Here is a 139,861-nt window from a genome sequence, read left to right as displayed (position 1 = left end):
GTTTACTTACCGACACCTGAGATAAGATATAACTTTATTTACCCCGAAGGAAATTATTGTGCCAGACTTTCATTAAAAGGGTCCAAGAAGAATAATAGAATAAAAATACAAACATATACGAAAAATATAATTATTATATACATTTTTACGGGTAAAATAAATATTACCGACACCATTGCAAAATACAACAATAAAAAGACATTTAAAAGAAGAAAGAAAAACTCCTAAAATAGAAAAAGGTGAAATACAAGAAAAGTCAATATTGAGCACGATATTGAAAGAGATAGTCAATTATATTGGAAAAAGTAAAAAGTAGTAAGAAAGTCATATTGCACAAGCAATTTAAATGCAATATTGCACGATGTTGAAGAAAGTAATATTGCGCATGATATTGTGCAGCATTTAATGATTGTATAAAATACCTTATATGACACCGCGCATCTCTGAGCTAGTTCCTCGATGTCAGATGAGACCACGTCCTCCACTGCGAACACACGAGAAACCAGGCGCGTTATTGTTGTTTACGTTGTTTGTTTCTGTACTCAAAACAAACAAACTCACCTGTTTTAATGCCAGCAGCCCGCAGGTCACGAACTAAATCCTCATCCAGTCCCGGACACATTCCTTCTCTTAAGACGACCATGCTGTTGCATGTTTTAAGTCTGTGCGCATTAAAGAAGGAGAAGAAGAAGAAGAAGTAGGCGGAAGTGCGGGCGGAAGTTAGCTAGCTTTACAAGGAGCCGCAAGCTACAGTTGGTTTCAGCGCAGCTTTTTTTTTTAAATGGCGGTTGGAGACAGTAATTAAATTACTTTCACTGAAGTTCACGACGTTCAAACACGGAACCGCATTTTACATTTTTGACTAAACTTTTTTTGGTCAACTTCTTTTGATTTCCTTCACTGACGCCACAGCAGTTATCAATACGCGAAGGCTTCAATCTTTTCTCCTGCTGCTCGCCGTAGTTAAGCGCTCTCGCAATGCATGTGGGGTAATGTAGTCAGAATACTGCTCCACTTGTTTGTCATAATTTCCGTGTAAAACTATCGTCCTGCGCTCTTCGCCTTTTTGTATTTAGTTATATTTTTTAGTTTAGACTGTTTACATTCCTTCTTCTATGCATTTTTAATAAATTAAAACTGTGAAATAGTGAAATCAAATATTTTTTAAATATTTTTTTACTTTTCCCGACAAGGAATTTGACTTGGTGAAAGGTGCATAACCATAAACAACACCAAAAAAAAACAGTGCAATAACATGAGAAAAATATAAACATTTACAGTAAGAAAATGGCTAACAAACAAATAACAGTACTTTGAAACTACAAAAATAAATCTACAAGTACTCAAACTTTATCTTCATAAAACAACAATACATAACCCACATCAAACACAGGCCTAAAATCAACGAACAAATCAACAAACGTCACGTGCAACATACAATTAGAATAAAATGAATAACTACGTAACATGTAACACAAACAAGTGTCATTTTATATCTGTTGTTCAGTCAATCTAACTCTAAGAAATGTTTCTGAATGGAGGTGCATTATAACTCCAGCATGTCAAATCATTCAGTATGTCTTTTAGTCCATACTGAAAGTTTTTTTGTTTTCATAGACTCCTTGAAATATCAATCATCAGTCAATAAATAAAGGATGTTCTTTAGTTCACATTGTCCCCTCTGCAAAAATCAGTACTAGTGGAAGTGGTAATGGCTCTTTGGATGCTGAGGACACTTATCTGAAGTTCTTCTGTCAGCAGACATTTTCCAGCTGAAGTGCCTTCAAAAGCAAGAGACTGAACCCCACTAGCTATCTTTGTATTATTATTTGAACTTCTAACCTCTTTTTAGTTTTGTTTTAATGTCCTATTCACAGTTGGCTGTATTGCTTCTTCTGTTAAAACACTTTGACATTTTATACGATTCCTGCTTCATAAATAGTGTCAGATTGATTTGATTAGATCCCCTGTGATAGAAGGGGATACAAGAGAAACATATCTCAGGGATCAATAAAGAATCCTGTAATAACCATTAATATGCTAATATAATTCAATCCAAATGAATCAAATTAGAGTTACGGATAAAGAGCTGATATCTTATGCATGTATGAATAATAAAGTTGTACTCTGGTTGAGAGGAGTTTTAGATAAACCCCTGCTGCTCTATACTCTGAAAAGTTATTTTCACACTGACTGAGTGACTGACTTACTAACTTACTGACTTATTTACTGACTGACTGACTTACTAGGGCGACTATGGGTCAGTGGTTAGCATGCCCGTCTTTCAATCAAGGGGTTGGCAGTTCAATCCCCGCCCTAGTCGATGTGTCCTTGAGCAAGACACTTAACCCTGCATTGCTCCCCGTAGCTGTGTCTACGGTGTATAATGTAAAGTGTCTTTGAGTATCTCGAAAAGCACTATATAAATTAAATGGATTATTACTAACTTACTAACTTACTGATTTACTAACTTACTGACTGACTGACTTACTGACTCCTAAATTCCGCACTTCCTTACTGACTGACTGACTTCCTTCCTAACTTCCTCACTTCCTTACTGACTGACTTACTTACTTACTTCCTAACGTCCTCACTTCCTGACTGACTGACTGACTTACTGACTTACGTACTTACTTCCTCACTTCCTTACTGACTGACTGACTGACTGACTTACTTACTTACTAACTTCCTCACTTCCTTACTGACTGACTGACTAACTTACTGACTGACTGACTGACTTACTTACTTACTTACTTCCTAACTTCCTCACTTACTGACTGACTGACTGACGTACTTCCTTACTGACTGACTGACTGACTGACTTACTGACTGACTTCCTTACTTCCTAACTTCCTCACTTCCTTACTGACTGACTGACTGACTGACTTACTGACTGACGTACCAAAGAGTCATACGGTTGTTTAAAGCTCCCATTTGAAGAGAATTTCTCACTTTTGTAGCAGGAAGCAGCGATGATGGTGAGATGGAGAAATGTGGGAGACGCAATCATGAATCATCGGGTTGAATCTGGACAAACATCCGTGTCCCTCAATTATGATTTTGCTGAAATTGTAGATCAGTATATGTAAAATTACCATGTTTTACAAAATAAGGTTCACAAAAATAATTGGACTGCGGAACACGCTGTACAATCAGCTTTCACCAAGAAATAACCCCCCAAAAAAGAACCTGAGTGGGTGAAGCGCTTCAGTGGAGAATGAAAAAGGTCGGGATGAGTAATCCCTTCCACCCGGTTCTCAACATGAGGTCAAATCAAGTCTGTTGACTTGGCGATTAGCAGAGTAAAAGGTTTTTGTGGCGGTCCGTTTTCCTGGTATGGTTTGTTCTCTTGCAAAATGATTTTCCCACAATGCATTGTGATAGATTACGGTTACTGTTTTAGATTTGAACACAGGGTTAACATTATATATGAAACAACACCCGGGAGGCTGAGCAGTGTGATACCACGATAGTTCGAGCACACTCTCCGGTCCCCCTTCTTGAAGATGGGAACCACCACCCCGGTCTGCCAGTCCATGGGCACTGTTCCCGACCCCCATGTGACACTGAAAAGGCGTGTCAACCAAGACAGCCCAACAATGTCCAGCGCTTTCAGCATCTCAGGGCGGATCTCATCCAACCCTGGCGCCTTGCCACCAAGGAGCTTTTTGACTACCTTAGCGACCTCTGCCAGGGATATGGGTGAATCCACCCCAAAGTCCGGGCCCCATGGGCGAAAGCCCGGCCACCAGACGCTCGCCGACGAGCTCCCCTCCTGGGTCTGGCTCCGGGAGGGTGCCCCGGTTTCCCTTGTCCGGGCAAGGTAGCTTCAGTCCGTGGGCTGCTTATCATCAGGGTTTATTGAACCGCTCTTAGTCTGGGCTCTCCCCCGAGACCTGTTTGCCTTGGGAGACCCTACCAGGGGCTGATGCTCCGGACAGCATAGCTCCCAGGATCACTGAGCCACTCAAACTCCTCCACCATGTTAAGGTGGTGATTCATAGGAGGAGCCTCCCGGGAAAAGCTTATGCCAGGGTGCTGGAGAGGAGGCTCCGACCACTTGTCGAACCTCAGATTCAAGACGAACAGTGCGGATTCCGTCCCGGTCGTGGAACAGTGGACCAGCTCTTTACCCTCGCAAGATTACTGGAGGGGTCCTGGGAGTTTGCCAAACCAGTTTACATGTGCTTTGTAGACCTGGAGAAGGCTTTCGACCGGGTCCCTCGGGGGTTTTTGTGGGGAATGCTGCGGGAGTATGGGGTGCCGGACCCGTTGGCACGGGCCATCCGGTCTCTGTACGTCTGCAGTAGGAGCTGTGTTCGTCTCCTCGGTAGTAAGTCAGACACGTTCCCGGTGGGTGTTGGCCTCCGCCAGGGCTGCCCTTTATCACCGGTCCTGTTCGTGACCTTCATGGACAGGATATCTAGGCGCAGCCAGGGGGCGGAGAGGATCTGGTTCAGGAGTCTCGGGATCGCCTCTTTGCTGTTTGCGGATGATGTGGTCCTGTTTGCCTCCTCGGACCGTAACCTCCAGCATTCACTGGGGCGTTTTGCAGCCGAGTGCGAAGCGGCAGGGATGAGAGTTAGCACCTCCAAATCTGAGGCCATGGTGCTCTGCCGGAAACCGGCGGATTGCTCCCTCCAGGTGGGGGCAAACTGCCTACCCCAAGCGAAGGAGTTCAAGTATCTCGGGGTCTTGTTCACGAGTGAGGGTAAGGTGGAGCGGGAGATCGACAGGCGGATCGGTGCGGCTGCAGCAGTAAAACAGGCGCTGTACCGGTCCGTCTTGGTGAAAAGGGAGCTGAGCCAGAAGGCAAAGCTCTCCATTTACTGGTCGGTCTACGTTCCAACCCTCACCTATGGTCACGAACTCTGGGTCGTGACCGAAAGAACGAGATCTCGGATACAAGCCGCCAAAATGAGCTTCCTCCATAGGGTGGCCGGGCTCAGCCTTAGAGATAGGGTAAGGAGCTCGGACATCAGGGGGGAGCTTGGAGTCGAGTCGCTGCTCCTTCGTGTCGAAAGGAGTCAGCTGAGGTGGTTCGGGCATCTAGTCAGGATGCCTCCTGGACGCCTCCCATTGAGGTTTTCCGGGCACGTCCAACTGGTAGGAGGCCTCGGGGAAGACCGAGGACACGCTGGAGAGATTATATCTCCCGGCTGGCCTTGGAACGCCTCGGGATCCCCCAGAATGAGCTGGAAAGTGTTGCGGGTGAGAGGGAGGCCTGGGTCGGCCTGCTGAACCTGCTGCCACCACAATGGATGGATGGATGGATGAAACAACACACAGCAATAACAAAAAAAAGCTACAAAAGTACTTGGTTAGGTTCAATAAAATGTTAAATACTTGGTAAGGTTGAGACAAGCGGTTCTACTTCTATTCAATTCAATTCAGTTTATTTTGTATAGCCCAATATCACAAATTACAAATTTGCCTCAGAGGGCTTTACAATCTATTCAATTCAATTCAATTCAGTTTATTTTGTATAGCCCAATATCACAAATTACAAATTTGCCTCAGAGGGCTTTACAATCTGTACACATACGACATCCCTGACCTTTGACATCACATCGGATCAGGGAAAACTCCCGAAAAATAACCTTTCACGGGGAAAAAAGGGAAGAAACCTTCAGGAGAGCAACAGAGGAGGATCCCTCTCCCCGAATGGACAGATGAATATATGTCATGTGTACAGACTTCTACAAATTTTTCTTAAAAAAATAAAATAAAAGCCCTTTATTAATTTTAGCACACTGTTTTATTTGCAAATTTGTCTTATTTGTTTATTTACCTGCTTTCATTGGTCCCGAAATATGTTAATCTCGGTTGGAAAAAGTTATGTTTTTAGCCCTTTCCTTTATATATATATATATATATACATATATATATATATATATATATATATATACATATATATATATATATATATTTATATCAATATATATATATATTTATATATGTATTCTTTTTTTTCTTCGTTCTTTATATAAATATATATATATATTTATATTTATATATATAAATATATATATATATTTACATACAGTATATAAATATATATATTTATATATATGTATTCTTTTTTTTCTTCATTCTTTTATCAAGTTATGAAGTAATTTTACTTTGAAATGTGGCCCCTGTTTATTTCCTGTTTTGAGTCTTACGTATATATATTTGATTTCTTCTTTTCTCATCTCACTCAAGATGGAGTTGATTGACTCCTACTTGATCCCCCCAGTGGTGAGGTTGGGTCAGAGCTAGTGTCCAAAGTGCTATTACCACTCTCCATTTTAACCCCCATGTTGCTTTCTAGTGTTTAATAACCCTGTTTTCCCGATATTTTCGTGAAATCAAACCCGTCTGGCCATAAAAGATAAAACAGGTCTAAAAAAAGACGTCTATCGTTTGTGGTTTGTTTTCCAACGTTTCAAAATCCTGCACGTGGTAATTTTGGTGAAAAATAGCTAAAGTCAGGTCTTCTCAAAGAGTAGAAAATGTAAAAATGATTAAGCTTGGAACAGAGAGAATAAAAAGACAATCTAACATCGGCGTTCAAAAGACGTTGGACCTCAACGAGAGCTTTCCATCGGGTATACGGATTAATAATGCATACCGCAGTTTGAGAAGAAAGAGAAAACAAAAACTTCATATGGCTCCAACATTTGATGTCGCTCAAAAGAAGAAACCCCGTGCGATGCGTCAACACATCAAGCCGGCAGAGAGAAAAACAACGGCTCGGTCCCGTTTCTAAACTAAATGGAAGCTGCGTTGCCAAAGTACACCTCACTCAGGCAGAGCTCGTCTTTTCTAGTCATCACATTTCAAACCAATCTTTCACGCTTGTTGGCTGAGTCCAGATTGGACGTCTGAGACGGATGTCGGCTACCGTCGGCGGGGAAAACCTCCAGATGAGAGAATGGTGTTTCAAGTCTCTGTAGTAGGACACCAGACACGTATCTAGGAAAGGAGTCCAGACTATGGTAGGAGGTTTGCAACACACCTTCTTGGCTTGGCTTTCAGAAATGATCGCGTCATGGATTCAAATATACCGTTGAAGAGAAACTCCTCACGTGAGTTGGGACGTACTGGGACTTATTATAACCTTTTACTCGTCCTTTTGTTCTGGTTAGACTTTGACGGAGCTTCTAATACCTTCAAAAACGAGGAGTAAAGGTACATTAAATGGTCATTTCAGGGAGGATTTCAACAAGATCCCCTCTCCCCCCAAATGAAGGCGGAAACCTCCGTTTCTGAAGAGTGAAGCCGGTACAGAAGTGTTGTAAATGACCATCAGGAGGTGATACTGATTGTATAGAAGTCACCGGGTAAAGTCACTACGATTCATCCTCTAGCAAAACATTAACGTCCGTACCTTTCTTTGTGCAAGTCCATCTGGTGTAGGGATATTTCATCAGATGAGTGGAAGCCGTCACATCTGAAGGCCTGGTTGATGACTTTGTTGTGGTCTGGTTTTGACAGTCTGCTGATGTTTCTAGTTTTCTAGTGTTTCTTCAGAGTCATTTGATGGCATATGTCATTCATTTTGATGGCAAATATCATTTCCACCCCCACCCCCATATAGACCCTCTTTTTAGATGTTGGCAATGGAAGTGGCGTTTTGCTTCATCCATCCAGACGAGTCATTAAGCTTTATTAAACATTCAATCAAAACTGTTGTCAGCATAGAAATGTCTGGTTGTCGATATTCCGACAGCAGAATCAAGTGCTCCGAAAATTCAGTAAGGATCACGAAATGTTTCAGAGCAACAGGTGTTTCAGTTTAACAAGTGACCGTGTTACCTGGGGACTTTCAGGTGAACCCGTTATGCGGTTGCTCGTATAGTCGCTCGTGTTTTGTAGAGATAATAAACACGGATGAGTCTTGTATTTAAAATACATCGAAGGCTTCTTTTTTACGAGGACTCCCACATGTTCTGTCTCAGCTGGCGTCGCAACGAGCAAAAAAATAAAAAAGTCACCAAATAACACGGTAGCTAGTTTAAACAGAAACACCGGCCGCAAGCTATTAATAACCGGCGTCGACTCCAACTGGACCGTTTTGCGGCGCCTCATTGGAAAATTGAACAAAGTCGAACCTCTGAGTTTCTGTCGTTGACGTTCTGGAGTTCAAAGGTCGAGACTTAACACCCACGCTCAAGTTATCAGGTTTGTTTTGTGACGGCTCTCAAACAGATTGGGGACCGGCGACAATGTGTTCCTGGGCGTATGTTCCTGGGCGTATGTTCCTGGGCGTATGTTCCTGGGCGTATGTTCTTGGCTCGCGCCGGCTTTGCAGAGGTCAAAATCCAGATGCTTTGAGGAAGCTCTGCGAACGATACCGTCGAGTTTTTGTTCTCGTCAAAGAGACGGCGTGCAATTTCATGAATGTTTGTTTTTATTATGACCTCTGACCAATGACAAAGAGGGATCCGTTAACTGGAAGGAGCAATAAATCTGCAGTCTAACGTGTTGTTCGGGTTTCGGTACCTCAGATTGTCCTCCTGCGGTCGTAAAGCTTTGGTTTGTGGCTGACATAACATAAAGTATTGTAAATAGTAAATACTCATTTTCAACATAAGAGATGACTTTCATCCACTACAACAAACGGGTCATGATGGGCTGAATGAATAACGATCAATAATTAAAAAAAAGAAAAGAAAAAAGAATGCTGTATTAAAGTTTTTCTCTATTTTACACACACGAAATATGAAACTATGAACACAATTTTACGATGCTCGCGTACAGACGAGACTCCAGACTGCGAAGCTCAATTGGTTTTACACAAATAGAAAAGAAAAGGAAGATAAATAATAGAAGACACACAAAAAAATAAATCTCAAACAACTCTTAGGGAGTGGGGGGGGGGTCCCATCTCATGAGTTTTGAGGGAACTGTTTTTCTCGTTTCCCCCTTTTCAGCAGCGTGCGTCGCCATGGTAACACACCGGCAAATCGTTTCCCAGCGGGCTTCATCCAGGCTATCGAGCCTAAAAAAAACAAAAAAAGATAACCACTCGCGTTGCAACAATTTCATCTCCACCAAACAGATTACTCAAAACAAATGAGACGAGTAATAATCAGAACCGCAGAGTGGGGCGGTGTCGAATTAACAACAACGTATTTCAAGGCGGTTCTACTCGGAGAGAGTAGAAAGCCACTTCACCTTCAGGGAGGATTCATCACATCAAACATTAATGGATGTTTGTTCCCTTTCCAGGCTTCTTTCTCTTAGACACTTCCCGTGTCCCGGTACAGCTTTGTTAAGCTGTTGTACGCCGCCGGCGAAAAGAAACAAAAAAACAAGCACCACGTAAAGTTTTGATGATTTCCACATTTAGGAATAAGGATTACATGATGTTCTGTGGCTTTAAGAAGATCATTAGCGTAGTGTTTTCTTTTTTTAAGTTTCCGAAAATACAGGGATTTCATATGACGGCGGCAATATCATTATTAATTGAATTTCATATTTATTTTTGGTAGGGTCAAAATACATACATACACATATCCACTGCAGTTTATTAAAGCATTTTTTTTTTTTTTAGATACTGCCAATTTCCAATGCCAGTCCCGAGAAAGGCCTTTAAAATAACACCACGTGGCATATTTTGTTGTATTGTTGTAATAAATACTATTCACTGTTACCTCACGGCTGTTTTTGTTGTTGTTTTTTTCAGGTGACTTTTGTTTGTATTGCAAATACATTTTATTGCACTTTACAATATTCTTTTTGACATTGCAACAAGACACAGTAGAGGAGGCTAATCAATACCACCCATCTAGATGTGTCCATGTTGCATGAAATTGGCTATTTGGAACAATGTGCTATATACTGTGTGTATATATATATATATATATATATATATATATATATATACACATACAGTATATACAAAATCAGAAATAACCCCCGTCTGTAAGCACTCAAACGTACATGAGATGAAGATGAAGACTCTCATTGGGAGGACTTTAGAAAGCTTGAGGCAGATGGAGTCACATGGTCGCCGAAGCATCTTTTTTCGACCCCGTTGAGACAATTTGTCGGAGCCTGTCCTTCTTCTATAGCTATGTATAAATCATGCACGAAGAATAAATAATAAAAAAGCATGTCCTCGGTGGTCCTGGACCATGATGGGTTCTCGCAAAGCGGCATTCAAAAAGGAACGTTACATTATTCATCTAGTCGTACACAAGGTTCTCAAACACAGTCGCTATGGTTCCCGTTCGGCAGCATACGAGTGGGATGCAGCGACGGATTAATGTCTCAAAGGCACATAATGCTCCTTAATAATGCCACTGTGTTGACATTTACAGGTTGCTCTCGGAGAAAAACAAAATCACCAGACAATAGAGGAGGAAAATCATTATTGATATATTATTTATTTTGTATCCATTGGGTCTATAATCTTTCAAATATAAATGGATTGCAGCGGGTTCTTTGAACCTTTGATTTACAATGTTCACTATTTAATAACAGTGTAATTACATATGATGTGCCACACCTCATCAGCCTTTGCACGATGCCATCAGTCACGTGTTTCTACGTTTTCTGAGGCGCAGGAAACGTCCGTCCGACTGTCCTGATAACTCAAAAGTCCTAAAAGCGGCGCTCACATTTATGCACTTAGAGGTTCTTATATTACCAGAATGATCGACTGGATGGATTCGAGAAAAAAAGAAAGAAATCGTCACAAAGATGCAGTTTGTTCATTGTGGTTGAGGGTCCGTATTTGCTTTCTTTGCATTTCCTCTTCTAGGTCAGACTCTCATACCGATGATTAAGTGGGACACGTTGGCGGAGAAAGAAAACTCGGGGGTCATCGCCCTCTTGCAGAGAGCTCGCCGCCGATGGACCCTGACAAGATGTCGACTCCCACAGAGGCAGTAAACCCTCCCTTTCTCAGCCATTTAAGGGAGAATTCCAACAGTTCCTATTAAGTCTATCGGTGTGTGTGCGTGTGTGTGTGTGTGTGTGTTTCTACCGTTCAAGTAAAGCATCTTACAACATGGAGGTGTCCAGGCTGAAAGAAATTTGCATCATTACATAATAAAAATTAACCTGAACGCAACCTCACTTTACAAAAATGTTTTGCATCCGTGACGTTAAAGTCACCGACAGGTAAACAACGGCGGAAATTGAATAAAAATCAGTTGCATTCAGATGATATTAAGAAAAGAGATCACATTACTCCTGTATCAGCTGCTCTGCACTGGCTCTCTGTAAAATCAAGAATCACATTTAGAATTCTTCTCCTCACCTACAAAGGCTTGATTGGTGATGCACCATCATATCTTAAGGAGCTTGTAGTACCATATTGCCCCACTAGAGAGCTGCGCTCACTAAATGCGGGGCTACTTGTGGTTCTTAGAGTCCTAAAAAGTAGGATGGGAACCAGAGCCTTCAGTTATCAAGCTCCTCTTTTATGGAACCAGCTTCCACTTTCAGTCCGGGAGCCAGACACAGTCACCTCATTCAAGAATAGACTTAAGACTTTCCTGTTTGATAGTGCTTATAGTTAGGGCTGAATCTGGTTTGCCCTGGTACAGCCCCTTGATATGCTGCTATAGGCGTATAGGCTGCTGGGGGATGTTTTAGGATACACTGAGCACCTATCTCATCTTCTCTCTCTGCTTATGGATGAATTTACATCTCTCCATTGCACATTACTACTTCTTCCCCGGAGTCTTTGTGACTTCTTGCCTCACAGGGTCCATTGGACCTGGCAGTGTCTGAAGCCGGTCCTGGCTCCTGGGCCCTGCCCCCTGACTCCTTGCCTCTGATACCTGCCCCTGGCCTGGGCCTGGCCTCCTTCCTCAATGGCCCTGCCTCCTTCTTTGTGCCTCCTGCCTCATTGGCCCCGCCTCCTTTGCGATGCATCCTGCATAATGGCCCGGCCTCCTGCCTCCGTGGCCCTACCTCCTGCTGATGCCCCTCCTCTCCACCTCCTTCTGTTTACATGGATTTTGGAAACCTGTATCGTGGTCCATGCCTACTACTAATTATTCATAATTTCTATTCATTAAATGTGTTTATGTAACTCTGTAACGCTGTACACATGACATCTATTGCTTCTGTCCATCTGGGGAGAAAGATTCTCCTCTGTTGGTCTCCTGAAGGTTTATTACCTTTTTTTCTGTTTTTTTGTGCTCGCTGCTCGTGACAACACCTCTTCCACAATTCACGACACTAAGTGGGTGACACCGGAGCCCACGCAGACTTCCAACATAACATGAACGCGTCGCGGGCCCAGCTCCAACATCAAAGCTTCCCGGGCCCGCTGCTGTGAAGGTGGCAATGGACTAAAAACCATCTGAGAGACACATTTGCATTTCATTACACGGAGCCCAATCAGAAAAGTGTTTGTTTTTTTTACTCCCCCAGCACCCCTGAGGGAAGAGAAAAAAACAGTCACCTGTTTCTAGTCTTTCAAACCGGGCTCAGAGACCAGGATCCACACAGCAGACCAGGAAGAAAAAAAAAAAAAGAGAACCTCACTCGATGAACTTTGCCGTTGCTGGGTCACGTCCTCCCAGAGGGGCCCCCCACACACACACATTGAGTTGGGTTGTGGTCTGAGCACACAGCCTCACACTCATCACGGCAGGTTGTCAGTCTGTGGCCAAAAGCGGTGTTCTTGAGCTTTGACTTTTGTTTCCATGAGCACCGTATAGGGAGCCAAACAGACGCCCACACACTCTCGCAATCGTTCGCTGGGATCGAGCTGTCAACCCTGATGTTGTTGCTGTTGTTGTTGTTGTTGCTGTGCATGCACTAAGCTCAGATGACAACTATTGTGTTTGAGGCAAGACAAGCTGAATTATTTGGCGTCATTGGGCGTAGTGTGTTCATAAAACATGTATGATTGTTCGGCGCGTTGTTTAGAGACAGAGCTCATTGAAGTCCGGAGGGGAAAACAATTCATGACTCTCCATTGACTTTGTATCGTGACCAGAGACTGTGTGTAAACAATGGACGTAGGCATCGTGACGTCACCCATTGGTCTGTGCCGTTGTGAAGCCTCGAGTTGGGCCAATTTGTCCGTCGCCATCTTGGCTTTTTGAAACCAGTAAACAGAAGTTTTTGACTGCGGAGGAGTGACGTAGAGCCGAGTGAAGCCGATGCTGAAGTGTGTTAAAGATGCATTCTCTCTACTGGCCACCAGGGGGCGACTCCTCTGGTTGTATAGAAGTCTATGCTTCATGTGTTAAAGCTGCATTCTCTCTACTGACCACCAGTGGGCGACTCCTCTGGTTGTATAGAAGTCTATGCTTCATGTGTTAAAGCTGCATTATCTCTCCTGACCACCAGTGTCGACTCCTCTGGTTGTATAGAAGTCTATGCTTCATGTGTTAAAGCTGCATTCTCTCTTCTAACCACCAGGGGGCGACTCCTCTGGTTGTATAGAAGTCTATGCTTCATGTGTTAAAGCTGCATTATCTCTCCTGACCACCAGTGTCGACTCCTCTGGTTGTATAGAAGTCTATGCTTCATGTGTTAAAGCTGCATTCTCTCTTCTAACCACCAGGGGGCGACTCCTCTGGTTGTATAGAAGTCTACGCTTCATGTGTTAAAGCTGCATTCTCTCTCCTGACCACCAGGGGGGCGACTCCTCTGGTTGTATAGAAGTCTATAGTAAATGACTCTACTTCTCTCTTGATTTATTCCCACAGTAAACATAGTTAAAAAAAAGTGACACAGCATCACCAAGATAAGAGGTCGCTTTGAAAGATTGTCCCCAGGGCAACACATAAAATATATTTTTGGTCAAAGCCTCCGGGAGCTGCAACAGAGGGGCCAAAAAGCCCCCTTTAGTCTGTGGATTCTACGATTTATTCATTTTAAATCTTTGTGTGCATTTACAGTTTCACACACAAGAAAGCCTTAACATCATAATTATCACGTCGAAAGCCAATTATATAGAACTTGTTAAATAAACTATGGTTCTCAAGAAAGAAAGAAAAATAAATACCAAAAGGCCGACTCGCCAATTTCCTCGGCTTTCACGGGCCAAGGTTGAAGATGAGACACACTTACAAAAGGCACACCTTGAGCCCCCATAAAACTTTAAACTGCTGTCTTGCCCACCGTGATAAATAATGGCTTTTGTTGTCCTTGCTTTTCAAAATCGTCGAGCCTCAGAAAAACAGAAAAGCATCCAGATAGATTTATTTAAAAGCCACCAGCCCGCCCAGACGTCCTCTCTGACAAAACAAAAAAAAAAGAGGAAATCCATGCAGGAATTATGCAGTCGGAGGACACGTTGCTTTGGCCAAACACTGCAGCTCCTGATTACACAGCATTTAAAAAGTGAAAGGTTTGGATAGAAAGGTGCCGCCGTGTCAAAGTAAGTACTCTGTTGAGGATTCCTTCCAGACCATCGATGGTTGGCCGTAAAGGTTCAAGAGACGACTTAATGAGGATCGATAGAGGCTGCAGAGACGATCTCGAGGAGTCGCCCACTGGTGGTCAGTAGAGAGAATGCAGCTTTAACACATGAAGCATAGACTTCTATACAACCAGAGGAGTCGCCCCCTGGTGATCAGGAGAGAGAATGCAGCTTTAACACATGAAGCATAGACTTCTATACAACCAGAGGAGTTGCCCCCTGGTGGTCAGGAGAGAGAATGCAGCTTTAACACATGAAGCATAGACTTCTATACAACCAGAGGAGTCGCCCCCTGGTGATCAGGAGAGAGAATGCAGCTTTAACACATGAAGCATAGACTTCTATACAACCAGAGGAGTCGCCCACTGGTGGTCAGTAGAGAGAATGTAGCTTTAACACATGAAGCATAGACTTCTATACAACCAGAGGAGTCGCCCCCTGGTTGTCAGGAGAGAGAATGCAGCTTTAACACATGAAGCATATACTTCTATACAACCAGAGGAGTCGCCCACTGGTGGTCAGTAGAGAGAATGCAGCTTTAACATATAGACACATAGACTTCTATACAACCAGAGGAGTCGCCCCCTGGTGGCCATTAGAAAGAAAGCAAGTTTAAGACATTTCAGCGTTGGCTTCCCTACTAGTCAGGTCAATACACAATGATGTCCTTTAAATTATTAATGTGAGTTATCTAGCACATTTAGATATAAATAATAACTAGCTTTGTAAATGATTAATTATTAAATTATTTCTTTTATTGAACCTAACTATTTTGCAGTACTGTCGCGACCCAGCAGATGGCGCACCAAGGCCCACTAGTGTGAATAGATTAGATATATACTTTATTCATCCCCAGGGGGAAATGTGTTTGTAGCAGCATGTTTACAATATAAAAAATACAAAGAAATAGCTGAACTACACGTTTAATGGAAACGTCGCGGCTGGAAACAAAAAGACAAAAAAAACAATAATGAACGGATCTAACGAGCTTGCATTACCACGAACGCGGCAACAAATGCGTATTAATCCAAAGCCCGAAAGTAGTCCCCAACAAATGCACTATTATTATTATTATTATTATTTATTTAAAAACTACAGTCCCCAGCTAGTTAAGGACATTATTTAGTCTTTGAAAATGTGGAATTTTTCATTAAATGCGAGTTTGATCTTCTCTACTCAAGAACTTTAAATGTCTACAAATGTACTTTTTTATTTGGCTACACCAACTTTACTTTAACTTATTTGTCTGCTTCTACTTCTATTTCAGGCGGTGATTTTCTCACCTTGGTCTCTCCGGAGAAAGAGAACGTATTGAAGAGGAAAAAACAAACAAACAAGAGTTTTCTTTACCAGCCACATGAAGAGCGGTAGCCCCTTCGCCCAGAAATGCACCGCGTCCCGTCTCAGGCGTTGCATTCTGGTCTATGGAGGCGGCTGTCAGCGTGACGCTGTTATCTCCGATGGATTCCTCTCCGTGTGATCGCCGAGCCGCCTGTGAAAATACTGAGTCTGGAAAGAAGAAGCCTCTCCTCTTTGATTCGGTAGGGGCTGACGCCGAGACCTGACACTTACTGTTGATGTTATATATATAGTTGAAGATACGTCTAGCTGTCAGGCTTCATTGTAGCTGCTCTGGAAAGAGCTCGACACGAGATCACAGTCTCCATGACTGGCCCTGTTATCCATAGAAATAAAAAAACATTACATAAAAACCAGATATGTAGGCTACATCAGATGCTTTGAGTGTTCCTCTCCTCCCCCGCCCTCATATTTTTCTGTTTCAGCATTTCATGTATAAAATGAATAAAAAATGTCATTGGATTTTTAGCCGGTGGGGCTCCTCCACAGCAGTTTGATGTGCATACTGGTTTTGGAGGAGCACCGGCGCAGAAGTGACCCTTCACTTCGGGGGTAGATACTATCACAGAGGGCCTGCAGATTGATCCACTCTTGAGTCACCGCCGCACTGCACGGTGACACAAATTACCACTGATGCAGAATGTATTGCGAGGCTGAAATGCCACCGACAAGCGGCATCAGAAAGATGACGTGTTAAACCCGGACAAGTCCAGTTATTACCAGACGGTGCACTCATACGGTTTGTCTGAGCATCGGCTGTGTAAGTTAAGTGGATCGGCCGAGACGGATAACCACCGCGGCATGAAATGACATGATGACGGGGCTGCATGCTCCACGTCTTTCCACAAGAGTGAAACATAACAGGATTTATATATATATATATATACACATACATATATATATATATATACATACATATATATACATACATATATATACACATATATATATATACATATATATATACATATACAGTATATATAAATAAATATATATTTTTTAATGATTTATATATCATATATTATATATATAAATATACAGTATATATATATATATATATTGTATATATATATTTCTATATATTTTTTTTATTATTTATACATCAATATATATATATTTATTTCTATATATATATATTTCTATATATCTCAATATATATATATATATATATATCTATATATATTTAAAAATATATATTTTATATATATATATATAAAGCCCAGACAATGACTCTGTTTAAGGTGTTGAATGAAAAACTAATTTGTTTTTGGATGCAAATGAACCCAAACAAGTTTTTTTTTTTTTTAAATTAGCGCTGATAATATTTAGATTTCTGCCACTAGATAAATACCGTGGACTATGAGTGTGAAGGTCCAGCTGGAAGCGTCCGGCTCCAGAGAGGGCTTTTGATCCCAGAAATGAAGTCAACTGAAGGAATAAACACTCCGGACTTCAAGCACACGGCTCCAAGTATTGATTTGGTGGAGTAGATTCAGCATGTGCAGCGTGTGCACACACACACACACACACACACACACACACACACACCGTCTTCTCTCTGCAGCATCTCCACGGACTTCAAAACGCTTGGCAGGACTCGAGCCGGGAGGTCGGCAAAGGTGTCAGATGGTTAGAGGTGTTAGATAATGACACCTGCTGCAAACAGAAAGAGGCGCGGCTTTGTCACCACGACTACCGGGTCCAACGCAATCTGCACTCGCAGACATCGGTTATAAATATTTATATATATATATATATTTATTTTATATTTGTACGAACAGCAGGAGGAAGAAAATAATAATTCATCCAAACCGCTGAAACTTGAAAAATAACTTTCATGTTGTTTTTTTTTGGGGGGGGGGGGGGGGGATTTAATCTAAGGGGCAGAAGCGACAAAAACAACCCAAAACTTAATCTCTTCCTCCCAGAAGACGACCTCACCGGAAGAAGAGGGCGCTGGTCGGGGCGGATCCCGGGATCAGACCCCCGGGCGCCGGGGTACTATCGTCTCTCGAGATTTTTTTTTTTTTTTTTTATCATTGACTCCACACAGCTCTCAACATGGCGTCTTTGAATTTGAAATTTTCGTGTATAAATCCCGACATGTTTGTGATTTGCGGGCCAGTCCCTCTTGTGAAGGGCTGTGATGCCATGAAAGGAAAATCCTCGCTGACTTCCAGCAGACGTCACACGGCGGAGCTAAAAAAATACATAAAAAACAGTTTGAGATGAAGTAAAAAAAAAATGACACAGTGTCATTCTCGTGTATTGCATTTTCTTTAGTACTTTACATATAACGGGGGGGGGGGGGAAATACAAGGGTTTTATTTTCAAGAGAATACAGGAAATTGAACAGTGCTCTGTACATTAACATATTGTTGTCAGTGTCGCGGTAACACAGCCGTCGTGCACAGTTTTCCATGGGGGGGGGGGGGGGGGGGGGGGCAGAAAGGTACAATTCAAGAAGTTCAGTTACATGTTGTAAAAAGACTAAGTTTCTATTAGCAGCTTGAAGAAAAATACAAAAATGAGCAATATGTGCACCACACCGTCACCAAAGCAGCATTACAAAAAAAAGAGACTTAAAATGCAGAGAGAGGGAAGAGGAAGTAGGATGTCAAGAAATTGTGTGAAAAATAAAAAAAATTGTGTTTCTTTTTGTTTTTTACAGACGTGGGCGACATATTTACATACCGTGTCAGTAAATCATACGGGAACAAGATAACACCCCCCCGCTATCAAAACAGTGTGTGAAGCTGCTATTAGATACTTAATCCGTCGCGGCGGTGTCACCGGGTTGGGCCTAAACAGCCGGGTTTTAGTTCATAATCCTACATTCATCCTGAGAAACCGTCATTTTTTAGGTTAAACATTTAGCTGCTGCTGCTCTTGACTTCAGGGTGTCGATGCCGTGGCTGAAGGAACGGGCTTGGACTGTCGGGGGAAATAAAAGTCTCATCTCTTCTTCTTTCGGATGTCAACACAGATCGAGTAATATTAAAAACACGAGAATCATCTGGGGTCGTTTATTCATTTTCAACCACGTGGAACAAAGAGAGAGGGCATGCAGTAAACCAGATCCTTAAAAGTCCCAATCCAGGATCCTCAAACGTGGATCTATATATATACATACATATACATATATATATATATATATATATATATATATGGAGAATATTCAATGGAGGTACTGATGGGAAAAAAATAATCTCATTGCAACTTCCACGTGAGAAATTAAAACGCTCTGCTCCAGTATTTACAACGTTGCTGTAAGCCAAACCATCTCCATCTCCAGATCCTATTTAAGATCTGTGTGTCTTGCAGTCGCACAGATCTTCACATTAAATATATATAACGCGTCTGTAATTCAGTGTTTTTTTTTTTTTTGTGGTCGTTTGTCTCAACAGCGCTGCCTCGAGGAGAACAATTCTGGATTGGGTCTTTAATATGGCTGTCGGGGGCGGGGGGATCAAATGTTTTGAGTGACAGTTCCGAGTGACGCTCATTATGGCCACAAAGGGAGCGAGCCGGTGCCCTCATCGGATCTACAAAGTCGGTTAACGTAAAAAGAAAAATCCAAGCCCTTAAGATGCAGTTCAATGAAAGTGACACGGAAGCTAATTTCTTCATTAGTCCTGAAAAATAAACTTGTTTTATGTTGAGATCAGAGCTTGAATAACATCGACCTTCAAGAGTCAAACACTCGCAGCTCCTCTTTCGGTTCATATGAACCAAATGTTTTGGTTCAAATCCCATTCGAGATATCCTAAGAACCGCCAGATCGTTCCCCTTCTTCTGCTTTCAGTGGCGTTTAAAAAAAACAACTAAAAAAACTGCAGCGCACATCCGTCGCCTCGCTTTCCCCCAATCGCTCTCGATATGTCAGCCAATCGGCATCCCCGAGGCGCTTGAACGCAGCCTCTCGCAACGCCGGCAGCAAAAAAAAACACAGCTGATGAAAACCTGTGACCTCCAGACGGGAGTTCACCGGTATCGGATTCAACAAAGAAATGTATGGACGAGTGTGTTCCGAAAAAACCTCAAATGAAAACATGGGATGGCCCGTGATGTAAAAAAAAAAAATATATATATATATATATAATTTAATCGGCGATATTCTCGACGGGTGAGGGACGAACGCCCGGAAAGGATCTCGTGTTCAGTGAGAACGTTTAAAAAAAAAAAATATATCATCAAAAGATGAGATCTGTTGCAGAGATTCTGATGCATAGCAAAATGACACCTCCACACACACACACACACACACACACACACACACACTGGGGGAAGGAGTGTCTTGCATGTATGCAGGGCCTGACATGGCATGCCGTGAAATGCGTGTGTGTGTGTATGAATGAGTGATTATAGAATTACGATACAAACATTTACAAATTTTGGAGTAGTAAAAAAAAGAAAAAAAGAAAGAGAATTTTGATTGTGCCTCGAGAACACGAGAGATCTTTTCTAACCCGATATATAAGAAGTGACCTGTGTCCGTGTTATATAAGGCATTATATTTGTTCGGGGCCGGGGAGGACGAGACGCCTTTTGACTACCTATATGAAATGTAGAAAAATGCAAAGGGATGAGACACGAGTACGAATCATGAGTGAGCTGCACCGAGAACAACAAGTGAAGAGAGAGTTTCGCCCCGGAAACAGAAACTAAAATGATTATTATAATAATTTTTTTTAAAGTCACTTTCACGAGAGTCTTTGACAGTTTTTTTTTTTTTTTTTTTTTTGTGTGTGTTCATCAAAGGCATCTTTGTTTAGGAACAGTACCACAGAGTCCCAACCGAGCCAGCAGGAAAACACAGCCGATAGCAAACGTCTCGTACGTTCCTGTCCGTATATCAGGCTTTTTCTTTAAAAAAAAAACAACAACAAAAACATACAATCCTGAAGAAAATAAAGCGAGCTGGAGCAGCTCTCACCTGCGGGCTCAAGATTCCCCACTTTCGTTTCCTTTCTGCCCGAGATTCACCGATTTCTCCAGTGAGGTCGCAAGCACTGTGCAAACTAAATGGAACACACCTTAAACCAAAAACAAACAATTTTTTTTGTCTGTGAAAACAATATCTTTGACGCAGGTGAAAAAAAAAAAAGAGAGAGAAAGTAGAAAGGAAACGTTTCTTGGAGGAAAAAAAAGAGCCGAGAGCCGAGAGCTGCGCTTCACGCCGCACCTCCTTTGTCTCTAGGCGATTTCTTTTATTCTGCGCATGTAGTCGTGCAGTTCCTCGGGGTCTTGGAAGCCCATATCCTGGCAGACCCACTGAATGTCCTCTTCGTCTGCGATGGGGATGGAGTTGTAGGGCAGCTCCTCCGTGGGGAGCGTGGTGAAGGTGGTGAACTTGACTCTCTTGCGCTTGGAGGTGGGCGAACTGGCCTCCTCGCCGTTCTCCTTCGTGGACCCGCCGGAGCTGCCGTCGCCCCGCCCGTGCACCTGGCTCTGAACGCTGGTCTGGGAGCTGCCGCTGCTGTGGTGGTCGCCGTGGCAGCACGTTTGCACGCCCTCCAGAGGGGCGGGGCTCTCCACCTGCTGCGGCGACAGGTCGCACTGGGCCCTCAGCGGCTGGCCGTTGCCCAGGAACACCCAGTGGTGCGAGTGGTCCATGTTGGCTTGGCCCTCCGGCGGGATGCGCTTGTGCCGGTACTTGAGCACGAAGACGATGCAGTTGATGAGAAACACCAAGATGGCCAGACAGAAGACTCCCAGGAGGGCGTACATGCCGATCTCAAGGTCGGTCATGTTGCGAGGCGAATGCACAAAGTCGTCTTCCTCCTCGTCCTCCTCCTCTTCTTCGTCGCTCTCGGTCGGTCTCTCCCGGTTGCTGCTGGTGGGGAAGTTGGTGTAGTCGATGGGAACGCTGGCGGGCTGCTCGTTGGACGTCTCGTAAATTCTCCCGCCGACGTTGGGATCGCCGATCGGCCGCCTGGTGATCGGCGCCGTCTCCGTCTCGCCCTCGGCGCCGCCGGCGGCCGCCTCCTCCTCCTCCTCGGAGTCTTCCTCCGGGCCGAAGCGGACCTTGACGTACACGGCGGCGGCCGCGATGACGCTCTTACGCTTGGTCTTCTGGCAGGCCTCGCCGATGGTCATCTCCAGACGCACCAGCTCGCCGCTGCCCTCGCCTTCGGCCACCAGCACGGGCCAGCGCTGCTGAGGCTCCTGGGATACCGACACCACCCGGTCGTCCAGCGTGGAGGCGTTGAGGTTGTAGTCTTTGGGGTCGAAGTACGTCAGGCTGGCAGCCGTGTTGTCGCTGAAGAGCATCCAGACCGACAAGCTGGCCTCCTGTCAGAAACAACCAGAGGACAACGTTTAGATTTTATGGTCAATAGAGGAAGAAATCACCAATTTGTGACCGATTATTAGCTCTCGGGGTTATTGGTTATTATATTATACTAAACATATTGAAATGCAGCTATGACTCATTTAAAAGAGGAAGCAATGAAACATTATCTTTGACCTTTATGAACAACTTTTTGCAATTGAAAGTTACTTTATTAATACAGTTAAGATGATTTTTTTCATGCATTCATTACTTCCCGAACTTTAAAAAGAAAAGAGAAAATCCAATTAAAGAGAGACGAGTTACTGTCGTGAGTTTCAGAGGTCTGCCGGTAACGGTGCTGCAAATGTTACAGGATTAAAATGTTGTATGGATGGAACATTTTACAACATGGCCTCACACACACATAAAACAACCGCAAAGAGACACACGATGACCACAAAGAGACACACAACTACAAAGAGACACGATGACCACAAAGAGACACACAACTACAAAGAGACACGATGACCACAAAGAGACACACGATGACCACAAAGAGACACACGATGACCACAAAGAGACACACAACTACAAAGAGACACGATGTCCACAAAGAGACACACGATGACCACAAAGAGACACACGGTGACCACAAAGAGACACACGATGACCACAAAGAGACACACGATGACCACAAAGAGATACACGATGACCACAAAGAGACACACGATGACCACAAAGAGACACACAACTACAAAGAGACACGATGTCCACAAAGAGACACACGATGACCACAAAGAGACACACGGTGACCACAAAGAGACACATGATGACCACAAAGAGACACACAACTACAAAGAGACATGATGACCACAAAGAGACACACGATGACCACAAAGAGACACACGGTGACCACAAAGAGACACACGATGACCACAAAGAGACACACAACTACAAAGAGACATGATGACCACAAAGAGACACACGATGACCACAAAGAGACACACGGTGACCACAAAGAGACACACAACTACAAAGAGACACGATGACCACAAAGAGACACACAACTACAAAGACACACGATGACCACAAAGAGACACACAACTACAAAGACACACGATGACCACAAAGAGACACACGGTGACCACAAAGAGACACACAACTACAAAGAGACATGATGACCACAAAGAGACACACGATGACCACAGAGACACACAACTACAAAGAGACATGATGACCACAAAGAGACACGATGACCACAAAGAGACACACAACTACAAAGACACACGATGACCACAGAGACACACGATGACCACAAAGAGACACACGATGACCACAAAGAGACACACGGTGACCACAAAGAGACACACAACTACAAAGAGACATGATGACCACAAAGAGACACACGATGACCACAAAGAGACACACAACTACAAAGACACACAATGACCACAAAGAGACACACAATGACCACAAAGAGACACACAACTACAAAGAGACACGATGACCACAAAGAGACACACAACTACAAAGACACACGATGACCACAAAGAGACACACAACTACAAAGAGACATGATGACCACAAAGAGACACACAACTACAAAGAGACACGATGACCACAAAGAGACACACAACTACAAAGACACACGATGACCACAAAGAGACACACAACTACAAAGAGACATGATGACCACAAAGAGACACACAACTACAAAGAGACACACAACCACAAAGAGACACACAACCACAAAGAGACACACAACGATCACAAAAGACAAGGTAACAGAGAGAAACAGAACTTGTAGGAAAGATGGTGGGTGTCTTCTCCATGACTGGGCCCCGGGGGCCCGTCGGCTCACAATCATCAGGTTGAGAGACAAACGTCTGTAATAATACAATCCCTCGCTCTAACAGAAAATGTATTTGCTGATTATTTCCGAAAGTAAACAACATTCTGTGCCTTTTTCCTCGATGTTTATATTCATCCACCAGAATATTCCAATGTTTTTCCGATGGCGTTGACCGCAATTTGAATATCTGTTCCCAACCCGAGCCTTTGAAGACGTGGACGCCGAAACCTCCAGAGCATTGGTGAACATCCGGTCCGGTCTCTTTGTTGTGCGTGATCTCCTCGTTTCGATCCTTCTTCACCGTCTCCAGTCCCCCCTTCATGATACCGGACTAAATTAATTCCTGCACGGTCAGTTAGGGAGAAGCCGACTCCGTCCCACTGAGAGCCAGACCTTCATCATCTCAGCATTACGACCTGAAGACGGCCTTTGATTAGGGAGATTTTAAATATTACATTATATATACACGACGCGTCTGTTTTCACGAAGGGAGAAACTAGAATTACTCGTCCGTGAGGAAATGGTCATAATTAAGCCGACACCTTCTCGAGTTAGGAGCACATGTTTGACGGCGACCTTTGACCTGATTCTTATCTTCTTCATCCTCAAGTCTAAGTGGACATTCGTGCGCAAAATAATTCCCCTCCTGAGAGACCTCCCGTAAACGGAAAGATGGACGAGACAGACAACAAAAAGGAATAAAACGGGGGAACGAGGATCGTGTTTATTTTGGGTCAACGCGTTGCTTGAAAGAGAAGAAAAGAGGCGACCGGGGCATCAGAGAGGAAGAGATCCGTCTGTATCGTTTCATCTAGTTGGACCAAAACCGTCGGCAGCAGTCTTTGCATCTCCACGAAGGACGTTTTTACCGTATTTCATTTCTCTCCCGATTTGTGCTTCGCGGCGTTAAAACAGCTCGCATTTATAAATCACACGTAAAAAAAAACTAAAAAAAACACACAAAACACTCCCCTGGAAACCTTATTATGAGAAATTTGCATCGACTTGAGTCGTAATAATACGATCCGGATTCAGAAATAACCCGATTGAGTCGCTACTTCAAGTGGCGGCGGTGAGTGAGTCGCGGCAAAGTGCTGAAAGACTTGAACTGATAATCAGAATAATGCAACAGGACCTTGATTGTCCAACCCCCCCCCCCCCCCCATAGTTTATGTGTTTCATTCAATTCTGCAGTAATAGAGGACATTTGGAAAGTTTTCCTTCCAAAACAGAATCAAATGGCTTGAAATAGCTCCGGCGCTCCTCTGAGAGCTTTGCCGGCGGAGGAATTGTCCGCCTTTTTTTATTTATTTTGTATTCTTACCCCGGGCCTCTGAGAGCACTTAGGACAACACATTACAATAATTTAATTTCAAGGTGGCCCAAGAAAGCGGGAAAGCAAGGAAAATTGGAATTTAACGCCCCGAAACTTAAGACCCTTTTATTTGTCAAGGCTTTTGTTTAATTGCCTTGGGGCTGCTATGATCGTCATTGAGTTGTCTTGGCCTTTATTTTAAGTTCAATGTGTATGTACTTCTTAATCTGTGTATTGTTTTATTGTAATTATGAAGCGCCTTGTGACCCTGGTCTGCGAAAGGCGCTGTACAAATAAATTTTACTAACTTACTTCTCAACCTGTTGCATTTGTTTTTTAAGCAAAGTTGCAAAAGGGGGGTGGTTGGGGGGGGGGGAGGCCGATTACCCGACTCCCTGCAGAGAGTCGCAGAAAATCCTCTGAAGACGCGGTGGCAAACGAAAAAAAAAGAAGCACGGATTCTGCCTTTCTTGCGGTAAAATGCACTTATTTTATTAATATTGAAGGCTGTAATAAAAAAAAATTTTTTTAAAACAGCACCACAAATTACTTATTAGTTCACTGCAGCTGTTTTTTTTTTAGTTGTTTCTCCCGCCGTCCTCGCTAACAACGCCGGCTGCCTGGAGCTTAAGAGATTTAGCTGTGAAATCATTTTATGACTTATGAAAGGGAAACTAGTGTTTGTTTGTTTGTTGATAGAGAGACACTGAAGGGATTTTAGCAAATAAACTTCATCTCTGGAGACAGAAATAAAGGGAACGCACTGATACTCAGGATGAGTGAGTAAGACACACACAGCCACAATGCTACAATTAAATGTATATAAAGGTCAATGGTTTATATGCTGTTTGTTTTATAAGATTAAAATGAATGGAGAATACAGCTTGAGCATCGTCTGTACATCACAGATCCTAAATACTAAATGTCGACTTCAATTAAAAAGGGAAATTATCTCTTTCTTAACCTCTCGGGACAGAAAACAATATTTTACCACTTTTGCCCGTTCCGTTTGTTGACGTCATATATATATATATATATATATATATACATCCAAGGTGAACCACAACCAGGTCATTCCTTTTTGTCAAAGTCCCCAATTAGGATGAATATTTCAGTGGAATGCGGTCGACTGGGCTCCAGCATCATTACCATCCATCCAAGTCTGTGCTTTGAAAGTGATTTTATTTACCTGGTAACTTTACCATCAGCACACATAAAATAAATATGGAGCAATCGTCTCCTGCGTATTGTTTTTGTTGTGTGTTTTGCCGACTACCGAAGCCGCGGATGGAATATTCACACTGCGCTTTAGAGTCCGACGCGTCTTTATTTATTGTACCGTCTCCATCCCTGGAGATTTAACCCAGACCCTAACCGTACCCTCTCCATCCCTGGAGATTTAACCCAGACCCTAACTGTACCCTCTCCATCCCTGGAGATTTAACCCAGACCCTAACCGTACCCTCTCCATCCCTGGAGATTTAACCCAGACCCTAACCGTACCCTCTCCATCCCTGGAGATTTAACCCAGACCCTAACTGTACCCTCTCCATCTCTGGAGACTTAACCCAGACCCTAACCGTACCCTGTCCATCCCTGGAGACTTAACCCAGACCCTAACCGTACCCTCTCCATCCCTGGAGATTTAACCCAGACCCTAACTGTACCCTCTCCATCTCTGGAGACTTAACCCAGACCCTAACCGTACCCTGTCCATCCCTGGAGACTTAACCCAGACCCTAACCGTACCCTCTCCATCCCTGGAGACTTAACCCAGACCCTAACCGTACCCTGTCCATCCCTGGAGACTTAACCCAGACCCTAACCGTACCCTCTCCATCCCTGGAGACTTAACCCAGACCCTAACTGTACCCTCTCCATCTCTGGAGACTTAACCCGGACCCTAACCGTACCCTGTCCATCCCTGGAGACTTAACCCAGACCCTAACCGTACCCTCTCCATCCCTGGAGACTTAACCGTACCCCCCCGTGTGCCTATAATCCCAACACACAGGAGCACTGGGAAAGAGTTCAGTTTGTGTGGCTGTATCCAGGTAAATGGGGCAAAAACAAATTAACTCATGGATATCACCATGAAACTTCACCAGTTGATTATTGGCATTGAGACAATTGCTTTGTGTATTACAAGTTTTCTGAAATGTTTTGTTTGTATTTGGAAATTAGGCTAATTAGCTACTGATAACTTTCCAGTGAATTGAGGCGAAATAAAGAATATAAAAATAAAGCCTTTCCACTCGTCGTGTTTCGGAAGCAAAATAAGCCTAAAACCTCAAAATGATTGAATTTTGTTTTCTCCGCCTCGTGCGACGATGCAAATTCGTTACCTGCTTGGGAGCCGCGAGCGTCTGGACGCCGGTCGCCTTGGCGACCATGGTGTGGCTGTTGCCGGGGCTGGGCTGCAGGGACAGGGTCAGGCCGGAGACGCCGTGGACGCGCATCTCCGTGATGGAGACCTTGTCGTCCGTGACCGAGAACGCGGACTCTCCCAACACCGCGTCCACCGCCAGCGGAGACTCCACCTGCAGCAGAAGGAGAGAGAGAGGGGGGGGAGAGAGAGAGAGAGAGAGAGAGAGAGAGAGAGAGAGAGAGAGAGAGGGAGAGGGAGAAGACGCTCTTTTATCGTCTCTCCACATGACAGGAGGGACGTCGTTCGAGTCCAGAATAGACAACAGCTTTATTGTTCTTTCTCTGAAGCTCATAAAGCCGACGACAGGCCCCCGTTTTGGATTAAAGTGTCGTTTTGTCCCTCGGATCCATACGTCAACGCTCGAAGAACAAACACTCGAGATGGAATCCATCAGCGAGCGGCGAGGACCGATCAGAGTGACGGAGAGGCCGGGACATTTGTGCCCGTCTAAGTGTCACCGTCCTCTGCACACAGCACTTTGAGCACTTTTATAAAAAAAAATATTAAAAAAAGATTGTAATTTCTCTCAAGAGTGTTCGAGATGGACTCGAACAAAAGCGGAGAGACGTTCAGCGAAATCTTTTTTTTCCCGTCTTCAACAAACGGTTTTACGGTTGAGGGTTTCGGGCCCCCCAAAAGTATAATTATTACTACAAACAGGAAACAATAAAACATGTTTCTTAAAGCCTGTAATCGCATTAACATTAATAATAAATGGTAAATTGGTAGTTAATTAAACTCCAATTAAATCACTGTCAAACGATGAAATAGTAATAAGGATTAGTGATGCTGTAATTTGTTATTCTATCATTAGTTTGGCTAATATGAAATAATGAATCAACTATTTAACAGTTTATTGTTACATTCAATATCTTATATTAAGTATTTGTTAATGATAGAGAGGCGACCGTTTATTAACCATTTACCAAAGTATGAACTATCTAAATAATGTTTACAGATGCTTTGCATTATATTTGTTATTTAACAAATCATCAAATTATAATATAATCATCAGTTTATGTTCGATTTATGTTGATAGATTGTTTTACGAACCAAATTGTTAAAAAATATTTATTGACGTGATGTTTATAGATTTCTAACCAACAAGATGAACAAAACACTTAATATAATTGATGCAATGTTTTATTGTGCGCTTCAATACACCGTCAATTAAACATAATCAATTAAAGTTTCATCGTTTCTTAAAAGTAAAATAACTACGAAACTAAACTTTAATCCATTAATTAAAGAGGGTTATTATAAAGTTTTTAGCCTCCATCTAAACTCCGTGTGTGGAGGCCTCGCTGCGACAGAAACCCAGTTGCTATGACGATGCAGCATTTTCTCCTCCGTTTGGCTCGGATAAAAATATCAAACGCGCGTTCGTTTCGCCGTGTAATTTTAGCGCGATGTAATTTCTCACGTAAAGACACAAGCCAGGTTTTTCATTAATGTGTCGATACGTTGTGATTTCAGCTCAAAATAACCCCCCTAATAAACACACACACACACACACACAGTGCCTGCCAATCTCCATTTATTAGCTCTCCTGTAGCTCGTTTACACCGTTTAGTGAGTGAATCGAGCTGCGACGTTCAGTGCATGTCGGAGATTTGTGTGTAACTTTTTCCTTTCAGAGCTCTCGTCGTTGTCGAAGAGATAATCTGCTTTTTTGGTCGCTTCTCACCAGCATCTCGGGGGTCTTTTATCCGCTCATTCTTCACACGTTGCACTCTGTCGTTCTGAACTCAAGCCACGCCCACTAGCCTTTTCTTCTGGAGCTCCCCGCTTCAGACACCTCCACTTAAAGTCATAAACCGAGCTTTATGGTGGAGTAGCGGCTTTATCGAAGGCTCTTTATTGCAGGAAATGGCACTTTCGCCACACCTCCACTTGTTCCGATCTCACTGTCAATCTATAGGCGTCACCGTGACTGCCGGGTCGGACATCCAGTCGTCTATGTTTCTGAATAAAAACATTTAAAAAAAAAGAAGGTGTGTTGAAGTGTTGAAGGCTAAAATCAATAGGAAAAAAAAAAAAAAAGCAGCCGAGCGCACGATCTCCTGTCCCGGAGACGGTTTTCAAATCTGCCGCTAATTAGACGGCAGCTACAAGAACGGTGTCCTCTTCGTCTGCAGAGGTTAATGGTTGCATGTGTACATCTCAAACTATCCCCAGAGGGTGAAAATGCACCGATGCCATTCCAACGTGTGTAAATGAAGTGATACGGAGACATCTGGACCCCTTTATATGCAAAAGAGCCTCATTGGAAACATAACTGAGTTTCCTGAAAAAAAAAAAAAAGGACATTTACTTTTGAAAAGACCCTTAAAAGTAACAAGAAACTGTCCCGTGTGGCGGGGCTTCTTGAGGAGGAACTTGTGATCGCCCGTTAAATGACCTTACAAACTGTTGCGTCATTCATTGGGCGAGACCGGTCTGAGACCTTGGAGGCGGGCAGGAAGTCCACGGTGCCACCGGCGGCTGCGGTCACAGTAGTTCAAAGTCTCGCTGCAACCGGTACAAAAGCGAGATCAGAGTAAAGCTCCACGCTGGCGAACGCTTCCGGGGATAACATTTTTTTTTTTTTTTTTAAATAGGAGAACAAACTTTTATTGCCCGCAACAAAAATTCTGCAGTCCGTTTCCACTTTTTTTTAAATATACATATATATATATATATATATATATATATATATGCATATTGGTTGGATGTGATGGATTAATGTGCCAGAAAGGAGAGTTATGGTTCACTGGGCACTACACTACACTTGCAACCACACACACACACACACATACATACAAGTGTGCATGCTGAGCCCTAAGGCATGATAGTAAAAGGGTGCATAAATAAACTTTTAAAGTTTTCACGAGGACAACATGATGGATCACTCTTACAGAACCACGGGAGCTTTTCTGCGCGAGGACTTTGCATTAGCTTGATTGTGGAACTTTTCTTACTTTTTTTTTTTTAGGGGGGTCGGGGGCGTAGTGAAGTGACCAGAATTGAGACAGAAAGAATTATCCTCAGCAAAAAATGAGTCAGTTTCTCTCTAAAAAACAAACAAACATTGTCTCAACATAAATCCTACGATGTCTGCGACTCGGAGAAAACGAGTTTGCTTACGATTGATTTTTTTCCACTGCGGCTGATATGTTCCAACAGGCCAATTAAACCAAAAGTGGCTAAAATATAAAATCTAATGCTATTAAAATCAATACTGGCGTCTGTGTGCAAAATGTCAAAAGAAAACCCTCCACGGTACCTTGATCGTCTAAATAAAAAGCTGTAATCACAGAAACCAATCTCGTTCTGGGGTGGCGATCCTCGATGCTAAAACGTATTCAATCGCGCCAACATTTATTTTTCTGAGCCGTCGCGGCTCCAATTTAAGAGAAATAAATCCCCTTTTGTCTCCAAAACAGAGGTGCAACAGACCCTTTTTTCATTCTTCAAATCCAACGGGCACTATAATAAAAAAATAAAAACATAGAATTCTGCTATTAAAGTTTGATATTTATAGATATATCGTATCGGCTCATATCGGGTGCTAAAAAAATACAGAAAAATAGGCTCAGATGCAGAGAGGCAAAATAAAATGAACGATTATTTCCTTTATGTGACGCGCGAGTTCGCACAAAATTAATTTACACTGTTGGGAGTCGCCGATAATCCCGTTATCGTCGATAAAGCACAGCGGTGCTAAAAAAAAAAATGGACATATCGCCATGTAGTTTGAATTTAGTGACAAATTATTCGTCGTATTGCGTGAAGAAATTGTTCATTTGTCGGATGCGATTGATGAGACTTAAAAGTTTGGGCATCAAACTTAGTTGAAACTGAGCTTTAAGTTCACCGAGCGTGTTATTTGCACTCGTCACTTTCTACCTCGCCGTCCTGAGTGAGATCAATGAGTGAGATCAACCACCATTGTGTGTTACGGCGGTAGATAGGGACTGTAAAAAAAGACATTGGAATGAAATGCCACTTTTAAAGCTATTAATATTCGGCAAAAAATACGAGTCGCGGATACTTCGGTCCAGCGCACAGAAAATGGGGTCCACTATGTCTCAAAATAACTATCAAAAAATAATTATTTATTCTACTGGCACTGATGCAGTCTTCAGGTTTTAAAGCGTCGCTCGGGGGAGAAGAACTGCTGGCGCTCGCAGAAAGAAAGCTTCAAAACCAGCGTTTGTCACATTTAAAAAAAGAAAACCCAGGAGGAAAGCGTTTCTCCCCCAGACTGTTATCAATGTGTGATGTTTGTGATGTATTCCAGGGTGTGTATATATATATATATTTATATAACGCTGATGAAGTCCTGAAATTTAGTTTGATTCAGATTGCCTCATTTTCTTTTACACCAGTTACTGATTTCCATATTGTACACAAACACCTCATTGAAGTTTCAGGTACATGTCAATTTAAAAGTGTTGCACGGGGAGACTGAATACAAATATGTAACTAATAGATATCCACTTTAAGACAGTTCTTTTTTTTTGTATTACAAGTTTTCTGAAATCTTTTGGATGAAGTCAGGTTCAAAATGTCTTATTTCACGTTATTTCAGGTTTTTAGTATATCTCTTTGTAGGGTAAACAGCATTAACTAATATATATCACCATGAAACTTCACCAGTTGACATTAAGACTATCATTTTTTTTGTATGACAAGGTTCCTGAAATATTAGTAAAAGTATGGTTCAGTAAATATTATGTATTATGGAAGCAAAATTGACCAAAATCTCAAAGTTTGACCAGTGCATGAAAACCAATGTTTTTACCTCCAGTTTATTGTACTGTATTGATAATGTGTCTTCTTTAGTTATATTTATGACCCCATCACCACCATTAGGAACCAACAGGAGCTGCTGGAGTCCCAACAACTCTGCTCTAATTGTGTTAAAAAAACTCACCTGTACTTATTGTTTTTGTTGACATTTTACACACACACACACACACAAACAGACTGTGTCAATGTGACTTTTAAGAAATAAAAAAATAAAGCCGTTTTCATTCCCCGAGCAAACTTCAAATATTATAATTTTGTATTCGGGTATATTTTAAAGATCATAATTGGGACGCAGGACAAAGCTGATGGAGGAAGAAAAGAATATTCCTGAACTGAATATATTCCTTTTTAGCTTTGAAAAAAAACACACCTTCTCCTCCTCTGATAGTGGGAGATGATTAACATATGAAAAGCCAGCACCTCCCCGGCTGAGAGTAAACAGAGAGATTTGGATTAAAATGTAAAAATTTGTGTGGGAAGTAGGTACACTTTGCCACCGTGTGGTGTCAGTGGCACTAATTAACGGACCCAAAAAAATTCAAAACACTTTATTTTTCTTTCTTACCTTTACAGACAGACATCTATCCTGGGAGGACATCAATCGACTTCGATCAGCCTCAATAGCGGCATCAGTGTCCGTTATTCTTACTCAACAACAGCTTAACATCGGCGTTAGTCCCGCCCCCTTGTGCCGATCGGCCAATCGTTAGTCCATTCAACCACTTTTTAATGGAGGAAACCGCTGTTTCATGTCGGGATGCCAGCGGAATCAGTCTTCTTGAACTCGGTGGAGTGGGCGGAGCTTATCTGGATTGTTTTGGTGTGAGTTGCCTAGTTTTTCAACCGCAGAGACGCTTCACGACTATAATGCGACCGTATGGCCCTCGGCTTGTGGTGCTCAAAGCGTAAAAAAAACATAAAAAACAGTTGACTTGGTTACTAAAGATAATCCACAGACCTCGTCGTGGGCAGTTTCATGTCATGTTTCATTTTTTCCAACTATAGTTCCTGCATGAAACGGCTCACAACAAAACCAATCCAGACTGATAAACAGGAAAAATATGTAAACATTTTTAGTTTTTGGGGTGCACTGTCCCTTTAAGGCCAACAGGGGATCAGTGGTGATTCCACTAAACACTGAACTCCTCCTCGAGTCCTCGCCTCACTCTACATCTCATCTGCAAATGCAGGGCGTCAGCAAAAAGGCAATTCAAATCTTCAATAACGCTTTTATTATTCTACATTATGAAAAAGAAACCTTTTTTTTCCAACGCTAGTTGAAGATGAAGTTGTGTAATGTCGTCCCCCCAAAAAAAATATGATCAAACAGCATGAACCCAGCTGCATATTGAAAGCATTTCACATTTTTGGAAATTCAAACCCGTCGCTTGGGACAGCCGCATTTTTTATCTTTATTTTTGATGAATATAGACACAGCTTCATTTGAAAATTCTCTTGGTGTAAATAAGAAAATAGAAAGAAAATAAGCACACTACGAGTATTTCTTCTTCCACCTAGTAAAGTCAAATCTGTTCCTGGTGCATTCAATAAAAATGGATGATTTTCTTCATTTTGGAAGTATAGATGAAGGCCAACAGACAATATTGAGCAATATGATATACAACTAAATAATTCATTTAATCTGGTGGATGTAAGGATATTTATGGATCAGAGAGAAAACGGCCTTTAAAGAGATTAAAGTTACATTTCACACATTTTGAAGACTCTACAGGTGAATGGGGTAAAATAATTAACTAATAGATATCACCATGAAACTTCCCCAGTTCATTACTCATATTAAGATAATTACTTTTTGTATTACAAGTTTTTCTTGAGGCATTATGTAATTTGGGTAATTTAGGAGAAATCTACAGACGCAAATAGGACAAAAATAGTGACATGTTAGTCTGAAAGAAGACGTGTGATGGAAGTAAAATAGCACGAAATCTCAAATATGTTAAGTGCATGAAAAAAATAAAATAATGTGTTTTTGCCTGTGGTGTCTTGCATTAATATACTCTATTAAATTGCATTCCCAGTCAAACAAATAAAAACAGTTCACCTTGATGGCTTTGCCCCCCGGTTGTTTTGCGGATAACCTTTTTTTGCGAATGGATTTAATATTCAGCACACATATGAAGTATATGTAACAGAGAGTCCAACAATATCCAATTAAATATTGATGAAGAGCTCTAGAAAAAAAAAATTGAAGAAAAGATGCATTATTTTTAGTGAATTTACAGTTATTGCAATCTCAGATCTGTTCTGAGCTCTATATCAAAGAAATGACCATTTTTCATAAAGCCTTCCATCGGGTGTAATTAACATTGATGAGCACGCCGTGTTTCGTGCCTCTTTTGTGCTTCTCTTCCAAGAGCTGATGAAACACAGACGTAATACTTTACCCGTAAACATGACCCCCGCTTTCGACTTTTTACCGTCCCGTCAACCTTCAGGCGATTACGCAGCTTCCCACGTTAAGAAGTAGGCGGGCGCTGCAGAATAAACCCTCAACAGCTGCAAGATTGTCCCTCATAGTTGCTGCAATGAAACTTTGACTTTCTTGAGGGATATATTCAACTTTATCAAGAGTATAGAGAGACAGAAAGAGCTCATAAGACGTTGCTTATGCGACATGTTGGGCTGAAAAGCTGCCGTTTGATTGGACATTTCAATGCATTTATTATGTTCTCATGATTATAAAAGTCTCTCTGACTTTTTTTCATTTTTTATTCATTACGTGACACCATTTCACCAATAAAATAAATCACCAATCACTTCGCCAGAATAAAAACGTTGCCGTCGTACGTTTCCGCCACTGACGGGACACCGCGCATTACGTTGGGGGAGAAGAACTGCAGAAAAGAAATACAACTTTGTGGTTATTAATGCGTCTCTCTGCGGTATTGTGTCACTTTGTAGTTGTTTTGAGTCTCTTTGTGGCTATTTTGTGTGTTTTTCTGGTGACTTTGTAGTCGTTTTGGGGGTTTTCTGTTAGTAGTTATTTTTGTGCGTTGTTGTTTTAAGTCTTTTTGGAGTTGTTTTGTGTCTCTTTGTGTGTTTTTTTTGTTGTTGCTATTTTTAGATTTAGATTACATATACTTTATTCATCCCCAGGGGGACATTTCTTTGTTGCAGCAGCGAGCATGTGTTCAAAAATGAAATTTTAATAGTCGTTGTGAGTCTCTTAGTGGTCTTTTTGTATCTCTTTGTAGGCGTTTTATGATTCTTTGTGGTCGTTTTGAGTCTCTTCCACGCTGGTGTGTTTCTCTATGTGGGACATTTTACGAGGGGGACGACTGGGCCCGGTCGGCCCCGTTCAGTTCTCCATCCGCTGGCTGAGATCCAGTTTGACATCATATTGTAAATATTGGACTATAATTTTCCGGCGAGATTAGCGGTTCCGTCGATTAGACTCCAATCTATTTCCATTCTGCTGCGTTTCTTTGGACGGGTGGTCGGTGTTTGCAGATATTAATGAAATGATCTCTGATCGGTGAATGAACAGTGAATTCTCTCCCGAGTCTGGCTCTCTGAGAAGCAACCATTGTTCAGTAATCCACTGGATTAATCCCCCCCGACCCCCCTCCAGGTTTGCTGAATTCCTAGAAAGTCATCCCTCTGCCATGTAATCACAGGACATCAACACAGGAGTTTTACCTATCAGTTTTACCTATCAGAACCGCAGATATATTCACTTTTTTGTGTCTTCAATTAAAAAAGGCCTGTCAAATCTAACACCGGCGCTTAATTCACACAATAATCCTCAAACCGTCCTTCTGAAAGAGAGGAGAAATGAAACGACTGTCTCTCAAATATTGCACAAAGTGAACAAAAGCTGCTCCCCCTTTTTTTTCTTCTGTGTTTATATTCATGAGCTGTGTGGATCATTTGAATCAAGACTCCAAAAGACTCATTCAAAATCCTCTGACAGACTGAACATCTATTGTTGAGATCTTTCCAGTTCACTTGCAGAAAAAAAATCTGCATTATAATATCGCTGTTCTTTTGTAAAATAAGACTCTGCAAACTTGAGATATTGTACTGTAACCCGCTTGTGAATTGGACCTTTTAAAAAAAAAAAAAAAATTAATAATTCATCTGTCAGGTATCGATCTCATATTGGTTTCCTTCATGGTGTTTAAAAAAAATGAGCTTTTTTTAAAGTTCATTCATTTCTTCACACCGACGGCGAGAAACTATTAAATATGGTGATATTGTGCTTTGTGAAACTGTACGCTGCATGTAAACACTGTCTGGGCTTTCTATTAATAGTTCACATGCATAGATTGACTTTATTTAATTTGCAAAGACATGTAATGCTATGATGTCAGATGTTATAAGGGGCTTTAATACATGCACATGTTGAACACACTACACTGTTCCTCTGATTTTATGTATATGGTGAAATACTTTATCATTTCTGCATCTCACCACTGCATTTTATTTCTTTAACTGCATTGCAAATTTTATTCAATATATATATTTTCAATCTTGTTTTCTTTTGCATTATGTTTTGATGTTTTTAATGGTTTTATGTGAAGCACTTTGAATTGCCTTGTTGTTGAAATGTGCTACACAAATAAACTCACCTATACTCTGACGGCGTTTCTAAAATGAAAAAAAAAACTTGCATTATTGCAATACATTGCAGTATGTTGAATCGTATGATATGTACGATACTGCCAGATTTATTTCAGCCCTAACATCCACTTGACTTAAGACACGATGAAGTGATGCCGTGCCGGGAAACTCACCGACTGTAGATGATCCATCATTCATAATCAGTATGAAATAAACATGAATCAGGGCATCTCTACACGTTATATTTGCTCCCTTTATTCCGGCTGAGTGACTCAAAAACTGTGATACGATCGTAACCGAAGAGTTTGTTATTTGTTGCACGACTGCAGGTGGACTTACATGCCTCGAGTAGCCGTGTTTGTATTCGCCATGTTAGCAGCGTGGTTCTATGGTGACGTTGTCCACTGAGGTCCAGACTGAAACATCACTAAGTTACCAACTGTCAGATGGATTGCTTTGGACCAACACTCTAAACCAGTGTTTCTCAAACCACTTCGGAGAAAGAAAAAAGTTCACGCCCCAACAAAAATGAAACTAAATGGTCCATGCTGAATTTTTGGTGAATTAACAACTTTTTGTGCTTTTTCAAATAATAGAAACACTTTGCAATCACTTTCAAATAAACCAGATTCCTCCATCAGACAGAAATTAAGAATGTGCAACAACCCAATTAAATGTGAAAAAAATAACTAATATTTGGCAAAAAATAGTTTACTGTGGCTGCAATTAACCTGTTTTGCACTGAATATCTTTTCAAGATAATAACAATAAAGTGTAACCTGTTACGGCATAACGTAAACATTTACACGAAAGTACAGGCATTTGATTTCGCCATGTATTTTATTAATGACTTTGTTTTATGTCTGTGTACTTTGGTAATATGTGAAGTTCTCAATAAAGGTCTTGAAATAAATAAAATCTTAATTTCCCTTTGCGCCCCACCTGTAATACCTTGTGCCCCACAGTTTGAGAACCACTGCTCTAAACTAAGATGGTGAACATGGCACCAGCTGGTTAGCATGCTGACGTTAGCATTTAGCTCAAAGATCAACTATTGCACGTTCTTCTGAATCAATTCGTACTTTTTTAAAGACGTTGTTACGGGGATTTATTTATTTGCAATCGCCACGAGTCAGCGTGGCAGATTACGCCTGGTGTTAAATTGACGTATAATTATTCACAGGCCTCGAACAGATTACGAATGATCCATTGCACATTTAAAATGATGGATCGTCGGCGTATCTTCTCTCCCCTACTTTGCCGTCGTTGGACGCATCCATCAGGCGGCCATTCCTTCCTTGACAGGCATGAAACTCGGGATCTTTCGTGGCGATCAAAATTCTCGCCAACCGTAACTTCTCTCTCGTCCCCATAAATGACCGCCCACGAGTCATAACCTTTTTTTTTTTTAAAGACCTCTGAACCTGCATCGGCCAACGCATTTATATGCACTCATAAAGGGGTCTCTTCCAATTGAGAGAAGTGGCTCTCAAAAGCAGAATATACTTATTTTTTGTAATTTCTGTGTTGTTTTCATAGTATAAGCCAGAAAGGTATTCACTTAAAATTCTAGAGAATTACCTCCAAAAGTCCAGAACACCATAATGTCTAACTTGCTTTATGAGTCGGTGCCGTGGAAATTAAGGTAGCTGCTTAGACCATTTATTTCCTGTGCCCTCGGTTCAGGTGTGAGTGGCTATGTTTGCTCAAAAGATTTGTGCTTCCGTCTCATAGCTGCGCTTCGCGTTGCCAAATTTAATAATTGCCAAGGTCTGGGAACACATAAAATCTACCGGTTTGGAACCGCCTTCGGGAAAAACGAAACACATACGAGTCCGACCGTTCTTGATTTATAAAAGCTCCGTTTTTTCGCTGTCTACTCTGTAGAGCACGACATGTGAAATATCTTTTTTTATTTTACTCATTTATTCCTCCAACTATTGTCTGTCGTCTCGTCTTTCCCCCGTTTCTCAAGTCACAACACTAATGGGAACGCACTTATCTGGCATCACTGGATTTACGACGCGGTAGAGACAAGCCTTTACTTTCTTTCGCTAATATGTTTTTGATGCTAAAATATGTGTTTGAACACATCTCTGGTAGACACAAGACTTAAAGTGGTGCTTTGTGTGATTCTTTGTGGAGAAACTCAGACAACAAAAACTAAATCAAATAGTCAACTAAATAGTTCTGAGTTACTTTGAAATTCTTTGGTTGAGGACAGACCTTCAACGCATGCAATCACTGTAAGTTTCCTGGGCCACGAAGCCATAAAGGCTAGAAAAGCTCTCGTTAAAAAAATGTAATAATAATAATGTGCTTGAAAAAATGTATCGGTTAAAAGGTCCCTCGTCCAGATGGGATGGCGTCTGGGACTGGACCCAAACCGCGGCACCGCCTATTAGGGACCTCTGGTTCAGCCAATCATTCCCAATGATAATTACAACAGTGTACTCCCTCAAATTAATTTCTAAGATCTAAAAAAAAAAAAAGAAAATGGGGCAAAAAGAAGTCAATCGAGCAAATCAGATTGTTCCCAAAATCAGCAATATAATTTCAGTACAATGTCATCGTAACCAATCGAAGTGATGATCAAAATTACCTTGAGCACAGTGGCTCCCAGCTCCAGACCCACCAGCACCGTCCTGTCCACCAGCTCGCCTATCCTGGGGTCGGCCACCTTCAGCGAGTCCTGGACCAGGTCCGTGACGTCCACCTGCCAGTCGGGCCCCAGCATGGTGATGACCTGGTCGGTGCCCTCTGTGGAGGTGGTGTGGAACTGGGTCAGCACCTTGACCAGGGCCCGCTGGTACTGCAGGGTGCAGCCTCGGCTCACCCGGCGCTCGTCTTCGTCGTCGTCCGCGTCGCTGTCTCTGGTGCTCCTTTTGGATCGGGGAGAAAAGAAGGGGGAGATAATTGCAATGGAGAATGCACTGAACATAAGTAAAGAAGAAGTAAATAAAGTAGCAGCTGCCATGAAACACCCCGTGAACATCGTCGGTGCCAATTTTCGGCAGCAAAGTTTCCTGCAAGATGAGGCAATGAGTTGAAAAACTCAAAAAGCTGTAATCAATGTCCTGAAATCTGGCCAAATGTGTCTGCAATCTGCCACCAAAGAGATTGAGAACCCCCTCGTGGGGAACATTAAAAGCTTAAAGACCATCGCCGATCACAACCGGACCGAGCGGCTGCTGCCAAACGACGCTGCATCTCGATGCGTGCCGTCTGCTCCTGAGGGGTCTCTACTCTTTTTTTTAAAATAATTTGACATCACGACGGAGAGAAAAACTCTACACACAAACCCATCGTACGGTGTGTTTTCTGATGTAACGGTCGAGGGTTAAGGAAGCCAGCGGGGAGCACGGGGTTTTGGACCGGTGCCCTTCTTCTTTCACGGGACCCCCCCTGGGCAGCGGGGTTAAAACATGCCAGGTGGATCCCCTCCCTACCGAGCACGGTCTGCTCGGCAACAAGACGTACGAGTTGCCCGACTATACGCTCAGCTTGACAAGTCTGCCAGTTCCTCCTTGTGAAGCACTCTGCTGCTTCCTCTCCTTCCTATCTTGAACGACTTGAGATGCAGAAGGACCAGCGGGGGGCTGTCGGTCGCTGACAGAGCAAACATCCCACCCACGGATTCAAGGAGCGGGTTGGCTCGTTAGGAGGAACACTTCTGTCCTGAGGTCTCGACAGCACACACACAGTCGGTCAACAGCTCGGTGCATTGTTGCGTGCACCTCTCTCCACCCCGTCCCTCCTCCCGGGTCTGATTATTAATTCATCTTTGCATGCTTCCTCTCGACACCTCATGCTCCCCTCCATGCCCCCTTCTGTTTGCACTTTCATGCTTTCCAATGCGATTGTATTGTCTCTTCCGATTTAGAGTTAGCAGCGTTTTTTTTTGGTGGAACATTCAGCAGCTCCATCGGATGCTTTTACCAAGCTTGTATGTTCAGACGTACTTGGGAATAAACTGATTCGGATTATCGTATCGCATCCATCAGCGACTGGTAGGACGACTCGTGTAAACGGCCTGAAATCACATATTTTGAATTACTTGGTGAAGATGGCTCCGCTCTGAGGAACTACAAATAAACCGAAGCACATCAGTACAACTGCGAGTCGAATTCGGACTATAGAAGCACATGACGATGTTTTTTGTAATAACTCTCAATGCCATAATGGTAGACAAAGGTCCGCCTATCGCCACATTGGTTATTATTTCTTTAAACCCCTCGGTTTAACATGCAGTGCACATCTGTGTCTTCCATAGCAGCTCCTCATAGCTAAAAAAAAAACATTGGCATGAATTTCCCCAAAAAGGCGTTATTTACATCACATGTTGGGAATTTTACTGGATACTTTGTCATCTGAAGAAAACTTTAAAAATGTTTAATTAAATTTGGCAAGTAAAAAAAAGAAGCTAAACCTGGCTATGGTTTAAAAGGCACAGAATGAGGTGAATAACCTTTATTTGATTTATATGATGTGTAGGAATAAAAGGGGCTTCCCATAAGGCTCTCATGGTTTATTGGAGGTACCTGCATGTAGTTGTTCATTAAAGCAACTTCACATGAACCTCTTTCTTGACTTGTCGGTTGGTTGAATGTGTGTTACTTTGAAATGAATAAAAAATTACAAAGCTCCCTCACAGTCGTCGTGTGAGTTTTGTAGCAATGTGACAAAGCCACTATGACTTGAATACCGTGGAAACGATTGCCTCGGCAGGTAAAAGAGCCACAGGCTTTATGTTATTCAGCGCAATGATCCAAAGCATCAGTTCAACCCACGTCTACGCATTCTGACAAACAATAAAAAGACCTACGGCGTAAAAATAGCACGTAGCTGCAGCAACATGGGGGGGAGGGAATACAATAATACATATGGATTCTGTCTTGAATATTATTCGCTAACATTTAATTTAAATTTTAAATTTTAATATGCTTCATTCCAGTTGGAAAGTCAAATTAAAGTTTAAAAAAAACACAGCGGAAATGAAGAATCAAAAAAATTCTTGATCAGAGAACATCTGAAATTGTTTTCAATTCAAAAGGGTTTTATTCAACATGAATACTGAAAACAGGTTACAAATGTGTAACACAATTTATCCAATCTTATTTATTCTTATTTTATCTCATCTTATTTTAACTAATCTAATCTTGTCTGATCTAACCCTATTTTATATTATGTTATTTAATTGTATATATTCTTATTTTATATTATTTTATCTAATCAAATTGTATATAATCTTATTTTATCTAATCTAATCTTAAAAAGTAACGCAATACAACAATCCTGCGCTAGAAAAAACTGGAATCCAAAACAAATTATTCCGTGAGACGCAACCTTCCCTTCAGCTGCTATTAGCCGTGTGGCCTTTTTCCACCTGGACTTCCCACTGTGGTGTAGCTCCAGTTCATGTAGTTCCTGTTGTACTGAGGCGAGTGAGTTAACTCCACAGCCACTCAAGTTAAAAGTAGAGAAAAAAAACAAAACAATTCTTTGTCTCTGTCAAAGAGTTCGTAACTCTTGGCTCAGGTCAGAGAAAGTTCACCTTTCCCGAGTCTGCACCTGAAAATGAGGTTGCTATTTTTTTTCTTTCTCCCCACCCCCAAGAAGAATATTGTCTGTTCTTATTAGAGTCTCTGATACAAAGCGTACGAGCTGAAGCTCCGGTGCACACGGACTGCCCGCCCGATTACACTTTCTTTCCTTTTTTTAGAGCATGTTGCCGGATAATGCAGCCAGTGAGCAATTCTGCTGCAGCGTCGTCGCAACAAAAAAAAGAGAGAATAAAAGGCAGAGAGACCTCACTTACAGAATGTGTCACGTTGCAGAAGGGAAGGAACGTGGCATGGAGAGACTGAGGAGAGGAGAGGAGAATAAAAGAGCCAAGGAAGGGGCGGAGAGGGAACGAGTATGGGAGGCTAGAGGTCGTGTTAAAAGAAAGAAGAGCCCGGAGCCCTCATAAAAGGGAAGCCAGGGAGACGGAGTGAATGAAAAGACAATAATTAATTCTAACAATCACAAAAAAGATGCGGCTTTAGCTATAAAAAAAAAGAAGAAGAAAGAAAGCGTTGCGATTTCAGCATGGGTTCGAGATAGGCAGTGGTCTTGCGTGTTTTGGTAATGGCCGACGTCCAAAGACGTCTCGAGTGTCGACACACGGGTTCAAGTCCACCCCGAGTCCTAAACTTCAGGTTTTGAGTCTTGAACAATTCTAAAAGTAAACATCAATGCTGTAATAGCAGTGTGTCGAATTATGAGGTATTCTCACGCAAGAGTTCGTACGATATCGCAAGAAAAAGTATTTTTCCAACAAAAGTCAATCTCAAAATTAAAAGTGTAAATGTCTGGCTTTTTTTTGTTGGTATTTTTGGGGGTTTGGCTTCGGAAAAAAGGTTGTGGGGATAAAGAAAAAAAATAATTACGGATGTTAGGTGACAAATAAATCAGCGGATGTGTTTTGAAGGATATCTACGCATTACAGCGCATTCATTCTCATTGGTATAGTTATACGAATGCTGTATGAGCCTGCAAATAACAGCCTGCAAATTAAACATGATTCATAATTGGGGTTACGTTTTTTTTTTTTTTAACAGTTGCAGATAAAGATCACGCCACACGTTAGTTAGTTAGTGGTCCAATTGTGTGATACAAAATGTAAAATAACCCCAAAGCGTTATAAAGTCCAAAAGTCAACCATATTGATATTGGGGATCAAGAATAAATTGAAAAACTCTACTTTTTTTAGTTAACATGGAAAGCAAAAGCAAAGCAAACTCAATTTACTAATGGTGACCATGGCGAAGGCTCCAAAACAAAGAGGGCGGACTATGATTGATTCGACATTGGAAAATTTGATGAATGTGTGTGAATACATGTGCTTCTTTGAGGGGAACTCGTTCCGTAGTGATTCATGGACAGCCTCGGCATCATTGACCCTTTTGACAGGAACAATTACCCTGCGATAAGACGTAGGCTGTTCTTTGAACAAAACAAATGCTACACAATCGATCAATCGAGAAGGGGAGGAGGGATCGATCGATCCCCTGTCGAGTAAAATATAGTTCTAGTGGGAGTTACACTTGGATACTGCTACAACTATGGATCAAGCAACAGAAAAACAACAAAAGAATATGCTGTATCGCATACATCAAGAGATATGTCCAAAGCACCAGAAACATCACTGAAAAGTCCAGTGGGACGGTCCCGTCTAGTCGGTATCAGCATCTTCGAAAAGGACAATAAAATTCCCCGGAGTGAGTCCAAACGACAGTGCGTGAGAAGTACGAAGAGCTCCACCTGTGGTGGAATCGAATTCTCCGGCGAAGGCTGTGTGGTCCGGCACAGCCACCTGAAACGGCTCACGGGGGGGGGGGGGGGGGGGGTCTTTGAGTCTTGTTGACACGACAGCACAACACAGGACCGTAGAGATTAATACTGTAGAGAAACAAGCCGGCTACTGCAACACCGTCGCTCTCGCTTTCCACGAGTTACTTGCAAAGAAACTTGTCTTTTCAAAATAAACTTCTGTTTTCACAGGAAACAACTCGCTAAACTAGCCAGGTCAGGGTGAGGAAAAGATTGTAGTTTGGGCTTAATTAGTTCGTAATGTCATTTATATTATTATTTGACAGTAATACCACAGAACTCTACACTTTTTTTGTAACTTGGTGCACGATCACAGCTTTTCAGCATGACTGTCACAAATAGATCACTAATTAAAGCACTATTTACAGACAAAGAACAATTAATCTTTAAATACTTTTTGACATACATAAAAAACAACTATTTAAAAAAATCAAATAGTTTTCAGGGTATTCAACCTTTATAATGCATTCAATAGCTGACTGTTTTTATAAATTTTTTTACAGGGTTTTCTTAAATGCAATGAAGTGAATGACCATGAATATGAGATATGAGTTTACAGATCATTATAATCCATCCTCGTCTTTGTGGAGGTTGGTCTACTTACACCGGTTGTCTTTTTTCTTCACAGTTCCTTTTGTTTGAAGAACAATGCAACGAACAGGACGCAGAGGATAAACGCCTCCGTTAATGCTCTTAGCTCACAGCACCGTCTGCGCTACGGTTGCCAAAGTGTGAGTATAAAGAAAGCTGCGGTGATGTAGTGACATTACGTAATTATAGGTAGCTTAAAATAAGTCAATGACTTTTAGTTTCACACAGGACACAAACACCTGGTCTCCTGTGTAGAACCATCCATCGTCTCCGTGACTCGAGGTGGAACTTCCCTTTCAGTCCCGCCATAATTAAAGCATCGTAGGGACCATTTAACGAGCTTAGAGAGTGAGGACAGGCTGACTTACTTGCATAACTAAATAAATATCTTCACACAAGAAAACTTACCGTGTGAGACCTCCGTCAACACCATTCAAAAATATCAAGGTCTAAATATCGCATAAATCTGATAAAAAAGCCCATGTATGATTCCTCATTTGCAGGATTCTACTTTAATAAGCTAAAAAGAATGAATGGTGCTGAAATGGGAATTCAAGACACATTTTACTATGTAAAAAAATAATAATATACAACCTATATAGCGCATCACAGCCCATTGGGGATGTTTGAAAAATGAGGCTACGCAAGATGTTTTCCAAAGCTCTCGAGGTCATTTGCAATCCCTTAATTCTTCAAACAACTCCTTAAACACGTCGTTTGCATTCCGGTCGGGTAAGGAATGGATTTGGTCGACTGTGATGAACTCCAGCAGCGACGACAGCAGCCGCCCGCGTGAGTTTTAATGCCCCCATTAAACATTTCATAAATGGAGGGTTTGTGGGGGACCCTGTTTGTTGCCGCTCAGCGCATGACAAGAATGCTGGAATATTTTTTACGAGTCCAGGTTCCTCAATCGGACCACTTTTTGTCGTTGGGGTCTCCTGGTTTGAACAATCTTAATGTCCCACTGGTGCCATCTTTTCCACATCAAATAGTGTCATATTTCAAACAACTCATACATTTTTTAAATTAATTTTTTCTATTGACAAAAGCTTCTACTGTCTAATATTGACATGAAGGCCAAGATGTCTGATTCCTTATGTAGAGAATCATATCATAACGTATTATTCACTAACTATGTGCTGAATGAGACTTTTTGAGTCCTGCGCAACACCCTAAATCACCCGCTTGTTAGACTAAAAACATAATTATCTCTGCGAAGATACAACCAATGTGCATTCAAGAAAAGGTTTCTGTGTATTTACCCAAAGTCAAATTAAGTCCGTGTCTTGGACTTGTTGTCTAAATTGGGTTCAGATGGGTTCGACACAAACACGACAGCCTCGCGGATCAAATTTGCACTCGAGAGCCTCATTTTTGCTGTGTTCCTGAGCCGGAGAATCTAATTGGAGTGAAACAAGCGACTACATATGAAATCGTGAGTAACAGAAAGGGAGAGAGAGAGAGAACACTGTGTGGTTACATGCTCTTAGGATAATGACTTCTGCAGTAATCACGGACTGAAGTAAACAAATTATACCGCACCAATTGCTCTCGGGCTGTGTTGGCTTTTATCAAAAGGTATACATACTAATACTGCATTGCGAATATTCTCGTTGCGAATAATAATGGAGGTGAATTTTTCGTTTCACTCTATTCGTGTCATTCGCACCGCCCACCGAAAATTCGCGGCATTCGCAACCATCCGCGTCTGTGCATTGACTTTGCAACGCTTTTGGTGTGAACGCAGGAATTTGGAAGAGGAAACATCCGATTATTTTAAAAGAATGCTTAAGCGCATGTCCGCTTTGCACGGCTACCACGCACAGTTAGCCGGTTATTGCTGGTCGCTAAATTACATCATCACAAAAGCGTAGCACCCACCTTCTGATCTCCCACCCCCCCCCCCTCCCCCCCAGGTAAACACTGATATTCTGCATCACTGCTTGCCATTATGAGTCCATATTTAATGAGTTCATGGTCACATTTCCTCAAAACGAGCTCTCGAGCTTCCACTGATCGCATCGTCGTCTCCCGCGTCCCTTTTTTCCCCGATTAAACGTTAGCTAGCTAAAACATGTTTGTCTCTGTGTGATGATGTGTCATGCTCAGTGTGGTGTGAATTCTTGAGCACATGGAAATATATATATACATATATATTTTTGCAATTAAATCTAATCATTTGGTGCAGTGAGGCTGAACCCAGCAGGTCTAAAACGCTTCATTTTGAGCAAAGATTGGAAGTGAGCATTGTTGAGTTGTAGTGGATTTTATATATACTTGCACATGTAGATAAGAAAGTTTATGTTTTAAATTAATACATAAAGTATACTAAAAGTATATTAATACATAAAATATTCTGAGGAATGTATTATATAGCATAAGAGAGGATCACTGTTTGTTGATGAAAAATGTAATGATTAACTGTATGATGCATGAGAATGAATGATGTTTTATTGTTTATAGTTAAAATGGATGCCGATTGAAATCTGAGATGTTCTGGAGTCAGAGTTCTTTGGTTCGGGATCTCGAGACCGCCCCGGGCTCTACGCTGCACCTGGCTGAAAGAGAGACCTTGGGAGCAGCGAGATGTCCATCTGCGGAGAGCTCTCCCTTACCAGCTCCACGATCGTGAACGCTATATGAATATTATCTTTGCCATTAAATATTGTTAAACTTTAATTCATTGAATCCTGAATTTCCTACGGCCACAGGACCCGAAGTTCTGAACACATATTTTACAGCATATAATCCCGTATTGCACGGGGAAAACTACGGTGAAAGCTGAGGCAGGAAGTCGGCTTGTGAGCTGCGATGAATGGACAGTTCACAATTCACCTTTGAATTTTGGAGATGCACAAACGTAGAAAACCCTAATTTCCCGCAAACATTGCATGCGTTCTCACGGTCTCTCATTTTGGATTTGAGCCTCACCTTCGGTCGGGCAGAATGGGAACCCTCCAGCCTTTGATGAAACTCAGATTGTTGTCGGAGAGTTCCACCTGCAGGGGAAGTTTGGGCACCCAGACGGTCAGCTCCAGCGGCGCGCTCAGGTGCTCGTAGCTGAAGATCACCCTCGCGCTCATGGATCCCCGTGTCTCCTTCCCGTTGACGAACACGTAGTCGCAATTCATGGACACCTAGGACGGATCAGGGTCAGAAGTCAGAGACCATCTATATGTTAATGTTCGTGATGCGTGGTGATTTACAGCACGGTGCGGATGCGACTGTCCGCGCCGCGAATTCATCACAGAGCATTTCAAGGTTGACATTTTAAGCACAGCAAATATAAAGCCCGGATCTCTTAGGGATCTGAATGTGATGTGAAGGTTCAGGGCACATAAACCATCTTTGCCAACACTTTCATTTAGTCCTAAAGGAAATGTTAGAAGGGAAAAAAAACCTAATTTTTTCAGTCCGTGCATTTGGGTATCTCGAGTGCCTACCAACCTTGAAACTATAAAATAAGTTGACCCGGTTGTTGTTTTTTGTCATGTGATTCAACAAGCCAATATTTACACATGACCCCTCAGACGGTGCTAGAAATAGAAAGATGGCGTCTGATCCGGTGCCGTTTGGGTCGTGCTTGGCGGGACAGAACTTTTGGCTAAGCTCGAATGGATTGTCTGTTATATGGTTAATTATAAATCTTTTGAAAAAACTGCAGATTTGTAATTCTCCCCCTATAAAAGTAGGATACTATGACATCCTCTCTGCGAACGCTCCAGTGAAACATCAATCGTCCTCATATGAAGCCGTGGCATCTCCTACTTTAAACCCTCCTCGCGTAAAAAGGTGCGCCATATTTCTTCTCGCGAGCCAATCGGAGCAGACTGGGTTTTATTTTCGGGAGGTGGGGCTGAAGGAGACGGGTGCTAAAAACAAGAGCGTTGGACAGAGGTTTATTCAGACAGAAAGTGCGAGAAAAATAAAGTAATGTCAGCATGTAAACATGTTCCGGTAGAAACCCATTAAAAATAAGCATGCCGTGTCCTTTAATATTCTTCTCAGCCACGTGTCACCGACTCTGCAGCTTTTCATTCCATCCAAACACGACGGCAGCTTTTTAAACCACAGACGTGGAACGAATCAGTGGAAATCAGCTGCTGCTATGTTTGGTCAGAATAAAAAATAATAAAAAACACCGGCTCTCCAGCTTTGATGGCACAGTGCTGTACACAATGCTTTACTGATTGTGTGCTGCTTATGCAGTCAAATTAGTGCTCCTCTGTAACCCATTATGCACCCACAGCATGGGTAGCAGCGCCAATTAGGCATGCAAAGCGCGTCCTAACCCCACCACCTCTCAGCATAATGATCTATGAACAATTACGTGGACACATAATATATCAACAAAAGCTTTCAGACAAACACATCATTTATAACGTGAAGGCTGACAGCCGGTGACATTTCACGTGAACTTTAGTTCACAACACCTACGTGGAGCGTTAATTGCCATATTCACCCTCCCCGAGACATTCGCGTAACGCGATATAATTCGTATCGCACGGCAAAGAAACCGAATATGAATTCAATATATGGACATTTCTAAATTTAAGTGCCATTTTTAACTTAAACCCATTCTTTAGCGTCACCCGTCGAGTCAAAATATTCTCCAGCTCCATTTGAATTATCATAAATACTCGTCCCCCCCAAATCCCCCCCCCCCCCCCCCCCCCCCCCCCCCCGAACACTAAATTATTAAGTGCAATGGAACTGGAGGGCTTTGCTTTCGGGCTCCCATTGAAGATTTATCTAGTGGTGGGAGGTAGCTGGCATTGTAATCAGAGGACCTAATCCCCTTCCAAATGGAGGTTGGGCTGGCCAGTCTTCTCAGGGCTGTGGATTCATCATAACTGGGTAATATAATTCCCCCATCCATGCACACAGGCTGGAGTGGTGGTGGTGGTGGTGGTGGTGGGACGGACTTCTCAAGATGACAGGCTCCTCTGGTTCTGTTAATGCAATTTTACAGGGCTCGACCTCATGCGCTGTTTTGTGCGTGCTATTGTTCCATCTGCTTGTGTGCGGTCTTATCGGTATATGAGGCGAAAGGCACGAGGAATGAAGTAACTCAATGACCCCAGCCACCTTGATTAATCACATCACGGCGGGCTGTGTGCAGAGACGAGAACATCTGCCTGACATGTACTCACTTCTACCCTAAAGCCACACACACACACACACACTGAGAAAAGGTTCCCTTAGCTGCAGTGCCGCTTCAGCTCCTGCGGCTACTGCTGCTGATAAACTTGGCCGGCTAATTGCAAGTCAAAAGCTGTTAGCAACTCCGGGTATCAGTGGCCCTGTGGGGGCTCTGTGAGGAGGGCTTTCACACACTGAGCCGCCACATGCCGTCACACTGCCGCTAATGCGCTGTGGCATCCTCCCCGGTGCCAGCAGATTGCCTGGGCGGAGACGGATCGTCTGGACAAGTGCAAGTGCTTCCCACATCTGGTTTGTGCGCCGGTCATATGGCGCAGACAGAAAGACCGGCCGGGTTAATGAAGGCGAGGACAACCTTAAGGAGCCGTCGCACGTCCATGCTGTTTAATCATGATGCGACTGTCCTCTGGTCGGCCACAAAATCTCAACGCAATAGCAGTTAAACACGTTTGTTATGATATTAAAGCGTGAAACTAGCGTCGGTTTGGACCGGTATGACTTGTATGGTTACCATACTGCTTATGAAACAGCTCACATGGGTGAGTGTGTGTGTGCATTAAAGGTACATGCAAGAGTCTGGCTGCACCTACAGTATATTTAAGCAATAGCTCAGGACAGGCTGGGTATGTCGTGATTATATTAGGCCATAAGGCGACTTAAGGCCGTTTTTTGCGTAATCCCTCTCCAATATATGGGGTCCGAAATTATAAAAAATGGTGAACAGAGAGAAAAAAGAAAGAAAAAGAAACAGATCCAAAAATAGTTTCCATCTTGGGAGTTGAAATTATTGTAAAGGTGGCGAGAAATGAACACTTCACAAACGCTTTGTTCCAGATCTCTCACACGCACTCCGTCTGGAGAGATGAGAGAACGTCTCACCCACGCTTCAAAGTCAACGACGCCACGTCACGATAGAATAAATTGTTGCGTAAGAAGAAAAAAAAACGGAGCCGCCTCGATGACATTCGCATCAACATGCGGGCCTGGGTCCGCGCGCTATTCAAAACAGAAACCGCCATTACCCCGGATTTCATTTTCAAGATGTAAATATTCGCTGGATTAATTGCCACATGATATTCTGCCAAATGGCTTTTCCATTTAGGGATAACGTACGTGTTTGAATGAGCTCTAAATGAAAGCTGACATATGGCTAGCGTTACTGAGACCGTGTCTCGGAGCCGTTATGAAGCTTTTCTTCACGTGATGGATGTGCGCGCGTTGAAGGCAGTGCAGCCAAAGAGTTCATTTAGCTCCGTTAGCTAAATGAGCCAGCCACCCATTAGCCTGTTGTTGGTGGGATTAATGATGTTGAGGCTGAACATTATCTGTTGTTCTGGAAAGCTGGGACACCGGAGCCTTTTGGAAACAGTTTGGATGTAATTAAAAACAAAAGAGATTGTTGCAAAGCAGCCATCTGTATACTTTAAATTGTTGTCCGTCCAAATTATATATTAGTAATGTACCTCTACTGGCAACTAGCCAATGGCACACCTCCATTGAAAGGTGGAGGTAGAACTCTCTTTTGTGATCTCTTGTGTGAGGCTATGTGGCCCAAATCAAATGTGTCACGGATCAGATGTTACTAATCAATGTGTTCTGTGTTTGTCGGGTCAAACAAACACTGGACTTTCACCCAGGAGACAGCTGTTTGCGTGCCGTGTGAAAACAAGAGTCGCTGCAGACGAGCATTATCTGGGATCACTTCCCTGAAATCATAATAATAATAATAATAATCCATATAGTGCTTTTCAAGATACTCAAAGACACTTTACATTATACACCGTAGACACAGCTACGGGGAGCAATGCAGGGTTAAGTGTCTTGCTCAAGGACACATCGACTAGGGCGGGGATTGAAATGCCAACCCCTTGATTGAAAGACGGGCATGCTAACCACTGACCCATAGTCGCCCCGATAAAGGATCTATTAGCAGTAGTAGATGTTTACTCAGCTCCGAAGGTTTTCCTTCCTAGGAAACAGTTGATGACTTTATTTGCCTCGTCATCAGCCACTTAAAATGTTAATTAATGAATCAAACAGATTTTTCACAAACCAGAATTCTGATTCAATGGAATGATGTTGTAGAAATTGCGCGGTCGTGCTGACCCCAACAACTCCAGTAGGTATCTTTGGGGAAATGGGCCTTCTTTTCCTTTCTCTTCCAGATAATGGCCGTCGGACTATTGGGATTTCGGAATTATTGTCCGTCTGACGAATGGGTACACCGTGTGCGCCGTTTTCAAAAGGTGGATCCTTTCACGCTGATGTCCGATATGAGTCACCTCGGACGTAAATGTTAACAGTCGAGGCAGAAAGATCAAATCCGGGGAAGAATTGGAAATGAGAATTAAACCCTATAATGTGTACATAGCCTCATATACAAGAGTGGCAAGGAGGAAGGAGCCTTCAGCTAGGAACAGTGTGTGTGCATTGATGTAATGTGCAGAAACAAGGGCTTATTTCTACCTTAAGATGGGTTCTATGAGTCACAATGCCAGGGGGGGACAATGAGGAGTGTGGGTTCTGTTACTTATGGTGCCCCCTGACAGACTTGCAGTCTTTTTCCTCTATCTTTTTTCAGCTTGTATAACTGGGGTGCATTAATAATGTCTCCTGCACACGCAAACACACACAGACGCACACACTAACACACAATGTGCACACGCAGGATTGGCTTATCTGCTATAGATTCTTGATGCACACTGCAGTTATTTCCAAAGAAGAAAGCACGAAATAAATAAGTACCAGTAAAGAAAAATGACAGCCTCTCACCTATTCTTATTCTCAAATAGGAAAAACAGCCTGTGGGTTGGAAAATATCCAAAGTAGAAAACCTCTGGGTTGAAAATAATAAAAGCTTTATTCAGGGAAGAAGTCTTGAAAATACTTTTTTTGTTTAAAAGCTGATAAACTTGCAGGAGTTGTGGAAAGGCGCCGGGAAGCTTTGTGGCGTCTGTATTTTGCACAATTCAATCCGACTTTTTGAAGTAATTTGTTGGGTGTAGTAAAGACTGGTGCGCTCCACCTTTTTTTCTGTCTTGACTGCGAATCGTGTAATTTCTCTGTTCTGGGGGGGGGACACTTTATTGAACTGTCATGACTCGTGCATTTCCTGGGCCTGAAGGGCTCATTTTAAATTAGCCTCGAATGTTCAATGGCAGATGCACTGAAGCAAACCCACTCGATATCACATGGCCCGGCGCCTTGTCTTTAACGGATAATGAAATATGATAAACGATGTGCTGAGGCCAGCCAGTTCCAATGCAACGACTGTTCTTTTCTATTGACAGCACCACCACTGGAAACCCCTCCCACATGACGGCCAACGGACCCGATTTGGCCTCAGTCTGTAAAATCTACAATCAAACCTCGCTCGACCTCGAGGAGCTGCTAGACCCCCGAGAAGGATTCCATTAGTCTTACTTCATATCATATTTTTACCACTCGGTGAACGAAAAGCTTTTCCACTCGGCATTCTTAAAATGTTGTATATTTATTGAAGTGAACAACACCAGAATCCCGAAGGCCATTGGAAGATATAAAGAGGTTGGACAGACACCAGAGGATCTGCAACACTTAACAATCTGGAACAATCGCTTTGGAGCCGAGTATAATAATAACAATAATAATAATAATAATAGAGAAATGTATCTGGCAAAGTATTGTTTAGACAGACCGTCTACGTTTGAATTAATTCTGTTATCACAATCAGATAAGTTATTTTTAGTTTGGGTGCTTTAAAAAAAAAAAGAAGAATTAATATATGATATTACAGATTTCTGTTATTGGGAGACAAGCCTTACAACAATAAAGTTGATCACATCTGTCCTCTCCCTGAGGGCTTGTTTCCCTCTGAGTGCAGCGCATTAACATGCAGCTCTTACCGGAGTCAGACTTTTTTCCAATATGAGATGTATCGGTTGAAGAATTGGATAAAGCATATAAGCTGCTATTGTTTGTCAGATTCTCTGGTTAAAACCATCTATATCCTGAAGAGGTGAGTTGAAACCACAGATCAAATAGAAAATAATAGAGACATAGTCTCCATGACGTTATGCCTGGATTTAGATGGAACCGAGCTGGTCATCAACTTGGAATTTTTAGCTCCGGGATGAAAACGTGTTTTTACCGTAAAGTTGAACATTTTAACATGGAGGTCGATGGGGAATGACTCGCTTTTTTGGAGCCTCAAGTGGCCATTTGAGGAACCGCAGTTTCTTTGGGTGGGCCTCATTTTTTCAGCACCGGAGCACCATTTTAGTAGACGGTCCGAGACGGCGTACACTTTGGGACGTCTCGCAGCATTTATCGGTTCACAAAGAACATGCTTGGGACGGTTAGCTTCGACCTCCCGGTAATTAGAAAGTGGGCGTAAGAGAGCGGAAACAATACGCCCAATCAGCATCCGCCTCATCTTCATGCCGCCCTTGTGGCCCTTTGTGTCCAACACGTTGAACAAACAGTGATGACAACTCGTTTGGTGAGCACGTGAGACACCTTTGAGAAATCCCATTGTTCGTCTCACAAAACCGAACAAAGTACAGAATTAAACTCAACTAAAATGTGCTTTTATAGCATTTCATATGCAAACTTTTAAGTTATTTATTTTTAGCTTCATTCATAAAAGCAAATAAAAACTCTTTTTATGGGATCCCCTTATTCTCTGCTTTTGCAAACTGCTCGACAGTATAAAGGAAAGGTAATTATATGAGTGTTATTGGTTGCGTGAGAGGAAAGGGAGGGATGTGTTTGTTTCACATTTCAATAAAAATGACACGGAGTACGTTGACGATCTGAGGTCAAATCATCTCCCGTTGCACGTTTAACACTGCAACACTTTCACTGCGCCTCCTGTGCAATTACGCAATCTGCCTACAGTACAACCCATTAAATAACAACGTCGTAATCACAGACTCTAATGCGCCCTGTTGTTGTGATCCCACTTTAATTTATTTATAATCAACGGACAAGACTCGCCATCATACCGTCTCTCTCGGCTTGGATTCCCCGTGAGCCCGAGCGGCGATAATGGACACCGGTGTTGCGTCTGCCCCTCGTCACACTGACAGTCAGGTGAGCGAGGCGTCTCTTTGACAAGCAGTGGGTGCGGGCGGAGGTTTTACTGCTCTCTTTGTAGCCATATTGATTCGTATGCAGTTTCTTATGAACATCCATCGATTTTATCCGAGGCAAGCGGGGATAATCGAATCACGAGCGGCCCGGAAAACCACGTTTTTTAAATTTTTTTATGCTTTCCTGATGTTGTGACTGTGGCGCTGGGGCCACTCTCCAGTATTACTGGACGAGTAAAGGGATTACATTTTCCTAAATTGACATCTTGAGATTGGAGGAAATCAGGTTTACTGTACCTTAACAATGTCTTCATTGGAGGACTTGCACTGCACGAAGGCCGAGACGTCGGTGACCGCTCCGTTCATCTCGATGGAGACCATTTTGACGGGAATGGCGACGGTGCGTCCAGTCAGGATGGCCGTGTTGATAATCTCAGTGTCCTACGGAGAGATAAAAAACCCAGAGATGATAATCATGAACCGGTGAGCGGTAGCGAGTGACTTTCCTTGATATTTCATCAGCATTCACTGATGTCTTTTTTCAAAAATCATTTCCATCGCGCCTCACAGGTCAACCTCTCAGTGGCCGACCGCGACTCATTCTACGGAGACGCCTTTCATTGGATTTCATCAACAGACTTTTTTCCTTTCTTCCAGTGAGCCGCCGGACGCAACTGGAATGGGCCACTATTGTGTGGAAAAGGTAATAATCTTAACCTTAAGCGTTCAAGGAAACACATTTTTCTAATGTGAATCACTGCATCGAGCTGGATTTTCACGCCACGTAAAAGATGTGACATTTACGATTCTAAAGGCCTGGATGCAACTTTTAAGTTGAATGTCAGGGGAGATTTTAGTTTTCTTGTTAAAAATGTACTCGACAGGAAGTGTTGCTGTCACCACGATAAGAGCAACTTACAAAAAAAATATCAAAGATTTGCTTTTTCTTATGATTTAAATCGTTTTCGAGATGTGACTCAACGACGCATGCTTTATGAAGTTTGGTTTTAATTGGACCAAACAAGCGCAAAGATAATTTCTCAGTTACTCACATTAATGGATCTCTCCATAATTACTGAACTGCTGCTCAGCAGTTTGGGGTTTAGTCATAAATTTGCTCATGAACAACCAATATATAAAAATTATCTTAAATGAGGAAAACTATGCATGAAAGACAAAGCCTCCCTTTTTTTGATAATGTGTGGAGGACCTTCCGCTTACATGCTGCTCTGCTTTTCCCTGTGGTATGTACCGAAACCTCTGAATATCAAAAGGGATCAACTGCTGATGAATCCGGCTCGTTGTACGCACTGATAAATATAATCCTTGAATGCTGATGAACAAAGCATTGTCATCCCATCTGCATTTTTATATTGAATGCACTGGATATGCAAACAGACAATTAAAATACACACCAGGTCTTCAGTTGCAGCTTGTATCAAATTAATTATTTATTTAACAAATCATGTAAGCTGCACCAGGTTTAACACGTTTCCTCATTTATTGCACACGAGTAGCCCAGGGGAGAGACCATGTATATTTACTGATATCAAAAATAGCACATTTAAATATCTGCCAGCCAAAGCTTATCTTAAAGTCTTAATGAGGGTAGAGAATATGGGACTGACTTCTCCCACAAACTTTTCATGGGGTCCAACTTTTTGTTTATTAATTGAGGGAATGTTATACACAGACTCTGCCATTGTGTATCCTAAAAGGTCCTCTATTTGATATTCAAGGTATTAATAAATGTAGTATATTAACTATTTTCTGTGTAAAGATAACGAGAAAGAAGTCACTCTCCCTCAGTGTCGGTTGTATTCAAAGCTCCTCTGTGCTCTGTGGATTTTAGTGCATGTTTGTGCACGTGAGCGCGCCCTACTGGTGAGCACTGCTTTGATACAGCGATTATACACTTGCCGTAGGTGGACAACTTGGCGTATATTTAAAAGCCAAATGTGACTAAGTGCAATGAAACATTGTTCAGCATGAATGCAGAAAATAAAGGAGGACCCAGTATAGAACCTTGGAGAACTCCATTTAGTACAGTAAATAGCTGGAGCTGTTCGTTATCAGGCATTCCTTTGTTAGTGATCCTCTGTTTGAGCCTGAGACATAAATACATAAGGAGGGGTTACATTTTTAGAGGGTATCAATAATATCAATCACTATGATTACTATCACTAAGAAATTAATAGCATTAGTACATGAAAACTCTTTGAACCAGTCAGCTATATATTCCCCAATGACAAGTTATGGAAATATGGTTAGAATTATAGAGAAACATGGCATCTCTTGCTGTAGGACATATTAAAAGGAATCTCATTACTGGGTCGGGTCACGTCGTGGAGAATTGAAATATGCAGCTATACTTTCAAATAATAAGGATCTAATCTGTGAGGGCCAGCAGGTGTTGGTGTATCTAGTTTTGAAAACATGAATTAAAACAATTCAACATAACAGGGAACCTTCTGAAACTTTAAACATGCTCTCCATGCTGCATGATCTGGGATATAAAATACAATTTCTGAAGCTTTCTTCCTGCCCATTATATCTCCAACAGAGCTCCTCTCGGTAAGTCCAATCAGAGCTTCACACGGCGGCATTCTCTATTTCTGTATAATAATCCATGCTTCATGAATCCTTTGAAAATGGGCAGAAACACCAGTGTCCTTGATGCCAAACGCCAAAATTGTTTAGTTTTTTCCCCTCAATAAAATAAATGTATTCTGACTGAATGCTGCGAGTCTTTTATTTGCAATCATAAAGCAAAATCTGTTCAACAGTTGAATGTGTTTGTGGTAGTTAAGATATGCAGAGCAGCTTTTCTTTTTTTGGGGGTAATGTTTATGAAACGTGGCCACTTTATGAGATGCAAAGCACAGCAGACCTCTGTGGATAATTGACTGAACTCTGGGGCAAAACCCTAATCGAAAGACATCATCCCGAAGCTACATCCCGTAAGCACTAACTACAAAAACACCTTCACGATCACACGCGTGTGCTATGGGAGCACTAATTATGCGTAGCTGAATGCAGCTCGGATCACAACCCCGTCATCAATGCACAGAGCATATCATTTCCACTTAATTACCATCTTCTCTGTGAAGCAGCAAAAACAGATGTTAGAAACCCCGTTTAAGTGTAATTTCAACTAAACAAAAGGGGACGGCTGTGGCTCGGTGGTTAGCAGGTCCGTCTTTCATTCAGAGGATCGGCAGTTCGATCCCCCGCCCTAGTCGATGTGTCCTTGAGCAAGACACTTAATTAACCCTATAGCGGTGTCTATATGGTGATTCTAAGCGTCAGCTAAATGTAATGTGTTTAGTGAGGCTGCATTGAATGTATCTTCACTCATTCACATAGATTATTAGACCTCTCTAAACTGTGATTACGGATTACAGTTGGTGAAACTCAAATCCGCCGAGGTTGACACGCTATTTTACGCTCAGTCGAACCTCCGCGATATCCACCCGCTTGTGAATAATGTAAACAACACATTTTTGCCAGATGTGTATCTTAACGAATGCACAAGGATGTGTGAATAATGTGAAATGCGTGACCTCGTGCTGCGGGGTTCGTTGCAACACAATAAACACAATTTCTTATTTAAACATCTTGCAGCGATGGCGATGTGGCACAGAGCCGCTAATGGAGTCGGGACAATCCGGCACAACCACTTCTGCGTCATCGCTCCTGCCCTCCTCTTCCCCCCCCTCCAAAGTGTTTAACGGCGTCCTAAACGGCGAGGCGAGCCCGTTCATCAGGGTTGATTTAACCTCGACGTTCCTTTCACATTGTAAATTCTCCTGGCGAGCTCGCCCCCCCCCCCTCCCCTCGCAGGTCAACTGCAGCCGGCGCACAAATCTGTGGGCCGCCAACCGGAAAACCCTCTTCTCCTTCGTTCTCTTCGCCGTCGATTTAGCGGCTCTATTTTTCATTCCTCGAAGTCTCGGCTGCTTTGTTGCACCCAACAGCATCGTGATTGTATTTCGGAGAAGGAACCACCTCTCATCTCTTTGTGTCAGCAGTTTCATAAAAAATAAATTAAAAAAAAGCTCGGTTTCACACGCTCACGGTGTGAAATCCACCGCTGACCTTAACGGTGCAGATATTCTCCAGAAGAAGAAGAAAAAGAAGAAAGTCCAGCTTGAGATGCAGTCTTTTTGTTACAATGTTTTTTTTGTTTTTTTTACATTTCGCTTGATTAATTTCCATTTTTGAAGTCCCTTGACCCGAGCAGCCCATTAAAAAGCCCTCGAGACAGATCGGTTGATTTATGGACGCACGGTGGTCATCGTCTCTCTGCCGATTAAATAATTAAGTTAAAACATGTTAAATTTTAAAAACCCATCGCTTTTGTGTTTTCAGGACCATTTTGTGTTCTTGTTAAAAAGGCTAAGAGATAAGCGCCCCCCCCCCCCCACCGCGCTGCAGGGGTCCGCTTCTCCTCAACTTTTATCACTGTTCTTCCATTTAACAATCCATCACAGTTATTAAATCATTCACTTCACACACAAATAAGCCTCCGGGGCTGTTCAGAGCAGCTTTACTGTGTGTATTAATCCCCCCCATTCCCCCGACATATTATTAACACTGAAGTCACTCTTTAAATTTGGAAAACAAACAAGTTATAAACTGGGTAGCTGTTCTCATCCTGTAATGTGGCCGTAATGTGTAAATATCCCACAGAGCGTAATCATGAAACGAGGAAGCATAAAGATGGGCGGGGCGGGGGGGCGAACCACAAACAGCCATTTTGTCCCGAAACCTAACTGTTCCCCAAGTTCAGTGGGTGATTATCAAAAAAGGCAAACAAGCATCAACAAAAAACACATTTTTCTCAACGCGATCTTTTCATAATTTACACCGTTAACTTACTGTGATTTTAAGACTGATCTGAGGTGAGTGAGCGAAGTCGTTACTCGATTCCCCCCCAAATGTACACGACGCGAGCGTGACGCGACACACACACACACACACACACAGTCTCCCATTAAGCCTCTTGACAAACCTGCCATCGTGATGAAGTCGGTCTGTTTGCTGCGATAAGGCCGACTGTGTTTCATCAATCATGAATAATGGTGTGTTACCGTCGTTTGACTGTGTGTGTGTGTGTGTGTGTGGGGGGGGGGGGTAGTGAGACGTCCCCTTTTTGTTTGGATATCATTTACAATCTAATTGGTCACCGATACTGTGAAATGATGAATTAGACCTCATCTTTCCAGACGACCACAGGTGGCCGACCTGCGGGATTTGAAAATCCATAAATCCACAGATGTTGCCGGATGCGGTGAACGGTCGAGGGTTTAGTGAGTCGGACTCAGAATTCCTCTCTTTTTGCCCGTTGGATCTGAGATGCTGTAGAATTTGGTCTCGAAGTGAAATGTGACTATTTATAACCACGGGAACAATGTCGGTGCTACTCGATAGACTAATTGGACGCATCGTAAGCATTCCCAGGTTGTGAAAACTTTCTCAAGTGATCGAGGCCGACTGGTCTTTTCTTTCCAATTTCGAAAAAAAACCGAATGGAGCCCAATCTCCTTTTTTCTTCTTTTTTTTTTTTTTTTTACAGCGACTCCCGAGGACTTCTAACGTCCTTGAAATTCTCCGTCTAACTATAAATATCGGAGATGATAACGATGCCAGTCCATTTTTACCGCTCCGTCTAGTTAGAACATGAATCCGGTGCGTCGAGACCGTCTCTAAAAAGCCTTGAAAACAAACACTAAAGCACACGAAGTTCCTGCCGTCTTGCTTCAGAATTCACATTTTCACACAGCTCAACACACCTGCTCCCACGTTTCTAGGGGGGCCGGAGATAAGAAGTGAACCGTGTGTTGCAACAGATGTACAGAACCGCAGCTCAAGTATATTTAATGGAGCTTTAGATAAAGAACTGTTGTCGTGTGGCGGGGAAACTTCTCCCCGAAGAGGCTCAGAGCTGCAGGAAGGAGTCCTGAAACCCCAACATTGGCCGGCAGTGTTTCACTTCCGTTTCGAACAGGGTTTTTAAAAAAAAATGTTTTCTTTGGTTAGATTAGTTTTTGTCTGCAACGGGAAAAATGTTTGCGACGGCAGCATTTATACATACAGGTAAGCAATAAAATATATATATATTCTTTGTAGAAAAAAAATAGAATATAATAAGAAAAATGCACAATATATACAAAAATAATAATATTAAATTAACTAACAAAAAAAAGATGCAAAGATGTAGCCAAACAAAAGATGTCTGAAATAGGGTCTGTGATATTTTACGATATAAAACAGGTCCGTGAACTACTGGTGAGTCCTAAAGAGTCTAAATGAGACCACTAAGCGTCCTCACTAGGACCCTAGGTCACGTTAGCTAACGTTAGCTTCTTACATCTGCTGATTGTGTTTGCGCTTCCAAAAATCACAAAAGTGCATTTTGATTAAAGATTATCTCGCTGAAACAAAAAAAACGTGTCAGCATCATAAATGTTTTGTTATTTTCTGCAATAACCCAAAACTCTTTTTTTGTCGAGGGAACCCAGGTGGACGCCAACTTCCGGGGTTGTTGTACAAAAAAAAACAACACGTTAGCACTTTACAGCGCTTAGATCTGCTCGTCCATATTATCGACATTTTCATATCGTGAAGGTTTGGACGTTTTTCCATCGAGCAGGTGAGTGACGCAAAAAACCACCAAAGAAGAAGAAGAAGGCAGGCAAGACTTAGCTAGCTTTAGAACAAAGGGAAATTAATCAAGCAACAGGTGCCTGCTTGATTAATTTCCCTTTGTTCCCCGTAATCTGTTTACCGCCTTCACTAATTGCACCTTTCACAAGGCGAAGGAGAAGAGACCCAATTAAAGGAGGAAATGATACCCGAGGGTTTCCGGGGACGATTGACTTTCTTAACAATCAGCTTGAGTCAAGATGTCGATTCGAATTCACGCGTAATTATTACGATCCGTCTGCATTATGTCGGATATACGTGATATTTTGTATTATTTACACAGCGCAGTCATTAAAGGGAAGATATTTAAAGGCGCTGATGAAGTGGCCCTCGGGGGTTCCTAATGAAAAAGAGAACGAGTGGAAGCATCATTAGCGGGACTGAAAGACCCGGAGAGATCGTACAGACGTGTGATTACGAGGAACGAAGCGCGGGAACAAACCGGTTCCCCCTCTCAATCTGCAGCGACAGGTGTTTGTGCTACTTGGAAGTCCTGAGCGGAGACAACAAGATGGCCGCCGGATCCATTCACCTTATGAAGGACCACGAGCAGAGTCTTCACCGCCGCTCTTTTCAAGGTCCCTAAAGGCTGCTCTCGGTTTCTATGGCCCGGAACTGTGAGGCTGTTATGTTCAGCACTTTGCATGTATTGTGCAATACCAATAATGTTATCATTTTCATTAATTTTAATTATTGTTTTTGGAGTCATTATTATTAGTATTATTATATTGTTTGGTGTTTAAAACACCCAAAGGCTTTTACTTATTTTAGTGAAAGACTACTGTAGTAATTAATTATTATTATTATATTGTTTGGTTTTCAACACAACCCTTCTTTACTTTTTTTAGTGAAAGACTACTGTAGTAATAAATTAATAATTGTTATTATTATTATATTGTTTGGTGCTCAACACAACCCAACTTGTTTTAACTTATTTTAATGAAAGACTACTGTAGTAATTAATTATGACATGTTAATATAATTATAATTATATTGTTTGGTGCTCAACACAACCCAACTTGTTTTAACTTATTTTAATGAAAGACTACTGTAGTAATTAATTATGACATGTTAATATAATTATAATTATATTGTTTGGTGCTCAACACAACCCAACTTGTTTTAACTTATTTTAATGAAAGACTACTGTAGTAATTAATTATGACATGTTAATATAATTATAATTATATTGTTTGGTGCTCAACACAACCCAACTTTTTAAAACTTATTTTAGTGAAAGACGACCGTAGTAATTAATAAAAAAAACATTGTATACGTAGAAACAACTGAATTTTATTAATAATAATCTCACGTCAGCCTGAAGAATAACATTCCTCTGCACTACTGAGTCATGACCGAGATTTAAGCTTTAAAGAAACCAACCAGGTGAAGCCACACAATGGGTATATGAGAACAAGGATTATATGAGATTTTACCCACTCATGATATCCACAGCAAAACGATGGCATTATGCATTCTGATCATCTACCTCAGGGCAAAAAACGTTAATGGGACAATTTCTTTAAAACATTTCAGTTCTGGTTTCCTCACCATGGCCAGAGGAAGGATGGCCTGAATGTCTCGCTGCACCACCGTCAGCTCCGTCACTACCTTCTCCGAGTCGGGGGGCGGGTTCTGCCCCTTGTAGTCGATGTTCCAGTTGATTCGTCTGGTCACCGAGAGGCTGGTGAAGTTCTCCATCTCGAAGTCCAACTGCATGACCTCCACGTTGCCCAAAACATCCCTGCCGGATCATCAAAAAAAATAATATTATATATGTGTATTTATATATATATATAAGTTGCGGCAACACATTCATGAAAAAGACCGAATATCTCTGCGAAAATTGTTGACTGGATAGTTTTGAATGATTAAATATGCCATTTCGTGCAGTTATTTATTTTTTTAAATAAATAGATAATGTATTCATGAAGGCTTCGACATGTGAAGCGCCGCAGCCACGAGCTCCAGAGCCCAGAAGACACTTTTCAGAAGTCTTTTAGTTCTTAATTCAAAGTTAGATTTCTACATCTGTGTATTTTCAAGGCACGAGTGTGTAATATACAGAAAATAACATCACAGCTTTATGGACGGAAATGACTCGTGACATAGTTTTTTTTTTTTTTTTAAGATCGATCCCCAGTATTCTGAATCAATATCAAATGACGGATGAAAGCCATTAGCTCATAGCTTCCGGAGTTGCGTAATCAATGCGACGCATCCGGCGAAAAAAGCCTCAAATTACATTATAACATTTCATTCTCGCCAGCTCCCATCGGCGTGACGGGCGGGTCTCAGCCTGACTGACAGAAAGGCCGTTAACGTGGCGGCGGAATCCTAAAAAAAGGTCACAGCGTGACCCACTTCCCTTATGAAGAGTTACCGTTTTTAAAATAAAGACGTTCGCTTCACGGATCCACCGTCGCCGCTCGTGGATTTGCTCCGATACGATTTTGTTTCGTCCGGCAATCATGATAAGAGGTTCGGGTTTACACCCTTCTTGATTAAATGAAGTCGAGGTGAAGAAGCCTGAAACTCTGCGAAAAGCCTTTTTACAATCTCGTAATTTAATTTAATACCTTTTCGGTGCCTTAATCCCCCCGGTTTGTTTGTTGTGCCGTCATGAACCCCGAATACAAATCCTTCTGGAGCACTTAAAGGATTTCAGGAGCCTCGATAGAAATGTCTCTTCATCTCATTTTTTTTGCCCCCGCTGACAACAAAACCACACAGTTTCATCTGAACCGCCTCGCTGTTATTAATATTCTGTTTGCATTGCTAGGAAGTTGTCTACACAGACTGAGTCTGTCTGTCAGATGAAGCTCCATCATGTCATCTCCCCCTGATAACCACTTATTTCATATTTTCCTCTAGGTTTTGACACGAGTGACGGGTTTTCTAACGGCGTGCTTTACTTAGACGGAGAGTTATCACATCGACTCCTCAGCGACGGTCTCGGACTGCAAAACATCGCGCCGGTCTCGTCAATAAACAATCACCGCTCCCTCATCATCTCGCGAGCTGGCTTTCCATCTCGGAGCTCGTGGATCCTGCCTCTCGACTTTCAAACTGCCGTAATTGCAGCGGGTGCAGCCAAATCAATGTTTTTTTTTTGGGGGGGGGGGGGGGGGGGGGGGGGGTGTTGGTAACCTGATTGCCGTGTTGGCCGTGCTCTTTCGCTTCTCTCTCTCTGAAGCGTATAAAGTTACCAAAAATACTTTCTGCCAGCGAAGCAGAGGCGATAACAGAACTTCCCGAGTTTCGACGGGCTGAATGTGAAAAAACGTCTCACCGGCGGTTCGAAGGGTGCAAATTAAATCTCCCACCCAGCCGTGACTGGGAGCGCATCCTCCGCGCCTTAAAAGCTGCCCTTTTAGCGGAGAGTGAAGCACTCGCCCGTCTTGTCCTTCACAAAAAAAAGGTGGGGAAAAAAGGACCCGTGCCCACCATTCGGCCCTGAGAGCCGTTTAATGAAAGCTGGATCGAAACCATCTCCGCCCACAAACGGTTCCTCTCGGTTGGAACGCCGCGGCGATGAGATCTCAGCCTATTTGTCTCGACATCACTCACTGAAAACAACCCCCCCCCCCCCCACCGTCTGTCTGCGACTCGCTAAAGCTGTCATCAATTACGGCCCACTGGAGTGAGTGCATGTACCGTCGCTCAATACAGTGTCGACTGCCACCGCGCCGGAGGGAAGGAAAAATGATGTTCACAATGAACCGATTTGGGTTACAGGGAATGCTTCAGAGGGAACGAGAGTAAATTGAAAAAGAATGTAAGTGGCAGGGGGGTGGGGGGGGAAAGAAAAATTACATTTGTCCTTCACATTTCAAGCAATGAAGACACAGTTACACTTGACATTTTTGAAACAGTTTCTGAGATCTGAATCAGCGGTGCAGTGTTTCCCATCCCTTTATTTACCGTAGTTAGTGAGCAAAACAGCTCCAGTAGCTGCTGTGTTACAGTACGTCGAATTACACGTCCTCGGGGCACGTCGACGGGATTATAGGGTGACCTTTTCATCAGAATACTAAATTATGCATGTTTTGGCTAATTAATGTCACTCGCTCCGAAGGTTTCAGAGCAGAAAGGGGAATTATCGCTCCGCGAGGAAATGTGTTTTTTTTACGAGCTTCCCTGTACTCTGTTATCCATTATTTCCCATTAATAAACTGGAACACTGAAAACAAGTCAGGTAAACATTCGCTTCAGGTCATATAAATATATATATAAAAATAAATATATATATATATATACATATATATATATATATATATATATATATATACACACACACACGAATATATACATTTAAAAGAAGTGGTTTTCACACCAGAGGAGGAGAAGAAGGAGGAGGGAGGAAGTAAACGTGGCTCAAAGAGAGGCCGGCCTTGTTTCCATTAAGTGAACGACTCGCTGTCTATCTGCATAGCACAGAGTATATATTTTAAAAGCTGTAGCTCGGGGGCTTTTCTCGAAGCTCAGGAGGATTTCATTCTTTGATCAGAGGTCTGTTTGAACTGATTAACAGGGAAGAGTTCATAGGATCAGAGCGCTGCGAGGCAGAGTCACAGCAGCGATGGAGAACCAGAATGGTCCAACGCCTAAGCCGAGGATACACAAGGCTTTTAAACCACCGCGTTCAATTCCACCAAAACGGACGCAAGGACTCACACGGCAAAGTAAAGGCGCGTTTTATCCAAAGGAAAGTTTGAATACAAAGCAATATTTATTGTTATTCTGTGCGTTAAGCTGAAGTCAGTTAGCCTAGCTTAGCATAGAGCCTGGTTCTGCCAATCGAAGCGTAACGCTCACCATGTGGCGTCCAGTATGTTTTTGTAATCTAGTCTCTGTGAAAAGGGATTTACGCGCTGAGACTATTTCTTCTTCTGATGAACAGCAGCTGCGTAGCTTCTCAGCTTCTCTTTGTCTTGACGTGACACTGCGGTTGCCAGGTTTTGGTGCCACCGTGCCAGGGAAAAAGATGAGACTGGGCAGAAGCATCAACTGTCGTTGGCTATTTTCTTCCATTTCCCACAAGAACTGCCACTACGGAGGGGGGGGGGACGACTGTGTGTCGGGGCTCTGAGGACCACCAACACCGACACCGGGCCTGAATGCTTGATGTGTTGCTCAGACGACGGACCGAAGCCGCCGCTCTGCTCAGACAAAATTGTGCAAATAATACACGTTGAGTGTCTTTTTTTCGTGGTGTTGGGTTTCTGCAAATCACAGATGCGACGTCTACGAACCCACGTTTCATACCAACATTTCAGGCTACAAAACGACTTGCTTAGGTTTAGTAAATGATCATGGGGTTTGGGTTAAAATCGGGACGCGAGTCACACGTTTGACCCGACCATCCACCGGAGCATTTCGAAAACGTAATCGACGACGCAGTTTCGTAATACGGGAACTTGTGACGTTCGGGAGACCAGGCTGTGTTGGTCGATGTCCTTTTCACTTTGGACAGAGCCAGGATCTTTATGCTAAGCTAGGCTATCCCCAGGCTCTGAGGTTGAACTAACTTAACAAAGAGGTTTCCTCTGATGGGCCAACATGACTTGGTGGAATGAGTCTGACCTCCAATTCCGTTTGTACCTTTTCATCCAAAGTAACAGAGCCCCAGAAGTTTTTTGGTCCAGACTCATTATTGGCTCTTTAAAAATGATTTAATCCGTTATTTAACACTGAATTATGCGGAGCAAAGAACACCTCATCTTATAAATGAGATTGTTATTGTCTGTTGTCCTGGTGGTAAAGCCGCCGCGGTTTTTTTTTAGGGATCATTATTCATATGAAAAAAGCCATTGACCGCAATCAATAATGCATCGGTTCCGTGTGGCGTTATCAACGAGCTGCTGTGGGAAATGTGACAGTGAGAACCAGATGGAGGGTTACAGAAGAATAAATACGAGAAATAATCCCAGCAAATGACTAAAAGAGTGATCTGATGGAGAGGAAGATAAAGAGAGAATAATAGAGAGAGATCAACTCCCAGGGGAAAACATTCTCACCTCATTTTCTCTGTACATCTGGTTTTGTTTACTCAAAATCACCTGAAACCAACAGCAGTGTGACTCAGGTGTATTCAGCAATGATGCCGGTGTATTTGTCTTTTTTCAGTGGGGTGAGTGGAGTGTGTATGTGAGGAGGAGGAGGGGGCAGGGAGGGCTGTAAATAGTGTGCAGTTACTTATTTGCTGTTTAAATCTAGCACAAAAAAAATACTTTTGAATGAGAACAATTATTGAACTTTAAAAATTAAACATATTGGAATAATGCGTATTACTGAATTTTAACTGGGTAATTAGGAGAAGAATTGTCTGAAGAATTCCGTGTATTTTGAGGCTCATTACTGCAAAAGTTTCGGAGTCTGCACACGGTTTCCTCCTGCAGGGTTGGATATTCTGTCTAAATGAAACAAATGAGGTGATAACAGGGTGATGACTAAACTAAACTATTAAAATACATAACGGGAGTTTATATAGAGTGTGTGGCAAGGGATGAGGGATTTTTTTCCAAGTCCAACAGGAAGTTAGCATCACTGGTTTCCTTAACAAAGAGCCAATGGGATTCTTCCAATGGATTTTAAATTATTGAAGGTAATAATCTCTGTAGTAAACACAAGTTTATGATACTTACGTTTTTTTTAATCAAGATCTTCCTAAATGAACTTTGATGATGTTTGAAGTATAAAGTAAGAAGCTAACGTTATGCTATAAAGGAACTCCACCGCGGTCACGTGACTTCACGTCTCCACCACTAAGCTGAAGGAGGACTAGTGTCCTAGTGAGGACGCTTAGTCGTCTCCTTTAGACTAAATTTAACAGAGGGGTGTTTACCGACTATTTTATATCCTAAAATCTCTTCTGCTTTTGTTATACACAGACGTGATTCTAGATATCGAACCAAAAACACATTAAAAAACCCATAGACGAGGGAACTAAAAAGGGTAAAAATGCTGAATAATGTCTGTGTTTTAAAACTCATTGCCCTCAGGACTCCATTATTTAATAATGAAAGAAGCAATTGAAACAATTCACCTTTGCGTTGCTCCTTTACATTCTGGTGTGTTTTTGCGATTAAAATTGGTAGAAAATACATATTTTGGGATATTTAACTCTGAGAATACATGCCGAACATTATCCAAATTATGTAGAAATTCAGGAAGGTTTGTTATTGAGAATAGGAAAGCGTAATGTTGTTCAAACCCTGCCTCAAGGCAACATTTAAAAGACTGGTTTTAAAAGAAACACTGTGACCTGAACGCAGTGTATGAATAGATGAAGAGAAACCAGATTTTTAATTGCATTGCTGCCAACTTGTGATATAAAGGACGAAACAATTTACATACAAAATATTCATAGAGCGGCTTTAAATTTAAGTGACTAATAACCACTTCAGGTCGGGATCATAAGCAGCTCCAGAGTGCCCGCACGACTCTTCCGGTGAAGTCAGTTCCCACAACAATGAAGAAGCATTGAATGTTTTCACCACATATCACCGGGTTATACGTTATTGATATTTATCACCTAAACCTTTGTGAAGTTGGACATTTCGATATACAAATAAAGACTTCACGCAGACCTCCAAACCACCCAAAGCGTCAGTTTTGGAAAACACCGCTGTACATTTTCCACAAGAGAATCTTCAGAGGCTCAAAATGCTTTATTCTCTACGTAGAGATTTTTTACGCTCACATTGGATCAATTTGATGGGAACGAAGCATCAAAACATGAAGAGCCCCCCCTGTGACTTTACGACAGATGGCGATTGTTTGGCTCGAGGTGGTCGCAGGATTGAGTTGGGTTCTTGACAAAAATCGACCGTGACACGTTGTTTCTCTACCCGTGCTTGACCCCCCCCCCCACTGGACATTTCACACGCGGTGACAGCGTGGCAAAGATAACACGACACGGGTCACTAAATATAAGAAGAGTGGAGGGTGGGGCGGCCAACCAAAGGCGCTAAGAAGTAAACAAGAGTGGAATGGTTGGAGTTATCTTCCAGGTGAGGCCCGCTCTGCCTCCTTCCTCTCCGTACGGTTTCTCCACCAAGCCGTAAAAAGGGAGTCCATAGGGACGTTAATATTTAGACAAGCTGAGTCGCTGACGTCTCCGAGGCTCGGTGATAACCGGCCGAAGTCCTGTGGCAGTTCTTGATGAATTGGAACGCATCGCATATTGCGATTTATTAGTTTTACGTTTTTTGTGTGTGTCGCTTTCCCTCGGTGGAACTTGCGGGCCAGACTGCACCCGTACGGAGAAAAAAAGAAAGAGAAAAGAATCCATGTACAAAGATGTGATTGATGTTTGACTGTGTTAATGTGCAAGCAGCTGTTAACATTAGGATCGGCTCACTCTAATTCCAGAAACAAAAAAACTTATTTTCTCACCTGCCCACGGTGGCATCCAAGCAGATGGTCTTGTTTTGAGATTTATTTGCCACCATTTTTTATCTAATTGAGATGAATGTAATTCTCGGTGTGGCTTAAAGCAAATCATCAGTGCTATTTAAAACAATCTTAACTTCTTTCTTAAAAACAATCTTTTTCTGGATAACCCGTAATAAACCTTACTGTCAACGGATTTCTTCGGAAACACAGTGAGGAAAGAGAGTATGGAAAGAAAAGTTGCCATGGAACTGTTTAAAATGTGCATGAAAAGTTTACATCCCATGTCCAATTCACCTTAATTGTACCGGTGGGGTGGCGGATGTGCTAAAATCCAAAGGTTACGATATTGTAACCCCAGTTCTATGCGCACAACGCTGGTTCAGGGTTATAATAACTAGTCACATCATCGAGGTTGTACTCCTTAAAGCGGGCTATCACAACGCATTAACAAGGCTGTACGCCATTCAGACTACATTGAGCTTGCAAATCACTGAGCGACTTCAGTTTCCCCATTATCATAAAGTTGCATTTACCGTGGAAGCGACCCAGACAAGAGTCCATTACGGTCCCGTCAGACACCACGGGGCTGTGATTAGGTGTTTTCAGTCCTTTGTGGAACTCTGCATAATTACTGCTCTTAAAGACAGGATCTCATCTCAAAGGTATTTTAATGCCCGCAGTCAAAACGGTCTACCTCATCAGTCCACCGTGGACTGAATTAAGAGCAGATGTAGCGAGACTAAGGAGATACCATCTCCGTTCATTTAACGCTGTGTTCTATAAAAGCAGAGGCTTGCCCAAGTCACTCTGCTGTGGGCCAAGGCTATGTGTATTTTTTATCTCCTGCAGCTCCTGGAGGGCATTTTGACAGAGATGCTTTTAAAAGCTGCCTTTTTTAATCAGAGAGTGAACTATGACGGTTTACGCGCTTTGGAAACCTTTTGCGGAGACCTTTTTGTTCATTGTTAAGGAATACGTAATATCAGCGAGGGCAGGAATCAACAGCTCGGCTCCAGGCAGGCGGTGTGTGCTTAGGCGGTTGACTTACCCCTGTTTGACTGCTCTGTTCTTGTTCACGTCGATGGTGGTGATGGAGTGCTTGGCGCCGGACTGAATCTCCCAGTCCACCTTCCACTGGGCGTTCTTCGACTGGGTCTCGAGCAGGTTCACCCCTTTCTTCGCTTTGACCCTGCAGGAAAAAGAAACAGAGATGAGTCAATTTTTATATTTAGAGGTTTTTTGATTTATGGGAAAGGTCAGAGGTGAGCGCCCTGCGAGTGCGTCGGTCCTCCTTCTTTTTATTGCGTCACGGCTAAAGCAATTCCAGAGATGAATCAATAACAGAGACGAATGAAGATGGGTACATGAGAGCAGAAGGCGAGGACTACGTCGGGTCACAGTGTGCACCAACGCCACGCTTTTCAATGCATTAACTGCTGACGTCTGAAAGCTTCCAAATTCAACTTTTAGACACAACACTAAGGAGGCATTTCAAATCATAAACAGATTCAATAATGTTGGATTTTCCATATCAGGATCCCGTATTGACTCTCAGGAGGAAAACATACTGCACAGGAGGGGGTCAGGGTCAGCTATTTATTGCTCAAGGACACTCAGCCGAGATGTTGTTTTGAAAATAAATACATAACATAAATAGCTTCAAAAGAAGTAGAAAAAAATAGAAAGAAAATGCCAAGATTGACTGGTTGCTTAAGAAAATGCTGCGCAATACTTTCCTCATTTCTTAAAGAACTGTCAAGGTCTTGATTTATAACTGAGGATATTTAGCTGCATAGTCCAAATACACGTGGACTTAACCTGAAGCATCGCAAGTACAATATTGCAAACACACTAAGCAGGGTGTTATTGTGTATATTGGTGACAGCGCACCTTAAAGAGAAGAGTTTATTTGAAATGTTCCGTCAGCCGGATAACAAAGCAGCTCTGGCAGCTGTCCTTTGTGACTTCGCTCCAGCTATTAAAGTGTCCGCTGGCCGAATACCAAACAGCCGAGAGAAAAAAAGCCAAAACAAAAGCACTCTGTTATTATTGTGATTCTGTTTATTCGACCGCGGAGCCACGCCCGACGATGGAGATGGGAGCAAGTTGGAGATTATTGATTCCCCCGGTCTCATTTTTATGAAATACAAGACAAGGGATGAATTATTAACACATCTGGCTTTTTGTCGGTCTGCCTTGTGCCTTCAGGACAATTAATAAATACAAAAAAACAGACTGCAAGCTTAAAGTTAAAATGTCACACGACACGCTCAATTTAAGGCTCGTACTTCATGTTTTGGGTTTCGACTAGAACGTGTTTACGTGCTTTAATGTTTCGAAAAACGTGATGTTTTTTCTCGTAACGTCTCTCTGAATAAACCTGTATTTCTGAAACGCTTTGTCTTTTTAAGCCCCTCCTCTCGAGTCTGCCCAGTCTGCTCTAATTGGTCAGCGTTACTGTTGCAAAAAACACTTGTTTTAGGGAGTAGTAAAGTAATCATGGATTGGCTTGAAATTACTACAAAATGGAGGCAAAACAGAACAAAAGCCTGCCAGGTTAAAGCCAGATCCACCACTTTAAACCTCCTCGCTACGTGGACTTCCACAGACTAGTTTGATACGTATTTGTGATATTTGTTTTAATTTTGTCCAAGACAAAATATACGGTTTCCTCAAAAATATTTCCAATGCCGTTTCACTGTCACTGGTCTCTTAAAATGTGCACGGTGTGCATTTCCCCCTGAGGATTGAGCCAGTTGATGCTTTCAATGTATTCATAAAGCACCTCGACCTGCAGACATGGAAATCACACGATATCTCAAAAAACACCTTTTTTAAATGCTGTATCAGACGCTGCATGATAATAACATGGAGAGCATCAGACGGAGTTCTCCAGAAGGTCACGTTTCCAGCCTAAACTCTGGGGATCTCGATGATTCTTTTTCCTTTACAGGAAAACACAGTTTTCTTCTCTTCGCGCCATCAGATCCCCGCCAGCGTCTCATTTACATTCGGCAGAAAGTCTGAGCCCCCCCCCGTCGTCCCACCGCGACATCTTTCAGACCGTTCCATTTATTTCTTTGACAGATAAAAAAAAATTCTGAAGTCCCGCCGAGGTGTTCCCATTTGCCACGCTAACCTGCGCTCAGTGCATCGACCACTCATCCATGATTTGTGAAAGCAATTTGACTTTCAACTGAAGCCGGCTCCTCTTCTTGGAGTGGGCACACGGCTCAAACTGCATTTTGATGTCAGTGCCACAAAAAAAAAATTCAAAACATGTACACTTTTAAAAAAATGTTTTTACCTCATGCATTCTTTCGATATTTAAATTAACCTTTAAACCAACAAACCCCCGTATGAACTGCGATCTGAGAGAATTGTCATTTGAAACCAACAATATCAAATCTATAAATATGGAACTTCATGAAAGAACTTCCTAAACGGTGCGACGTGTGCCTCAAATCCTTTTCCAATTGGTGTGAAACAAATAGGTTTGCAGCCTCCGAAACTCTGTTTCTTGTTATTGCAGCTCTTATTGTCTTCTTTCATCAAATCCCCGCCCCCCCCCCCCCACACACACACACGTTAGAGAAAATACAGTAATCATCTCGCACCGCTCCGTCAAAAGGGGAGATGAAACAGAAATATGTAATGTTTAAGAAATCACGCTGATCAAGTGCGTTGCCTTTGATGAGAGTTGAAAAGGGGAAACGTAACACCCTCAGACTCGCTAAACGAGGTGACCCAGTTGCTGCCTTGATCACTGGAGCTCGTATAAAATAATAATACTAAAAACACTAATCATAAGAGATGATAATCATGCATTATTGTAGGGCCCCTAACCGTTTACATGGGTCAGGATGCAACCCTGGTGAGTGACACTTGTATTTATATTCATTACCTACACTCACCCACTGCTTATAAAAGCCACTACGTATCCATCATCATCTTTTCTTTTAGAGAGCCAGCACGTTGTACAGAACCAATGCTTTTAATTTAGAGTGTGGTTGAATTTGTTTGCACCACAAATGAGAGGGGATGAAGCATTACCCCACGGGAGAGCCGCATGAATCGGACTCCCCCATCGAACGGCGCTAATGCTGATTAATGAAAGAGCATCGCAAATGGAAAAGCCGGCCAACAGTAAGCGGCAATAATACACGCCCAAATTCTCAGAATCCTCTTGAACCCTGCTGCTGCTGCACGGGAAAAGTGGAGAGGCAGCGTGAGCCACTTCAGCTAAGACAGAGCTATTACTTACTCATTCCACACAGATGCCTTCTGCCATGGCAACACCTATTAGGCTCCGAGTTGGCAGGCGGACTGCTAAACAGGAGAGATTTTGGTCAACATGTTTCAGGGCCAGATTTCCGAGCGGCCTGTTTCCGAGCTTCCCCTTGGTTATCAGATGTTGTCTTTTATTTAGAGGGAGAGCAAACACCGACCCACAGCGGGGAAATGACAAAGATCATCAATACCAATGTTACTTCATCAGCTGCTGTGATTTTTTTTGCAGTCTGTTATCTATTCTAATAAGATATGTTCAGCCAGCGCAGAGTTTTGGTAGAAAACTCGTCACATGCTGGAGCAAGTCCCCAGAAGCCGCACGATACGATGTTATCGCGATACTCATGTCATAATACGATGTTGTCACGATACGATGTTGTCACGATACGATGTTATCCCAATACTTATGTCACGATACGATGTTGTCACGATACGATGTTATCCCAATACTTATGTCACGATACGATGTTGTCACAATACGATGTTGTCACGATACGATGTTGTCACAATATGATATTATCCCAATACTTATGTCACGATACGATGTTGTCACGATACAATATTATCACAATACTTTTGTCGCAATACGATGTTATCCCAATACTTATGTCACGATACGATGTTGTCACGATACGATGTTGTCACGATACGATGTCACAATACGATGTTGTCACGATACAATGTTATCACGATATGATGTTATCACGATATGATGTTATCACAATACTTTTGTCACAATACTTTTGTCACAATACGATGTTATCACGATAGTCTTGTCACGATACGATGTTATCACAATACTTCTGTCACGATACGATGTTATCGCGATACACTTGTTAAGATACGATGTTATTATGATACTCATGTCACGATACGATGTTATTACGATATTTTTGTCACGATATGATGTTATTGCAATTTGTTACATTTTGCGATATACTGAATAGGACACATATTGTGATTTATTACACTTTTTCTTCTGCAAATTATCTTTGTCAACATCTGTTTAACCTAATAAGATTTCTTCCCCAATACCTAAAGGTACAAACATGACATGTGACCTCTGTCTGCATTTAACCCATCCACGCTAACCCGTTCAGTGTCTCCCTCCAGGACATTTTGACATGGAGGACAGCAGGAGTTGGGGATTGAACTGCTAACCTTTCGGTCAAAGGACGACTCGCTCTTGCCAATGAGCCAGAAGTTACCCCAATTTCCGTTGCCTCCTCACATTCTGTTGACAACGTTAGTTCGTCGTTTGGAATGTTCTGGCCAGATCTTAGACATTGCACCTTTAAAGACACTAAAAACATTTTTAAATCCTTCTCTTCATTAAGCAGCTGTCTTGTCTCTTCTCTGAAGCCCTCTGGGTCTCCATAGTGTGCTCGTACTATACTTCAGCCCTCGGATTGCTCTCCACTGAGCACAGAGGCCGACGTCCTCGTGACCCATTAATGGCTGCTGCTAGAAATCATGTCGGTTGCCATGCCACATGCTGTAATTGAATACAACCTGTCATCTTTTAATAAATAAAATATGCAAACTAGAATTAAATCAAATTAAAGCTCCCAAGTCTTTTAATTTTTCCTCAATGGCCCTTTTAAAGAGTATTTATTGAGCACATTTGAGGACGTCCCCACAGGCAGAGCACTCACGAAACTGGAAATATTCCACGACATAATGAGACCGACTATAAAAAATGCCTTTTTGTTAGACTTTAATCACTTTCAATATCGCCAATGAAACACAAAGTTTAATAGTGTAGATTGCATATGTGTACTTTATAAGATTATTCCATTATAAAAAGCGATGTTTGACAAGCTGAAGGTTGAAATCAGGGTACGCTAGCAGGATCGAGCCAACTCGAGGTGCGTGGATGCCGGAGCACACCGACGTATCCTGATGCACGTTTCCGGCAGCAATACGTTGTGTATTTTTAGATCAGGATATTTAGTTATATTTATGGAGAGTCTGGGGCAATCAAACAATACATTTGAGTATTGCTTCCCTTGTTAAGATGTTGAACTATAGATTATATATGAAGTGGACGTAGTCGTCGTGATGTCACCCGCTCGTTTGTGGACTGACTTTTTTTGAAGCCTCGTGTTTTTTTGTCCACATTTGGACTGCAGAGATGTGGCGTAGAGACGCCGTTTATGCTTCCGGTTGAATCACAAGATAGTCGTGGAATTATTGGTTAAGATTAGGAGTAATATCTTACGTGGTAACACGTCATATTTAGTTTTACAGGGGAAAAAAAGTGATTGAATTTTGAAAATAAGATGCATATAAATAGATTTTATGTATTTTTCGTTGTTCCATGTTATGCACAATTTGAGCGGAGATGTGATCTAAAGTTTATTTATAATTATAATTGTAAAAGCATGTAAAAACTGCCTGAAGAGGCTTTAGTATTAATGTAACACCAGTTGTGAACTAACACTCACCTGTAAAGTTTCCTCCGTCAGTACATTCTCCTCACGTTCTCCACTAACCACGAACACACTGTCACGGTTTCCCCGGGCAGCTCTCGAGTGACAAACATGGATCGCGGGCGGCAATCATATCAATCATCTCAAGCACTCTGATATCTGCGGTGTTTATCCTCACAAGCAAACTGCTTTGAGCTTCCTCTCTCGACGGCGGCACGGAGACGTGCAGCTGGAAAAGCCGGAGAGGCGAATCTGCCACGGACAAGACTTTTTTTTTAAAAACATTTTAATTTATTTAATGGGAGCCTCTGAAAAAAAAATAATTAAAATATGAGAAGCTGGGGAAATATCACAGAGCAGATTACACATTTGAAAAAAAAATAAATAAAAAAAACGCAGCTGCTGGTTTGCACATGTTGGAACTGATTTATTTCTTGGTGAAAATGAGCAACGCGGCGGAGTGATAAATGGGTCTTCTCCCCAGTACGACACAGTTAACCACGGCACATTCCTGGTTATTAACACTCGGCGTTTCCTGAGAAAACGACCGCACTAAGTAGCCTGCCGACCATAAGTGCTTCGGTTTTAGAGTAACATCAACGGCGCCTTGTTCCAGCTTACATTGCTCTGTAATTAATACAAAAAAATAAAGTCGCATTCCAACAGAAGACATGAGTAAGCCAGATAATTATAGCGCCGATCCAACGAAAAACATCTAATGCTAAAAAACACTATAATTACACAACTTTTTATCTGAAAACTGATGCTTTTTTTCACAACCCTCAAAGTTTTTGTTTTTTTATCATGCTGGATGTGCTCTCAGTTTTGAACATTTGAAAATGCTGGTAGGTGTTAAATTCAGCTGTTCCAAAACATGAAACAGAGGTTCAAAAGGGTAAGTTGGCGCTATTGTCTTCTACCAAAGATGCAAATCTTTTAAAAGAAAAAACAAACATGTTTTTCATTTTCTTAAAAAAGGCCAACGTGAGGTAGGAAATAAGAGGATTTGTTACGGACTATTTTCAGGCGTGGATTAATACACATTTTCAGGAGGAAGGAAATGTTTGTGGGAGTGACTCAAATAACACAGACTTTCACCCAGGAGACCGCTATTCAAGTCAACATTATCTTACGTTACCGTAGTTATATACTTAACAAAGACCACGCACTGAACAAAAGTATTGTATTTCAACCCAAAACACAATCATATCCCGAAACCTGGCCGAGTAAAACACACGTCGAGTTTATTTTGAAAAGACTCAACGAGCGAAAACCTGACATTGTTTGGGCGGATCAATTAATTTATGGTTTTGACCTTCGATGGCAGCTTCATCTTTTTTAAATATTGGATGTTTAAAAGCCAGAAATCTTGACAGTCATCTTCGAATCCCGGTTATTGATCAATAAACCCATTAAAAAGGTGTATTCGTGATGAGGTGGTGAAAGCCCGTCCCCTTTAAGGAAGTATTCTGGTTTCCTTGAAGCCTTAGGGAGCGCAGAAGCAGAACATGAAGTATATTGTGACGCTACATGCCCCAACACGGACATTATCGCTTCGTTTCTTCATCAACGGCTGCAACTCACTGAGGGAGGACGGCTGCTTTTCAACCTTCTTCTCTGAACCACAGAGATGCCCTCACCTTATAAAGCTTTTGTCTTTTTCTTTTTGTTTTACTCTTGAGGACCGAGTCGTGATGAATAACTCACATTTATCTTCCCCCCCCCAAACCTCTAAAAACACACAAATATGAATAATAAATCACTGGGTGACGTGGGGATTTTTGTAACCTCTCAAATGTGAACGATAGTAAGTGAGGGATTTTATCAGTTAATTAGGAGTTCACGCCGAGGGGTTGGAGTGTGGTAAACACTCAGATGGGATTACTTTCGCCGTGCATCAGAAAGCATCGTCTCGTCCAACACACTCTCACATTTCCCCCCCCCCCCATTAGCTTCGTAAAAATAACTCCACGTTTTCACTGTAAATGCTTTCATAATGCCAACATTAGAAAAACCACAATTGAAAAACATATTGCGAGATCCTTCATAACCGACGGTTCCGTTAAAGCGGGTCGCATCGCTCCGTGTGTGCGACGACAAAGAGAGAGAGAGGCGGATTATCACGCTGCCAAATGGGCATTCATCACATTTTTTGCCAAGTCATTTTTTACCCCCAGCATTCATTTTCTTTGGAGGACGTAAATATCCTACCAGACTTTACCATTAAAACGAGCTGAGCAAAACAATGGGTCCCGTCATAAATTAACAACACTGGTGGCGTAAAACACATAAAAAAAAAGAAAGTGTGTTTTCTTTCCAGTTTGGAGCATTTTTACGGCGAATGCCAGAATCATGAAAAAAAAAAAAACGTCCTTTCCTTTGGGGTGAATATCAAGTTACTAATTACAACCCTTCTCCTTCAAACCGTGAAAGGTCAAAGTAGATCCGGGGCTTCGCCAGCACACCAACAAAAAGGGATTTAAATGAGAACTTGATCACCGCTTGACCGCTCCCTCAAATACTCCCTTTGATTTCCCCCGGTTTGTGCGTTTTCATCGTGGCCCCCGACTACATTTCCCTCATGAAATTCTCTCTCTCTCTCTCTCTCTCTCTCTCTCTCTCTCTCTCTCTCTCTCTCTCTCTCTCTCTCGTCTGCCAGCCACAGGACAGATTGGACTCCGGTTATTTGGCATTCACGAAGCAGCGCCGAGTGGGACGTCGTAAACAAACATTTGATCGCGGGAGAGCGTGCGGTGACAACGCCCCCTCCCCCCCCCGATGAGCGGTGTGGAATTTATAAAAAAAACCCTGACGGATGGAGTCGTGCTTCGCGGTTCCGTCCCTTTAGCGATGCCCAGACGGAAAGGAGGAAAAAAAAGTAAATAAACAACAAAAAATGTCAGCACTCGAACGTCTCGGAGGCATTGGCTGCACTCCCTTTTGCATCGCAGCAGATACGAGGGCCCCTCGCCCTTAGCAGCTAAATTTGGCCAGCAAAGCTCTTTTTCCTCCACCCCCCCTTTCCCAAATTCATCCGTAGGCAGAAGCTCCATTAGTTCCTCCGAGGGGGCACTTTACAGACAACCTGACCGCTTGTGCTACTGCAGACACAACAAATCCCATTCCACGAAGATATGTATAATTCAGAATATAAGTGCAGATTTTTGTATTTGTCCTCTCGGCCAGCTGTGGTGATGCGGAGCTCTCTCTCTCTCTCTTGTGTGTGCAGTGACACGTGACTCAATTACACGCTCCGCCGCGCACGCCGTCTCCGCGTCAGGCGCGTCGCGTTTGCGGGGGCCCCCGCTTTGAAACGCGGGGAGAAAAAAAAAAAAGGGGGGTCTCGCCGCTTTGTTTTTCAGAAGGTCACGGAGCCGATCGCCTCGCGCTCAAAAACAAACGCTGAACGATTCCCCCACCAGGCAGCGGAAAAAACAAAAAGGATAATTATGCCGGCAACAAGATATCATCTAATGTGTGACGACGGCGTCCAGCTTGAGTCGCCGGGGAGGATTTATTTTCAGTGGTGATGCAACAATAGTTTACACGTGACCTGTAGCACATCTTCATTAGGTGGAGAGGAGCCAGAGCTTTTTGGGGTTAACGTTGCGAATTCAAACAAAAACACATTAAACACAAGTTTAGGACATCCTGGTTGGACTTTAAATAACATAATAAGTACAGAACACATTAATGTAACGTCTAAATAACACAACGAACACAGGAGTCCTGGGTGAAGGTCCTGGGTTCGTTTCACCAACCCGCCGTGTGGGTTCTTTTTTTACTACATTGTCTCGCTCCTGATGCATTTACTCTGAATCTGATAACGACACGGGTGGTTTTATATCCTAGTTCATTGAAAGCCTCGTGCGGGAGCTAAAGGAATCCTGGTGAGTCGGCTTCGAGACACCGGAGGGAGCGGCAAGACTTCCATAGTTGACGCCCCGGAGAACGAGAACTTAATTCACTGTCAGACAGCAGAAAAGAAACCAGAACACATTTACACACGTAAGAAGCTGGAATGAGAGATTTCTTTCTGAAATTAATTACTCAAACCGATTAAATTATAACCAACGTTTGCCAACTAATTGATTCACCAACTAACGTCTGCAGAACTACTACCTCGCAGCCTTTTTTCCGCGAGATCCAGTTCACGGTTTGGAGAAAACAACCGCTGTGGCGATTAGGAGTGAAACAACCCAGAGACGATCAGTCGAAAAATGCAAAAATAAAGATGTCACGGTGCGTTGTGACACCTCGACGGGTGTGACGGCTGACGCGTTTGGGGGAAACGCGGCACCGTAATGAGCACCTGGCACCGATTTTGACGCCTAACGCAGACAAAATAAAAAGTTTTATTCTCCTCTGTGTCACTGTAAAGCTCCAGAGCTCCATCTTTATTACGCAGTGCATGATGACAACCCTCAGCACCTCCCGGGGTCCCCGAGATCCCATAACCGCCTCGCGAGCTTCAACATGAAGCACGCGGCTCAGCAAAAAAAAAAAAAAAAAAAAAAGAAGCTAAATAACAAAAGCATCTCATGCAATGTGCCCCCCCCCCCCCCCCCCCCCCCCCCCCCCCCAGATACAAGAGGGGTGTCGGTGTCAGTACGAGGGGCCGCACAGAGACCGGAGCGGCCGTCGCACCAGATGTTCGCTCGGCGGAGTGATGCAAAAAGACACGGCGCTCGTTACGAGACTCGGGACGAATAAACGGAGCGGCCATGCGAGAGGGCCTCGGCCAATGGGGGACGGCGATCCGGTCGTCTCTAGGCCGGCGAAAAAAAAAGGAAAGAGCATAACAAAAAAGAAAAGGGGCAACATTGAGCGCCACAGTCTTCAGTATTAAGCGATAGATACTTTAGAACTACCGATCTAACAAGGCGACATTGAGAAATTCTTTTTTTTGGGGGGGGGGTATCGTGCAACGATAGCAACAGAGACAGAACGACAATGTTTTGAAAAATGAAAATGAACAGCAAATATTTGCAGACACATCCCTCTGTAGCGAGTACAGTGCTGTCTGTTGCTATGGAAAACACATCGAGACAATATAATTACAGTGCACAGGAGAGGAGGTTTAAAAGAGGCTTTTTTTCCCTTATTCTTCTTCTCAAGTTTGCTTTATCTTAGAAGTTTAAATGTCAGTTGTGTTCCTACTTGCTTTCTGGCTTCTTACTGCGAAAATCAAATTACAGGCCTTAAAACAGAGGCTGTTCGTCTCAGATGAAAGGGGTCTTGTGGGTCTTTTGGGTCTTGGGTTGGGGTTTTGTAGCTTAAAAGGGTTGAGGGGTTTGCAAAGTCTCCCCCTGGGCTTTCCCAAGCTGCATAAGGACCAAAGGCATTGTGGGTATTCATTTTCAGCCTTTGCCACCACTGATTTTGGGGGAAAGTGTGTATTTTTTGGCGTATGTATCGAACCAACAAATGCAAATGACAGAATCAAGGGACACCAGGAGACATTTGTTTTTCATATATATTGTCTAAAATATTCAAACAATGCGATACTTATACTATGAGATTGACATGGAAGGGCAGGAAACCAAGAAGAAGAGTTAACGCCTTAAACTGCCAAAAGAAACGGGCGCTTTAGATTTAACAAAGCTTACGATCAATAAAGCACAAGGTGTTAAGAGCGAGGATGGAGGAGAAATGTGACGTGGAAAATCTAGATGGGGTTCAGGATCAAAAGATCTGAAGATTTTTTTTATTATTTTCAAAGACATTGGACATTGATTCAGACTTCCCAGCTAACCAGAGAGAAAAAAAGTGGGTTTCTAAGGGTTTATGTAACGTACTCTGACTTGAATGTGTCAACTATGTCATGTCAGGTATTATCATTTACTTTAATCTTTATTTCGTCTTTTTACCATATATATACCGTATATATCATTTGTTAAAGTACACGTTGTGGCGGTGGGGGCAGCAGATAACGTCAGATTTACTCGCATCACTGGAGCCGTTATGTTCAAAATATTAACAGAAATCACTCTGAGGGCAAATTACCTGAACGCCAGACACCAACTTACTTCAGATAACATCAGTGGATTGTAGTCAAAAAGGCGTCATTCATGAATATTTCATGAACCTCGGCACATTCGCGCCTAATGTGTAGATCAGAGTCGAGGCGGCTGCATTCTGTTACTGCTGCCGAGGCAAAAAAACAACAACTAAATGTTTCACTCGAGGCACCAATCCAATCTGACCTTACCTTTCAGTGCCAGGAGTGGACACATTGAGTACAGATCCCGAACACATGACCTTTGAACCTCCCTCTCACACACACACACACACACACACACACACAGACAGGATGCACATGCAGCGGCGTGAAGGCGAACAGCGTTGGCCGGGGGAACGCGTCCTCTTTGGAAGACAATTACTCTGAAGTAGTTTTCCCCATCAGCCAAAGCCGCGAGCACGAGACCCTCTGAGGGGTGAGCCAGAACCTTTTCCCGAGGAGGCAATCGGGGGAAATAGCCGGCGTCCAATTTATTTCGATAAGGCGCGTCGAGCTCAGGTCCGGCAACAGATGCAGAGGGGGAAGAGAAATTGGGCAGCCTAGTCGCTGGCCTTTTTCAGAGTTCGGGCATACACGGTGATTATAATAATATTTCAGCCGGGGGGGTCAAGGGTGTAAGTGATGGAGCAGAAAGCGCGGGGTTTGCTGCTACTCGGCGGAGCGTGAGATGGCGAGGCCGCCGCCCTGCCAACCGCCAGGATTACAATACAGGGAGAGTGGGCGACTGAGCCTCCCTTCAAGTCACAGACAGGACATTCAACACAAGGATCTTTTCAGGCAGAGGGTGGTGTCAGCGCCCTTGATGTTCTCCACTTTTCCCCACCGAGGAACTTCTATTTCAAATTGGATAGCGCTGAGTAAAACTAGCTCTCTCTGGGGATCCTCACCCTCACAGAGCCGGTGTGAAAGAAATGCTATCCCCCCTCCCAGAGGAAACACATACACACACACACACACACACACACACACACGGCATTATGTCATAGAAATTTGCTTTAATAAATAAATCGAAACATGCACGTACATGTGTTACGGGTCGTAACGCTAACTTTGAAGATGATCCCTGCAGAACAAAAGTGACGAGAGTACTGAAAGATAAATGGATCGCTAGATCAAAAGAATTTATTTTCATCATTTATTCATTCTAAGGAATAACAATAAAAGCCGATGGAAAATAACTGCAGGCTACGTTTGATATCTCATATTAATCGTAACGGAAATACCTACAGTATGATAATATTCGTAATATTCGTCTTTTTGCATATATTTTATAGATAAAACAATTGATTAGGTGGTACACAAAATAATCTATATATTCATGAATAATATAAAATAATCCTTAGCTGCAGCTTTAAATGACGTAAAGGCGGAAGCCCCCACACCACATTCTCTGAGGCATGTTGCCTCAGTCTGGCTGGTCTCATCCAGCATTCGCACCAATGCCTTTAAAAATTCGTAGATATCCCACTAAATTGTATTTATGTGTTATCCACGTAATCTTGAGAAAGAAAAGACAGTATTCATGTAATGAGTGGAAATTGTCAGTACCGTCGTACACAAAACATACATGCTAGCGTTGCTTTACGGCACAAAACAGGAAAAACATGCTAATCTTTAATGTCACTCGGTGTTGGGATTGAACATGTCTGACTTTGGTGCCACCTGGTGTCAGTATAATAAAAAAACAATGCCATTGAAACAACTTGAAAAAAGGATAATAAAACAAGTCAACACAAAAAGCCAAGAATCATTAAAGCAGCTGATGGGAGAAAAGGGCAACAGACCCTCTCATCTCTCATTTGTATGTTCACCGTAATTATGTAAAGAATGAATGCAAGGATCAAACATCCAGGACCCTCTGGAAAATGATATGAGGCAGCTGAAGAGATGTATCTTTTAAGTGAAGTTGTTCATAGCAAATGCCTCCCTTTTCCCATATTGCATAATTCACGACAGGCAAACTGTGCAAAGAATACACGTCAAAAGTTTGCCATCCTTGACAGTTATTGATGCTAAAGTCGCACTGAAAGACGCACAAAAGGATTACTACCTGTAATTTGAGCAAACTTAGGCCATTTTAAATGGAAAATCTCTCTCAAACTCGCATCATTAAGAGGACACTTCGACATGACGAAAAGTGTAAAAAAGACATAAAATCTGAAAGGTGTTCTGGACTCCAAAGGTCATGCATTATCAGTCTTTATACCATGGTCTGATTCATATTGGTTGCAGGGCGTCCATTATTTCTGATAATGAACACTTACTAAGTAGCTCAAGTTAAACTGGCCACATTAAACGAAATAAATTGAATGAATTAAAAGATCTTATTTATATGGATCGCATGCCAGTCAAGTTGTTAAAGATACCGTCAGATACTGTTCATCAAATTATTGACTTTGGATCTTGCTCGCATCACTTTAGCTTTTTAGGCTCGTCGGTGAGCCCAAGAATCTCTGAGTTGAGCTGACGAGAAACATCTCCCGTTGCAAAGTTATATCTTAGGTCCGTCCAATTTTTCTGGAGCAGAAAACAACATTTCCATTGCATAACAACCTTAGGGGATGCTAATGATTGTTCCAGGTATTGGCAAACCCTCATGGATACCAGGGAAACGCAGTGACTGGCTTGAAAAAAAACTTTTGTTTGCAAGATTCATGATAATATAAATGAATGGTCTTCATCTTTATTTTATTTGGGAATTGGCCATGGTATAAGTGGGATAATGCCCTTCGAGGGGTCCGTAGTTCGGAATTAATGGACTTCACAGATGTGACCATCTGGCCTCCACATCGTCCATTAATTCCTCATAATGGAGACGTCGCTGGGCATTATTCTTTCCTTGAATACCCTTAAAGACAGTCCATGACATCTCATATAGTATAGGCTGAAACCGTATGCAGTAAATGGCAATGTATGATACACATATCCATTATGGAGCCCAGGGAGAAAAGCAAATAAACCAAGACAACCTCCATGATGTGTGTGTTGGCTCTGAGAGGGTGCTGTAAACCTTAAGAGCCTTTAAAGAGCTGCTTTGCTCTTCACGGCTCTCTTTCAGGTGGTGGAACCTCAGAAAAACCTAACTCCGCTAGATGATTGATGCACCAGACAGGTCATGTTGCAGACAGGATGAAAAGCAGACAGAAGAACCCCCGCAGATCCGTATTGGACCTGCAGCTCGACCCACAGCCAAGAGAAACCATGCATCTGCGAATCACAGCGAGCATGCAGCCAGCTTTCCTGGGCCGCTCCCACAAATCGATTTTCAAAACATCTCCAGCAGTCCGAGGCAAACGGAACCGCTCTGACACACCGCTGGCAGCGGCCTCATGAATGATGTCAATTATCCTGTAACAAATGACAGCAATCCACCCGAGAACGGGCTCAGAGCTATCCAGCATGCCCTTACCTTGCAGATCTAACTCTTTCAAATGCAAATCCTCCTTTATTTCCACCCCCTCGGCACAGGAATTCCTCCCCGCACACCGAATGTGTATATCAAATTGGTAGAGAGACAGAAAGAGACATCCCTCAAGGAAGAAGCATGAATATACAGAATAAAGTAGCCAACAATCTCCCCAAGACGCAGAGTCTCCACCTGAACATCACCGAGATGCCTTTGAGCTAATGCAGAGCTGCCGGGGCTCTGAATGCTCAGGGAGATGAGTGAAGCCTTGCAGACGTCTCTCCTCGTGGCATTTATAAAGTGAAAGTGGGAGACACCTTGAAGTGGTATTTCCAGAAAGATGACATTACAAAGAAATCACATGCCTATGCAGCTGTCATTATCTGCAACAAAAAAAAGTACAAGCTGGCCTGCATCCTGGTAGACTGGTAGTCTGGAGCAGTACTTTCCTGGCAGAGGGTGCATCAGCCTTGATTTATTTTAAAGCCTTGCACATTTCTCATCTCTCCCATAACATCCCACAGACTGCATAACCAGAGAGACGAGACTGTGTGAACATGTCCTCCACGCCCTTGAATAGAACTTCACCAAAGGGTTATCCAGTCCTGAGCACTGACCATCTACCAGGCGGCAACCCCCGGTTCTGAAAAGTAAAGCCAACACAACTTGCATTCTCTCTCCTGACCACCAGGGGGCGACTCCTCTGGTTGTATAGAAGTCTACGCTTCACGTGTTAAAGCTGCATTCTCTCTACTGACCACCAGGGGGCGACTCCTCTGGTTGTATAGAAGTCTATGCTTCATGTGTTAAAGCTGCTTTCTCTCTACTGACCACCAGGGGGCAACTCCTCTGGTTGTATAGAAGTCTATGCTTCATGCCTTAAACCTGCATTCGCTCTACTGACCACCAGGGGGCGACTCCTCTGGTTGTATAGAAGTCTATGCTTCATGCCTTAAACCTGCATTCGCTCTACTGACCACCAGGGGGCGACTCCTCTGGTTGTATAGAAATCTATGCTTCATGTGTTAAAGCTGCTTTCTCTCTACTGACCACCAGGGGGCGACTCCTCTGGTTGTATAGAAGTCTATGCTTCATGCCTTAAACCTGCATTCGCTCTACTGGCCACCAGGGGGCGACTCCTCTGGTTGTATAGAAGTCTATGCTTCATGTGTTAAAGCTGCTTTCTCTCTACTGACCACCAGGGGGCGACTCCTCTGGTTGTATAGAAGTCTATGCTTAATGTGTTAAAGCTGCATTCTCTCTACTGACCACCAGGGGGCAACTACTCTTGATAAACATTGTAAACATGAGTTCATGGTCTCAATCTCTAGTTTCAAGTCTTCTTCAATCCAGCATGATGTTCATTTAGTAAACTATGGTCCATTTAGCAGACCATAAAGCAGGGTATGCTTTAGGGCGAGGCTAAAAGGTGATTGACTGATCTCTGTCAGAGCCGTTAACGGCATCTCTACGTCACTCCTCCGCAGTCCAAATATGGTCACTTCCTGTTCACTGGTTGCAAAAGTCAAGATGTTGACGGTCAAAGCGCCGCCCTCGAGGCTTCAAAGCGGAAGTCCACAAACCAGTGAGTAACGTCACAAAGTGTACGCACACATCTTATTATATATTCATATACAATCTACATTTTGGAACCCTTATTACTTCAAGGAATGTATTACTGCCACAGGACCAAGATATCATAAAGTTTGCCCGCTGCACAAACAGGACTACATTCCTAATCCTGAACTATTTTTTATTTTATTTTAAACCCAAAGGCATATGAGAGATATTTGATATTTGAAACCAGGGTTTCAGAGAAGTGCCTTTGGTTGTCAGCCATGTGAACACATTGCAGGACATGTGTGCTATTCCGCATCACAACTGACTAGCCTTCACAGAAAATCCACAGGTATTTTTATTTATTTTTTTGCTTTCTTTCTGGTTTTCTTCTGCTCCCAGTCATCGCCCTCCAAAAAACAGCAGTAAAAATCAGCCTCGCCATTTATTTGGTTCAAGTGCGTGCCTAAAAGAACACAAAGCTTTCAGGAAATTGATTGAAGCGAACGTAAGGCGAGGTGTGGAATGGATGGAAAAATCGGCATTTTTTAGAGAGTTGACTCAAGAATACCTGAAAGATCGAGCAGCTGAAAACAATGTGAAACGGCGTTTCATCCCCTTGTTGACATGCAGTTCCACTACTGCATTAGCAAAGAGCTGACATGTTCTCTTCACAGACTGCCGTCTGAACTATCTGTGCTCCTGTTTGACAGGTACTGTGCACACTTCAAAATGAAGAAGAAAAAAGCCTCTTTGTGCTGCAAAAAGATTGAATCTTAAACATTCAGTACTTTCATTTTAAATACAAAATTTAAAAAAACACATGCGGGATCGGACTGAAAAAAAAAAAAGGAAAATAATAACCGGGATAGAACAGAGTTGACATGGGCTGCAGAAATGAAATCAAACACTTGGAAAAGAGGTGCAACCGCAGCACCCAACTATCCATCCCGGCCTCGGCCTGAATCCCTGTGTGACAGTCGTAATTGCCTCTCGCGCTGCCAAACATACGGCTGTGAAACCAAGAGGACACTTTCCTGAGTGCATTCAAAAATGACCCTCCGAAAAGGCACATTTAGACCAAACCTCATTGACGCCCGCAGTGGGAAAAAGCTGCAAACGAAATGGGATACAGTTGTTGTTGTTTTTTTCCAGCCACCGGGCTTCGGATTAATCATTGATTTCTTTCATACAAACCGCGGTATTATGCTCTGTTCAATCGTGACAACGTAAACTACACCGACGCTGCTGCGGAGGCAAAGCAACACAATATGTTTACTATTAAAAACAACCACGATACAGAGCATTGGAGCGCTAAAGAGCAGTGTACCTACGCTACCTGTTGCCATCAACACTGGTAACTCGACTCCTAATGACTCAGTGAAATGAACCAATATTTAATCAGCGTGCTGTATTTAAATACACCTAAACTGTTTGCTAATCAGCTGAATGAAAACCACCTTTTCTTAATTACAGCGCATTCATAATGTTCACTTAAATACTCATATATACAGACGCAGACTTGTAAATTAGATAATAAAGTTTGAAGAACACAATCCAGACTCACTAAGTAGTCAAAGTAAATGTATGAGTAATACAGTGATAACTACTTCCTGCGTGGAGAGGCCTCGCTCTGTGAGACCACCTCTGCTGCTGCTGGGAAATCAGTTTCCTGGTGTTTTTTGGGGGAATAATCCATAACTTCTAAAGTCAATTAGGGACAAAGCAGTTCCCCCGTACAGTACGCAGACTCGCTGTGGGCATCTCATTAAAATGCAAATAGTGCGATCGTGCACCGCTATCTCTTTAGAAAAAGGCACCATTTTTTTCTTCTCTTCTTCGATGCGTTTCCTTATCAGGGATCAAGAGAAAGGATCTAGATGCTAGCTAGATCCATGCAATGAAGATATGGGAAAGATTGATGGCACAAAGGCCTTTAGCGCCACAACAGACACTGTGAAGGGATCTATTCTGGGTCAAACAGCCTTCTGCTGCTCGTCACCAGCGCCTTCAAAGTAGAACCACACACACACACACACACACACACACACACACCTGTTCAATCTTTATCTTACTTTGGTTGCACATTTTAAGGATTTATTAACAACAGTGAATGTCCTGAACCGAAGAGCATTTGTTGTTACATTAAGATTTAAGAAAAATAATAGAACTACATTTAATCTAAAAGGATGTTTTTTTTGTATATAGATATAAAGAGAAATATACATAAGCATACTTTAGTGTCATAGTATACGTTTAGCTCAGTTTGCAGTGGAAGAACAGCCTCCTTTTCCTGAATGCCTCAAATCGATGTCTCTTTCTCTCTAAAAGTAATTCAGTAGATTTACCCCCCACCCCCATCCCCCCAAAAAAGACCCTAAAATACAGAGTCGAGGCTGGCGATGGACTGCAATGGGCTTGAGTGTTTGCAATAATTACACATGCATTTCTCAACCTATAAAATTGCCATTGAGTTATTGACTGTGAAATCCTATATGCAGCGGTAAGTACCCGTATTTCTTCCTAAAGAAATCTCTGCATCAGTGATCTCCTATACGGATCGCCGTCTCTACCGAGAGATATGATTCTGAAGCTGCCGTTGACGGCCAAGGACATGAGGGGAAGTTAGCCCTGATGAACGCTGTATTGTTCCATTTGTGTGCACTCTGCATATCCTCTCCATCCATCTTTGTGGACGCGGTCGTTTCTCTGCCGAGAGCAGATACAATGACACCGGATTTATTTTGAGAAGATATTATTGTATATATATTAATGTCGGGTGGAGCAATGAAGTATATGATGTTCATCTCTACACACTGAATACAGCAAATACGAAGAACGGCAAAGGAGTCATCGGAAGAAACGTTGAAGAAATATATTATCTTTGATTTAGGTCATTTCTTCTTCTTCGAGTGACGACCACTTCTTCGAGTCACGACCACCTTTGAGTCACGACCACCTTCGAGTCACGACCACTTCTTCGAGTCACGACTACTTCTTCGAGTCACGACCACCTTTGAGTCACGACCACTTTCGAGTCACGACCACTTCTTCTTCGAGTCACGACCACCTTCGAGTCACGACCACTTCTTCCGAGTCACGACTACTTCTTCGAATCACGACCACCTTTGAGTCACGACCACCTTCGAGTCACGATCACTTCTTCTTCGAGTCACGACCACCTTCGAGTCACGACCACCTTTGAGTCACGACCACTTCTTCTTCGAGTCACGACCACTTCTTCTTCGAGTCACGACCACCTTTGAGTCACGACCACTTCTTCGAGTCACAACCACCTTCGAGTCACAACCACCTTCGAGTCACGACCACCTTTGAGTCACGACCACTTCTTCAAGTCACGACCACTTTTGAGTCACGACCACTTCTTCTTCGAGTCACGACCACCTTTGAGTCACGACCACTTCTTCTTCGAGTCACGACCACCTTTGAGTCACGACTACTTCTTCTTCGAGTCACGACCACCTTTGAGTCACGACCACTTCTTCAAGTCACGACCATCTTTGAGTCACGACCACTTCTTCTTCGAGTCACGACCACTTCTTCTTCGAGTCACGACCACCTTTGAGTCACAACCACTTCTTCGAGTCACGACTACTTCTTCTTCGAGTCACGACCACCTTTGAGTCACGACCACTTCTTCAAGTCACGACCACCTTTGAGTCACGACCACTTCTTCTTCGAGTCACGACCACCTTTGAGTCACGACCACTTCTTCGAGTCACAACCACCTTCGAGTCACAACCACCTTCGAGTCACGACCACCTTTGAGTCACGACCACTTCTTCTTCAAGTCACGACCACTTTTGAGTCACGACCACTTCTTCTTCGAGTCACGACCACCTTTGAGTCACGACCACTTCTTCTTCGAGTCACGACCACCTTTGAGTCACGACTACTTCTTCTTCGAGTCACGACCACCTTTGAGTCACGACCACTTCTTCAAGTCACGACCACCTTTGAGTCACGACCACTTCTTCTTCGAGTCACGACCACTTCTTCTTCGAGTCACGACCACCTTTGAGTCACAACCACTTCTTCGAGTCACGACTACTTCTTCTTCGAGTCACGACCACCTTTGAGTCACGACCACTTCTTCAAGTCACGACCACCTTTGAGTCACGACCACTTCTTCTTCGAGTCACGACCACCTTTGAGTCACGACCACTTCTTCTTCGAGTCACGACCACTTCTTCTTCGAGTCACGACCACCTTCGAGTCACGGCCACCTTTGAGTCACGACCACTTCTTCTTCGAGTCACGACCACCTTCGAGTCACGAACACTTCTTCGAGTCACGACCACTTCTTCGAGTCACGACCACCTTCGAGTCACGACCACTTCTTCTTCGAGTCACGACCATCTGTCCAGAATTATTGCTAAGAATAAAAATAAAGACGGCTTTGGCAAAGAACGCTGACCTGACCAGAAATGGAGGTTCTGCCAATATGAAAGCAAAACAAATAATTTCTAAAGAGTTCCTAATAAGAAAGCAACAGAAGGATTTATTAACAAAGCAGCTGTTCAAGCCGGGAAACCAAACCAGAACATATTTATATGTGAAGGTTCCTCCTTTGACCGCCACATCTTTGTCGTACTTTCTTTCCTCGTCATCGACAGTCATTTTCCAGCTCGTTTGCAATGCATATTAAAACGTGTTCCTCGTAAAGCCCACCAAGGAGAACCAGAACACCGGAGGTCAGGAGTGAATTGACCCGGGTCACGCCATTATCACGGCCCTACTTCTTTCACCTCATCACGCCCCGGCTCCAATACGCGCCAACCCGTCCTCACGTCAACCCCACCTTAATGGACTTCCCCAGGCTCCATTTAAATCACTCTGCTCCAGCCAACACCCCCATCCCCCCTCACCCGTCCTCCAGACTCCTCCTTTGTCTCGCTCTTTCCTTTTCTGTCTCCTCGCCACTCTAATTGCCTTGCTTTGCCAAATGAGCCGACCAATCGCGCCTCCAGTTAAAAGCTGATGAGGAGTCAGCCTTATCCGGCCCTCGGTGTCGTCGGGATCGAGGAAGCTAAATAAAGTGGGGGGGGGGCATCTCATCAGCACCGACAGCTGACAGCCGTCCGTCTTGTCGCGGCGTCCCACGAGAGTCACTTTTCTGTCACCGCCGAGCGTCTTCGCAGCTTCGAATCCTCGCGTCAGCGTTGTTTTTCGTGGATCAACTGATGTGCACACTGTGCTGAGTTTACTGATACTTTGGGGGGGGAAAAAGAAACTCTCTGCCTTTTTTTTTTATACACGAGTCAAAACAAAAAATAAATTACAATAAATGCAACTGCCTCAAACGGTATCGGAAACTTTGCTGAAGGGTAAACAGGGAAAAGGGGGAAGGAGAAGCAAAGGACACCGTTTGACACCGTTAAAGGCGAATTGCGGGCTTCATGCATGCGGCTGGAGAAGCTATGTGATAAACAACCCTGTGCAGTTCTGTGTGGCAGGAAGTAATAACAAAACACTTTATTCACAGCGCTGCTGGTTCTCACCTCGGAACAATACGAAAGTAAACATGAGCGCCGGGCTTCCCGTCCGTTTAGTTCACTTACCGACGGAAAATCATCGCCGCTCTCACCACCGACAGTCGGCCGACTCGGCCTCCGCCATCGCTCAACTGTGCATGCGTTACAAATGTGGCAAGAGGTGCCAATTAACCAAATTGCTGGTGCGCGGTGTGTGTATTAATGCTGTTGTTGTTGTTGCAGAAATGAGAAGAAATTAGCTATTAATACTTTAATCAGCCAACATCGTGTTCGCATAATTAATCAAATCAAAAGGTGTGTGAACTATGACTTCCAGTCAGTAATCATTATGTGAAGAACAATCACTTCCAGAACTGCCTTAATTTACCTTCGCACCCACTGAGGCAGCACAACAAGTCTCTTCACACAACAACACAGACATTTAGTAGTGTGCTTCCACAATACATCTCTGGTAAAGACCTGTCAATCACCATGTAGCCCCACTCTAAATGGACCAGCATTTACTAAATGAACATCATGCTGTATTGAAGAAGACTCGAAACTAGAGATTGAGACCATAAACTCATGTTTACAATGTTTACTGAGGGAATAAATCAAGAGAAGTAGAGTCATTTATATAGACTTCTATACAACCAGAGGAGTCGCCCCCTGTTGGTCAGGAGAGAGAATGCAGCTTTAATGCATGAAGCATAGACTTCTATACAACCAGAGTCGCCGCCCGCCTGGTGGTCAGTAGAGAGAATGCAGCTTTAACACATGAAGCATAGACTTCTATACAACCAGAGGAGTCGCCCCCTGGTGGTCAGTAGAGAGAATGCAGGGTTAAGGCACTTAATAATACTCTGTTTGCAAAACAGAGTATTATGTGGTAGCCCCAATTCCCCCAAAATCTTCCCCAAACATTACCCATAATGCAACTCACTCTAATGTTCCCTTTGACATGTAAAATTGGTTTCCTGTTAACTGCTAACACAATACATATATGTTGGCACATCATAATAACAGTGTTTAAAGATATGGATTTAATATATAAAAATAAACCAACTAACATGATTACTTTTCATTTCATTGTTCGTTAACAGTAAAATAACTTACTAACCTAAGTTTACTTAACTATAGATTTACCATCTATTTAAATATTTAAATATATTACAAAGTGATCTTTTATGTTCTTTAAATATCACTTGGAGCATGTTTCTTGGTATAAGCACTTTTACGGTCTATTTTATAGACACACAAGCTGCCGCTCGCCCACTTCACCCGACAGAGGTGACCTCTTTTATAGAGTCAAGCTGGTGGCAACCTCAACACTACTGAACATGGATTTTTGAAGAGGAGACTATTAAAAACAATAGGAGGACGTCTCAAGAGAGCGTTCGGACCAACTCACGCAGAAGGAGAGCGAACGCCTCGCCAAGTTTTTCCCACTCGCCCCTGAGCTCAGATCAGTTATGGACAAACGCCGACTTATTGTTGGTGCAGCTCTCAAGTGAGATTTTGAAGAACCCCCTACATTTTGTCTTTTGATTTGCACATCAGACGGAGGACAGTATGGAAATGGGAGAGAGGGAGGGAGAGAGTCAACTCTGTGGTTTAGACTAGTTAAAAGATGTATAACATTTCGTAGGACATGTATGAGGATAAGTTGCGTGGTTCTGAAACCACTCAGTATCCTGATCTTTTAACACTGCACTAACATAAAGAGATGTTCTGTGGCGATCAGACCACCCACCGCTTTCCCCTGCACTGCATGATGGCATCTATATTCATAATGCTGCCGCCACATGCAGATATGCATTCGGCATGCAGTACCGGAAATATTACATATCTTATAGAAAGACCCCGTGGCCTGTCTTAATGTAGGAACAACTTCCAGAGCCCTAAACACTACCACAAGAGAGAAGCTGTGGTCGAGCACAAGAACCACCGGGGGCCAGAGGAGACCTATTGGATGCCTGACTCCCCCTCGAGGGTATAAAACACGAGTCCTTTATCTCACAATTTCAATTCAATACATTTTGCTTCGACCCAAAGACACAATTCACAAATTTGCCTCGTAGGGCTTTACAATCTGTACACACATATATATGACATCCCAGCACACTCGGTACCAAAAAGTACCACACGCCGTTGGAATTGAAGTCTTATCCTCCCATGTGACGCTCCTCGAGAGGCGCGTTACAAAACGTTAAGGACTGTTCTCTTTAAAACAAACCGGGTAACTTGTTTGTCTCCCGCTGGGCGCGCGTTGGCTCGGGGAGTGAATTACACAAAGTAAAGCGCTTCGACAACCTCGAGTTTGACTCTTCGCTGCAGGATACACAGGTCCGACCGACGCTAACTCATTATTCATACCCCCCCCCTCATGTGTTGGGATGTTGCTGAGAAAAAGGGAAACGATTCAGTCCGGCTCTGGTGTCAAAATAACTGAAGTGCTTTTTTTTTGCCATGTGGAGAGGAGAGGAGGCCATTACTGGATAGATTACAGGAGAGAGGAGGAGGCGGGGGAGATGATGGAGGTGAGGACGAGTGGAACACTGATGTGGCGAGACAGGTGAGGAGAGATGAGCAGCACAGTGATATATATATATTATTTTATTTAAAGTGTGTGTGTGTGTGTGTGTGTGTGTGAGAAAGCGACAGAGACAGAAAAATACTTTCCATAATGTCCCTTTTAAAAAGATCAATTCAATAACTCAACAACGCGCTCAAGATGAATTTGTCCTTCTGCTAAAATCCACCTCCACCGGCTGCCTCCCCCCCCCCGATTCTGTGCAGATTTTAAAGATAATTAAGGGACTTCTCTAATTTCCAACTGTAAACATCACCCAGTGCCTCCTGTGCAAATCCAGAGAGCTCGTGAACAAGCACGGTGAGTCGGTTTACATATCCAGAGGAGGGGGGGGGGGGGGGGGGGGGGGGGGGGGGGGGGGGGGTTGACTATCTGGACTTTAATCTTTCTTTATAATTTCTAATCTATAGTCATAGCACATTTAGCGAGCACTGGAATCCTAAACCACGGAGAATCCCAGAGGCTGCAAACTAAGTTGCATTTGCTGGAGCGGAGGCAAAGTGGATGTAATTGCAAGTGACCCCGGTGATGCGAGCGATTGCTGGTCGTTAAGCCGTAAAAATACCAGCCGGGGTGGGAGATAATAAATCTCGGGGAGGAACGCGTGAACTCAGCAAAAATCCGCCAAGGCCGGGGTCCACGTTATCAGCTGTGGGGGGGGCTTGGCGGAGTCCCGATACCCCCCCCCCCCCCCCTCACGCAGGAAAAACACACGTTTTCGATGGCGTGTGCGTGAAGCGTGTCGACATTAACGGTGACAGTGACACGAACAGCGGGGCGTCATCGCGCCTTCAAAAGCAGGAAAAAAAACACGAGAGCGGCGAGCCGGAAGAACAACCCCATCGATGATGTGTGGCGAGTTCCTCTAGAGGACCCGCCAACCAGCCGATGAGGCTCTGCGGCTCGTGGGACCCACATTGCTGTTTAGTAGTTACAAAAATACAACATCATGTTCCTCTGTGTAGCCAGACCTTAAATATATGTTTGTTAACAGATGTTAAGGCTGAACAGGGTAAAAAATATGTTTTTACAAATAGTTATCACGATAAAACGTCCCCAGTTGATTACTATACAAGTAAATATGTTATTAAATATGTGCTCATTTGAACATTGGAGTCAGTGGTAGTTAGCAGGCGAGCTAACCAGCTAGCTTTGACTAGACTCCAAATCAATGTGCTGGAACTGTGTTGAGGATCAGTTTCAAAGCCCGTTGAGTAAATCCAGAACAGCATCTCCGTCAGCAGAGGAGAGAGGTGGTCTCCGGCCCCTGGCCCCCCGGCCCCCCCTTCGGCTGACGGCTGTGGCTACGCTCATAAACCTTTTGCCCAGCAAAGCCATAACGCCGTAAAACACGAGAGGCAGCAGCCACACAAGGGACCCAGGTGTGAGAGCGCCGTAAACAACAAACTATTCCCCTCAACCTTCCTCCACACCAGATAACGTTGGAGCCCCCCAGGGAGGAAGGGGTGGGGGTAGGCAGCACACAGCAGCCCCCTCCGACACCAGGAGCTGGGCAGTGAGGGTATCAGGGGACCCGTTGTCAGTTCCAATTGGTTTTCTCTCTGAGGTCCACCAAGGTGGTCCGTCGCTGCTGCATGAACACGCAGAAGCACTCGCTGTGGACCCGAGTGCTTCAGGTGGAGTTACAGGTGAAGCTGTTTTTGCATTTTTGTCCCAAGTCCCATTTCACACCACAGGGCATGTTTTTCAATACTCTGGTTGTGACAGTGGATGAGCCCCCACCCCGTCCACCCCCGTCCACCCAAAATGCCATTCGCTGCACAAAAGGGACTCTGTGATGTTCCGTGAGAGCAGAATAACTACATGAAGCCATTCGCCGTGGAACACGAGCCGGTTCTCCTTACTATGAATTACATTTCAACGCCTGTGTGTCTCTCTCAGGTGTCAGTGGGAGGGAATAATTACCCCCCCCCCCCCTCTTTCTGGTGACATGCAGCCGTTTCCTTAAGTAAATGAAGTGCTAATATTCTCCACGAATGCATTCAGACACCTTGCCAGGCTTAGTCCCGTTGCCTGGTAACAGTGTTTTATAAAAGGATGGCTAATTCTGCGTTCGTCTGAAGGCGATAGGGTTTATTATGAATTCATTTTTTAATGATATCCAATAACAGGGAAGCCAAATGATCGCACCCTTTTTGACGATCCCGTGATAAATTACCCAGGTGGAATCTGTAAGATTCGTGTTCAAAGCTCCGGGTCCCGTGGCCGCAGGAAATTCAGGATTCGAGTTAAAGTTTAACAATATTTAATGGCAAAGATAATACTCATGTAGCGTTCACGATCGTGGGGCCAGAAAGGAGGAACTCTCCACAGACGGAGTGCAGCTCTCAAGGAGCCACAGACCGGGGCTGTCTCGAGTCTCCAGACCAGTAGAACCATCTCCCCAGAACAAATGCTCGGCTGTTAGTCTGGTCATGCAAATGAATTCACACCTAAAGGTTAGTTCCATTGGTCAGTTCAAAGGATGCAGCAGTTCTGTTCGCTAAGCCAATTAGTAAAACTAGCGGGGTCAAAGCTCACTCTTCCGGTCAAGGACAGAAAGTTCCCCTTCACAATAAAACCCTATTATCCTGCCTTCCGAATAAAAGCAACACATTAGGTTTCAATCGGCATCCATTTTAACTATTGTCTAAACAATAAAACATTCATTCATTCTCATGCATCATACAGTTAATCATTACATTTGTCATTAAAACAGAATAATAAAACAGTGATCCTCTCTTATGTTTCATAATACATTCCTCCAGAATATTCCTCATAATATCCCAAATTAATTATCATATCTTCCTTTATGTATTAATTTAAAACATAAACTTCTCTTATCTACATGTGCAAATATATATAAAATCCACTACAACCTAACAAATCATTAGGCTTATTTTAATGGTATTTTTACACAGAAAATGTTGTTTTTATTGAACGGTAAATTGGAAAAAAAGCAATTGAAGCATTACCAACTGTGAACCTCTTTTACTTTGATTAACAACGTAACCTTAAACTCTTCAATTACAATGGCATGGGACTAAATTCTAAAACAATGCAGTGACTCAGTGACAACACACACAGCACGGGATACGGTCTAAACGTACATTGGGATTGGTTTTACTTTTTAAAAATCGTGTACAATCAATACAACAAACTGGACTTTCTGATTTCTGTATTTCACCGTATGCCGATGACACGTTTTCCTTCCTTACAGTCTGCAGCCTGAGACTTTTAAAACCAGATTAAAATTACACTTGAAATAACGTTGCACAACACTTTAAAACTAATTTAGAATGACACAGATTACATTTAATTATGTTGCATTAAACTCTAATTTCAAATGGGATCCAGGATTAATATTTAATTTACACTTAAAAAGGGGGTTCAACTTTCAAGATGGCTGAAATAGTCAAGTTCCTTGAAGAAAGTTTGAGTCCCAGTGAAAATTGAATATTTGAGTTACAAGAGGGATTCAAAGGATATTATGCATATTCTATATATATATATATATATATATATATATATATATATATATATATATATATATATTTTAAATAGGTGCACCATATGACTGGGGATGTGATCCAAAATGGGTTGAAAATCAACCCAATTGAGTTTTTATGATGCTGCTGCTGCTGATGAAGATCCCATAACGGGAAGATTGGACCAACGCACTCTTTTTGTCCCGACTCTTGAGAAAAAGGTTTTTTCCTTACTATGCGGTTTTAAAAAAAAAATATATATATATATATATATATATATATTATGTTCCTTGTTTCTCCGAGGAGGAGAAATTAGAGCTCCGCTTCTCTTCACGAATCTCTCATAACTCTTCATAACTAACCTTTGATGAGATTAAATGAAGCCTTGGTGGTTAGACTATCAGCTTTCCAAGGCACTGGCAGGTATTGTATAAACCAATGACAGATCACATGTCAGAGGGGGGGGGGGAGAGGCTTATGGGGATTTATGCCGTATCACGTATCACGCAATTAATGCCACTGTATAGATGTTTTTCATGGCAATTATGAAATGATAAAGATTAATACATGTGCTTAAGAGTCACAGGTGGTATACATGTCGGGGGTTAATTGCTCCACTCACAAGAAACGGTGAGAGAATGGCTCGTCAAGTCCTCTAATACTCAATATGATTTATCCATGGCTTATTGTGCTTACACGGCGTATTAATACGCGCAACGGAGAATCCTCGGTTCTTATTGGACGACGGGTTTTTCCTAATAGTTTCTCGTAACCGGACGCAGGCGTTCGTCACATTGACGCCCCTTGATGATCTTTTGATGAGAGTTGGTGTTGTCGAGTCTGTTGGCTTGTGATTAACAGAAAGATAAGTAGCTTCATGACGACCACATTCATTACGGTCTCTGCTCGTGGGGGAGGGCAACAAAGCTGACGGCTTCAGGAACAGCTGAAGAAAAATTGAAGAAAATGAAGAGATAAAAAAAAAAAAATCCTTTAGGTTTAAATAATGCATGATCGGGAGCTCAGATATCGTGATATAAAGGACGGGGAGAGGAGAAAAAGTACTTATTCTGAGTCCATCATCACACTGACAAAAGGGAGAAAAAAAAGGAAGCTGCTCACATTAACACGATCCTTCTGTACGAACTGTAGTCAGTTTCAGTCTGAAACAATGAGGAGTATGCCTTTCAGTTTTTCTTTGGGGGGGGTTCTCTTAGTAAGCAACGTCATGAGTGCGCGCCCGAAAAAAAACAGGGTTAGTAAACTGTGAAATTGTTCCAGCTTCTGTTTTTTTAAATTTTATTTTTTATTATCTGCTACTTATTCTGTCTCTCTCTCTTTTACACTCCGAGACCAGAATTGGTGATAGTTTGAAACGAGGAAAGTCAAACAAAGACGTTTTATTTTTGATTGAATGACGTTTTATGACAATCAAGCGTATGTTTCTGGTGGCTTTGTGGAGAGCATGTACATATAAAAAAAAAAGAGTAATTTGACCTTTAACACCCAATAACATCTGTCCTTTGTCTTAAGTGGGAACAGGGAGTTGGGACCATTGTTAAAATGTATTAATATAAAAAAACAATACATTTCATAAGCGTTCGTCAAAGCCACCAGACTCCAGTCATTTTACATTGCAGCTCCATTCAAACCCAACAGAAACTACAAATAATAATAATACGACCTGTTTGTCTTTCCACTCTGGTATGAGAGTTTTAAAAGAAATACTGAATAAAGTACCAGATATTGAACGTAACCATGGTAACAGTTGAATGGTTTACTAATAACCCTGCTGTCCAGGCTGTTGAACATCAGGAAATAAAAACGAAAGAAACCAAATGCGACGGCCTCGGTTCACATCCACAATAATTAAAAGAAGTTCATCGACTGCTTCTAGCAGTTTCTTTCGGTTTATTTGAGATAACTGGTGATGCTTTAACAATGTTCATCTACCGTATAAATGTACCGTATGAAGAAAGCAGGCATTTACTAATCATCCTGAAATATAGACTCAGAAGATTCTTACACACACACACAACACCCTATTATGGTACATTGATAATAACGAGCAGAAAGAGAGTATTCAGGCAGTTTATGGATTTTTGCCTTTGTGCATTTTCAAAATGTGTAAAACACAAAACGTATTCTCCGTCCCCGTCGGTCTGGATTGCTTTTAAATATACAAGAACCTGTCAAGTTGTAACGTGTGGGAGTCAAAAACTCCTTTCAAACTGCCTCCCCTCTCGCTCGGTGATCATCGCGGTCCTCAAGCGTTGCATTGTGGGTGAGTGGAGCGCTAATGGAGGCGATATTGACGGAGAAGCAATCAACTTGTGGTCAGTAAGAATTGGAAGAAGTTGAAACTTCCTCTTACGTTCCACTGGATGCTAATGAGGGGAGTAAATACTGATGTGTATGCATGTACACAGTGTGAAACATCACAATTAAACAAGGAAAACAGGTTTGGAGTTGTTTTCAACCTGCGTCCCATTTCTTTGTGTGTGTTTCTTTGCATTATTTATGATAAAAATAAGATCACATTTTACTGGTTAATTGCTCATATGGGGATTGTGGCACCGTCACTGCAAAAAGAGTAAACAAACCCCTTGTTTTTTCCATATTATCTAATTCAGTGTGTTTCCCTTTTTCTATTTTTTTCTGGGGACCCACTTTTTAAAAAATGATGACAACCCATCGTGACCCAGTTAACAATAAGCTCCATCTATGAATCCTATATCTAGAAATGTTTAAATATAAGCCTTCCTGACCATCTTCACTGCCATTTACACATCGCCGTATATTACCTTGAAGAGAATAAACATACGTTTGATGCTTATGCATGTCGTGTTGAGAACATATACACTATAAATACTTCCAAAGATTAAACCAAATAAATGCATTTGAAGGGAGTTAACCGGCTCTTTCATCAGTAAAACCAACAGATTGCATTCTGGCCTTTCTTATGAGATTCAATGTTATAAGTCGGCTAAAAACCGTCAGAATACAAACATTCCCTTTTGTGTCCCAAAAGGTGAACTGCAGATATAAATGTGAAATAAAATCAAAAAATCCGGAAGAAATTCTTCTCATTTCTTTGGCGACCCAAATATAAACTCCCGCGACCCACCGGCGGGGTCCCCACCCAGTGTTTTGAGGGTCAGTGTGCAAAATAATTATTTGATCCTCCAGCTTGTTAAATAAAAAAAAATTGCTTTCTTAAAACAAAACACTTCCCACAGAGGAGTGAAACCAAGACGGGTGAAGACTCAGCAGCGAGGAGAGGAGTCGTGTTCCTCGGAGACGATTGCAAATCCCCTGCAACCGTTCCTGAACCTCGAGGATGCGATGGATGGAGATGTGAAAACATCCCGACATGTTTAAAATTCAAAAGAATTGTCGTGCCATGAAGAAACTTGGTTTAGGATCAGAAGGAAAAAAAATATGAAAAAAAACGGCTTAAAATAGTAACCAGGAAGTGAGTCAGCTATTTTTGCACATGCGTGTTTATGAAATGGTTGTTGCGGTTCCTAAATAAGGCGGTTGTTAACAAGCGTCTAAACGAGACAACTTTGTTCATTCGTTTGACCACGGAAATTAATTTCTGCAATAATCCCCAAAATCCAATTGGATTTTCTTTTTGTCGAGCGAGCCGAGGCTCAACTACACAAATGTGCTCTATACACGACCAACGTGAACATAAGTCAAAATGAGTCCCGTATTGGTTTGACCCATCCCACCGCCACGCTTTATTTTAGACGTAGACGACATCAACATGTGCGTATGACCACGTGGCACGTTGTCGTAGGAGAGGTTTGATTACACGAGTCCAGCCTCCTGCAGCGTGATATTTACCAACGGCTGGCATTCACGGGGAAACGGCGAGCTGGCCCGTCTCCTCGCCGCGGGGTTAGTCCGCCTGGGAAATATCACGGGGCGCAGTCCGCCTTCATTTTTTTTTTTAAAACCTCCTAAAAAATCCAAGTGTCTGCAGGTCGACTGGCTCGGAAAAAAAAAAAAACACGAGTTGACGACGTCAAATTCCACCTCGAAATGAAAACGTGACGGGAGTGAGAAGAAAGAAAAGAAAAAGAAACGTGTCGGGGCACCGGAGGAAGAAAACCAATGCGTTCACAATCATTAGATTAGCAGTCTTGGGCGTCTGCCACGAAATATGAATATGCATTAACCCAAATTCTTCCATTGAGATTGCCTTGTTTCCCCATGTGCTCCCAATGCATTCATCGGACCCATTATTCCTTGAGCATCACTCCCATTGTACTGCGCAGAGAAAGAGAGAGAGACGAGCGACGCTGCCAAGGTGCATTGATATCAGTGACTACAGCCTTCTGTTCTGACTCCTCCCCTCTCGGCCCCGTTGTGTGACTGCAGTGTTTACAAGGCCCCGGCGTTAACATGTTAACAGCCTCCGACGTGAAAGTTGCTTTTCTTCTCTGGATCGATACCAAAAGCAGGAGCCGAGAGAGACTCTTGTTCTCCTTGTCCAATGATCGCCCCCCCCCCCCCAGATGACTTCAAGTCCCAGGAATCTAATGAAACTGTACACGACCCGGAGAGCCTTTCTGCCCTCAGGACTGCAGTACAGTGCATCTCTTGATCTTTTGTGTACAGCTTTGCAAACAACAGCTGCAAAAGAACACTCAGAGAGCCCATCATTAAAAATCTAAAGTGTATCTGGCGGTGGGGAAGATGCAAACTCCTGCACACCAATGCCTCCTTTGAAGGTGTAGCACCACTGGGCAGTGCAATCCTTCACGCCGGGTCCATTACGACGGATCGGGTTCCGCAAAACCCCCTTCGGGCAGGCGTCATAAAAGAAGCAGAAGAGGAGAAGGGCGGGGCGGAGATAGCAATAAAACCTCGGCAATTTCTGTCCGTGACAACATGAAAGAGGGAGGGACAGGTAAATGGAGGCTGCCTGCAGTGGTAAATACGGCTTATCTTAGTCTTGTCCCCATAAATCCATCAAAGGTTTTTTTTGAAGATAACCACATAAGGCGGTGTGTGTTGAGGGGGGGAGGGGGGCTGCTTTGTGCAGGTGGAAAATGATCTAATGGAGGAAGGGGGACAGAAATCTGATGCCGATTGAGAAATGGGATAACCTCGCATTGGGGTGGATGCCTCACTACCCGCCCGTCACCCCCTCCTTGGATTTTTCCGCATTATTGCATTCCCCTCACTGAATGTCATCCAATCATGAACCTGAACTCTGCTCCGAGATGGAGCCAAACGCACTCTGACGCGCGGATATTTCTCGAATGAAGTAACGCAACACCCGTTTTCAGCGGTGCGAACCTCCCGAAACTCAATAAGTTGATCACAGCACGTTTAGCAGCAGCCAAACACTTCATGATGAATTAATCAGTCTCTGCCAGACGCGCGGGCTAATTTGATTCACCGTTAATGCACAACTGCTGTTAATTATGACCGTTTTTATTACCGGCTTATTTTGTTTCTTTTGTTTTGAAACATAAGTAGAGAGTCGCTCCAGGTATTTAACCACTGGAAGACAACCTGTTGCTCACGGAGGGTCAGGTTCAATTTACTGTTGGGTTGGATGAAGATGATAATCATTCAAAAAGGTAAAATGGCATTTTGTGTCTTTACTCGAGCTTTTGGCCAGAAGCCTTTTGGACGTTTCTGAACCACAGATGTGTCGAATGTCAACGCTTTGCATTCGGTCAGATTCAGTGACCAAGTCGAGCGACCGTTGTTGAAGGTTACGTGGTACAATACGAGTTGGTGCACCGCGTTGTTGCAACAATGTTGCACCGCCGCATTGTTGCTCCGGGTTGTTGCACGGCGTTGTTGCACCGCCGCGTTGTTGCACTGGGTTGTTGCACTCTCTCTCTCTCTCTGTGTGGGTTGCGTTGTTGCACTGGGTTGCGTTGTTGCACCAATGTTGCACCAATGTTGCACCACGTTGCGTTGTTGCACCGCCGCGTTGTTGCACTGGTTTGCGTTGTTGCACTGGGTTGCGTTGTTGCACCAATGTTGCACCGCGTTGCGTTGTTGCACCGCCACGTTGTTGCACTGGGTTGTTGCACTGGGTTGTTGCACTGGGTTGTTGCACTGGGTTGTTGCACTGGGTTGTTGCACCGCCGCGTTGTTGCACCGGGTTGTTGCACCGGGTTGTTGCACCGGGTTGTTGCACCGGGTTGTTGCACCGGGTTGTTGCACTGGGTTGTTACACTGGGTTGTTGCACCGCCGCGTTGTTGCACTGGGTTGCGCTGTTGCACCAATGTTGCACCGCGTTGCATTGTTGCACCGCGTTGCGTTGTTGCACCGGGTTGTATTGTTGCACTGCATTGTTGCACCGCGTTGCGTTGTTGCACCGGGTTGTATTGTTGCACTGCATTGTTGCACCGCGTTGCGTTGTTGCACCGTGTTGTGTTGTTGCAACGCGTTGTTGTCCCTTTTCTTTATAAACAAGTAGTTTTTTTTGCCTAAACCTGACAAATCGTTTCACAACGTTAACCACCAGGCATTTTGAGTTTTGTCAAGCACGATATGAGGCCGATATGAAATGTATTCACAAATCATATTTGTGATTCAGAAACAGTCGACGTGGTACTGGGCAGCAAGCAATTGTCAGAAAAATTCCCATTTTCTATGTTTTTATTGCACACATTACCAACCCATAAAAGATGCACCTTTTAGTGTTGAGTCACAAATAATAATCCAGAGAATTAAAAGCGTATTTTCTCCAATACGTCATCGAGCTATCCAATAATACATGCATCCAGCATGCAGAGAGGACCAGCAAACACAATACACCTGCATTCCTGGAGAGATGTCAAAATCGTTCACAATTTGAGCGGCAGCACAACACGTTTTTTCTGGGAACCCGAACATCAAGCCGTCCAAAAGAAAAACAAAAGAAATGTGTTTGGAAAGAGAACACATTTGGTGATTGAAAGATTTCACAGTTTTCATTTGGAGCGCCGGGAAATGAATTTTTACGAAAGATAAAACGGTTAACGGGAGCTTTCTCAAATGAGAAACATATTCACTTCTTTTTTTTTTTCATACCTGGAGGACTGCTTGTTTGATTACATTGGAAATGAAGAGCTCTGGGCTTTTGTCAATTTGTCTCTCAGGCTCCCTCCATAATTTAACGCATATTAAAATATGCTTTGAAAAAAGGCATAAAAAGCACAGAAAGTCCTCAGGTCTGCTTGTGATTTATCAATCTGTCAGACAAACTTCCCAAAAAAGCACGAGCGCTTCAATGAGAGGAACGAGAAGAGAAGTTCACGCCGAGAAGACGAAAGATAATGGCCGACGTCTTGGTTTTACATCTGCACATTAAACTCCTGACGAAAGCGTTTAAGAACCAAGCCGATGCAAAAGCAACGGAACAGAGGGCTCTCATTAACAGCACTCCGTAGCGTTATGCATTATATTAATTAAAACGTGATTAATGAAAGCCTTTTAGACCCTAATACGGTCTGCTGGCTGGTACTGTATCGCAGCGGGATTAGACGACAGCTGTGCAATTTTACTCCGCTTTTTAAAGAATTTGCCAACATTTGGAAGTGTGAAATGGTTTCCTCCCCTCCCCCCCCCCCCCCCCCCCCCCCCAAAAAAAAATGTGCACATCGCAATAGGTCCACCCCGAGTTCACTGGAGTTTGATTAAGTGGTTAATTGGCGCTGATGAAACCGTCTTCTGCAGCACTTTCAGACCGCTGGCTGTGGGCATGACCAGGTCGTATGAATGCATCTGTAACTGCCCAATGAGTGAACAGCTGCGTACTCGACCCGGTTGAACTTTGTGGGTTTCGATAGAATATCTCAACTTGATTGGGGTTTCGTTTGTCTGTAAAAACTAAAACCGACAGTCCAGATTCGCCGAGCGTGCTAAAAAAAAAAAGGCCCCTCGGTAGATATGGTGGTTGAAGTGAGAGTCACACACTGGAAATACCGGAACAGAAGTTACTCCGCTTGCCTAAAGGAGGTTAGAAAAAGGTCTGAATGGCTTCAGTAGGAGCCACGCGCTGGAACAAACATGCATAAATGTCTGCTTTTAGCTGACGCATGCTAATTTATTTGAGCATTAAAAAGAAAAACTAACTCGAGCTCAAAACAGCCAATTTCATTAAAATCTTGGCACGCACAGTATATCCCCCCTTTTGTGACTCGTGCCAACGGCCTACCAGAGGGGGGCTCTCTGCACTTATTAAAGATCACAATGGTAAATACTCCCCCCCCCCCTTGCAGCTTGACCTCAAATAACTTGTTGACGGTGAGGCGAGAAGGGAGGGAGGCGAGCAGTAGGGGAAGCAGCAGTGGCGGTGCAAGTCCAGTACGGCCCCGAGGCGTCGCTTTATTTTGGTCGTTAAGATCCCAGAAAAGAGCGCCGACATCGAGGCCATCGGGATTGGAGGTCGAGCCGGCAGCGAGACGTGGGAGCTGGCAGGAAGCAGAGGCCGAGGTCGGGAAGTTGCGTGCGCGCGTTTCCCCTACGAGGCGTGAGCGGCGGCCACGTCGAGCCGCCGCCGCCGCTCGCTGAATGTGGGTCACTCTCCCTGGCTTCCACTGCGCGTTCTCATCCTGCGGCCTTTATCTGGAGCCAGGGCATTTGAATACTGCATGTTGTACCTAAGGCTGTGGAGTACGGCGGTGTGAGTCCTGCACCGACGAGAGCAGTGGGAGTGTAGTTTGTGTGTGCGCACTGCAACGAGGCTGTTTACCGTCAGCGAAACGGTCAACGAGTCACCGGAAGCCACATCGGCAGCCGGTCGCCGTGTTCAGGTGGAGCTGCTCGCACGGCCCCTTGAGGTCCTCAATGTGAATAAACCCCATGAGCACAATATGTTGGGCTCCCTACCAGCTGCAGGTCTTAGTAGGCGAAGCAAGGTTAGTTCTGATATGCTGATATGTATCATTTTATGAGCGACAGTTGCCTTTGTGTTGAAATATAAATGGAACTGTTCAAGATGGCAAATAGATACGAGGTCTTGTCATGTCACATGGCGCGATAACACAAATGACCCATTAATCTTTTTTAATTATCTGTCAGTTAGATTTTAAAGCAGCAGACCACGGACGGATTACTGAACGGGGATGGGGGATGGGGCGGGGGGGGGGGGGGGGGGGGGGGGGGGGGGGGGGGGGGGGGGGGGGGGGCGGGGGGGGGGCGACAGGTCCAGGGGCCATAAGTCTCAGGGGCTCCCCTGACCTTCACCTACAAAATGTCACTCAAAGAGACAACAGGAAGACTCCAAATGACTCCAAAGGAGACACAAAACAACTACAAAGAGACTCCAAATGACCCCAGAGACACAAAACAACTACAAAGACAGAATATGACCACTAAGAGATACTAAACTACCACAGAGACACAAAATTAATAGTATTTAGTGACACAAAACTACCACAAAGAGACTCCAAATGACCCCAAAAAGACACAAAACAACTACAGAGAGACAGAAATCGACCACAAAGAGACACAAAACAACTACAAAGAGACAGAAATCGACCACAAAGAGACACAAAACAACTACAAAGAGACACAAATCGACCACAAAGAGACACAAAACAACTACAAAGAGACACAAATCGACCACAAAGAGACACAAAACAACTACAAAGAGACACAAATCGACCCCAAAGAGACACGACATCACAGCGAGGTGTGTAATGACCAAGGTGAGACAGTAACTGGGGTCTCTTGCATGTCTTTGCCAAAGGGCCCAATGTGTCGAACACTGCCAACGCAGCGGGTTTGGTTCATTAACACGACCGACATTGCAATCACTATCAAACTCCGCCGGATGAGAATGAACCCATCGAGCCTCGAGATCGACCAGCGAATGTATTTCCTGATGTGCAGTTTATGTGGAGACACTTTTATAAGTTAAATGCAAAGGGGGGAGTGATGGGAAAAAAGGCTATCAGACATCACGAGTCGTTAGAATGATTCATTGGCCAAAGAGTTGTATTTAGTGGGGGGAATTGCTTGTGTGTCCTTGAAGGCGTGACGGATCGTCCCACGAGCCTGGGGTGTCAGCAGGGTAAGAAAACATGCTTATGGTTGGAAGATTTAGTGAGATTTATCAGAGCTTTTTTTTTTTTTTGGTGCAAAAAAAACACAAAACAACAACAACACAGCTGTCTGCTGCAGGTGGGAATTTGTGGGTGGGGAAAAAAACTCAAACGAGCTAATTGGCAATTTTCTGTGGGGTCGTCACTGTAATATATATAAGAGCCGCATTTCACATTAAAGTGTAGTCATTTGGGCAATTAAGAATATTTAAAAAATAAATTAAAAAATGATGACTGGTAGCTTCCGCGAAAACCTGAAGCGAAGCGGTATCTGAAGCAGAGGCCTCCAACAACTGACTGGGACTGTAACCGTTGGCATGTATGATACATATGTACCGTCAATTAAATGAACACAGCCGAGGACTCGAGCAATAAATATATAAATATATATATATATATATATTATATGACGAGGAGTCACTTATATTAAATATATATTATTAATAAGCATGGGAGGATATCCATAAAATAAATGTCACTCTGCACGTTGACAAGCGGAGCACGCGAGATACCATTAAACACAGCCACCCGCATTACTGTTATCGCGTCGCCATGGTAACCAAATTTGACACGCCACTACTTTCCCCCCCCCTCCCCCCATCTTACAGCATGACATGCACACACACACACACACACACACACACACACACACACAGAGAGAGAGCGAGCACATTTCTGGCAGCGCTGCTGTTGCCGTGGGAAGAATCCGGGCAGATTCCACACGTGGCCGTGCGGCTCGGCCTCACGCCGTCATCCGCAATAACAAGTCAAGGAGCTTCAAAGCCCGGACGAGTGCATAAGGAGAAAGGAATTGTGGCCAAAAAAAAAAATTTAAAAAAAGGGGAGAGAGAGCCGCAGCAGGAAGGGGGAGTCCTCCCGATTCATCTTTTTTTTTAAAAGATGCTCCTCCATTGCATCTTTAAAATCGTCTCCCTCGACTCGACAGTCCAGAACTACTGGATTCACGCCCGATGGAGGGGCCACATCTCTTTCTTTGACTTATATATATTCAGGCAATAAGGGGTGAATGACAACGTAATGTAGATCTCAGAAGAAGGTGAAGAACGCAGCCTTTTTGTGTCTCTATATTACGACCGACATGAGATCACACATCTTTCAGGGGGGGGGGGTAAATGTTGCTCTGACGGTGTGAAAACAAATGCTCGGCATTCCTGGTGGGGGGGTGGGGTTGGGCCCCGAGATAATGAATGGTTAGCATTGTCGTCTGGAGACAAGGTGGGAGGACTGGGAGGATGTCTTTAAGTACACACACACACACACACACACACACACACAAATACAAAGTCTATAGCATTCATTCATAGATTCATTTTTGAGATTTCAGCTACTTTTAGTAGCATGTTTGAAGGGAGACGCATATCAGGTTTCACCATCTGCAACCATCATGAGACAATGGGCCCTTCGGCAAAGACGGGATAAGAGTTGTTAAGTTGTTAAGCCTCTTTTTGTTGTTGCGTGTCACTTTGTAATTGTTTTACGTCTCTTTGTGATTGTTTTACGTCTCTTTTAGTTGTTTTGAGTGTCTTTGTAGTTGTGTTGTGTCTCTTTGTAGTGATGTTGAATCTCTCTGAGGTTGTTTTATGTCTCTTAGTAGTTGTTTTCAGTCTCTTTGAAGTTGTTTTATGTCTCTTTGTAGGGATGTTGAGTTTATTTGTTTTATGTCTCTTTGTAGTTGTTTTATGTCTCTTTGTTGTGATGTTGAGTCTCTTTGCCGTTGTTTTATGTCTCTTTGTAGTTGTTTTATGTCTCTTTGTTGTGATGTTGAGTTTATTTGTTTTATGTCTCTTTGTTGTGATGTTGAGTTTATTTGTTTTATGTCTCTTTCTAGTTGTTTTATGTCTCTTTGTTGTGATGTTGAGTCTCTTTTCCGTTGTTTTATGTCTCTTTGTTGTGATGTTGAGTCTCTTTGCCGTTGTTTTATGTCTCTTTTCCGTTGTTTTATGTCTCTTTGTTGTGATGTTGAGTCTCTTTGCCGTTGTTTTATGTCTCTTTGCCGTTGTTTTATGTCTCTTTGTAGTTGTTTTATGTCTCTTTGTAGTGCTTTTTAGTCTCTTTGAAGACGTTTGGTGTCTCTTTGTAGTTGTCTCTTTGTTGTCGTTCTTTGTGTGTCTTTGTGGTCATTTTAAGTGTCTTACTGGTTTCCACGTGTCTCTTTGAGCGACAATTTAGCAAGTGAAGACCGGTGGGGCCCCTGACCCTTTGGGCCCTTGTGCCTGGTCCCAGTAGGTAATCCATCCAAGCACCAGACTAGTGCAAAAAATTGCACTTGCTGCGTCTTGATTAAACCTTTTTGGCATCGTTCTTTATAAACTCCCAAAGGATATGCTGGTAAAATACGAAGTGTTTGAACTCTTCCCTAATCTGTCAGGTGGAGACACACACAACTGTGTTGCTGCTCGGGGCATGTTTTTGTAAACTGGTGTCTGGGTCACAACCTTTACAAGGTTTTAGGTTTATTAATAGCGAATCCTTCCACCCTGAGGATTCACAATTAATAAACCATTTCCGCGGGGAGGATTTCAACGCCGGTTTTCCCCTCGCAGCTTATTGAGTTATTGAGGCTTAATTAGGTTCAGTTCAGATTTCAACGATCATATTTACAGTGCGTTTCATCATTGTTGCTGAGTTAGTCAGGATTATTAGCTTCGTTCACGGCTACGAGCGGAGAAAAAAAAAAAAACTTTCTTTCCTCAAGCTTTGTCGAGTGCAAATAATCATTTATTCGCTCACCCCGAATATTGTGTTGACAAGCGAGGAGAGGAAAGTGCAGGCGGCGGAGAGCCGAGCCGAGGCCTCTCGTTCCGGCAGAAGCTCAAACTCAGAAGTTTTAACGTCGGCAAATATTATTTATTATTACAACCATTATGGTCCTTCTCAGAAACGGAAAATACAACAGCCAGCTCATTGATTGCCATTACTGGTTGTCTGTTTACAGGCAAGAGACTTTGATTATATATATATATATATATATATGTATTTATTTATAAATATTTATTATTATTGGTTCCATATTTTTTATATATATACATATATATATATATGTATTTAATTATAAATATTTATTATTATTTGTTCCATATTTTTTTATATATATATATATTTATTTATAAACATGTATTATTATTTGTTCCATATTTTTATATATATATATATATATATATATATATATATATGTGTATTTATTTATAAATATTTATTATTATTTGTTCCATATTTTTTTATATATATGTATTTATTTATAAATATTTATTATTATTTGTTCCATATATATATATACACAGTATATTTCTATATATATGTATATATATTCCTGCAGACCTGATGAGTACTTAAAGTGTCTATAATCTATATTTTATGCATATCGGTGCCCCAAAAAGGTATCTTTATTTATTAATTACATTTGTTAAACTATGACTCTTATACATAATTGTATATTATTTGTATATTTATTTATTTTCCTTGCATAGTTCAAGTTGCGTACCATCTGAATGTTATTGTGGGTCAGGGGGGGACAAACAAACAAACAAACACACCACTTTCATCCAGGAGACCTCTGTTCATGTTGACAGAGTCAGTCAAGTCAACATCGAGCGCGCTCTTTTCCCGAAGCTAACCAAGTGGTTTGGTAACTGTGAGCACTGGCCAGGCTGCAAGGATTTGACTTCTTACTTTGAGAATGCGTCGTTGTCGTTTACGGCCGACAGCTGTTAGCAGCAAAAGAAAACAAGCGATGAAAGTAAACGACACCATGTGTTCCAATCCACCAATAAACAGACCGACAGCGTTAGCGACGAGCTGGTAAACAGAGTGGAACGCAGTTAAATAGACGGTTTATCCTCAGGAGCCGGAGGAGACCAAAAACAGAGCGACAAGAGAGTTCTCTGTGTGAACTAAAGTGTTGTTTATCGGTGAGTAAGACTATGATCGCTTCTACAATGTGCACTGTGTGCCCGAATAAAGTTAGAATTGTTCAGTTTGATGGACTTTTGTGCTCGTAAAAATGAAGACACTTTAGAATTACATTTGCAATATGAGAAACTAACTGCGAATGAAAGCGTTCCTTTTATCACGGCGGTGAATAAACACGTTAAAAAGCTCATTTGATGCCATTTCGTTATTCGCGGCGAAATAGTAGAATATCATTTTTACAAGAGCGGAGTTCATTGATTTTATTGACTGAAACGAGTATTTCGTCTTGACACGCCAAAAAGACACAAAACAACTACAGAGAGACACAAATCGACCACAAAGAGACACAAAACAACTACAAAGAGACAGAAACAGAAATCGACCACAAAGAGACACAAAACAACTACAAAGAGACACAAATCGACCACAAAGAGACACAAAACAACTACAAAGAGACACAAATCGACCCCAAAGAGACACAAAACAACTACAAAGAGACACAAATCGACCCCAAAGAGACACAACATCACAGCGAGGTGTGTAATGACCAAGGTGATACCTACACGATGATATGCTGAATGTTTTGGCCGACGAGAACGAGTGAGCTCGTGTTTCTCGATTATTATCGCGTGGAGCTGCGTCACCGGCAGACATCTGCAACGTGCGCTAAGACATATTCAAATGTTGATATTCGTGCTCTTCTGTCTGTACCGCACGAGTGCCGAAGGACCACAGCGTACCGGAGCGAGGCCTTTCAATGTGTGACCGTCACCTGTGCCTCTAAACAAGAAGAAGAAGAAGAAGAAGAAGAAGAAGAAGAAGAAGAAGAAGAAGAAGAAACATCTGTGGATGTTAAGCCACCACTTCAAAAAAGGTGAAGTGCTGCTCCACATTAACCCCGTCTTCTCCCTCTCTTCCTATCTCACCTGACTTTAATTACTGCCGGCCCAGCAGAGTTAGAAAATTAATGAGACGGATGAAATATGAGATTACTGTGCTCGTTTGACTCTATTGGACTGCAGAGGGAATGCTGCGCGCATCATACGCTTTTAAATTCTGAGGTTATGCAACAAACAAATAAACAAAAAACATTATCCAATTATGCTTTTTGAACGAGGGCGATTATCACGATGATGAAGACGGCCCCGGCGCTGCGATAATCGGCCCCCATTAAGGGAGGGGCTATTCCTATATTTATTACTCGCCGGGGACTTCACAGGATGCGGCATTCCACGCCGCGCAGAGACAAATTGTGGACGTGTGGATATAATTATAATTTTTTTTTTAAAAAGGCATGAGCCGTGAGGCTTCAGTCCACGACGGGAGGGGAATGACTAATGGGCCCCCCCCCCCCCCCGAGGTCTGCCAGGAAGCGGGCGAATCATTCATTCGAGCCATAACTCTTGTTGTGCATGAGAATCCTCACGCTGAGCTTCTGCAAGCAGCTTTTTCAACGTGTAAACACGCCGAATGGATGGAAGCAGAATACGTGGGGCGTGTATTTCAAAAAACAAACAAAACGGAGACCTACTTGAGGGAGAACTGCTCCACGGTGGAGTTGGGCATCAGGTAGAGGAAGATCCGGAGGGTTTCTCCGGGCTTCAGGGGCTTCTCTGGCAGCCTGAGGAACATGTTCTTATCCAACTGCTTGTCCACCAGCAGCTGCTCCTGGCTGGCCTGGTACAGGCTGATGCTCCCGATGCGCAGCAGGGGGTGCTGTGACAGAGGCTCTCCCCTGGAGCCGCCGCCGCCGCCCCGGTGACCTGAGCCCTCGCTGCACTCCCCGTCCAGACTGGTCCCGTGGAGCGTGTAGTAGAGCTCCGCCTGCAGGGTCTCGCTGGTGAGCCCGTCCAAGAGCCCGTCGCCGGAGCCTTTCCTCCGACCCAGCGGGGCCACGTTGGTGTTGAACCAGGACGGCGGCAGCTCCAGCTGGGCCAAGCACTGCGCCAGGTTGCCTTTCATGCGGCAGGAGGTTTTGATCTCGCGGACGTCCCGGAAGGCGTGCAGCCGGACGCAGGGCAGCTGGTCCCGGGCTTTGAAGTCGTCCCAATCGCGGCCGGCGATGTAGAAGAACACCTGCACCGCGGGGTTGTTGGAGAAGACCCGCGCCTGGACGATGAAGGCCCTCACCTTCCAGTTGACCGTCAGCTGGCCGGGGATGTCCAGCGGGCTGGCTGGCTGGAGCAACTCCTTGGACAGGGCCTGGTCCCGGGAGAAAGGCCCGAAGCTTACGTTGATGGCGGGGAGGTCTTTTGTCTGGAAAACCACGAAGCTCTCAGAGCGCTGCAGCGGGTGTCCCGCGCTCGGGCCGCCGGTGCCGGCACCGCCCCTTCCGCCGCCGCCCGTCTGCCCCGTGGCCTGAGCCTCCCGCAAGAAGAAAGCCAGCTGTGCGTTGGACATTTTGAAGTTGGCGGGGAGGTAGACGTTGGGTGGCGAGGGACTGACGGTCACCGGCGAGGAGCTGAGGAGCGCATCGGAGCCGGTCGGGGAGATTTTACCGGCGAGAGCTGCGGAGAGAGCAAAGGAAGGAAAAGGTCAAACCTTGAAAAGTACAGAAAGAGTTAATTAAAGATGTAATGCGTGAGGGAGAGGAGGCGGAGCCAATGAAGCAAAAAAAACGAGGAATGATGGTGTGAACAGGAAGTGGAGGAGGTGTGCTCAGTGAGGGGGGGTTAGGGGGGGGGGAGAAGGTCAACACACACTAATCACGTGACAACTGGTCAATACGTGTAAAGCATCCAGCGGCAGGTTGTCAAGGTGGGCGACACGTGACCATCCAATCAGGGGTTTGAGCTATTTCACTGAGTTAAACTGCTCATGACGAACACACACACGCGCACACACACGCACACACGCACACGCACACACGTGTTTGTATGTGAGCGGCGCGCGCGCGCACACACACACACTTGTTATCCATCGCACCTCACTTGAGAAGAATAAAAGTCAACATCGCTCGACAGAGACAAAGTAGGGCAAAAAAAAAATTATAATAATAATAATAAAAATCATCGCGAAACAAACAGAATAAATGTGACATACTTATCAAAATGACCCAGAGCCGAGCACAAACACACAGCCGCCCGTCCCCGTGGTCCAAATCATAGATTAAAAGTCCCATATTCCAAATGGTTGTAGCATTGAAATCGTATCCTTTGAATTTGAAGAAAGAAAAATAATATATATATATTTATATTTTTTAAATTCCCGCAACGAGTAAAAAGCCTCTTCAGAAAGGTTTTTGTTACTCAGCCGGAGCTCCACGCGAGTTGTGACCCTTTTTTTCCGGTTTCTCTTTATCACGAGTTGCAAAAAAAAAAAAAGAAGAAGAATAAATAACAACAACAACAACAAAAGAAGAGATATGCTCCAGCAGCGCGTGTTCTCGTATCCGGCTTCTTTGAACTTGTGCTGGTCCGGTTGCACTCCCCCCCCCCCCCCCTCTCTCCCCGGTTGCCGTATAGGTCTTCGGTTTGAGAGCAGCCCCCCGTGCGCGCGCGCCAGCTCGTTCCCTCCCACACTGAGGAAGCTCCGGGACGGACGCGGACAGGGCGGGCGGGGGGGGGGCGGGGCCTCCTCCCGGTTGGTGGGCTGCACGGGGAACTACAGACAAAGCCTCTGACGCCGCCCCGTCTTGCCACACCTAGTCCCCCCGGTCTATAATCACCATGTGAGCACACAGCCCTCGGAGGACTCGACTTGCACCGCGCGCACGCACACACGCACGCACGCACGCACACACACACACATATATATATGGAGGCGAGAGAAATACCACTCTGCAGCTCGATTCATCCTCTCCCTCTGGACGTGTTGAGGCAGGCTCTTATGTGTGTGTGTGTGTGTGTGTGTGTGTGTGTGTGTGTGTGTGTGTGTGTGTGAGGTGGGGCGGGGGATGGATGTATTGCTTGAATGCCCCCAGGCAGAGAGGGGAGAGTACAGGGTGAGAAGGGAGGGATTAGGTAAAGATTATTGATGAATTAGCCTAGCTCTCCATCCCATCTCCTCCTCCTTTCTCATTCTCCCCCCCCCCCCCCAACCAACCACCCATCTCCTTCACCTCCTCCTCCATCTCCTCCTCCTCCTCCTCCTCCTCCTCCTCCACCTCCTCCCCCTTTTCGTCTGCTTCAGCCCCATGAGAAATCCATGAGAATGAGGGGATACCGGCAGCCGCAGGGGGAGGGGTATCAGCACTGCCTTCCTTGCTAGTCTCACATGTGCCTGGAATTCCCATAATAAAAGAAAAGGGGGGGGGGGGGGGGGGGGGGGGGGGGGGGTGATCCACGAGTGTGTGTGTGTGTGTGTGTGGGCCCCATAAACTGAATGGCAAACAGCGGGGCCAACAAAAGATGAAGCCACGGCCCGGGAGAAACATCCCGCACTTACAAATGAGCAGTCGTAGCCGTAGAGAGGGCTGCGGGAACTTTACTGATGAGAGGAGCTACTTAGAGGCTGTCTAGTCTTTATCGACCTCGCAGGAATGTGTGTGTGTGTGTGTGTGTGTGTGTGTGTGTGTGTTTGGAAAGCAGAGCCGCTCTCGCCTTGATCAACATTAAAAGCGACAAACATCCAATCCACAGACTTCCTTAAGCTCCTCCACCAGGAGCTCCATCTGCTTCATTCTCCCGGGTTCCCCGGCGTGGAGCTCAAACCTCCCACCGGCGCCATGTAAACCCAACCTAGTGCCTCGCCTCGGGACAAGATGGATATACGTATAAACTGTACGAATGAGGATATATATATATATATATATATATATATATATATATATATATATATATATATATACACACACGCCGAGCACACCCCCGCCGACATGAAAGCTCGGTGCGATTTTACTGCTGAAACGTGGGAAGGTATCGGAGGCTCCACTTCGCTCGGCCTCGAGCGCCGGGGAAGAAACCTTCCAATCCCCCAGACCTGCTGTGACTTTTTTATTTTAGAAAAGTGACTGCGCAAATGTCCCCCCCCCCCCCCCCCCCCCCCCCCACACGCCTCTGAAACTGTTGTCGCAGGTGTCCTTGAGCAAAAGGCTCTTAAAGGAAATGTGTCTCCATGTGTTCCACAAGCATCTGCTGCTGGCCAAACAGCCCAAACGGTTTGTCTAACCGGTGCTTTTGTTGTTGTTTTTAAAGCCGCCTGTCGACTGCTCCTCTCCGCTGCGTCTGTTCAGTTTAACGCGGCGAGGCTGGAGGACGCTTTGAGGAACTGAAGGGGAAACCGGGGGCTCCGAACAGCCCGCTGACATTGTTGAAGTTTGAGCAACACAGTAGATACAAATACACACAAATATACCAAATATACCACTAATATACCAAGGTCAAATACGGGTTGGGACTTCTTTCAGTAATACTCTTTGTTTAATTAGCATTCCTAAACATGAGCAAGTACTTGTGTTACATAAACATAACCAAGTACTTTGTTGCCTTAAAATGACCAAGTACTTTTGTTATCTAAACCCAACCACATTGTGTTGTTGCCTAAACCGTACCAAGTACTTTGTTGCATAAACCTAAATAATCACTTTGTTGCATAAATCTAACCAAGTACTTTGTTGCCTTATGACCAAGTACTTTGTTCCCTTATGACCAAGTACTTTGTTGCCTTATGACCAAGTACTTTGTTGCCTTATGACCAAGTACTTTGTTGCCTTATGACCAAGTACTTTGTTCCCTTATGACCAAGTACTTTGTTGCCTTATGACCAAGTACTTTGTTTCCTTATGACCAAGTACTTTGTTGCCTTATGACCAAGTACTTTGTTCCCTTATGACCAAGTACTTTGTTCCCTTATGACCAAGTACTTTGTTTCCTTATGACCAAGTACTTTGTTGCCTTATGACCAAGTACTTTGTTCCCTTATGACCAAGTACTTTGTTGCCTTATGACCAAGTACTTTGTTGCCTTATGACCAAGTACTTTGTTGCCTTATGACCAAGTACTTTGTTCCCTTATGACCAAGTACTTTGTTGCCTTATGACCAAGTACTTTGTTGCCTTATGACCAAGTACTTTGTTGCCTTATGACCAAGTACTTTGTTTCCTTATGACCAAGTACTTTGTTGCCTTATGACCAAGTACTTTGTTGCCTTATGACCAAGTACTTTGTTGCCTTATGACCAAGTACTTTGTTGCCTTATGACCAAGTACTTTGTTGCCTTATGACCAAGTACTTTGTTTCCTTATGACCAAGTACTTTGTTGCCTTATGACCAAGTACTTTGTTGCCTTATGACCAAGTACTTTTGTTATTTAAACCCAACCACATAGTTGTGTTGCCTAATGTGACGACCCTCTCTGCCACTGGCTCGTGTCCCTGCAGGTGGGCGTGGCCAAGGCTCATCAGAGCAACACCTGGGCACTTAAGAGGCCATCTTGGTCTCAGGAGCTCTCTCTCTCTCTCTCTCTCTCGCCCCCTCGCTGTCCTGAGAACCCGACTGTCTATAGGAGAGTATGATTTGACCTAACACACACACAACACCTCACTCACACTTCCCACGCATGCACTCACCTCCACCGCTGAAACTACTGACTCCACACGCCACTGTTTTGCTACCTAAGTTAAATAAAAACCGCTGATAACGATTACCTGTGTGTGTCCCCCTTTGTCGTCGTGGCCCGATCCGTGACACGAAACCATACCAAGAACCTTTAATGCCTAAACCTAACTAGTTACTTTGTTACATAACCAAGTACCTTAGTTGCATAGTTACATCTAAAAACCAAGCACACCTATGTGGAAATTATTTTGAGAAACCGTACCAATGTACCGATCAGGAACCTGACGCGCCGTCTCCGACACGTCCACGACTAGCGTGTAAAGAAATGTTGCATAAGAACAAACATTAAAGTTTAATTTTTTTACAACATATAGGAGACTTACACCATCACGTTTCTTTGTTAATTAGCATCATTTTGACAGAGGAAAAGTCTTGTTTCTACCTTCGATAATAAGTATAATAAGATATTAAGCGTGTGCTGTGTCTAAAATAACGACAGCAACAAATATATACTTTATCCATAAAATACGACCCTTACTTACAGTACGATTACTTATAAACTACTTTATGAGTAACGGTTAACCGGCAGAAGACAGTGGCTTCATCTCAGAGGACGAAACACACATTCCCTCACACATTAGCATGTAAATAGGGTGTAGTCCTTCATCCGGAGTCGCAGGCTGTGGATGTTCCTGCAGCACAAAGCACTTTGCAGAAGAATATTGTGCCAAAAGCCCGACGGTCCGTTGCCTCCGCCGAACCTCCCGGGGATCCGCGAGCTAACAATGACACCGATACCTCCATGTTACGCCTGCGAGTCACCTGACTGCCGCCCGGGAGTCTCCTAATCCCCTTTTTCAAATGCAATGAAACTGAACAATGACAACACATGCATTGAATGCCATCAAACAAAACCAATCTTTGCCCCCCCCCCCCCTCCCTCTTCCTCCCCCACCCCCCGAGGCCTTGAGAAGGTGATTACGGCGGACGATGCATCGGGGTGCTCTCGTCGTCTCATTTCATTCTAACGGCGTCGATCGGGTCGTGGGGGGGGGGGTGGACACAGATGGGCTTTCCAGTGTGAAACCCTATCGCCTTCCTCTTCCACTTGGCGTCCTATTAGACCTCGGGCCAAATTGAATTGAATTCTCTTCCTGTTGCGCTCCCATTATGTGAAACATCTGCTGTGTGTGTGTGTGAGTGTGTGTGTGTGTGTGTGTGTGTGTGTGTGTGTGTGTGTGTGTCTGGTCTAAGGGCCCACTGGGTTCACGAGATTACTTCGTCGGTGCAACAGTCAAGACGGACGCTTAAGGTTGAGAACGTTTTCCGACCGCGATGTTGACGATTGATTTCTGCGGATAGTCGAATGGTGGATCCACGTATCGGAGTTTTAGAACTAAAGATTTACTTTAATACACTTCATATAGTTGCAGTTGAATTTGAAAGAAGTGATCAGGACATCGGCACTAATGCTTTCTCTAAGTAAATAGATATTATAGATTAATTATGAGCTTTTTAACTTCCTCACACGAGCTCTGAGCAGATTATAATACATAATTAAACCTACTAATGGAAATATTTCTTTAAATAATACAAACAATTCTTTGATTTCCTAATTATTTGAATTTTGTGTTTTGTTTTCATGCAAAAACACTATAATAATAATAATAATAATAATAATCATAATAATAGAGTGTAGAGCGCTTTACTCAAGGCCCTAATTGTTCTACAGAAGACCAACACAAAGGAAAAGGAAAACATTCAGAACTTTACTGACTTCAGAGCGGTAGAAAGAAAGACAGACAGGTGCCTTGTAGACGATAAAACAATCTGCATCTGCCAAATATGGATCATTAACGATTGCCGATTGGTATTGACGGCAAAAAAAACGTTAGTATTTATGATCCGTTGGATGGTGGACCCCCAAATAATCCACTTAAACACAGCCGTCCTCTTCAAAGTCCACCAGGTGAGACACACGTTCACCTTTTTAAGGATGCGGAAGCGTCGGCTGCCGTTTCATCGTCCTAGAAGGCCTCGCACGCGTGGTTAGATGAACAACAGTCAAACAAAAGCCGGCTGCCAAGTCAAAGGGAAGTATATAGAGAGTATGTTATAAGGGGGGGGGGGGGGGGGGCAGACATTTTATCTTGAGGAAGAGAAGTGCATAAACGTCTCTTCAAGTAAAAGGTCAGGAAGCAATTGTTGAGAGGGTTTAGAGAGAAGGATGGAGCGTCCTCGCAGCATCGCTAAGGGTTTCCCCATCGACCTCCACCTCCACCTCCACCTCCACCTCCACCTCCACCTCCACCTCCACCCTTCACTCCCTCCGTTTCTCTGCACCGCCGCCGTTAACGGCTGTAAATAATACCGCTCACGTCCTCGCCGCCTTACTCTAAGATGACGCAAAGCAAAAAAAAGTGTGCACTTTTATTTCCCGTCAACTTTTTTAATTTTTTACTTAACTTTATTCAGGTTTCCACAGTTATGCAAATAGCGGGGCCCTCCCCCCCCCCCCCCCAAAAAAAAATTAGCGCTTCAATTAGCTATGAACGCAAAACAAAGCGTAGATGATAAAAGACGCGTTAGCCGAGGGGGGTTAAGGCTGCATTAGCACTTGAAACACTGGTGGAGTCGGTCCCATTTTTTAATAGTTTTTTTTTACCCTCCCTGAGGAACGTCTATTTCCATCTCAGTCAGACTTTGGATTACCTTCACAAGTGGACCGCGGATGGATTATCTCGGACTGTGTGTGTGCGTGGCTTTACATTTCATCAGTTTACGCCTATATGCACAGGTCCCCCCCCCCCCCCGGGGGACGCTCCATCCCCATCGGCCATGAGAGCGAGAACACTTTGGCGACTTAGAGAGCAAAAGTGGATCGAATCAGTCGTCCCGGACGCTTCCTCGTGACACAGTTAAAACGTCCGCTGAAGAGTCCGCACGGCTCAAACACGCCGGAGATCATATCGGGAGGGGGGCGGGGCCAAAATAAAACGAGGCCGCCGAGCTGCCAAACCCACGGAAACAGGAGCCGGATGAAGCCTTCGAGGCCTTCGGCGGATCTGAAGCCACGTTGGACGTCCGTCCTTAAACGTGAGGAAAACCTTCGTGGGTCCGGGGGGGGGGGGCGGGGGGAGGGAGGGGGGGTTCCTGCAATAGTTCCAAATCCACATCAGGATCAACATCCTGTCCAGCAGAACCACAAGCTGAAGCCAAACTGCGGGGTTCAAACTTCTGGGTCCATCTGGTAAAATGAGTAGAGCTGAATCCATTTTCCTTCCTCCATTAATGCGAATATACACATATCATAACGTTTCTCTTTTTTCATTTTATTGCATTACAACTTGGTGGACTTTTATTTTTAATTTTGAACGCCTACACAAAACAGTCAATATGTGTTTTTTCTAGTGTATCTTGGAATTAAAAAGCCTCCGATCACCCTTCATTAAAAAAGAAAAGAAAAAAGAAGGCACATCTGTCGCCGAGCGTTAAATAGATTCATCAACATGACGTGCATTAGAAATACATATTATTCATGCAAATATCCCGTCTATTCTATAAATTGTTATTGCATAAATCAATGTGCGCACTACGGTCTGTTGTTCACCTAATAATCCTCATCGGAAATCTCTAATTAATATTCCACCCCCATTACTTGACCTTCACGACTAATTAACATTTGATCTGCTGCTCTCGCTCTCTCTAGTGTCGCGCGTACGAACACGTACGTGCGCGGTCGCACAGGAGTTGTGTGTGTTGGTGCGCACGCAACATCCACACGGGTCAAAGAGAAGATGACGAAAGAGAGAGTGAGATGGTCTGAAGCCTCAACCGCTCTTTGGATGACGATACCAGAAAGGACAACCGGCGGAAAAGGGGAGGGGTTAAAGATCCAAGACCGGCGAGTTCAACTTCCTGTGGGTGAAGCGTCCCCTCGGGGTGGGGTGGGTGGGGGGGGGGGGGGGTGGGGGGGGGGGGGGCCTTCAGGAGACACTTTGGCTTTTCAATCAATCCCTTTTCCCCCCGTGCGGACGCGGATGCCATTTTGGTGAATCTACAGGGTCTCAATTAGCGGAGATGGAATGTTTCCTCTGTTAAAAGTCTCGCTTTGTAATTTAGGCCCGACGAGAGCCGGCGCCTTCCACACATTAAATTCATAGCGCGCCGGCTTTAATGAGGCATAATTTGCAGATTAAAGAGGAAGGATATATATATATATATAACCAGTGTGACACCATCAGTGGGAAATGGAACATTTTCCTCATTGATCCTTGATATTTCCCCCATAAAATCATCCATAACTTATAGGATCGGTGGCCCTCATGTGGTCCGGCGGAGGCTGTTTTGAAACGCAGTCTTTCTTCTGATTAAAGACGAGATCGTTAAGTCGCCCGATTGAGCGGATGCCGACGTCGACGGAGCGAACGCCGGCGAAAGAGGATCTTCTCAAACGGTTTTTTCGGCGCTTTGATCTAATTAAATGTTCTCGCCCACTTTCCTTTTTCCAACCGTCACCGATTCGTTGTCACGCTCGTGAAAAGACTCTTAAACAAGCATTGATGTATTTAATAAAGCGCGGCAACTTTTTTTTGATTTAAGATCACGTTACGTGATCATTTGATTTAACTTTTTTTTTTTTTGGGAGGGGGGGGGGGGGGGGGGGGGGCGGGGGGATGTATTCGCTGTAGCAGGCGGCCGTTAGCTTCCATTCATTTCCGCATGGAAGTATGATTGCGTGGTATAATACTGATTTAAGGTCTGATGTTGGTGAAAATGAATACAAACCGGATTTATATAATATATAGAACGTGCCTTTAGTTCTTATTAATATATGTAAAGACTATCAGGCAGTACGGAGGTTTGCACCGTCCTCCTCTTTTCTATTTCGTGCTTCTCTTCGTCCGCGGGCGGCTGCCGCTCTCCGAATACCACCAGGGAAGCTGAAGAGGTCAACAAAAGAACCTTTTTTTGATTTATTTTTCTGCAAATTCAGTTGGAAAAGGGATTCAACCAACGAGTACCGGAGAGCCGAAGCCTCTTTTGCGTTCGAAGTGGAGACGAAGGAGGTTCCCCCGGCCACTGTAACCACACACTGGAGCTGACCAGAGGACCCCGGTTCCTGGTTCCTGTGCTCTGCTGCCGGAGTGGAGCCTCTCCGGCAACAGTTGCTGCATGCATTAGTAGCGTATTGATAAAAAGGATGCAAAAAAACACCGTTACAAAAGGATTTCCGAAACAAAAGGTACCTACAAAAGGATTTCTTCTGTTATTTGATGCATTAAACTCCAACGTCTCTTTCTAGTTGTTACTTTTTGAAAACTCTTTTCTGCACACATTGTACCAGTATTTTCTAAATTGTCACACGTCTGTGTAATTACACCATTTGTAGTCCAATTCATTTCTTTATTATCCTGTTTTTGTTTTGTTTCCAACCCTTTAGCTCAACATTTACTTCAACTGCTAAAAAAAAACCTTAACTTTTACGGACGCAGCGACCTAATTTCCCCGTGGCGATCAATAAAGCCACACATCCATGAACCAAAGAAAGGGGGAAGGGGGGAGAGACCCTAAATGATTTGAATGAAAGAAAATATATCAAGCTGCACCCATAAGAGGCCGTTTAGACCGATCCATCCACGGAGGAGCGCGAGGACACCGCTGACGCGTGCGATTCCCGGAGATTAGATAAAGCTCGCACATTATTTGGCACATAATTCACAAACTGATGCCGTCCGAATGTGGAAAGGATCCCCGGTTTCACCGACTCCCCTGCCAGACTTTTAATATAATCGCAGTGAGTAATACTAATGCTGAATTATGCTGATTTTCGTAGGTTACACTTTGGCAGCCTTTTCATTGTATTTGTCCAAATTCAAGCAGCGCAGCTCTAATTGCGGCCCTCCGGGGATAATAAACCTCCACTCAACATTGTAACTGGATACGACCGTGGACGACGCTTCTTTTTATTACCCTATGTGTTTTCAGCCTTATGCTGTTACCCATTAATATGTCCGGGGAAGATTAACTGCAAGCTTCATTATTGAAAAAAAGAAAAGAAAAGAAAAAGGTGGAAAGAAGTAGATGGTTGACGATATTCTATATTTTTGTTACTGTTAACAAATCCCATTGGTTTCAACTGAAGATTTGAATCGGAAAGATTCATATTATATTTTGAAGACATATCCGGCTGTTGTTGTATAACAACTTTGTTTTATGCTATTGAAAACATATACGCATGTAAAATACTTAAATATAAATAAGTCCAAATGAATGCATTTATCACAGTAAACAAGTCAGACAATACATTATATATACTCTAGCCTTTCATATATTAGATTTGATAACAATAGGCTCGACTTATCAGAACCTTCAGGCTCTAGAGGGTTCAAAAATAGTGTCTCGAAAATGTTTGTAACAATATCAATGAGGTACACGCACACACACACACACACACACACACACACGATAACGTCTCTATTTGAGGCCTCCACTCTTTCAATTGGTTCCACAGAAAAGGCTTTTGATTCGCACCCTTTTGGGAACTCGCGCAATATTGGTGAAGCTTCTGATCTTGTTCATCAAGTTGACTCAAAAGAGCTGCAAATAAAATAATCACTTAGTGTTCATAATAAAAGGTAAAACAAAAAACGAAGATCCCTGGAGGATCCATTTAGTTACAGGATTTCTCCTGGTGGAAATCAGCAGGAGTAGAGCGGGTTAGCGTTAGCTGTTAGCAGCTGTTAGTTAGCTGTTAGCTGTTAGCAGCTGTTAGTTAGCTGTTAGCTGTTAGTCCTGCTTGGCTAAATATCGGAGCTAACGCTAACAAAAGGTTGATTGCGTTCCATTTTGATGCAAATCATAATGAGATCATGACGTGTTCATATGTAGTCTCGTTTTTGGCAACGGAATATAGATGTTTTCACAACAATATCAAATAGATATTAGAGAGGGAATTAGGACCGCTTTATATATATTCAGCAGTAAAATCACACCGAGCTTTTCATGTTGGCGGGGGCGTGCTCGGCGTGTATATATATATATATATATATATATATATATATATATATACACACACACACATATTGTTCGCAATTTCAGGTTTCGGAATGAGTGTTGGGAAGTAAAAAATGCCATTTGAACATCTCTACTTGGTGTTGCTGCAGTTTTCACCTCTTGGAAGCAGATTTGCCCGAAAGACCTTCGCTACACAATAAATATGATCCCATCCTGTTTTTATTTCTTTTTTCTTTTACCAATAGCAAATTGAAAATAAGACCTCAATCTGGCATGCGAAACTGCGATGAGGAACTAAGATGGGCTTGTAGACCCCCGTGTGTGTGTGTGTGGGGGGGGGGGGTCATTCTCCTCTGCTTTTGATTTCCCTGCCTCTGACCATTACATTTCATTTGCCCGAGGGGATACTCTTCATCCCCCCGTTCTGGAATGCATCTTGTTTAGTCGCGGTATTAACATTTTTTTGTAACCCTTGTTTCGTTCAAGAAAGCTATTAAGTGAGCCTGAATGCTTTAATCCACATCCTGCTTTACACCTGAGAGCCACCCGGTGTGACCACAGCCATCTCTCCCTTATTGACCACCGAGCGGCGGGGGTGGGGTGGGGGTGGGGGGGCTCGAGGCCCATTGACAGCGGTTGCTTTGAGAGTCTTTTGCGCACACACTCGGGATCTGAAACGGTAGTTTACAGATTTGTTTGGTTTTTAACCGGCGGTCGATGAGGCTTTTGATGTCTTCGGTTCGATTTTACAGCGTTGTTGTTGTTGTTGTTTGTTTTTTGTGTCTTGTCAAGGTGTGTAGACGTGTGGATTTTAGTAACCGGTGCCTCTATAGGCGCTAATGAGCTAAACCCTGCGGTTGGACGAAGACCTCGGGGCTCTTTGTCAAAAAAAAAAAAAAAAAAAGGAAATATATTCAAACTTCTGCATCAACCAAACTTCTTACATTTCCTTGGATGACGTCAGCTATCTGTGGACCACCCATGCCAATTTGTGCACATAGACACAGAACCGACTGAGCTCAGACCAGCCCCCCTCTCGCAACACTATGAAACAATGACATCATGATTATCCGGGGGGGTCAAGAGGCTGCGGCTAAATCAACATTCCCCGTTTTCCCCTCGTGGGACGACCCACGTGACATGTTGGTTTGCGCAGCTTATCCCCTTTGCTTGTGACAAAATGAATGAAAATGAAACCACCGGCGACGGCGGCCCCTTGGTGCATTGTGGGTGCAGGTTTAGAGCACGCCGGGGCCCTTCGCGGCGTCGCGGCCGATGCAACTTCGAGCGTGGAGCTTTTCTGGAGTGGAATGCCGAGAAAGGAGAAAAGGGATGTCTTTTTTTTCTCCTTCATATCACTGTCACACAAACCCACGGCTTTTAGCCGTTTTTTTTTTGTTCCCATGGTGACGGGTTACACAACTTGCTGCCAAATCACCATAACAACGAGCTAAAACAGGGGTGTCGGGGGGGGGGGGAAAAAAAAAAGCACTCCATGGACGAGTGGAGGCTTAGAGCAGAAGATCCCGGTCCCAGCGTCGTAACACAGTGTCCTTTCTCCACCGGCAGATTGAAGAGAGAGAGAGAGAGAGTAGTCGTTGAGTGGAGGGGTGGACTCGAAGCAACAAAAGGTCCAATCTCCAACCACGACACGCTGGAAACGGTGAATTCCCGACGTGCAAAACGCATCGAGAATGAGAGGAAAAAATTGTGAATTAAAACCTCCACCTGCAGAGTTTAAAGAAACACATTTACACGGCGTTGAACGTACACTACTCTTGTTTTAACACGAGTGGATTCTTACATGAAATTACAATGACGCGTAGAGTTTCCGCTCGTTACGTGAAAACATGCGCGGATGAGGAAAAAGATCGTTGTTTTGAGGTTCAAAAAAAGAAAGAAAAAGTTCCGTTGTGTAAAATGAGGGTAAAGCACGGACGGCGTAGAAGCGTAACAACAACAGCGGTCTGCTGGGTGAAAGTCCTGTGTTTGTTTAAAAAAAAGGCAAACGCACAATAATAATAAGAACAATCCATTTAATTTATATAGCGCTTTTTAAAAGGTACTCAAAGACACTTTACAGCTACGGGGAGCAATTCAGGGTTAAGTGTCTTGCTCGGGGGGACACATCGTCTAGGGCGGGGATCGAACCGCCGACCCCCTGATTGAAAGACACAAAAGATCTGCCCGCATCCGTTTAGTGTCTGTACGAGACGCGTCGGGGCTTCCAAGTAACTACAATGTAAACCCCCCAATCGGGAGTGCCGTGACATCGCGTACAGATCCCCCGAAAACACACACACACACACACACACACACACACACACACACACACATCGGTGTCAAGAGCGTCAGGATGACGACGTATTGTTTTGACCTTTTTCCAAATCTCACCTCCGCCGCACCCGGAGTTCCTCGCTCTTTACGGTGAGAACGCGCCGCCCCTAAACGTCGACATTACATCTGGAAATTGCTGCGACCGTCAAATTCCTTTCCGATGAACGTCTCCATTATGCTGTCAGACGACTCGACATTACCGGTCATTACAATGTCCGCACCATTAAAATCACTCCCTGGGGATGTTTTTTCTTCTTCTTTCTAACGTTTTTCCTCCGTAATACTGTACAAAGCGGTATTGCTTTCCATTAGAATTTGCCAAGCCTTCCGCAAATTGACATTTTGGACATAACAGTTCGCTAATATCGCTCTGCTAGATTAATTTCCATTGCAGGTGTTACTTTCCCAGAAAAGAAACTGCCATCTCTGTGAAGACAGTTTTTTTTTTCTCAGCTTTTTGATAGGATTATTATTTTCTCAAATATTTCCGGAAGAAGACATCTGGTGTTAACGTCACTTACTGAAGGCAACACTAGCTTCTGAGCCAACAGCTGATGAGGTTGTTTTAACACATTTCTTCAAGCGATTAGAATGAAAAGTGATCATAACCGAAGTCCAGTAAATATATTCCCAGAATAAACCCTTAAATATCTCCACGGGCAGAAACCACTAGATACCTTTTTGTAATTTGTGTGAGCCAAAGCCTTCGAAAATATATGTTTCATGTCTCGACTTCAACGGGCACTCAATCAATTATTTACCATAAGGCATCTTAATATTTGGGCTTTTGAGGTTCCTTTGCGAGAGAGATGGCTCATAATGTGTAAAAGGTTTTGACTTAATTTGTTGAGACACACTGAATCAGCCGTAATCCGGAGGTCATTTATTCCAGATTATTCCATTTATTGTTAAATATATCTCAATAGAAATTAGGAAAGTAAATATCCGTGCAGCCTAAAACTTTGAACATCGTTTTTTTTTTCTCATTTAGGAAAGATTACGAGTTCATCCACAAAGTTGTACGTTAATGGTAACGTTTCAATAAATGCATTTGCATGTATTTTGCTATTGTTAATATACAACCTCACTCCTACCGTGATATCAAGTTTAGGCATTATTAAACACGTCAACAGTGTCACTTAAACGTTGTGAGATGAGAACGCATTCATAGACAAATAATGAATGAAGAAGGCCAAATGCAGATTTATGCAAATTGAATAACGGATTCAATAACGTGCACAAAGATAAAGACAACAATGATCATTTAGGACAAACTCATATTTCATCGACTAAATTAACAGCGACTGACATCCTCTGTTTCCAATTAGTTGGGAGGGGGAAAAAAAACAAAAGGATGTTTGCAGGTGTTGGAATATGTGCGGTTTAAATACATGTCAATTACAGAGAAAGAGTGCAGCCTGAGACCCACGATAAGAGTTTTAATGTGCCTGAAAAGGGTCAATGTGAGGGTTTATTATGGGGGTGAAGGGAAGTGAAGGGAATGTCATCTGGGAGAGAAACAACGCAGCAAATGTGTGAAGCGAACCGGCCTCAGTACACACATCAAGTCCCAAAAACTATTGGGAATGAACTCTGCAGTTCGGTTTCCGAAGTGGCCGATAAAGGTACTGCCCACGCTAGCCTGGCTGTGATCCTCTAGTAAACACAGTGAGAAGAAGAAGAAGCTACAAGGTCGTGAACCGGTCACCTTTGGCCTCCTGACCAATGGAGAGAAGTCTTCAGGAATTCGCTCCAACAGCGTTTGAACTGTTCTTTCGTGTCAGCTGCCGTCGGTATATATATATATATCCCTAGATAGATCTCAAAATGTCTTAAAATGCATTATTAGGGCCGAGGAAACATGTACGTATTTATACTGTATGAAGGACAATAAATACTGTTGGAAATCCAGATGAATTTGTCCAGAAAACAGCAAACAAAAGTGCAGAAAAGTAGTTTTTTTTTAAATTATCTATTTATCTAGAATTGTATATGTGATGCAGCAAGTAGTATGTTAGCACAGGCACGGACCTCGCTAACGCTCATCTATTATTTACAAGTGGATGACTTCTGCTGCAAAAACCTAGGCAATAACATAATGGATAACTGAAGACATGGCCAAGAAGGACAGCCGGCTGGAGAACAGGTGCAAAACGCTGCGTACACCCAATAATTCATGTTATTTCTCCTCACCTTAAATGTTGGACAATAACTGGCTGGTGGGCCTGCCGAGGTCAGATAATACACTGTGAAGCATGCGTCCTTCAGCTCTTACAGCTTTAAAGAATGCAACGATGGCGGCTGGCGGCCGACAACCGGCACTCAGTATTCCTGCATAAAATGACTAAATAAGCACAAAATGTACATGAATTCCCTTTTATTGTACATTTCTATGTATTGTACCTTAATATTCACTATTATCTTGATAAAAGTGAGTTTTATCTACCGACGCCGACTGCTGGAAAGTTGAAATGAAAAGCTTTAAAACCCTCCATGTTGTTTGAGTAGCTTCATCCCTCTTTGAAATGTATAATATTTAAAAAGATGATACAACAGTTTTTGAAGCACTGACTTGGAAAGTAACGCCACCGTTTGTAAAAGCTAATAGATTGAAATTGTGAATAATTACACATTTGACACTATTCACGTGGTGAAGACCTTAATCCTAAGGCACAGTCGGGTAGGCGTGTGTAACTGTAATACATCTCCATCTCATTTACACACTGCTCTCATAATGAGACGTGAACCGTGGCTTTCAGTCTGCATTAACATTTAGTCTGTCAGGCGTAACGGATATTAAAGAACAGGACATTCAACAGGGGGTTGTGGGGGGGGGGGTTCTCCATTCCCCTTTGTGATTCAAACTCTATTGTTTTTTTTTCCTCGCATCAAATGGGGCGTAAAAGGGGAAACAATTCAAAAAAGATTTCCCGATCTTTATTTAGCGATTTGGCAGATAAAAGGAAAACAAGTGGTGGGATTAAATATTCACGAAACCCCCCCCCAACATGTTGGAGGCGTATATATGTTTTATTGATTGAGAGCGTAGAACAATAGAGTCTCAGTTTTATTCATTTTTAAACTTTAAAAAGCACAGAAAAGTGGCGCCCCCCCCCCCCCCCCCCAGGCTAAAGGTCAACGCTCCGCTGGAGAGGCTAATGGAACGCACCGGAGCCCTCCACTTAGAGGGACGCATGGAGGACGGCGCTCGCCGTCGAGGGAGAGATATTATGGCTCTGTTTTGTTTTTTTTAAAGATGAACAGGAGGCCAAGGAGAAGAGTTTGTTTAGGGATCAAGCGGCCGGCTGTCGGAGGAGCATTGTTCTCTAATGGAGCCCGGCAGGGTGGAAGGCGAGGGCTTTTGTTTTCGGTACATTAAACGCGAGCCTACCTGAGCGACTGTAAATATACTAATGGATACTTTGCAGGGCGGGGGGGGGGGGGATCCTCCTGCTCAGTGGGTAGAGCTGCTCGGTGCTCAAACTGCAATAACTTCATCTATGGGATTATTAACTAAAGGACTATAGGTATCGATCAGAAAAAAAAAACCTATTGAATGAAAACCGTATTTCATTGTCATATTACATATACATGTATGAAATTTGTTCTTGTACTTAATTATTACGGAGCAGTGGGCTGCTGTGAAGCGCCCGGAGAGCAACTGGGGGTTCAGTGCCTTGCTCAAGGACACTTCGACATAATGGGGGATAGCGGGGGATCGAACCGAGGATCGAACCAGGTACCTTCTGGTTACGGGACGACCGCTCATCCCTCATGAGCTACAGCCGCCCCGTAAAAAACGGGCATCGAACACAACCACATCGCCCTAATAGAGATGCTCGGTTCGGCCACGGTGGCGTCCTCGTCTTTATCTGAACCTCCGCGTTCGAGAACCGAGTTGACGGCGTTCTTTTCCAAACACACCCAAACGTAAAGAAAAGAAGGAGGGAGTCAAAGCCCGCCGCGGTCCAGGTCGCCATGTGCGCGCTTGCTATGCGCGATACGAAAAAGCCTCTCAAAGGCGTTGAATAAACAGCAGCCCCGCAAACATTCCCTTTTTTTTTTTTTTGGGGGGTGAAAAAGGATTACTCGGGGCCCGCGGACGGCTCTATCACAACTCCCTCGCTCTCTGTCATTGTGATAAAACATGGGAACGGGAGATTAGCGGCGGCGGCGCTCGTCCTTGGCCGTCTGAAAGAAATGGAGAGCGGCAGAATGGAAAAGACTCGGCAGACGCATCAAAGGGTTCGTGGGATTGCGAGCGAGAGAGAACCCGAGGAGGTCGGAGCTCGGCCTTCTCGGACGCCCCCCCTCCCCCCAAAAAACTGTAGCGATGAAGGGATGTCGTGCATATGGGGGGCGGGGGGGGACCACTTCGGTCCAGAGGGAAAAAAAAAATATAACAACTCTGAGAAATGAGGGAGCTAACGAGAACCATGGAGGGTTCTTCGGCTTGGCCCCGAAGGAGAACTCTTTCTCCGCGACTACCAAAGTCCCCCCCCCCCGAGCCAACCAAGCCCCAAGAGGCCTCCTCCTTCATCTTAATGCCCCCCCCCCCCCTTCTGGTGTCCATCACCGGGTTCAATTATAATTTAATGCGTGTTGAATTGTTCGATGTGTTTAACGCCCCCCAAAAAAATAAAAGAAACACATTCACATTAATTGTATTCCGTCTGTCGTCTATTGGCAAAGTCTTTTATCCACAAAATTAATAGATTTCATCCCAAGTAATTTTCTCTTCCCACAGATCAATTAGCCGCTACAGCAGCGGACACACACACACACACACACACACACACACACACACACACACACACACTGCAGCAGAGGGCGATTGAGTAATACTCAGCTCAAGGTCAGAGTGCTGTTGCTTTAGCACTTTGCAAACAATAATTATGTTCCTGTTATGCACAAAAAAAGTGCCTTGGAAGCTTAATCTGCTTGGTCATGGAAAGATTAGCCTCTGCTGCCCCCCCCCCCCCATGATAATGCAACTGCAACACCAGGCGAGCCAGCAGCACTGAATATCCGATGAGGAGGCACCGCGAGACCGTCTGATCCAAACGCGTCCCCTCGTGAACCGTGAATCTTTAAATAACATCCATCTGCACACGTTCAGCTATTTATTATCCTTTTTTGTCGCAGCTGATGCCGGTTTTCAGTTTGCATTATGCATCACGAGTGAGCCTTTTGTAACGCCGTGCCCGGTTTAAACGTAGTCGACGTGCACACGTTACTAATTTGATTATTAAATCAGCAAAACAAAAAAAAAAAAAAAAAAACGTGTTATTCCCATGACTTGAGACGGCGATCAGAAACCTGGACACGGTGCCTTTATTGGATTAGTCCAGCGAGTATATTGAGTTTTCTCCAAACCAGGATAAGAGCTTATCCCAGCCTTAGTAATGTTAGAAAAAAATTATAATGATAGTGTAAAGAAAGAGGAAAAAAAGGGTAAAAAAATCACAGATTATATTGTATTTTTAGACATCTACATCGAGATAATCACATTCTGAATCTAACAATTGCACTTCCCGTAATAAAGCTTTGGCTGCTGCAATCAGCAAGCATGTTTCTTCATGTTTTATTAGCTCCGAGCAGTTCCTGTCATGGATGTGTGGACAACAATCAGCGGATTACATCACCGAAGATAACTTTCAAGGTTGTGACTCATCTGTTCTATAAAAACCTTGGAAAACTAACGTCTTGTTTATACCAAAACCGAAAGCCCAGCACATCTAAAAGTATCTGATATACTAGAATGCAATAATCAGGATTTTTTATTTTGTAAATAGCAGAAATAAAGAGCCAAACAACAAACCGGCTCCAGACCCTCGCATCCCACCGGATGCCGCTGCCATCCGAGGCCGCGGATCAATTACGCAACTGTGTAGTCTCCAACGCTAATAATTCAAGAGGGAAACGTACACGAAGCCTCTGCCGTCTCATCCATTGTCGTACTAATTGCCTTTTTTTTTTTCCTGGTGCTCACCTCCATTTAATCATTGCAATGCACCTCTTTCTATAAAGCCATCTTTAATATGACACAACAATTACAGCCCTCCACCTTTCGCAGTAAAACAGCTGTTGGATTGTTTCAGGGGAGAAAAAGACTCGACTTGCCCCCCCCCCCCCCCCCACCGTCTTTATCTCCATATTGATTATTTTTTAGGGGCACAGAACTAATCTCGGCTGTGCCATATTAAGAAAAGGAGTATAAAGCCGTCAATTTCCCCGACATAAACGCAACCAACGGTGCCGAGGGTGCTCCGGGTGGGACGGGTACAGACGGTACAGCTGGAGGTGTCTGCTCCAGTCTGTCTCCCCCCCCCCCACCCCCCGACAATGTGACGGAGGGTCCTCACTGCTGCACCGAGCAGATGGGAACAAAAGAGGTAGCTGTTTGTTGGAATTACAGAGGAGCTCTCGTTGATAATCTCCCAGGATTAAGAAGTTGGAAGCAGAGCTGAGGCAAGACGGGCGCATCAATAATTTATGAAAACAGCATCAAACGAGCACAGAAGTGAATGCGTGTGTTTGTTTTTTTGTCAGCATTTGCCGGGCGGCGTTCTCGCTGCGATCTTAAACCGTCATCAAAATTACAAATTTCATCACAGCAAGAAGGCATTTTTAAAAGAGTGCAACCATGCCACAGTTATAGTCTCATAGATAATCACCACGAGATGTGACCTGATCCGTCACTTTTACAAAGAGGTCTGCAGCTCATTCAAGGAGCCCGAGCAGGAATATCAGGCTGGGAAACTATTCTAGATTCTGGTCACACAAAGAAATAATATATGTATATACGAGACAGACTTAACACGAAATTCAGAGCACATCCATCAACTCCACGCAGCGTTCAATCCGGCAGCGGCTAAAAGATAGCGGTGCGAACAGTGCTAACAGTGTCAACAGTGTTAACAGTGTCAACAGTGTTAACAGTGTTAACAGCGCTAACAGTGTCAACAGTGTTAACAGTGCTAACAGTGTTAACAGCGATAACAGTGCCAACAGTGTTAACAGCGCTAACAGTGTTAACAGCGCTAACAGTGCCAACAGTGTTAACAGCGCTAACAGTGGTAACAGCGCTAACAGTGCCAATAGTGTTAACAGCGCTAACAGTGCCAACAGTGGTAACAGCGCTAACAGTGTCAACAGTGTTAACAGCGCTAACAGTGTCAACAGTGTTAACAGCGCTAACAGTGACAACAGTGTTAACAGTGCTAACAGTGCCAACAGTGTTAACAGCGCTAACAGTGCCAATAGTGTTAACAGCGCTAACAGTGACAACAGTGTTAACAGCGCTAACAGTGACAACAGTGTTAACAGCGCTAACAGTGCCAATAGTGTTAACAGCGCTAACAGTGACAACAGTGTTAACAGCGCTAACAGTGCGAACAGTTCCAACAGCGTTAACGTGGGAACACTGTCAACAGCGCTAACGTGCGAATAGTGTCAACAGTGTTAACAGCGCTAACGGTGCAAACAGTGTCAATGGTGCGAACAGTGCCAACAGTGCTAACGTGGGAACAGTGTCAACAGCGCAAACGTGTCAACAGCGCAAACGTGCCAACAACGATGTCGATGCTCTGAATTCCGACGTTGCCCATTTGGACTCAAGTGAGGAATGTTTGATGCCACAAAACTGGCTGACTTTCTTTTCTTCTAAAAAGCGCAAAGCAGCGAAACTATCGAACCACACTGACATCTTTTCCAACTCGTTGAGGGAAAACAACTTTTACGGAAAAAACTTTTATGCATTTTCTTTCTATCGACCCGCTACCATAGTAAGGAGCCGTTTCCGGCCGCTCAAACCAGAGTCTTGCTCATTTGGTTTTGGCCGTGCATGTGGAGTTTCCCCTCTGGTACCCCGGACAGGCTTTTTTTTTTTCTTCTTTTCTTTAAGACTCCGATGCTTTGAAAAGCACCAACTGCCTCCATCCTCTCGGCCAGCGCTCTCCCACCGAGCAGAGGAGGACCAGATCAAAACCTTCCAGCAGAGATCTGCCACTCCATCTGTCAGAGTGGAAGACGTGATATTATTCTGTGTTTGCCAAGATGCAGTCCGACACTTAAAGACAGAGGAGCAGCGGGATGAATACCCTCACACCATCAACTGGTTTGCTCTAATACAATGGCAGCAAACTGAGATTCCCGTTAATTAACCGGGGGAGTGCTTGCCACTTCTCGTTGGCTTCTACCAGTTTTTCGTGTAGCCGCATCTATACTAATGAAAACAGTCATTAGTCTTCGGGCGCACGACTCTGCGTTCACGGATATACTCCGGTTTAAGGAATGTATGAATTTATTAAAAGGCTAAGTGGGATTAATGTTAATACTCGTAGAGGCGCGAGCGATCCGAGCGTTACTGACTCTAATCTTCATCGTAGCTATAGCGCCATCTCAAACTGTCAAAACTACAAATCAGTATGGGGTTCATATTAATGTCCACATTAATCAAGGGGGGGGGGGCCTTCATTTAAATTGAAAGGAATGGGAGTTGGGATTTGGCTGCCCGTCGCGTCATGAAAGACACATTTTAATCAGGAGTTTGGCAGCTCGCAGGTCTAGACACTCGGGCTTAAAATTATTTGACCTAAAAGGTCAAGTGCTGCTGCCTTAAACTGAGAGAAATGTCCATTTATTTTAATCAAGCGGTTTTTAGGGCCATATACATCTTTGCTTTTGAAATAGATGGGCGGGCCGCCGGGTTAAATAGAAGACGTCCTGTAAAAACTTTCGAAGCACGCAGTACTTTAAAATAAAAAAAAAATTATGCTCCCCCCCCGCCCAAAAAAAGGGATTAAGATGTTTAAGGGTCACTCTCTCTCCTGATTGCATGCACACAGTTTATCTTGAGCCATCACGGCCAGCCCTCCTCAGTCTGTTGAAAACAAGCTCTGATGGAGCTTTGTAAAGTATACCCGTGATGGAGGGATTGACTCCGCACGGCTCTCAACATGGCTGAGCTGGCGGCTACAAGCTAACGGCGCAAACAGCCGCGGCTAACCACGCGGCTAACCAGCCTCCTAGAAATAAAGATTGCCCTTCTGCATTGTGATTTGCCTTTTTTTAGTCATTTTAAGTCAAACCATGAGGTTAATAAACATAACAACATTTGTTTTGTTGCCTTAATCTAACAAAGTAGTTGCTAGCATTTTATTTTTGTATGAATTCAATTTACGACACGTTTAAAACTGCAAGAGATTATACAGTCTCTGTTTACTGAAAAACTAAATGTTTCACCTTTAATCCTCCACGCACTGCTGGGTGTTGTTTACAGCCGGTATCTGGATGTAATTGGTTCGAGTGTTGAAATTGTAACTGTTCAATATTGGTGATTTGTAATTAAATCGAGAGGGAGAAGTAACAAAAAAAGGATTCGTAGTCGTTTACTTGATGACGAGAGATTTCAGAGAGCAAAGACCTCGAATTGTTTAGTTTTTTACTCAAAATGAGGTTTCAGCGTGGTTATTAAACCAACTTGTTGTTGTTGTTGTTGCTGCTTTCATCAGTCCATCAACAACTAAATCTTCAGCCAAAAGCAATGTGATTAACACCATTTGAATTCATCAGTTTACATATTCTGTGTCCATACAAACAAAAGCAATGTGTATGTATATGTATATGTATATATATGTATATATATGTGTGTATATATATGTGTGTATATATATATATATATATATATATATATATATATTTATATATAGGTCCCCGGTGAGACGTTATCCAGTCACACTTTAAATAATGCCCTGTTGGATATTAATGCTAGAATATGAAAATTTAGAGCGCTGCCCTCTGGACAACCAAAATGCAACTAAAAAAAAATAAAAAATAAAAATTGAAACATGACTGAGTTTTGGCTTTCACACTTAAAAGGTTTTGCATACATATGCAAGTCTCTTCCTCGCGGCGCTCCACCGCCTCAATTTAGGATTCTGGAGAGCTCAGCTGGAGACAGACAACACTTAGGAGAATAAAGTTATGTGTTAATAAAGATATTCCTTCGTTTTTACCCATCAAATTAAATGATTTTTTTATGTGAATATTTTTCTTTTCTTAAAAAAAAGAAGAAAAAAAAATTACAAATAAACACAATGTGTTTGAATTGTTGTTGAATTATCATCATTTTGCAGTTTATAGACAGCTTTGATTTGGCAATAAAAGCCTCCGGTCTCAAATGAGCCCGAGACGATTCTCTTTCCACTTCGGCGCCCTCGCTGTAAAACTATAATACCTGATAGCGATCTACAGCGTAACCCCCGGCTACGGAGTGTGAATATGATTACGGTAGCGATCCAGGTGATAAAACAGCGGCCGCGATAGTCGCGTTGAACAAGGATCGCGCTCCTTTTATGTAAAGCGCTACAAAACACACGTGTTCATGAAAACGAAGCCAGGTGAGCTGCAAAACCTTCGATTATGA

The 139,861-nt window shown here is 43.3% G+C and overlaps 2 protein-coding genes across 2 annotated transcripts in view; both read right to left on the bottom strand.

Annotated features, from left to right (window-relative positions):
• The window catches only part of rad51d (RAD51 paralog D), a 14,030-nt gene extending 13,069 nt beyond the window's left edge, over positions 1-961 (bottom strand). The window contains exons 1-2 of the mRNA XM_034550148.1: positions 562-961; positions 423-484 (exon numbers count right to left, since the gene is read on the bottom strand). Coding sequence (XP_034406039.1) covers positions 423-484; positions 562-643 — 144 coding nt within the window. The 5' untranslated portion in view covers positions 644-961. The remainder of the gene's footprint in view (positions 1-422; positions 485-561) is intronic.
• Positions 962-20,487: 19,526 nt separating this feature from the next.
• Positions 20,488-116,726, bottom strand: tmem132e (transmembrane protein 132E). Its single transcript, XM_034551169.1, has 9 exons — positions 116,624-116,726; positions 115,113-116,088; positions 71,349-71,489; positions 63,452-63,644; positions 55,490-55,633; positions 47,889-48,094; positions 39,592-39,871; positions 27,529-27,723; positions 20,488-22,036 (listed from the first exon to the last, which is right to left on the bottom strand). The coding sequence occupies exons 1-9, from the start codon at positions 116,700-116,702 to the stop codon at positions 20,939-20,941; spliced, it is 3,312 nt and encodes a 1,103-aa protein (XP_034407060.1). The 5' UTR covers positions 116,703-116,726; the 3' UTR covers positions 20,488-20,938.
• Between the last annotated feature and the right edge of the window lie 23,135 nt (positions 116,727-139,861).

The sequence above is a fragment of the Cyclopterus lumpus genome, chromosome 14 (assembly GCF_009769545.1).
Source record: "Cyclopterus lumpus isolate fCycLum1 chromosome 14, fCycLum1.pri, whole genome shotgun sequence".
Taxonomy (NCBI): Eukaryota; Metazoa; Chordata; class Actinopteri; order Perciformes; family Cyclopteridae; genus Cyclopterus; species Cyclopterus lumpus.
This window is presented reverse-complemented; position numbering and strand designations above follow the sequence as displayed.

What these genes read in the sequence shown, in the direction of transcription:
- tmem132e (XM_034551169.1), bottom strand. Translation starts at nt 116,702, where the DNA reads ATGGGACTTTTAATCTATGATTTGGACCACGGGGACGGGCGGCTGTGT. An exon ending in CCCATTCTGCCCGACCGAAG is followed by an intron (nt 39,872 to 47,888) that starts GTGAGGCTCAAA and finishes CCGATCCAAAAG; the next exon opens with GAGCACCAGAGACAGCGACG. An exon ending in TGGGAGCCACTGTGCTCAAG is followed by an intron (nt 27,724 to 39,591) that starts GTAATTTTGATC and finishes CTTCTGCTGCAG; the next exon opens with GTGGAGTCTCCGCTGGCGGT.